We start from the raw sequence: 144,179 nt of genomic DNA on the forward strand, positions 1-144,179 counted from the left end.
AGAGTCTGGGGGGAATGTGCTCAGTTACCTAAATATCCTTATAACTTAGTCAACAGGCAAAACAATACATTTATGGACAAAGAATGTGAAGGTGTATAATGTCATTGATTGATGCTGGTAATAACTAGTGTGGTTGCTTTTGATTTATTGAATGCAGGCACGTCAAAAGCACATGCAAAGTAATGATGAAAATGTGTGTAAATGTGGAGTAGTAACAGGGGGTGTGGTAAATGTGGAGTGGGAACAGAGGGTGTAGCTTCTTTTTCTGGGAAAGAAAGTGACAACAGAGAGAGATTGTGAGGAAACGAAACTCTACTGTACATAAATAGGAGAGAGAGAGAGAGACAGAGAGAGAGAGAGACAGAACAGAGTGATTGAAGAGAAGAATAAAGAATTCATACTTCTGATTAAGGTAAATCTAATTCCTGCTTATTTCTCATGATCATTAGGGTGTTTGCAAATGAAAGGATCACTACTATTGCTCATCATTCTATTGTTTTTCAAAACAATTAAAAAGTATTAAATTTTGATATGTGAATAATTCCTGAAATCACGCTGCATGTTGCTTTTCTAAGCCATCACACTTGCTAATCATACTACTGTTGTATTGTTGTTTTTCAAAACAATAAATATTGAAATGTTTTAAAATTTGGCAGCTTGGGAATGATTCCTCATGTAGCTTGTTGAGGAATCCATGATATTACTTCTCTAAGCCATCAGACTTAAGAGATAAGATATTAAATATGCAGTTCACTTGTTCGATAATGCAATTTTTGTTGAATCCAATTTCAATTCTTTTTTATTTAAAACCATTGGATTGCCAAAATGCAGCATCAATGGCACCAGGGTTTAAGGGTTAGGTTTTGGTTGTCTTTATGTGCTATAAGTGTCTTTGAGATGCATCTGTGTCTTGTGGTTTTATCAGCCTCTCACGCCATCTGTTGCATTGCTGTGCCGTATAAAAAACAAGTTCTACAAGAATTGAGACCTCTGCATTGTATCTTTTGTCACTATGCACACACATACAGTATCATGTGTAGAGACCAGTATAACATGGAGACTTGAGAATGGACTCTATTCAATCTGGCTTACAACCACTTAGGAATGCCCTAACAGCTACACAGAACACCCTATAAATGGTATGGTAATATAAATGGTAATGATATGCTTAGCAACATCCTAGCAACCAACTAGCAATGCCCTAACACAACTACAAAGAACATCCTAGGATAGCTTATCAATACCCTAGCAACCGCCTAGCAATGTCCCAGCCAACATGACCACATGGGTTTTATCTGGGTTACATGGGCCTCATCTGGATATGGGGTCAGAGTGGGCACTTTAATGGGCTGAATGTGGGCTCCAGCTTGGTTAAAGTTTTGGGCCCCGTTTATTTTAGGGTTCCATATGGGCCACATGGGTACTTTTTTGCAGCTGATTTGATTTACCAATATGGGTAACTACCAGAATTGTATAAAAAAACAAACATTTTAAACCAGTTAATTAAATTGAATACTTTTTAAGTATTTAATTTGTTTTTTAGGATTATATAATAATTTAATATACAAATAACAATCCATGATCCTTGACTCATTTCTTTTTATTTATATGTATCCAAGGCTTGACATTAACATCCGCCAAACTGCCAAATGCGGGTGGATTTCAGCAGTGGCGTGTAATGCAGTCACTCCTACTAGCCACTTTGGTGGGTTGAATTTTATACGCTATATAATATAAATTAATTAAAGTAAAATGAACTAAAGCAGTAAAAAGAAGATACATAGAATAAACTTCTCATCTGGCAAAACACAGAGTCAAGTCATCTTCATTTATATAGCGCTTTTAACAATGTAGATTGTTCCAAAGCAGCTTTACATTGATAATAGGAAATTAAAGTAAAGTGTTTTGGCTTTATAGCAGCTCTAGAATAAAGTTATTGTCCAGCTAAAGTTAGTTTGATTGATTCACTTCCGTCGCATTGATCATTAGTTATTAACTTATAGGGGCCGCTAACACGACACCATTTTAACTGAAAACTTCTTCAGTTTTCTTTGAAGTTCTTTCTGTGCAAACTTCAAAAACGCAAACCAGTGAGAACGCTGATGGCGTGCACATGCGTATTACGAGTTCAGTCTATAGGTATAACTTAGAATAGACACATGCTACCAGCTGCGCTTTCTCGCTCTCTCTTTCCGACAGCGAGTTGACACACAAACCCGCCTCCCCTCACTCACTCGTTTAATTTGCTTCGGATGAATATTGTTGGTGTTACAGGGCTTGAATTTCTGCATGGGATTGCGCACATTGTGCATAACTCATTCCCGCAAATGTTTTACTCACACCCAAAGTGTGCGCACGTAAAGCTGCCCCTCAGTGCTAAATTGAGTTTTTTTTTTTTTGCTGCTTCTTGACCTTAAACAGCCAAATACACAAAATAATATTATTATAGATAATATTAAAAATATATATGTGGCAGTTTTGCCCATGGTATCGGTGTCAAAATTGGCCAGTGAAAATGCTAAGTGGCTAGTAACTTTGGAAAACCACTAGCCACAGTGGCTGGGGAGCAAAAAAGTTAGTCAAGCCCTGTGTGTATCTAACCTAAAATATTAACCTAAACGGTAACACTTTAAAATACGGATCCTTCGTTAATGAATAACTACACAGGAACAAATGAGTAACACAATATTAACAATCTAGTAACTACAGTTAACTAACAAGTAACTCTGATTAACGAATTAGTAAGTAATAGCACACAGATTTAAGTGGTAGTTCACTATTAACTAATCAATAACTACTATTTTTTTAATACTTCCCAGAGAACTACTGAATTTTTTACAGATTTAAGTGGTAGTTCACTAATAACTAATCAATAACTACAATTTTTTAATACTTCCCAGAGAAATAATGGAAAAAAATTCACAATTCATGCAAAACTTAATAACTAATGCAGGAAAAATTACTAGCACTAGATTAACATTACTGCTAGATACTGTACACTAATTATCAATATGTAGTAGCGTAGCAGACTTATGATTTGGGAAAGCTGTCAATAATTAGCCTATGCACTGCTGTCTTTTAGAGAACTATTCATAAACTAAATAATTTTTAAGAATTGTTTTTATAAATGCACTTGTCTGGAACACTTACCCTGTGGCCGATTTTCCGGCATTCCTCTGGACTGGCTTTGAATAACTAGACTCATCATGGTGAGTACTGGAACATACTGAGTCATCAGCCATCCAAATACCAGTTATTTTATTATTTAACCTACCTCTCAAAATTGTTTTTATGTTCATATGTATATATATATATATATATATATATATATATATATATATATATATAAATATGTGTGTGTATATATATCCTGTGAATGATTAGATGATTCTACCCTTTCGGGTTGGCTCTTCATTAGTAACTACAGCATGGAATCATGATAACTAGTAATGACTCAAGTGTTAATGCATACTTTTATAGGACTTACAAATTATTTGGATCCGTATTCTAAAGTGAAGATCATGTTAACTAACTAGTAATGACTCAAGTGTTACTACATACCTCTATAGGAACTACTAATTATTTGGATCCGTATTCTAAAGTGAAGATCATGTTAACTAACTAGTAATGACTCAAGTGTTACTACATACTTCTATAGGAATTACTAATTACGTGTTGGACACACGCAATATTGAAAGAGCTTGGTTAACCTACAAAAGCCAAATTTGGCGACTGAGGGGAAACAGGACAGAGCAGCTTCTAAAAGAACATCTGTCTTTTATTGAGTGGACTTACTGGCTGGGACACAAGCACAGATATGGTCCTCTAGGTCGTCTTCTGAAAGACATTAGAAGGCATTACAGCAATTAAATATTGTATGCTAGAAGACAATAAATAGTTTTTTCCAGTTCAGGCATCACATATGTGAAGTTGTTGCATTAAATGGAAATGGTACCAGACGCTTAATAAATAATTATAAAATATATGTTTATAAAAGCTACTTTTTTCATGCCTCATGTTTAAACAAATTTTTCTAGTCATGATTTGTGCAACCAAACACAAGTCATTTCAAGCGTATGAGATATTGTTTGTGAACTTTTAAATACTATACTTTTAGAAAATTTCTTTAGAAGTATGCATTAACACTTGAGTCATTACTAGTTAGTTAACATGATCTTCACTTTAGAATACGGATCCAAATAATTAGTAGTTCCTATAAAAGTATGTAGTAACACTTGAGTCATTACTAGTTAGTTAACATGATCTTCACTTTAGAATACGGATCCAAATAATTAATAGTTCCGATAGAAGTATGTAGTAACACTTGAGTAATTACTATTTATCGTGATTCCATGCTGTAGTTACGGTAAGCCAACCCGAAAGGGTAGAATCATCTAATCATTCACAGGATATATATACACACACACACACACACACACACACACACACACACACACACACACACACACACACACATATATATATATATATATATATATATATATATACATACATACATATCTACATATGAGCAAAGAGACATACATAAAAACAATTTTGAGAGGTAGGTTAAATAATAAAATAACTGGTATTTGGATGGCTGATGACTCAGTATGTTCCAGTACTCACCATGATGAGTCTAGTTATTCAAAGCCAGTCCAGAGGAATGCCGGAAAATCGGCCACAGGGTAAGTGTTCCAGACAAGTGCATTTATAAAAACAATTCTTAAAAATTATTTAGTTTATGAATAGTTCTCTAAAAGACAGCACTGCATAGGCTAATTATTGACAGCTTTCCCAAATCATAAGTCTGCTACGCTATTACATATTTATAATTAGTGTACAGTATCTAGCAGTAATGTTAATCTAGTGCTAGTAATTTGTCCTGCACTAGTTATTAATTAGTTTTGCATGAATTGTGAATTTTTTTCATTATTTCTCTGGGAAGTATTGAAAAATAGTAGTTATTGATTAGTTATTAGTGAACTACCACTTAAATCTGTAAAAAAATTCAGTAGTTCTCTGTGAAGTATTAAAAAATAGTAGTTATTGATTAGTTAATAGTGAACTACCACTTAAATCTGTGTGCTATTACTTACTAATTCGTTAATCAGAGTTACTTGTTAGTTAATTGTAGTTACTAGATTGTTAATATTGTGTTACTCATTTGTTCCTGTGTAGTTATTCATTAACGAAGGATCCGTATTTTAAAGTGTTACCACCTAAACTATTATCCTAATAATTTAGGATAACCTAAATTATAATTTAGGATAACCTAAATTATTGGCGCGTGTGCCTTCCAGCGAATCCCGTCTTCTCGTTTGAAAAAAAAAAAAGGTCCCATAAGATTTTTGTGTGTAGCCCACCTTGGCCACATTATTATCAGCCCCCATTTGGGACCTAAGTGAGCCCATGTAATGAACATCTAACTGAGCCCCACTTAGAGCCCACTATGGACCCATCATGGCCCCAATGCTAACATACAATAACCTAGAACTGAGGCTTCTTCCACATCAGACATTGTTATAGGAAACATGCTAAAAGTGTGACGAGCAGAAAATGACAATATAATGGAGACATGTTTTTAAACTGGCCGAATCGACGGCTTGGAAAAAAGCTGTGCATACCAGCCTCCTATGGTTCTTCCGCTGCCTCAGAAGACGCAGTAGACCAACGTGGCGCCTACACATTGTCATGTTGTAAAATTTAAATAAGACAACGTCTCTATTGCAAACCCCTCCATGTTGCGGTTGTTGTTGTTGTTGGTGTATTCCTACCAACGCAACGTCATTACCATAGAAACCAATGCAGATATTCCAGAAAACGAAAGAGAGGCACAGACACACAAATCGTACAAAACAGTTGCGATACACAGTGTGGACGTTAATAATTTTAGATCAGATTCCAATCAGATACATAAATTGTGTGTAAACGTAGCCTATGATCTGCAGGACCCATTGAGACACATTTGGCAGAAGTCACAATGTTGCCAGATAGTCCTCTCGAGACTGACATCTGGTGCATTACGAGAAGTATGTCCGATGCCCTGAAGTGGATGACCGGCAGGGAACAACCAAAAACAAATGGTTTGCAAGGACTTTAATGCAGCACATCAGAACCTAAAGGAACACTTAAGCAATTAAGGAGAAAGGCTTAATGATGGCCTTAAGGTACCTTAAGCCCTTTATGACCCTTAAGGACCTGTAGTTATTTTATTTATTTATTTATTTATTTTTTGCAACAGATGTTTCACTAAGGGTATCCTTAACCTTATAACTTAGGTTTCTTATAACTTAAGGGCCTTTTTGGAACTGGCCCCTAGTTATTACTTCATCTTAAATGTAATGTCTTTGAGCAAACAGTCTTATCAAGAACAGTTTTTTTAGGTGTAATTAATCCATGGCCATCAATATTATAATTAATGTTGCTGCTGTTGTTGTTGTTGCATCTGTTCTGTTTTCCCCTTAGTTTTGACAGACAATCAAAATGACTACAGCCGTAGACGTCTCTCGCCACCTTCATTGCCCCATCTGTAAAAACCTGTTAGCAGATCCGGTCTCAACCACATGTGGACACACCTTCTGCAAGCGTTGTCTGGACCAGCACATAAGCATGTCCGAGCCACAGTGCCCTCTTTGCCAGGAGCCTGTGTCCACCAAGCCATCTGTGAACGCAGCGCTCGATGCCCTCCTGCGAGAATTTTACCAGATGCAGTTACCCGACCTGAGCCTCTTCTGTGGAGAAAGAGGTGTGGTCCCATGTGACATCTGTGACGAGCACCTCACTTTCAGAGCCGTGAAGTCCTGCTTGAACTGCCTTCTTTCGTACTGCGATCAACACCTGAAGCCGCACCAGTCTATGGTGAGATTCAAAGGCCATAAACTGGTGAATCCCATGGAGAAGTTGGATCAGAGAGCATGCAATTCGCACGGTAGGCCTCTGGAACTCTACTGCAGACAGAACGAGCGCTGCATCTGCACCTTATGTGTGAAGTTGGGTGGAGATGTGATACCTGTGGAGATAGAGAGAGAAAGGAGACAGGTGAGAAAATCAAGGTCTCGGGAAATAACACCGATTAATCTTTTCACCTGAGATAGGGTTTTAATTGTTTCCCAAAAAGAATAAACAAAACTTAAACTGGCGAGTTTTTTAAATAATTGAGAAAGAAAAAAAATACTATTGAATCATTGAACTTATTAAACACAAAATTTGGATTTACATAGTTTCCCATCACACCGGGTTTTGATATAATTTTAATTGACTTTAGATTAATTCAGTTTACTCAGAAAGCTGTGTGTGTGTGTGTTTGTTTGTGTGTGTGTGTGTGTGTGTGTGTGTGTTTGTATACAGGCTGAGCAGCAAACAGCCATTGAAAAGCTGGAAAGGATGATCAATCAGAGGGAAAACAAACTCGACGAGCTTAAGGAATCAGCCAAAAAATACCAGGTACATACATCTTTCTACAAAACACGCAAATCTGTATTAAAAAATTACAATGTATAACTTGACACCACTCACTAAATTAAAGGGGACCTATTATGCAAAATTCCCTTTTACATGGTGTTTGAACATAAATGTATGTCAGCAGTGTGTGTACACAACCACCCCTGTAATGGTAAAAATTCTCAGTTCTAGATTTTGTGACGTCACTTAGTGATGCTTAGGCCCTAACCACGACTGCTGACGGACTCTGCCCTATTAGCATAGACCCCGCCCTGAGTGAGCTGTACACAGTCCGCCATGTTTATCTCATCGCCAGAGCATTTAACAGCAGCATTCCAGAAATTGCACGATTCTGGGTAAACTGAAAATCACTTTTTTTAATTTATTTTTTATTTTATTTTTTTTAATAGAGATCACGATTCTCCCACAATGCTGAATAGACAACTAAACAAAATAACATATTCCTATAAAATGTTAGTTGCTGCATTCTATTTAAAATATTTAATTCATTTGAATTATTATTTTTAAAAATGGGTTTGAATGAATTATTTAGTGATTCATGCTGTGATAATTTGAATTATTGTAACACAGAAATAATGATACTGTGTGGTTGAAAAGAGTGCAAAGCTGTTTCATACCTATAGCTACATGACAACTGCTCTCTCTGGGTCAGTGGCAGTGCCAACATATATTTGAATGTTGCATTGTCATCATACTTGTCAAATGTTTAAAAGACATAGGTGAATTGTTGTCATAAGATAGCATGGTTTGAATCGAGATTGTGATCTTTTAAAGATGAATCATGCAGATTTAAATGGTTGGCACATTGTCTACTGTGTATAAACAGTTGATGAGAGTTTGATATGGTAATATAGCTGTTCTGTGTGGAGTCTGCATGCTCTCCATGTGTTTGTTTGAGTTTCCAAAGACATGCCACATAGGTGAATTGGAGACACTAAATTTGAAGAATCATGTTTTCGACACAAGACAACAAACAAACAAACAAACAAACAAATAAATATAAATAAAATTCCAATTCCATTGTCCCCTTACGAAAAATAAGTTTATTCAAGTATTCTATTAGTATACTTCTTTTAAACTATAAATAAGAAAGTATACTTTCAGTCTACATTTTATATACTTCTCAAAAATATACTTTATGTACTTCTCAGAAATATACTTAAAATTACACTTAAGTGTACTTGACTTATACTAAGAGAAAAGTCCAAGTATATTTGGCCTGTACTTGTACTCAATCTTTTGATCGAGATATACTTAAAAGTATGTAGTTCAAATAGAATGCAAGACAAAGAGAGAAACAAGTCCATAAGGAGAAATGTGGCAGTATATGTTCTGGACAAATCCATCTCCAATCTGTGCTGGCTTCCAAGAATCACACACACACATACATGGAAAAATACATTAAAAGAGATGTGTGCTTGAACAAAAAACGGCTTCTCCCCTCTCCCCATTTTCCCCTTGTAGCCTACTCCAAAGTCAACAAGTTTACAGACCAAGGGTTCAGAAAAGTCAGACTGCGAGCTGAATTTTACAGACAATTCAATCTCACAATACTATTAGTATTTATTAATATTTTGAATTATTTTGACATTTTTAGTTTTTATTTTAATTTGAGTAATTTTGTTTTGCTTGTGTTATTTTCATATTTTTTTTTATTTTTTAAACATTACTATATTAGCCTTAATACATTTTTGTTTCAGTTTAAAGAGATAGTTTACCCAAACATTTTTATTATCCCATGATTTACTCACCCTCAAGCCATCCTAGGTGTATGTGACTTTCTTATTTCTTATTTCTTATTTATTTACAAACACAGTCGGAGACATATTAAAAAATATCCTGGCTCTTCCAAGCTTTATAATGGCAGTGAATGGAGGATGAGATTTTGAAGCCCAAAAAAGTGTATCAATCCATCATAAAAGTAATCCATACGGATCTGGGGGAGTTAATAAAGGCCTTACTTTACACTTTTGGACATTTTTCTTACACAAACGCATCACTTCAAAAATTCATCCTCCATTCAATGCCATTATAAAGCTTGGAAGAACCATGGAATTATTAAATATAACTCTGATTGTATTCGTCTGAAAGAAGAAAGTCATATACACCTAGGACGGCTTAAGGGTGAGTAAATCATGGGCTAATTTTAATTTTTTGGTGAACTAACCCTTTAAGTTTGTGCAATTTTGTAGGCCCTACTTAAACATATGTAGGCTATTTCATTTAGTAAGACATCACTTTTATTTTCGTTTGTTTTTCATCTAATATTTATATTTTGTTTTGTTTCAGCAGCCTTCATCCTTCCCTTGGGTCACTTTGACCCGGAAAATATTTGTGAAAAAAAATAAACAATAATAACACTGACCTGGACTCAAATAAATGATTTAGAGCTTGCCAGATCAAGAATATGTTTAATTGTTGTGTTATATGCCTCCACTCTTCGCAGGCTCTGATAGAAAGAGAGCAGCAGGAGATCAAGGAAGTGTTTGCTGCAGTGATGGAGGCTGTGAAGAGATCAGAGCAGGTGCTGCTGGCTCCTCTGGAGGACGGAAGGAGGTGTTTGGAGAAGGAGATGGATGAGAAGACACAACAAATACAAAAAGACATTCTCAAGTATAAGGAGACCATTGACTCTTTGAATCGCACTATGAATGAGGAAGATGGCATCTTCTTCCTGCTGGTCAGTTAATCATGAAATACTGACTAATATTTTACAAACACAAAATAATACTGTTATATGCCCCAAATAAAACTACTATGTGTCCCAAATAATACTATTATATGTCCCTTTTCAGTCTTACCCATCTGTACCAACTGAGTTCAGAGATGACTGGATGATTTCCATTGACACTGAATTAAACTTTGGCACTATGAGAAATATAAAGGCAGCCTTATTGGCAGAGATTGAGACTCACTTGGAGAAACTTTGCACTGTTGGTGAGTGATTATGTCTGAGAGCTGTGATATAATTAGCAAACATTCCCTATTGTTATTGCCGATAAATAGAGTTAAGGATTTGGACAAGATGTCCTGCACTGTTTGTGAGCCCTTGTGAAAAAGAAGTATACTTCAGCATACTTTTAAAAATATTACTTATTACAGTAATAATATACTGTAAAAGTATATGAGCTGAATATAATGTTTTCGAACACTTAATTGCATGTTAATTGCATTTACTAAACACAATTAAAAAACTAAAATAAACAATGGCGGACTGTGGCTCACTCAGGGCGAGTCTACGCTAAAACTGCAGTGTCAGTCAAAAGTTGTGGGAGGGACTTGTGCAAAAGTACGTCACATTGCCCTGAATCTGAGAAAGGCTTATTCTGAGACAGTGCTTATGATATATGGGGATTTAAAGAAAAAGCACTGGGTGGATTTTTATCATTATAGGGTGGTTGTGTACACACACTGCCAACAAAATGTATGTTCAAACGCCATGTAAAAGTGAATTTTGCATAATAGGTGCCCTTTAAATAAAATGTCTCCCTTTAGATCTTTTTTATGCTCAAACAGCAACATTACAGATTAACTTAAGTTGAAAAAGTAAAAATGCATAATAGGATAAAGATTTGAAGTAGGCCTACACTACAAGTGCACAATACAATTAAGCGCACTTCTTTTTCACATGGGTGTACAGTCATGAATGACACCTCAAATCTTGTGTTTAGTTAAGGAGAGGTGGATAGTGGTAATGATGGTAATACCATGGTGTTATTTAATGTATTTTTGAGTAACATTTATGTATCATATGAATATCAGATATCTGTTCATGGCGTGTCTGTCTCAGTACCTTTAAAGGATTGGTTCACTTCAGAATTAAAATTTCCTGATAATTTACTCACCCCCATGTCATCCAAGATGTTTATGTCTTTCTTTCTTCAGTCGAAAAGAAATTAAGGTTTTTGAGGAAAACATTCCAGGATTTTTCACCATATAGTGGACTTCAATGGCAACCAATGGGTTGAAGGTCCAAATTGTAGTTTCAATGCAGCTCCCAGCCAAGGGATCCTTATCTAGAGAAACGATCGGTCATTTTCTAAACAAATAAAAACATATATACTTTTTAACCACAAATGCTCATCTTGCAGAACTCTAATCATGTTGGAAAGGTCAATAGCAACATAGACGAAAGTACCATCCAATATTTACAAAGCGAATGTGCAAAGACTAAGTCAAATGCCCTTTACAAAAAAAAGGTAAAACAACGATGTCGGACGATTTTGAACTTGGAGCAGAAAATTAAATGGGAGTTTTTTTGCCCTACCGCGGTACTTCTGCATATGTCACGTGTGACCTTTCCAACGTGATGACGTAATGCGGGGCGCATCGCAGAGTTCTGCAAGATGAGGATTTGTGGCTAAAAAGTATATAAAATGTAATATTTCTTTTGAAAATCACAGATCGTTTCTCTAGATAAGACCCTTATTCCTCGGCTGGGATCGTGTAGAACCCTTTGAACCTGCATTGAAACTGCAATTTGGACCTTCAACCCATTGGTTGCCATTGAAGTCCACTATATGGTGAAAAATTCTGGAATGTTTTCCTCAGAAACCTTAATTTATTTTTGACTGAAGAAAGAAAGAGTAAATTAAAGTAAAGGGGTGAGTAAATTATCAGGAAATTTTAATTCTGAAGTGAACTAATCCTTTAAATGTAAAGCTGTTATCATGATTTGTTTTGTGATGTTATCTCTTCTCATTACAGAAATTAGAAGAATTCACAGCTTTTCAGGTATGTGTAGGAATACTTGGTAACACTTTACAATAAGGTCCCATTTGTTAACTTTAATGCATTAACTAACATTAACTAACAATGCACAATACATTTGTTGCAGTATTTATTAATCTTTGTTAACGTTCGTTAATAAAAAATGCAACTGTTTGTTTGTGTCAGCTCAGGTCCATTAAACTTTTGATTTAAATTATGTATAAGTAAATGTTGAAATTAGCATGATTAATAAATGCTTTAAAAGTAATGTTCATTGTTAGTTCATGTTAACTAATGCAGTTAACTAATGTTAACAAATGAAATGAAGCTCAAACATCAAGTATCTGAGTATCTTGTATTTGCTCAGTGGACGTGACTCTGGATGCAGAAACGGCACATCCACACTTAGAGGTGACTAGAGACGGCAAAGTGGTCAGAGACACTGGAAAAAGCCATGACATCCCAGGCAGTCCACAACAGTTCGACCTGGTTGGAGGAGTCCTGGGAAAGCCTCGCATCACGTCGGGAAGAGCTTTCTGGGTCGTGGAGGTGGGGAAGAAGGTTGGCTGGGAACTTGGGGTGATGAGAGAAGGCTCGAACAGGAAAGGGAAAGTCTCCTACAAACCCAGCGAGGGATACTGGTCCATTGTGCTCTGCGGTCAAAACATGTATGGAGCTTTTGAAGACCCTCCAGTCCTGCTGCATCTCAACACCAAACCCCAGAAGCTGGGAGTGTTTGTGGACTGTGAGGAGGCTCTGGTCTCCTTCTATGATATGGTGGCTCAGTCACATATTTACACATTTACTAAGTGTAGTTTTCATGGTGCAATCCGTCCATACTTTAATCCTCATCCCAACAAAGACGGGAACAACTCAATTCCATTGGTCATTTGTGCTGTCAATCAAACTGACGTCTCTGTGTGAGAGAAAGGGCAAATCTTGATTTTGAAACAAATGAAATCAGATATAGTAATTTATCTAATGAATTATATAATTAATATAATCTATCTATCTATCTATCTATCTATCTATCTATCTATCTATCTATCTATCTATCTATCTATCTATCTATCTATCTATCTATCTATCTATCTATCTATCTATCTATCTATCTATCTATCTATCCTGTAACTTTAAATGGAAATTAAACTTGCTTTTTGATCTTGTAGGGACCCTGGGGAAAACAGCTTATAAATCATCCTAATTATGTTTTATTGGGTTTTTTTTGAAAATGAAAAAATGCAGAAAGTTGTCTCTTGTGTGTTTAGGGGTAGGGTTAGTGGATAGAATATACATTCTGGACAGTATGAAAATCATTATGTCTATGGAAAGTCCCCATGGAAACCCAACATAAATAAAGCATGCTAAATGATGTTTTGAATGTGTGTGTGTGTGTGTGTTTTATACTTTCTGTCCAAATATTGCTATTAATATATCCAATCTAGCAAATGAAGAGGCACAATAGCATTGCTACCTTTTGCTTTGCAGCTTTTTGATTGTCAACCAACTGCACAGGATATATGATTTATACCTACATTACTTTTGTTCTAAGTTGTACAGTTAACACCAGAGAGGATTGTTTGTTAAACATGATTGCTAAACAGGTATTATTATCATCATGGAATTGACCAATGTTCATGCAAGTGACACTGAAGTTAATTGTTCTCATTACTCATTTATTATGATTACTTTCTCATTTTCTATATTGATATATTTCTCATATTCATAATTGATGATTAGTAATAATTGCAGGTACTAAGAGGAAGATATTTTCTATCCACACACTCATGAACAAATCAATATATTCACATCTTTCACACTGTGCATTGTTGTCCATGTAAGTCGTGCAAAAGCAGGGCAGGTGAGCGAATTACACATGCAAATCCACAGCGAAGTGTTTGCTTTGAGAGTGCTGAATGCTCGCAAGAAACTCAAGATATTCACATCTTTCACACTGTGCATTGTTGTACATATAAATTGTGCAAAAGCAGGGCAGGTGAGTGAATTACACATGCAAATCCACAGGGAAGTGTTTGCTTTGAGAGTGCTGAATGTTGTGCTGAAAGAAAATTATTACTTTTATTTCTAACTTTTATTAGTCACTTTCTGAAATGCGTGCTTGAGTTTAACATTTGAATGAGGAAAAATCTGTGTCAGGTTTGATAAGACTGCTGAGGAAAAATCCTGACAATGTCTCAAGATGAAAGCATTTGAAGTGTCAGAATTTGAGTGCGTCTAAAGACTTCAAGAAGCAAACTACTTTGATAAATGACGAGTCAGCCAGTCCTTGGCACTCCTAACAGAGTTATTTTGGGTTTTCTGGCAGCCATGCGAGTCGAATGAATGATGGATTCTGTGTAGAAGCTGCATCAGGGTCAGGTTAGGTGAGACTGTTCATCATGACAACATTATCACATTCACTTTGTCACCATGATTTTGCGTAGTTAGATAAACATGTTTTGTTGTTCCTTATCAGAGAAACATTTAACCGTATCGTCACCAACCCTAACCATAAACTATCACTAAAATCATTTATCAGCTATAAAGCGCACACCAAACAATAATGGCGAGCAAACAGCATTTTGAATCAATTGAATGCAATTTATGTGTTGTTTTTTGGGAGTGGAGCATGTATGTCAGCTTTCGTGGGGGCTGACAGTGGTCATTTATAAAATTTCCCAACGTGTAAAGAAACATGCACTATCTGGAGTTTTTAGCTCCGCTCCTGTTGGCTTTCTTCTCGAGGGAAGAAAGTCTTATGGAAGTGGCTCAGATCTCGCGTTTGCCAAGGCAACACCTAGAATACTAGTCTGCAATAAAGAATCTGGAGGCTCGGATCTCGCGTTTGCTGTGGCAATGGTTAGATTATTTAGATAAAATATTTTAATAATGTGGTGGGAACTGAGCAGATGGGAATTTCCCTTTCTCTCTTGTTCCGTGCAAACTAATTATGTCTGTTTGCAAACAATGATTTATGATTATTTTTGTATATTTCTTGGCTGCGTTTAATTTTGAGTTATTAAATGGAACATTTGTCTGGCTTTGAGAAATTAGATGGTCTGGATGAAAGGCTGTGTTGGGGATTGCCCCACTGAAACTGGTGGATTATATCATTGACCGCTGCAGAACTCTGGTCAGGGAGTCGGAGTCATCAGATAGTTAGTCGTTTATTGTACAAGAGTGACCATACACATAAGTGTACTTGAGGTAGTCTCTGAAACAAATAATATAACAGAAATAAATATTCACAGTCTAAAATTATTCAACAACTTAAGAGATTGCAAACTCAAATATAAACATCTCTGTAAAGTGCACTGATACATGAAATATAAATCGAGAAATATATTAGTATGAGTCTGTAATACAAACTGCATAATAAATTGACAAACACCAAAATGTGGATTATAGAAATTGGACTGTCTCATTAATACAGGCAGTAATAAATGACAACCAGTGAAAGATATTATCCACGGAGAAATTCACTTCAAGGTAATAACTTGTAGGCTAAACATGAACAATACGAGCCTTTAAGCAGAATCAAATTACACTAAGAAAGATCGCTAAACATCAACTACAGCACAAACATGGTCTAACTTAGCGCAGTTGGGATACAGTATGACAATCTGTTATTCACAATATACATAGAAGGAGCACTTACTTTGTCATAAACTTTCTCTTGCACATAAACACTGCACATGAATGCGTGCACGCGATATGATCGCTCAACTGGAGTAGCTTAGTGAATAGCCAATTACGCTGAGTCCGTATGTGCTGAGAACGCTGCACTACGTTATTTGCTTACAATGCAACTTAAAATATCACACACACAACCAACTTAATATTTAAAGGGACAGAATTCACAACAGGCTGAAAATAGTATTTTCATACAGGCTATTTTTCTTGTCTGGCTGATCTTTGGCTGCATTTAATTTTGAGGAATTAAATGGCAAATACTTATCTGATTTTGAGACGTTAGATGTCTGTATTAATACATATTCAGCCTTTCATCCAGACCATTCTTTACTTGTCTGGTTGATATTTGGCTGCATTTAATTTTGAGGAATTAAATGATAAATACTCATCTGATTTTTTTTAAAGTTAGATGTCTGTATTAATAAACTATTCACTCCTTCATACAGACCGTGTTTCCTTGTCTGATAGATCTTTGGCTGCATTTAATTCTGAGGAATTTAATGGTGAAATTCCCGGTGGAAAATGGATAACACCTCATTATACGGTGCCCATCTTTTTTCGGTGCCCTCAGGGGGCCGTTCTGCCGTCCCCGCCACCTCGTGTGCTTCGGGGCGCAGGGGTCTTTAGCGAGTTCTATGCTGCGTTCCAAACCGCATACTTCCCTACTATTTAGTATGGGAAAAAGAGTAGGCGAGCGAAAAAGTATGTACGAATCCAAAAGAGTAGGCGAGAATTACCTGGGTGACGTACTAATTATCGCGAGATTCGGACTTAAGTGCGTTCGAATATGCCTACTTTCCTACTATATAGTAGGCGAAAACAGTACGTGAAGGAAGCAGTACGTTCGAAACATCAGTATTCATAAAAGAGTAGGCGAGAAGTTCCCGGATGGTTTACTGCTTCAGGCCAGATTTTCGAGTGCTCAACCGATGGATACTCTTCTATCCCAGGAGGCCACGCGAGAGGATATGTCATTATCAAACATCGCAGAGATCAGCGACGCGGGTGCTTTCAAATGTGAGTAAACACGGTTCCTTTTGTTAAAAATTGCATGTGTTGAACTACTGTAGAGTAAACTGTTGAATTGTTGAAGGTGTAAAGAAATTACACAGTATAGTATAGTTGTGATTTTGCTGTAAAAACACGTTTTATTATGTATAACGTTAGCTAACAGGGGAGCTCCAGTAAAGACACGTAAGTTACGTCTCTAAAGTGGATTTACATAAACCATATACATCTTAAAGACGCTTATTTTAATGTCTATTTACATCTGACAGGAAAATCTTGAAATATCACAACATGAAATAGACATCTGAGTGATGAATGTGTGCTATTATGTAGAACAAATCTATAAAGTAACTAACGTTAAACATAAGTTATCTATTTTATTTGTCCATTAGTAGTTGATAAATTGAGGAACATTTATGTTGGATAAAAAGTTAAAACAACCTCAACATGTAAATGTAGTGTTGAGTTCATAAGTCACAGAGGTAACGTGAATCTTGTCTGGATGTTACAGGGTCAGATGAACAGATGTGTGTTTATCTGGTGGAGAGTGGCTCATGAAGGCTTTGAGTGAGTATACTACAGAAATGAATAACAACTATTTAAATCTTAAGTTGTAGTTTATTTTAATTATTGTAATTTCAAACAGATCTATTACAGCACCTTTCTGATTCTTGATTTCTGTGCATTTGCTGCAGATCTTTTGTGGTGGAGCAGGACCTGCAAGGGAAGATGATGGCGGCATTTGTGGAAAAAAAGCGTTTTTGTCTTCTAAATAATACTGAAATCAAATGACATTGTGCGGTTAAAATTACTGCTTTTGTGTTATGTTTGTGCATTTTTGTAGGATCTGAAATGTCAGCAGGCTGGTGTGAGCACTGAGGATGAGGAGCCCAGAGCTGAATCCTGGAAACGGTGTCATGGATGAGTCCCTCCATCACTCCACCTGCCCTTATGAGACCCTCCATCACTCCACCTGCCCTTATGAGACCCTCCATCACTCCACCTGCTCTTATGAGACCCTCCATCACTCCACCTGCTCTTATTGCCTCAGATTGTGAAGCACAACACATCACGCAACAACCTCCAGCACGAGGGAACGGCTCACCTCTGGCGGTCAGCTGAGTCATCAGAATAAAGCCGCAGAATGGGAACCGCTGTGTTGAGACGGCAGAAGGATGTGGGGTTCAGCGCCTGTAGCCTACATACATGATTGTAGTTTGAATAAAGCTTTGTTTCATGTGTTGACTTATGCATTTGTTTATTGTGTGATGGTGACTTTCATTCATTCTTTTACTAATTTATTAATATTTCTCATTGTGGTCAGTAAATAAAATATAATTATTTAATTAATGTTTTATTTCATTGTTTGAAAGAAAATGTAGATATGTTCATTATATACACATCTAGAGTGTATTCAATCATGCATAGCTTTGTCATATGACATACATTACAATTTGTTTGTTTTATTGAATTATATCATTTTCAGTAAAAAGTAATATAAGTATTGGTCAGCATTTATCATTATTTTTATTGTATGTTTTGGGGTGGGATAGCAATGCAATTCATTCTGAGGTAATATTAATTTTTAATATTAATGATACTTAAATTTTTCGAGTATAAAATCAACAGTTTTCCTCCAAAGGCGAATCTTCGCACAGCTGCCCTTTGTGCAGACATTACAAATGCTGAGGAAAACCATTCTAGGTAGGGCTGTCCAGTTACTGATGTTATGAGATCTGTAAAAAATCTCATTATGTATGCAAACCCATAATATATATATATATATATATATATATATATATATATATATATATAAAATATATATATATATTTATTATGGGTTTGCATACATAATATGAGATTTTTTTACACAGGAAAAAGAGACTACAAGGTTGAATATCTTAATATATATTTTCTTAAATAATTCATTATAATACATTTTTAAAAAAGCATTTTTTGTTATTTATAGGCCTGAGGGATGAAACGAGAGTTAAATTCAACAAGAAAAAGAGGAAAACATAAAGCAGTAGTTAGCCACTTTTGCTTGTGGATAAAAATGTTTGGATATAAAATAAAGAAATTAACAACATATTCAAGAGATGACAATTTTGGGATTTCGTAATAAAAATAAATAACATCGTTCAGGATAAAACGGTGGGTCACATTAGTAGGGTTAAATATATTTATAATATATCAAGATATTTACAGATAGATGAATTAAACGTGTCCGTTCGAATCTTTTAAGTTGTTGCGCGTGATAACGCGTCGTAGGTCACATGATAACGTCAACATGGCAGATGTCCGGTTCGCATTCATACTCAACGAGATCTGGCTATAAAGTACCTACTCTTTTAGCGCTCGTTAAGTAAGTACTTATTGAAATGAAGTACCTACTCATTGAGTATGCGGTTTGGAACGCAGCCCATGTCTCAGTGTTTGCCCGGAAACGTTGCGGCACTGGGAGAATCGCACCCTACAAGGAGGGTTTTAGAGGGTTCAGTTCGATTGCTTCCTGCCGATCATCCGTTTCAGGGCCCCAGATTGGCTATTCGATTTATGCTAGAGACCGATCTTGAGAGGCTGGTTCTTTCAGTAGTCTCAGCCGAAGTCTTTTCGGGATAAGATGGATCTGAGGACTGTCATTATCTTGGAGACGGTTTCGGCAAAGAGGCTCTGACACCAATGGTGCCAGACCTGTGAGGGCAGTCCCTTCTGGGGGGAAGTGGTCAACCTCTCATTGTACGGTCCCCCATTTCCCTTCCGCGCCCTCAGGGGGCCGTTCTGCCTACCCTGCCACCTTGTGTGCTTTTGGCCACAGCGGTCTCCAGCGAGTTCTAGTCTCAGTGTCTGCCCGGAAACATTGCGGCGCAGGGATGCTCGCACCCTGAGGAGGGTTTCAGAGCAATCAGTTTGGTTGTCCCCTGCTGGTTCACCGCTTCAGGGCACTGAATTGGTCACTCGAGTAACACCATAAGTAGTAGTACTAAGTAGTTCCCTTAGTAGATTTTTTAGCATCATGAAAACTACTGCCAAATATATCTCAATGGGTCCTGCACACAGGAGGGTCTTGTCTACTGAGCAGGCTCAAGTTATGGAACAAGGAGGTAAAAGCTTTGTTGGGGAAGGGGGCCATAGAACGCGCTCCCCCCTCCGCTGCTGTCTATCTCAGGTGGTGGTCTGAGTGCGGTTTGCTTTCAGCTACTGGTACCTTTCACTAAAATGTGCTTTGTGAACATCACTCTGGACTCGCTTGATGTTTTATTAATTCGCAAATTCCAATTTAGTTTGGTCATCAGATGCCTCCAGACAAATCGGTTATTCATCATGACTGTTTCTTTGGCAGATCTCAACAAATTATTTCACGAGTTCACACTTACATATAATCAGGTTATGTGTATTTAGCGTGCTGTCCAAGGGAGGGCTCCGAGCTTGGAAACCCGGTGTAGCGCTCCGGGTGACCGGAAAAGCCTGGAGTTCCTCTGTTGCAGCGTGAGAGAGCAAGACAGCCGCTCATGTGAGCCGAAGCGTATGAGAGAGAGCGTGAACGTGTGCCCACTTAAAGGAGTAGTTGACTTCAGAATTACAATTTCCTGATAATGTACTCGCCCCCATGTCATCCAAGATGTTCATGTCTGTCTTTCTTCAGTCGCAAAGAAATTAAGGTTTTTGAGTAAAACATTCCAGGATTTTTCTCCATATAGTGGACATCAGCAGGTATCAACGGTTTGAAGGTCCAAATTGCAGTTTCAGTGCACCTTCAAATGGCTCTACACTATCTCAGACTAGGAATAAGGGTCTTTAAAATTAAAATGGACCAATAATAAGTTGAAGTTCTGATACCGGTAATACCTAAGAAAGGGTGGAGAAACACATGGAGAGTTTTAAAGACATTCAAGACATTTTGTTAAATTATGATTACATAAGCCATGCACCATTATTACTTACATTGGAACCTTTAAGTCTGTGTAGATGACAATGTTGGCCCCCTCACCTTTGTCTTTGATGATTCTCATCAGTCTTTCTACTGCCATGAACAAGGAGTTCCACCTGGTTGGATTCGGGTGCAACAGCTGGAAGAAGCTAACATCTTCAACAGTTTCAGCTACAAGTGTGGATCTTCCACATTTGTTCCAAAGTGCATTACCATTTTCCAAATGTTGAACGGTACATTTTCTTGTATGCCTCATTGGATGTTGCTTTCATGGCATCAACAGTAGCTATTAGGTTAAACAGGTGACAAGCACAGCGACAGTGCTTTGGGAGCTAGAACTCAAAGCCATCATCTTCATTCAGAACTGATGACACATCAACAAACTCCACTTCTTCACCCGCCTCTTCATCCTCTTCTGGTTGAGATGCATCATCACCACTTTTGACTACATTATTGTTCTCATCTTCACCAAAAACCTGGAAAGCTTTTATAAATTTTACAAAGCGTGAAATTTGTAGTATACACTTGTAGTCAGTGCCAATAGCCTCGTGGACAAGTGCGCCGACATGTAGCACTGTTGTGCTTCGGGAGACTGGAGTTCGAATCCCGGGTCATGGAACTTTCCTGATCCCACCTCACTTCCTGACTAGCAACTGTCCTAATAAAAGGCAAAAATAAGAATATATATACTTACATAAAAGTATATAAAAATATACTTATGGTATATTTTTTGTATGTTTTGAAGACACTCGTAATGAATTTGTAATGTACTTGTAACACAAATAAAGTACACTTTAATATCACTAATCAAGCATGTAATTAGTCCCTACACAGGCATATAGCCTACTTAAATAAAGTATCTTGAAGTGGCAAGAGATCCGTTTTCTCAACTCTTTCATCCTCCTCTGCAACTCTATGTGACAACTGTAGATTTTACAATAAATGTCTGTGAGTGCAGTTAGATACAAGAGAAGTCATACTGTTTAACTGTTACTGTTACTGTTATTAACCTGGAATATACAGTAATTTTTCTTTTTCTTTTTTTCTTTTCTTTTTTTTCTTCTTTTTTTTTTACAGTGTAATGATACAAGCTCAGAAATATTTAGAATCTGTTGGGGTTTTTGGATGTTGGTTTTTAAACATTAAGATTACTTTGTGGTAATGCAACTGTTTTTTTGCATATTCGTGTACATGAATGTGTATGTCAGGCCATAAATTCACAATAACTTTGCATGAGCTCTTGCTTTGGTGTTGCTACCCCTTTGCCACCTTATAAATAATTTTCTAGATCCGCCCCTGCCAAGGTCGGTCATATTAGTCTAGCAGTCTATATTGCCTGTCCCCTAAACTGGAAAAACAAATTGGTGTAAAAACAATTTTCACTCATAAATTACAATAAATTTCAAGTAACACACTGAATTAAGTATGAAATTTTGAAGTAGAAAAGAATTCAATAGTATTTACTGCTTCGAAAAAATTTTTACAATGTGTTTTTAATTTTATTGAATATTTTTTAACTAGTCCATGTAAACAGTAAAAATGTAAACAAATTTCCCAAAAGGCTGGCCAAAAGTTATATCAAAAATGTATATTTTAATTAAGATGTTTGAAAATGTATACTTTTAATATTGTACACCATTTTCCAATAACACACTAACAAAAATAATGGTGAAGCTTGCAGTGGTATTTTAATAGTTTAATATGTGGAAATAAGTCTAATAAATACACTTACACTGATTTACATGTTTATTTCAACATTCAGTTATTCAATTATACACATAATGCATAAGTAAAAATGTGTAAACATGGATTATACTTATTAATTTGTTTTGTATGCTTTGGTTCTTTGTCATAATTGCTTTTGTATGGCCATGCAATAAAACTGATTACTTTTTTGTAGAAATATCCATATAACAGTCAGGAAATAAAGGCAAAGAAAGTAGTTCTCAAGCACACATAGTAACAGGATAGACACAGCAGTACTGCACATCATGTCACCAGACCAAGTCATTGTGGAGCTCATGTTTCAGCACTGTTTAGTATGAGGCGTCTCTTGCATGGGACAGATCATCATAGTGTCAGAGGCCTTATCGCAGCAGTAGAGGTAGAAGAACGGGAAGAGTTTCTCTTTAAACGAATCCACAAAGGTGTAGATGTGACTTTTGTTTTGTACATCATAGAATGACAACTGTCCTTCTTCGTAGTCCACATATACGCCCACTCTCTTCAGCTTGGGCTCGATGGAAAGCAGGAGGGGTGGAGAGGAAGAAGCACGATATTCTTGCCCTTTCCTCATAGCTAAAGCCCAATAACCGTGAGCCGTACTCACCGAAATCCTCCCTTTTCGGTTAACAGATGCCCGGGCGACACCTAGGTACCAGTCGTCCTTCTCGCCCACCTGAACTTCCCAGTAACGGCGTCCGGAGGACAATCCTTCACGGCCGAGTGCAATAACCACCGTATCAAAGCGCTCTGGTGTATCGGGCAGGTCCTGCCATGCTCCGAGATGACGCATCTGACGCCTGTCCTCGGATAGCTGCAGCCAAGGGTTAGCCGTGTCCGGGTCAAAGGTTACATCCACTTCACGGGGACATACAACAGAGACATGAGTAGATTATCAAACAGACCAGGCAGAGATAAACCCACTTGAATGCAAAGTGGTCTAGTGATATATGAATGATTAAATAAACATTACCTGAGTACTTCTGAACTCTCCTCAGCTCTGTTTAAGATGACAAAAATAAATAAATTAATAAATAAAGTAATTATTTTATAGGTTGGATTGTACTTGAGAGGCTTTTATAATTATTTTACTTTATTAGAACTTCAGAAAAACCTTTTATGTCATGTCATATATTTGCACAATTACAATATATTTAATGATGAAGTTGCAATTTGATACATTTAAAATATGTTTAAAATATACATATATTAAATGCAACATTGAATAATAATCTGTTTGTGCATTTGTTTGTTAGTCAGCACATAAAAAGTGTACTTTAAAGCACAACAAAAGATTATTAAAACACACTATTTTAAAATGTAATTAAAATAAAAAAAAATTTATTTGACATTGTTACAAACTGCACTTTTTAAAAGTGTGCTAAGAAACATAGGGGCAGTTTTTCACACACACACACACACACACACACACACACACTTAACGATACATTCGTCCCGAACCGTGACAGTACAGACAATCACAGTTGATCCACACAGCAATCCAGAAGGGGCCGCGCGCAGTAATGCAACGCAGTTTGCTAACCGCCACAACAGAAAAAAGAGAAGAAGACAATATATGCACCAACCCCAAACAAGAATTCAGAAGGCACGGAAGAGCTTGCTAGTAGCCTGTATATGCTGAGTTTTGCTTAATTTTTGTGACATGCTCCACTAACTTCACGTAAGTGGGAAGGCAGAAAGTGGCATCCTGTTTGTTTTCTTTATTTTACAAAAGCACAATGTTTTATTTTTATTGTGAGTGTTGAGTGTTGAATTATTCAGCTTATCCTGTACTACGCTTACCACACCTCAAAAAATTGTTCAGATGATGTATTTCAAGACATTTGTAATTTCTTATGCATCTAATCCCAAGCCTTCGTTGCTAATTCCAAAAATGTTGTTTCAGAGCTAGTAATAGAGGCTTGAGCCGTTGATAGCAGACTAATGCAGTTATTAGAGAAAGCGAGAGAGCAAGCGAGAGAGAGAGAGAGAGAGAGAGAGAGAGAGAGAGAGAGAGAGAGAGAGAGAGAGAGAGAGAGAGAGAGAGAGAGATGAATCTACCTGAATCTGTGTGTCTCTCAAAAGTGTTCAGCAGCAGTGTCTCTACTTATAGCGAAACTTGTAGCTTTTAAATTGCTAAACTATTTTACTGATAAAATCATCAGAATAGCGCTTACAATATGTTTCTGTGCGAGTGTGTGTCCCTGCTGTATGTGTGTGCGTTTGAGTGAGAGAGAGAGAGCGGGAGAAAGAGAGTATGCTTTCCGTATATAATAAAACGTAATTTTGTCACAAAAAACATGGAAATAATTTGTCGTTTTTATCCTATTGTTTACTATAGTTACTTGCTTGGTCAGTGTCGTTTTGGGTTTTTGTTCTTTTGTTGTTGTTGGCTATAAGGACCTTTGAAATATCTGTAATCATTTGGCGAGGTATAAACGTGTATGCATGCTTGCGTGTATGTTTGTATTTATCCTTAGTCCAAATATTCCATGTATCTTTTTTGAAACACAACATTAATCAGAAGTTAAACCTGCCTCTTGGTAGGTTTAATTTAAGCCTCAATTTAGTCCTGAAAAAGCTTCCTCCAGGAGATATTAAACACTAGACTAGACTAAGTCTAGGATTAATTAAAACCATGACAGAGAAAACAGATTCCCTATCAGTCATTCATGTTCGACGTTACGTCCGAACTTAACTGACGAATTGGGATCACGCCCAAGATCCCAATCACCCTTGAGTGTAAACTAAACTAGCCAATACACATTGGCAAGCGAGATTTGCAAGGAAGCGCGCTTGCATCGTACATTCATCTTTCGTTTCGAAGCCGAGCGTTTCTTTGATTCTGCTCTACGAACCCGGAAGAAGCTCTCCAGAGAGTGCTGGTGTGACACCGCTGCAGCGGTGGCCGCCATTTAAAGGGACATTGCACTTTAAAAGAGCATTTTCTCAGCATTCATTGCTGTTGAACTAAAAGAGTTTCTGTGCACACTGTAGACTTTCAATAGTCTTGCGCTTCAGCACCAAAAAGAGCTTTTTTTCCCTAAAAGAGCGAGCAAGGGTGTGACGTTGTTGTTGTTGTTGTTTTTTTAAGATGTCATTCCACCCGTGTTTCTGGATGTGGTCGTTTCCTGGCTCCGTCTGACAGTCACGATCGCTGCCTCACATGTCTGGGCTTAAAGCACGCTGATGTGCTTTTGTGGACGAGTCATGTACCCATTGTGGGAAGATGACCATCGCAGTGCTGCAAGACTTAAGTACCTCAAATGAGGTAAAGTCCCCTCTGCTATGCCCCGATCTAATTCCTCTGTCTAGCAGAGGGCAACTTCGGTGTAGGGATGGGACGGTATGAAAATTTCATATCACGATTATAGTGACCAAAATTATCGTGATTATCAATATTATCACGGTTTTGTTAAAACGAGATGAAAGTGTTCAAAAAGAACTGATGCTCACACTAAAAACAGTTTAATGTTTGAAAATCAACAAACAACAAATAAAACAAGCAGCTCTATGCACTTTTTAAAGCAAGATTATATTCTGTGGCATTTCCTTCCTTATAATGACCGTCGTCTATAGCAACACATTATTACACAGCGCACATCCATGTATCGCAACGGACGCGCTCTCTCGTTTCATTCAAATACAACTTGCCGTCTTGCTTCTCCGTTTTTGGACGATTGTTTTGTACGCTGTACAAAATGGATTTATAAACAGGTAAGATTTAAAACATTAATCTAAATTCAATATGTCCCCGTAATTATGTGGTAAAAAAAAAAATAATCGGTGTAATAAGTGTACAATGATATACATTATTATCCCTTAAATGTCACTCTTAATAGTCTTGTTTGAACTTGATCGTTTGTCTTTGGCTCAAAGCCACTTGCTGCGAACTTTTCTTCGCGGAAGCTTCACATTTATTTCAAGTGAGTGAGATAAAATATTTTAACTCAAAACAACATTTTGTTCCCAATTATTTGCCAGATGTAGTTTTGATATTGAGGTCAAAGTTAACTTGCCTTGCGTTCGCTATAAACAGTGGGTGATGGTCACACAAGACGACTCGGCAGATTTGAAATGTTTCCCCCCTATTGTAGTGACCATCCTCAATTAAGTTTCACTCAGGACTTTTGTAAAAGCCAAAATATGACCACACCTCAGATTTGGTCCTCTTAAAAGGCTGAAAAATCTCCCAAGCACGGTCACTGCCTTCCACCATTCCTTCTCGAATAAAAAACAACAACAACATTGCGCGCTGCGCCTGTGTCAGACTGTTGCTGGCTGGACAGGATTTATAGTGAGTTATTAAAATCGCGATAATCAAATACAGTTTTAATGATAATAAAATTTTAAACGATAATAATAACTGGCAGTACATTTTATCGTGGTTTATAGTGAAACCGGTAATCGTCCCATCCCTACTTCGGTGTATACACAGGGTGACCTGAGGATCACAGTGGAGCTCTCCCGGCGAGTACATCTCTGCAGGCCCCCCACTCCTCAAGCTGTGGAGCTTCCGGGTGAGATTGCTGTGAGGGCTCCGGAGGAGGATCAGACATCGATCGCTGCATCAGAGGGTGGGTTAGAGTCCTCTGGGGATGAAGATTTCGGCTGAGTTGCCCCCATTAGGGAGAGTAGCGTTGTTCAAGTTAGTCGTTATTTGACGAGGATGAATCGTCTCTCGGGGTGGTGCACGCTGGCCAACGATTGTTTTGAATCGGGCCCTTCACAAGCTCCCGTTTAAAATGTTGACACAGAGACACATTTTTGGATGCATTCAACCCCAAGATTGTTTTTTTGACCTGAAGGATGCATCCTTTAATGTCTTGATTCTCCCTCAACACAGATCGTTCCTGCGCTTTGCGTTCGAGGATCGAGCATATCAGTTCAAAGTCCTCCCCTTCGAGCTGTCCCTGTCGCCTCGTGTCTTCACGAAAGTCGTGGAGGCGGCCCTTGTTCCTATGAGAGAACATGGTGTTCAAATTTTCATCTATCTCCACAACTGGCTCATACTGGCCCACTCGCTAGAGCAGTTGTGCGAACACAGGGACCTGGTGCTTCAGCACCTCAGCCATCTGGGGCTTTGGGTCAACTGAGAAAAGAGCAAACTCTCCCCTTGCAGAGAATATCTTTTCTCTGTGTGCAGTTGGACTCGGTCAGAAGACTTTCAGAGGAACATGCTCAGTTGGTGTTGAACTGCTTGAATTCGTTCAAAGGCAGGATGGCCCCATTGAAACTTTTTCAGAGGCTCCTGGAACATATGGCATCCGCAGCTGCAGGCACGCCGCTCGGGTTGCTTCATATGAGACTGCTTCAGCTCTGGCTTCATAACCGAGTCCCTAGATGGGTATGGTAATGCGGCACGCACCGGGTGGCAATCTCCCTAGTCTGTCGCCAAACCTTCAGCCCGTGGTCAGACCTTGCATTTATATGGGCAGGAGTTACCCTATAACAAGTGTCCAGGGATGTTGTTGTCTCAACAGATGCCTCCACCACCAGCTGGGGTGTCATGTGCTACGGCCGTGCAGCATCGGGCTCCTGGACAGGACCTCGGCTGCACTGGCATATCAACTGTCATGAGTTGCTAGCAGTATGGCTTGCTGGGAGATCACCACCACCAGTGATCTATCACTTCGGCGAGAGCACCCTCTACGACAGTGTTTCTCAACCCTGTTCTGGAGGACCCCCAACACTGCAAATTTTGAAAGTCTCCTCTTTCTGACACACCCATTTCAGGTCCTGGAGTTTATTCTAATGAGCTGATGAGTTGAATCAGGTGTGTTTGATTAGGGAGACAAAGGAAATGTGCAGTGTTGGGAGTCCTTCAGGAGCAGGGTTGAAAAACACTGCTCTACGAGACGCGTAGAAACACACGCCTACACTTTGAAGTGGAACTTGTTCGTTGAGTGGTCTCAACGCACTTCCTTATATACCTCAAGACACTTTCACGTTTTATTCTATGACATAAAAGTCAGTTTTAATATAAATACTGACAAATACTGTAATACTGACATAAATGTCAGTATTACCCCAATTGTGATTTTTTCAAGGTGTTATGCGTCTTTAAAAAGGCAGTTGCTAACAAGTGGCTAAATGGGACTACAGAGGCTGTCAGGGAGATTAAACGTCATCACGGCGAACAGGTCAGCTCAGTCTGCTTTTACAGCCTTGTTATTTTTATAATAATGCTCTAATAAACTATTCTAACTCAAACATTCTGGGAAAATGTTTTTCGATAAAACTGAAAGAGTAGTCGGAAGCTTAGTGGTGGTGACGTTGAAGACATGGGACCGTGCTGTAGTTTGTTTATAGCCGACCTTTAGCTTTTTACCTCTGGCTACTGCATTTAGACTTCAAAATTCATACCCATTGTGGGTAACACTTTATAATAACGTTCAGTTGTAAGTCATTTATAAGTGGTTAGTTAATGATGAACTTATCATTTACAAAATATTCATAAATGATTAGCAAGTGATATACTAACATTTTATGTATGTTTTGTAAATTCTGTTACAAGTCATTTACAAGTGATTAGTAAATGATTAATTAATTATTTACGAAACATGACTATGCGTTCATAAATGATTAATAAGTGATATGTTAATTATTGTATGTATGTTTTGTAGATTCAGTTATAAGTAATTTACAATTGATTAGTTAATGATTAATCATTTACAAAACATGAATATGCGTTTCATAAATGTTTAATAAATTATGTTTTTTTTTTGTATGTATGTAGCAATTAGAGGGTGCAGAAAGTGTTGTAAATGCCTTGTATACACTATACAGATAATTTGTAACAGGTAAGTAACAGTGTTCAACACAATGATGTGTAAACGCATGAATAAATCATTTACAACACTTTCTGCATCCCCTAATCTAAATTATTATTCTAAACTATTCATCACTTGTAAATGTGTTACACATCATTCGTAGATTACCACTTCAAGAATCAATAAGGCATAAGATCAACAAATCTTATCTACGAATGATGTGTAACACATTTACAAGTGATGAATAGTTTAGAATAATACTTTAGATTAGGGGATGCAGAAAGTGTTGTAAATGATTTATTAATGCGTTTACACATCTATAACAGGTGTTGAACACTGTAGTGTGTACTGCAGTGTAAGTGCTGACTGGTGAGGGTATAGACAGCTGTCTTCTCTGAAACACATGGAGGGCCCTATCTTGCACCCAGCGCAATTGACTTTGTACACCGACGCATGTATCATTCCTATTCTGCACCCGCGCAAAGCGGACTTTTCCCTCCACAGACGCACGTCGGTTAACTAAGAAATACACTTCCGCTCCCCGGGGCGGTTCAGCGCAAAGAGGAGGCGTGTTCCGGCGCAAACGTTCCCTCATGCTATTTTACAGGTTTAGAAAACAATTCCGCCACTGACCGAAAAAAAAACAGTTTAAAGTCAGTGGCGCGTTGCGCATGTTATTCATATGCTATTTTAAGGGCGCATGCTTGGCCATAATCAATGTAGCGTGTGCTTTAAGTGTCACAAGCATACACTTTGATTCTCTCATCTACACACAGACGCAGCAGTTATCATTTTTGCAAATCATACATTATTACGATAGATAGATAGATAGATAGATAGATAGATAGATAGATAGACAGTTTATTATAAAAGCATACATCTAGCTTACACATTTACCCAAATTATCATACGCCTGTTTAACTGAAGTTAATTTGGGTGTGTTTATCCATCCCCAACGTCCCTGACGGGAACGTCCTCGGCTGTGAACCGCTCCTCGTGTCCGCCTGGCAAATCCGCCGTTACAATAGGAATCCGCTTAGAACAAGCGCGCCTGCTCTTAAAGGGAATGTGAGATGACGCTCTGATTGGTTTATTTCATGTTACGCCCAAACCACACCTATGAATAATGAAGCTACTTCAGACCATTTAGATTTGCGTCGGGCGCAAGAGTCATTTATCCCGCCGCTATAATAGCAACAGCACCCAAGACCCGCCCACAAAGTTACTTGCGTTTTGCACTTGATACTTGCGTTTCAGATCGTTAAAATAGGGCCCGGAGTCTTTAACCAATGTGCACCTGATGTGAGCAAAACATACAAAAAAAGTAACAATTTATTAAACATTCATGAAACACATAGTCATGTTTTGTAAATGATTAGTTAATCATTAACTAATCACTTGTAAATGACTCGTAACAGAATTTACAAACATACATAAAATGTTAGTATATCACTTGCTAATTTATGAATGTTTTGTACATTTTCTCTAGTACATTAAACATTGTTGCACCAATTAGATTAAAAAAGGTTAGAGAGAAAACTAAAGCACCATGGTACAACAGTGCTACGCATGTTATCAAGAGAGAAACTCGTAATTTAGAGCGTAAATGGAAACAAACTAATTTAGAGGTCTTTAGAATCGCGTGGAAAGACAGTATGTCACGTTATAAAAAGGCCCTAAAAGCAGCCAGGGCTGAGCATCTCCGCAAATTAATAGAAAATAACCAAAATAATCCAAGGTTTTTATTTAACACCGTGGCTAGACTAACAAATCAACAGACATCACCTGAGCAAAATATTCCGTTACAGTTTAGTAATAATGATTTTATGAATTTCTTCACTGAGAAAATAGAAAGCATCAGAAACACAATTGTAAATGTACAATCTTTAATGGTGTCTTATGATTCAGCCTCAATTATCGCCCCTCAAGAAAAACTACAGCGCTTTACAACTATAGGACAGGAAGAGCTAAATAAACTTATCATTGCATCTAAACCAACAACATGTTTATTAGATCCAATACCCACTAAACTACTGAAAGAAGTGTTACCTGTAGTGGAAGAGCCTCTTCTCAATATTATTAACTCGTCTTTGTCTTTAGGTTATGTTCCAAGAATATTCAAGTTGGCAGTTATAAAACCTCTTATTAAGAAACCACAATTAGATCATAATAATCTAGCAAATTACAGACCCATTTCAAATCTTCCATTTATGGGGAAAATGGGGAAAAATCGAAGATAACGTCAGTAAACTATGGAGTGCCGCAAGGATGTTAGGCCCTCTGATATTCTCAATATATATGCTGCCACTTGGTAATATTATAAGAAAACATGGAATTAATTTCCACTGTTATGCTGATGACACTCAATTATATATTTCATCACGACCAGATGAAAACAATAAATTATCTAAATTGACAGAGTGTGTTAAAGATATAAAACACTGGATGATGTGTAATTTTCTGCTATTAAATTCAGATAAAACGGAGGTATTACTTATTGGTCAAAAAAACTGCCCACAAAACCTCTTACAATACAACTTTAATTTAGAAGGATGTCCTGTTACTTTATCCACTACAGTAAAAGACCTGGGTGTTATATTAGACCGCAACTTGTCTTTCGAAAATCATATTTCATATGTTACAAGAACAGCCTTTTTCCACCTTAGAAACATTGCTAAGCTACGTAACATGCTATCTGTTTCTGATGCAGAAAAGTTAGTTCATGCATTCATGACCTCGAGACTAGATTACTGTAATGCTTTATTAGCTGGTTGTCCTGCATCCTCAATAAACAAGCTACAGTTAGTCCAAAATGCAGCTGCTAGAGTTCTTACTAGGTCAAGAAAATATGATCATATAACACCAATTCTATCATCTCTACATTGGTTACCTATAAAGTTTCGTATCAATTACAAAGTATTACTAATGACCTATAAAACCCTAAATGGTTTAGCTCCTGGGTATTTAACGGAATTTCTATCACCCTACAATCCATCGCGCTCTTTAAGATCACTAAATTCAAGGCTTCTGGTCATTCCTGGGATATCTAAGTCCACTAAAGGAGGGAGGGCGTTTTCACATTTAGCTCCTAAACTGTGGAATGGCCTTCCTGATATTGTTCGAGGATCAGACTCGCTGTCCCAGTTTAAAACTAGATTAAAGACGCATCTCTTTAGCCAAGCATTCACATAATACTTACCTTTTATACTACAGTTGAATCAGATTGAATGCATTAATATTATGAACAGCAGCTACGCTAATTATTTCCCATCTGCTTTTCTGTTGTTATCTCGGGACGCTAGTCCCGAGGTAAAAACAGATTGTCAGCTCCAGTTTGTATCCAGCCTCCCATGGAAACTACAGATGCCCCAACACCCGTGCAGAGACGACTCGAAGCCTGTGAAGAGACGACTCGACACCTGCGAAGAGACGACTCGACGCTGGCGATATGTTTATGTCGTAAATTAATACATGATTAACTAACTATATTTCTCTATGTACATTTCTGAAATGCACTTTCTGTAAAGCTGCTTTGAAACAATATGTATTGTGAAAAGCGCTATACAAATAAATTTGAATTGAATTGAATTAAATGATTAGTTCATCATTAACAAACCATTTATAAATGACTTACAAATGAACGTTATTATAAAGTGTTACCGCCTATGGGGAAATCCTATAGGGTTTTTGTCAAGGGAACCAGTGTGATGCTAACTGCTAGTTGGCCTACAGAGTGACTTCATTCCTGCACCACTCTATAAAATTATGCTCTACTTCACAAGGGCAGGAAGACCCTGACAGTTAATTATTCATGGTTACAGCCAATCTGCCTTAAAACTCTGCCACTTGTTGAGGCGAATATAAAGGTATAGGGGCAGAAAAAGAGTGATGTGTATTAGTAAAATACTGTAACAGTTAAGTTCTTACCCATTTCTACAAGTTTTTCTACTTCTTCTGTAAGTGTATCTTCTAGTTTGAGCACTGCTCTTCTGGTGGTGCCAATACACTGATCCGCATGCACATAGGTCTCAGACCAGTCTTTAGTGTTTGGATGAGCCATTAATGATGTAAAGTTCTGGAGGAGAAGACAGTGGACATTTTAAAGAAGCTGTGTGGCATACAACAAAGATGCAGCAAATTCCCTGTCAAGGAAAGTCTGTTCACTTGCCGTCCATATTTGCAATATTTCGGTAGCATCCGGAGCTTCTAACGGCAGCTGCAGTAATGCAATGACTTTACTAATCAGCAATTGGCTCTTTTATTTAGAAGGTGGGACTTATTACACCATATTGGGCACTGCAGTTTCTCACATTCATACGTAATATGAGTGTGCCATCTTTGTATATCTAAACTAAACCTTTGAATGTTCTCTTACGAGAGGTTCTCTCGTATTGCGTAAGTAGCTTACGCTTCGGGAAAGTTCTCTTTCTTCGAGATCTGAAGCCAAAAAATTATCCTTAATTTTGCATTTATTGTCAACGCAGTGCAGCAGCAGGCAGACCAAAGCAAGCTGTATAAGCGTGCTCATTGGCTGCCAGGCGGCAACTGCTTAAGCCTATCAGTGAGCCCGGTGTGACGTCACACCCAATGAGGGCGCTTCGCGCCCTCCACACCCTTCTAACCGTCAAGAAGGGTGTGGCCAGTGTGTATATATTGCGGGCTCACAGGCTGAGTTCTGATTTTCTTGTCTTCAGCGAAGCTCTTCGCATCGCTGGATCTTGAGAAGCCGCCGCCGTTGAAACCAGCGACCAGCAAGCCTAGGACAGCGCCTGAGGAAGCCGGCCACCTTCACCCATCCGTGCCGATGGCCTTCAGCCATCCGTGCCTGCTACGCTATCCGGCGACATATCCTTTTTCTCTGCTTTCTCTGTGTTGTGTGTGTGCTCGCCCTGCGACACGCACTTTTTCTAAAAGAGCGCGAGGCGTTTTTGTCAAAATGCCTCTTTTTTCCTGCGGTTCGTGCCGCGCCCCGCTCAGCAACGGAGACCGCCATCTCATCTGCGCTCTCTCCCTGGGCCGCGATCACGCCGCCGCCGCACTCTCTACGGGCGGCTGCCCAGAGTGCGAGGAACTCTCAATGTCGACCCTGCGGGCTCGACTTGAGGTTTTCGACCAGGCTGTCGCTCCGCAAGTCCCTGTTGGGCCGCGCAAGAAAAAGCGCCGCTCGCAGCGACCACCGGAGACAGATGCGGCGTTCAGAAGCTCGCCGGAACCTCTCCCTCGAGCTTCTCTCTCGCCCTCTCCGCCCCCCCTCCCGGCCGCTCAACCGCCGGCTCTCGCCCGCGCCGCCGCCGTTTCAGGGGATGAGGCGGATGAGTCTGATGGACGCGCCGCTGACAGCTGCTCTATCCTGGCGTCTGACAGTGAGGACTGGTCCACCGCCTACTCTACAGTCCAGGATTCTGGCCGTTCTCGAGCGGGCGAGGACGCGGAGCTTTTGCGCCTCCTTACCCGGGCTGTTGACCAGTTAGGCCCCGAGTGGTCTCCTCCTAAGGAGCCAGCACCGAACAGGCTCGACGGCTGCTTTCTCCATCGCCGCCGCCGATCGCCAGCTTCCAGAACCACGCCTTTCCTGCCTGAGCTCCACAGTGAGCTCTCTAAGTCGTGGAATGCACCGGTTTCCGCGAGGGTCTCTTCACACGCTTCATCGACGCTCTCACAGGTTGACGGCGCCGCTGAGAAGGGGTATAATGCCATTCCCCCTGTGGAAGAGGCGGTAGCAGCGCACCTTTGCCCGCCCTCTCGTTGGCGCTCAAAGGCTGCCCTCCCGTCTAAGGCCTGCAGGACCACATCAGCCCTTGTCGGCCGCGCTTTCTCCGCCGCCGGTCAAGCTGCTTCTGTTCTCCACTCCATGGCCGTGCTGCAGATTCTCCAGGCTAATCTCCTCCGTGATATGGACGAGAAAGGTCTGGAATCTGCTTCCGTTACGGATCTACGAAGCGCGACGGACCTTTCCCTTCGCGCTACGAAATCCGCTGCCCAGGCCATCGGACGGTGCATGGCTTCTCTGACCGTTACAGAGAGGCATCTCTGGTTGACGCTCGCCGACATGAGAGAGTCTGAGCGCGCGGTGTTTCTCAATGCCCCCCTCTCTCCCACCGGCCTGTTCGGCCCAGCGGTTAGCGGGATCGTTGACCGTTTCTCGGAGGTACAGAAGACTACACAGGCGATGAATCTCTTCCTGCCTCGACGCTCTAGCTCTGCTGCACGCCGTCCTCGCGACCAGCCTGCGCAAAGTTCCACTCAGCGTCCAGCTCGACCTCCATCATCGCAGCGACGACAGGGCGGCCGCCCTAGATCGCGCTCTTCCAGCCGTAACAGACCGCCTCCTCCCCGGGGACCCCGGCAGAGGATTACGGTGAAACCGGAGCCCGCTAAGACCTCCTAGCCCGAGGAAAGAAGCGACGGCTGTGTCCCGCTGCGGCCGGACCACCGTCAAAGCTTCATGTCCTGTCAGTCCCCGTTGCCACGGTTACTGCGGACACTCATTTCGCAGCCAACGAGCCGGTAATCTCACCCTCTCGCCTGCATACAACCGCCGTTTTCACGGCGACCCAGAGAAATCTCAAAGAGAGCATTATGTCTGGTTGCACGGCTCACGCCGCATGTGTTTCAAATGCAGTGAATGTGCCCACGTTTCTGTGTTCACCCCTGCACACAAGCACTATAAATCCCGTGTCTCTCACAGAGCCCACTCTCGTAAAGCGAGTAGAATCCGCTCGAGTAGGTCACGTGTCCACTTCACGGTGCCCCCTTCTACTCACTGCCCGCTCTGTCACACGGCCATTCACAACCGGTCATGTTCTAAATATAGATGCTGTGCCCGCTCCCCTGCGCTCACACATACTAACGAACATTTCGCCCCCGACGCCGCCCTCGCGACGCGCCTCATGCTGTGTATTCCCCGTCCAAAGTCACCGGGACACCACATGTAAAACGGCCAGTTATCGCTGCGTGCGATCCGCCGTGTCTAAGCACAGAGAGTGCGCGCGCTGCACCCGCCCCTCCGTTTCGAGCTCTCGAGCCCGCGATACGCGGCGATCAGAGCCTGGAGGCCATCCTGCCCCTGGCTGCGCACGCAGAAGCGTGGGAGGCTATCCCAGGTGCATCAGTATGGGTGCTAAACACAATAAAACAGGGCTATACTCTGCAGTTCGCTCGCCGCCCCCCGCGCTTTCAGGCGTGTACCGAGACGAGAGTGAATGGGGAAGTAGCACATCTGCTTCGAGCAGAAATAGCGACACTTCTGTGCAAAGGGGCTATAGAACCGGTTCCCCCTTCTATGAGCGAGTCGGGCTTTTACAGCCGTTATTTCCTCGTTCCCAAGAAGGACGGAGCTCTCAGACCGATTTTGGATCTGAGATATTTGAACAAAGCTCTCATGCGAAGACCGTTCAAGATGCTCACAACCAGGCAGATCCTCGCGCAAATTCGCCCGAGGGACTGGTTTATCTCTCTCGATCTGAAAGACGCTTACTTTCAGATCCAGATAATACCCCGTCACAGGCCATTCTTGAGATTCGCCTTCGACGGTCAGGTATATCAATACACCGTCCTACCATTCGGCCTGTCTCTAGCACCCCGTACGTTCACGAAGTGCATGGACACGGCTCTCGCTCCCCTGAGAGGTCAGGGAATGCGGATTTTGAATTATTTGGACGATTGGCTGATTCTAGCACAGTCAGAGGCCGAGTTCATCGCTCACAGAACAGTGCTCCTCAGCCACCTGGAAAGCTTGGGGCTTACGGTCAACTGGACCAAGAGCTCATTGGTGCCCAGTCGTTCAACCTCCTTTCTGGGTTTGGAACTGGACTCTGTGGCAATGACGGCCCGTCTGTCGACACAGCGCGCGCGCTGCATTCGACGCCTGGCCGCTTCCTTTCGGTCGGGCAGCACCGCTCCTCTAAAGACATTTCAGAGGATGCTGGGTTGTATGGCCTCAGCTGCAGCAGTGCTTCAGCTGGGTCTACTGCGTATGCGCCCGCTTCAACGCTGGTTGAACGCCCGAGTGCCTCACAGAGCCTGGGCTTCTGGCGGCATTCGAATCAGAGTGACTCAGAGCTGCGTTTCAGCACTGAAGCCCTGGTTAGTGGCCGGCTGGTACCAGCGGGGAGTGACAATGGGAGCCGTCTCGCACCGCAAAGTTATCTCGACGGACGCTTCCACCTCAGGCTGGGGCGCTCTTTTCGAGGGCAAACCGGCATTTGGCCTGTGGTCGGACCAGGAGAAATGCCTCCACATAAATTGTTTGGAGATGATAGCGGTCGAGAACGCTCTCAAGCGCTTCCTCCCATTCATACGGGATCACCATGTGTTAGTCCGCTCGGACAACATGTCAGTGGTATCCTATGTGAACCGACAGGGCGGTGTCAGATCCAAGAGCCTGTGCAAACTGACAGAACGCCTTCTCGTGTGGGCTCACCGCTCGTTGCGCTCGCTGAGAGCCGCGCACGTGCCGGGCCACTTGAATGTGGGACCAGACAGACTGTCCAGGGACATCATTCCCCCGGGAGATTGGTCCCTGCATCCTCAGACAGTCCAGCTCCTCTGGCGCCTATTCGGCAGGGCGGAGGTCGACCTTTTTGCGTCGAAAGACAACGCTCACTGCCCGATATTTTTCTCGAAAAGCGAAGACGCGCTGTCCCAGACTTGGCCCAGCCTCCCGCTGTACGCTTTTCCCCCGATCTCCCTGTTACCTCAGGTTTTAACAAGGATCAGGGAAACACAGCACCCAGTGCTCCTTATAGCCCCGCGCTGGGAGAACCAGATTTGGTACCCAGAGCTGGTGAGGCTGTCGCACTCACCCCCATGGCCGATCCCGGTGAGGAAGGATCTCCTCTCTCAAGCCGGCGGGTCAATTTGGCATCCCCACCCGGAGCGGTGGTCTCTGCATGCATGGGTAATCAACGGATATCCGTTGACCTGCCAGAAGGGGTTGTGAACACGATCACGCAGTCTAGAGCTCCCTCCACGAGGCGGCTCTATGCGTCTAAGTGGTCTGTGTTCTCTAAATGGTGCGCTGCTAAGAGCTTTGATCCACGCACATGTGGGGTTTCGCAAGTGCTCTCCTTCCTACAGGAGCTGTTGGAAAAGGGTAGGTCCCCTTCCACGCTCAAAGTGTATGTGGCGGCTATTGCAGCGTTCGCTGAGTCGACGCGCAGCCGGGGAATCGGTAGGAATGAGCTTATTATCCGTTTCCTCAGAGGAGCCAGGCGGATGAATCCCCCGCGGCCCCCCTCGGTTCCTATTTGGGATCTGTCCTTGGTCCTGGAGGCCCTGAAGGCTTTTCCTTTTGAACCGCTTGAATCTGTGGATCTTAAGTACCTTTCGCTCAAAACCGTTTTTCTGATAGCTCTGTCTTCAGTAAAACGCGTGGGGGACCTGCACGCGCTATCTACTAGCCCTGCATGTCTCGAGTTCGGACCGAATGACTCTAAAGTCATTCTCAGACCGAGACACGGTTATGTTCCCAAAGCGATTGGTACCCCTTTTAGGGCACAAATCATCTCCCTCTCGGCTCTGCCATTATCCGATAACGGGGACAGTGATAACCTCCTATGCCCTGTTAGGGCGCTGAGAGTTTACATCACGCGCTCCGCCGCTTTCAGGCGGTCCGAGCAGCTCTTTGTTTCTTTCTTTCTTTCTTTTGCACCAAGGGTCTCGCCGCCTCGAAACAGAGCCTGTCCAGGTGGATAGTGGACGCGATTGCAGCAGCTTACGCCTCCAAACACCTGCAGTGTCCTTTGGGTGTCAGAGCCCACTCCACTAGAGGCATGGCCTCTTCGTGGGCCTGGTCCAGCGGAATTTCGATTCACGATATTTGTATGGCGGCGGGCTGGGCCTCCCCATCTACATTCGTGAGGTTTTATAACCTGGAAGTTCCCGCCCTGCAGGCGACACTGTTATCAGTATAAGTGCAGACTATGTCCACTTACTGGCTTATTTTTCTGGTTGGCACCAGGGGAAGGATTCTTTCCATAAATAGACCAGTGTTTCTGCTCTATTTTCTTTCCCTATGCGTGTTTATGCACTGTGTGGGCCCGCGCTGTGTGAAGTGAAGTGCTTGGTACAGGTGTTGGCCACCGGCCACCTGTTTCAACGCTATGTTTTTCCCCGGTCTCCCTGGGATTCATGTGTTGGATGCTCGGCGCGCACGGCGTTGACAATGGGTTCCCGAAGCGTAAGCTACTTACGCAATACGAGAGAACCTCTCGTAAGAGAACGTACTCGGTTAGCTAATGTAACCTCGGTTCTCTCTAGAAGAGGGAACGAGTATTGCGTAACCTGCCGTGACGCGCCACGAGCTTTTGCGCTTCAGACTATGAAAACCAGAACTCAGCCTGTGAGCCCGCAATATATACACACTGGCCACACCCTTCTTGACGGTTAGAAGGGTGTGGAGGGCGCGAAGCGCCCTCATTGGGTGTGACGTCACACCGGGCTCACTGATAGGCTTAAGCAGTTGCCGCCTGGCAGCCAATGAGCACGCTTATACAGCTTGCTTTGGTCTGCCTGCTGCTGCACTGCGTTGACAATAAATGCAAAATTAAGGATAATTTTTTGGCTTCAGATCTCGAAGAAAGAGAACTTTCCCGAAGCGTAAGCTACTTACGCAATACTCGTTCCCTCTTCTAGAGAGAACCGAGGTTACATTAGGTAACCGAGTACGTTTGTTGCCATCATTGATCACAAAACATCAATTTTTAAGTTGATGAAAGTCATGGGTCTCTAGATTTGTTTAATCATTCTTAAATTTGAATCAAATAATCCACATCAACAAAATTGACAGTGAAGACTTTTTACATTAGTAAAAATGAAGAACAGATTACATGAAAAAAAAAATTATAGGGTAAAAAACGCTTCACCTGCAGGAAGTGAATGTGGTCTTCAGTGTGTGAAAGATACCCTAACTCTGTGTTTCTCAGTTTCAGAACATCTATTTCCTGCTCCAGTTCTTGTATTTGTTTGTTGGCCCAGCTCTCTGTCTTCTTCTGTTTCTCCTCGATGTCCAGCACCAGCTCGGCCTGGACCTTCTGGACTGCTCGGATCAGATCCGAGAATACCTGCATGCTGTCCTCAATTTCTCTCTGAGCGCTGCTCTATGTTTGGGAGGAGATACACACTAATCAGTGCAGACATAAATAAAAACATTTGTTTGAAATGTTTAGCACATATATATCACCATGACCTAATTAATAATATTACCCTTGGATATAGTTCTTTAACCATTTGAATGAGCTCTATGGAAGGTTTTTTTGGTTAAAAATCTGTTATTGAGCAAGAACATAATAAATCAAATTATCTGTTTCTAAAACTGTCTTGCCTTGCTAAGAATCAAAACAGCAAGCTTATAATGATGATTTAGAACTTGGGCTGTTGAGTTATATTTCACGGTAAATATCCAGAGGTTGACAGTAACAAAGTACATTTACTTGAGTACTGTACTTAAGTACACTTTTTGAGTATCTGTACTTTACTTGAGTATTATTTTTTCTGGAAATTTTTTGCTTTAAATTTTTTTGCTTTAATGTCCACTACATTTAAAAGACAAATATCATACTTTTTACTCCACTACATTTCTGTCAAGGTCCTTGAGTAGAAAGTAGTAACGTCAGTCAGGGGATGATTTTGGTTGCAGGGGTTGCATTTTGGTTGGAAATGAAAGTCGGGTTGACGTCAGAACCCGACGTCCTGTAGACCTCAGAACCCACGGGTTGATGTCAGAAACCGGCGTCGGACAGACGTTGGATTTTGGTTGGAAATGAAAGTCGGGTTAACTTCAGAACATCAACCTGATTTTCATTTTCAACATTGGGTTTGGTCTTCTAAATGTGAATTTTGTCATTGTTTTGGAGCACACTCTTATAGATAACAGTAAGGCTAACATATTCATACTAAAAGCCTAAAAACTTTAAATAGGGCACTATTTGAGGGAACAGCCATTTGGGTGTCCGAAACCATTATGGACGTTATTGAGTGCACTTATTCAATCTCACATTCAATCCCACTACTGGAACTGTGTTCTAGAAATAAATGTGATATTGATATGAGGGTAGGCAGGCATAGATTCAGAGGCATAAGGTACTGTAAGTATTACATACAACAATGCAACAATAATAAAACAATGCATTGACATTTACTTTTTACTTTTGATACTTAAGTACTTTTAAAAATGTGTACTTCTGTACTTTTACTTAAGTAAAAATCGGTCTTTACAGCTTTTACTTGTAACGGAGTAATATTTGACCAGTAGTATCTGTACTTTCACTCAAGTAAGGAAGTTGTGTACTTTGTGTACTTGTGTCCATCTCTGCGGATATTCATCTTTTTTTGCAACACGGAGGAATATTTTCTTTGAATTTGCGAATATTAAAATAGAACAGAATATTGAAATTACTTCCACGTTTCAAAATAAGTTGGATAGGTCTAAATAACTAGAAGAATAACAAAGTACAGTAAACTGTAAAACTATTTGCGATACAAACCAGTGTTTAGGATTATGATAATGAAATTAAAATAATATGATAGCAAATATAACAGTGTGCAATATCAAGCAACTTAAAGTACCCATGAAATCAAAATTGAAGCTTTTAGCGTGAAATATGTCATCCTTAAGGCTATAAAGTGTGCTCCAAAATAATTACAAAATTCACATTTAGAAGATATAAGCGTACAAACCTTACAGTCTCTCACTTCCGCCAATAGGAACAATGATCACTCTGCACTTCAGCTTCTAATCAGATTTTCTGTCCAATCAATGCTCTCTAGAATCTGAAGTGTCCCACCCCCAATAAATAGACCCTGAAGCTTTTAGTACAGCTAAAATAACTGGAAGCGAATGAAACCAGAACCTTTGCACATTCAGGTTATTCAAATGGTAAATGGACTGCATTTATATAGCGCTTTCACAGACCTATGGCCACCAAAGCGCTTTACATTGCCTCACATTCACCCATTCACTCACTCATTCATACACCGACGGCGGTGTCAGCCATGCAAGGCGCCATCCAGCTCGTCGGGAACAGCTGGGGTTAGGTGTCTTGCTCATGGACACCTCGACACTTGGTCAAGTGGAACCGGGGATTGAACCACCAACCTTTCGGTTTGTAGACAACCTACATGAACCACTGAGCCACTGCCGCCAAATGATTGTGTTAACAAGGTGGGTTACTGCGCAACACAATGCATTGTTCAAAAAGGTAGTCATCTGAGGAATGATACGTTGTTAAATAAATAAAAGTCCGGAAATACAACTTGTATCAACATCGGACTGCTACAACTCAGAGACTTCAAAGGATTTAAAACCAACCCAGAGATTGCTTCTTTTTTTTTTTGCTTTACAGATAAGATAGCCTATAGCAATCACTATACTTAATTAAATAAAGGAATTAAATAATTAATGGAAATAATTAAAGAGAACAAAGAAAAATAAATAAAAAGATCCTGTAATCAATGTAAACTATTTGCAAATATTATTTCATTTTAATTTTAATATGCACACATTCACTCTTATTCATATGTCTGTAAAAAACGCAAAACGTTTCTTGTCTTGTCACATTTAGTTATGAATTTCATGAAGCAATTAAATGATAGCATATTTCAAAATGACGAAATTTCATTTAAAGGGACACTAGGTAACTTTTTAACCTTAACTGAACAGCTTCGGAGTCAGTGGAATGGTTATATTACTCATTTCGGGTTGAATGGTGGTGGTTTCGCACCCCCCTGGTGCCCGAGAGCGGAAAAAACTCACTTGCAACTTTGGGACGCGGGTCGGTGTCAGGAAGTATCGCGTGATATCAGGTCTCGCGATGTAACGAATTGCTTGACGGCACTGCACACGTACACGCCCCTATTCAAACACCGGCGGGCTAGCTATAAGCAAAGGGCAACGATAGATTGAGTTATGGCTGAGGCTGAGCCTGTAAAAAAGAAGCAGAAAGCTAGGAAATCTTTGTCGGAGGACCAACGAAAGAGGAAACGGGAGACTGACCGAGCAAGAAGTCAGACTCGAGTAAATATATCGGACCGGCTTTTTCAGAATGGTGAGAACTGAGAGAAACAGAAGCCTGCAAAACGGATGCTGATCCTGCTGTTGCACTTGTAAGTTAAGTATCTTTGGAATAAACTGTGTTTAATATTTAAATTTCAAGTAATTGCGACCTCAGGATGTTTGCTATTGTCTGTAAAGGTTTTTATTATGATCGCTGTCTGTTAGGGGCTTACTAGTAACATTACGCTAGATACTATAACTTTGATGTTAGGCATTGTCATTAGCAAACACGTTTGATTTCTGTAGTTGTGTGGCCGTTCCTCTGTCGGTTTTATTTGTGTAACTTACACTTTTATTTTATGTCACTAAGTCAACGCGTCTGATAGTAGGCAATATCAGACGCGCAAAATGTTGCACATATCATGATCGAGCTAGAAAAAACGTTCTGATGTTTTCTTAGACAAGCAAAGGTAAACCATCATTCTACCAGATGAACTTATAGACCTTGCTAATATAACTTTAGACAAATATTAGCCTCCGATATATATATTTTTTTTATGCTCATGCCCATTCTCCCAAAAACAAACAAACAAACAAACACGAAAGCAGTAGTTCGCCTCGTTCATATCGTTCGTTCCCGGTAAAAATACTAGTATGCATGACAACACAATAAATAAAAAAATCGCCATCAGTTGGAAAGAAAGTATTGCTTTACTTGCCTCGGTAGACATAACTGGTTTTGAAATAGCCGGTTCCTCTGCTCAGCTAGGTTGACAGCTGATCAGCTGGGTTGCTCGTGGCGAGGGGGGAGGGACAACAGTTCGTTTTTACGACAGAGTGTTTGAAAGCATTATACTACCAGACACTAGGGGGAGCTCGTAGAGAAAAAACACTCAGACTTGCATAATGCCCCTTTAAGTAGTTTGCTTTATTGAATATTAATGTCGGTTGTTGAACATTTCTATTGTAAATATTAAATGTTTAGGTACTTACACCTGAAGTTCGCACTTGTCTTCTGGGAATGGTAAACCCCACCTTCTTTGATTTGATTGGTCATCTCAATCATTTTGACACTGATTAGCGCTGTAACTTTTAAAACTTTTTGTCAAACAAAAGAAAAAAAGAGCATGCGTAATGGAGTGCAGCAGAGCAGCATTAAAATATTCTCTTGAGTAGGTACTTATTTTGATCAAGTAATGTATGTGCTATTTAGTATGAATATGTGTAGAATGGATGTAATCCGGATGTACTACATTCACCATGCTGTCATAATCAAATGACCTACAGTACCAGCGTCAGTTGTCTCTCATCACTGCCATTCACAAATCCTCTCCCGTGGCCTCATGGATAGTAAAGTGTCCATCATATGCACACTTCGGAACCTCATCTGGGTACTTTTTGCATACTCTTTTATGAGCACTGTGAATTTGCACATACTACTCTTGTCGCATACTGTTTTCACCAACTATATAGTAGGGAAGTATACAATTTTGGATGCAGCCAATGTTCCTTGCGGGTAACTTGCAGTTTTAAGCATCAACCATTAGTTGCAAAAGTTGCAATGTGTACCTTTAAGTCACACCAGCCTGAGGATCTCTGTGGATTAGTATTGAAGAAGACAAAGCCTATAGCATCTGCCCATGTTAACTAATCTGAAACTAATCTGACAGACATACATACACACTTAAACTTACTTTGTTCAACTCTATGGAGTGTTTGATATCATCAACTTTCTTCAGTCGGTCCTGAATCATCTGCTGAACTTCAGTTTCAGTTTTCCTCAACAAGGCCTGTCAATCACAATATATTGTGTTAAACTTTTTAAACCTGCTCTGGTATAGCTCTTTTTAGTGACGTAGTCTATCTGTATCCTAGTAAATCCTTGTAAAGCACAATTACAAAGTGAAGCATCCTTGGTTCCTGAAGTATTTTTCCAATTAATTTAGACTATTAAGCCATTAATTTCCATAAAATACTGCAAATTGTATAATAGAATTAATCTTTTTTTAATGTATTTACTTTTTTAGGAAATATTACTGCTTTTATATACTAATGCTACAAAATCACACATTAGCTAGCATTAGCAACCCTGTAGCTTTCTTAATCTTGAAGACATTGGTTAGCTTGTTCAGGTGTGTTTGATTAGGGTTGGAGCTAAACTCTGTAGGATAGTGGCCCTGCAGGACTGAAGTTGGCCATCCATTATTTACATGATCTGGTTACTTTATTCAGCTAGTAACAAGTAATGAGTAAAGCAATGTTTACTTTTTTAAATAAGTAAACTTCTTATTTTATTATGTATCTATTTTCTGACAATTTATTTTTAACTCAAATACTGCTTTTTCCCCCATGTTGAGAGAAATGTGGGTTTGTGTAGAGGTGTGCCAGCACTGGAATAAGTGTAGCATTTATGAGCAGTGTTTGTCATACTTATCAGTGACATACAGAGTGTGTAGCTTCCTTTCCAGTCCACTGCAATATTTTTAGTAAATCGAAGCTTTTCACTGTCATGATCCAGTTGTTCGTTATTTATACTGGACAAAACAATAGAATTGGCCCTTTACAAATGAGAAGTGGCACTTTTACCTTTTTCTCTGTCCACTCCCGTTCGACAGGAACAGTGTAATGTGCCCTGTGGTCCATCTCAGTGCACAGCACACACACAATGGTCTGATCCTTCTTACAGAACAGCTCCAGCAACCTCTCGTGCTTCTTACACATACGGTCCTCAAGGTTCTGCACAGGTTCGATCAGCTTGTGTTTGGTGAAGCGGGCAGTGTGCGTCTTCAGATGCTCCTCACAGTAAGACGTTAAACAAACCAAGCAGGACTTCACCGCCCGTCGCTGAGGCCCAGTGCACACGTCGCAGGACACCTCCTGGGCCCACGATCCATTAGGAGGAATCAGTTCAGGCATTTCTGTAGGGAGCGCCTCAGGGGTCCTGAGTCCTGGGTCCAGCTGCATTGTCTTCTGAAAGTCCGCGACTGGATTGGATTTCATTGCCTTAAATTTATCAGCGATTTCCCTCAGCACTGTGTTGATGCTGATGTCGGGCTGCTTGAAGAATGTCTTTTTGCACATCGGACACATAAAGAGGGCACTGGACTTCCAGTAGCTGCCGATGCAGGCCATGCAGAAGTTGTGTCCACAAGGGATGGAGACAGGGTTTGTAAACACATCCAGACAGATGGAACAGTGCACCTGCTCCTCGGCTAACATGCTGGTGGGAGATGCCATTCCTATAGAGACAGAGGGAGAAGCATGTGCCCTCAAAAAAGCTGTAGTCTTCTAACTTTGATCAAAATAAACTTTAAAATGGATAGAAATGGAGACAACTTCTCTCTAAACTTGTCAATATTGTTTTCCCTGAACCAATAAGCTTTTTGAAGTTTATATACCGTCACTGTCGGGCTGAAACCTTATATGTCCAAAACTACTTTTGAGGGGGAAAAAACTGTATTTTTAAAATAATTAAACGCTGTGTTGTGGCTTTTTATATGATCAGGCACTTGCACATGTTGTTATATTTTTAACATTTTATCAGAATTTAAGCTTAAATAGAGTTATGAGGTCGTTGACCAGTGATGTGGGAGATATGTTTTGTGCATCATTAGACCGGCCACATCTGAGAAAGTGTATTGTATTATGTTTTCATCATCTTACAGGTTACAAAGTTTATAGCATCTTAAAGCATCTTAGATTATTAAAGTCAGCATGAAATACCATTCATAACCCATTTTACTTCCATAATGTAATGTGTTTTATGAGAAAAACATTCTGTAGCAGAATGGATCAGGACCTAAATGCAAATTTCATGCTCTAGAGAGCTAATCTTAACATTTGTGACCCTGGATCACAAAACCAGTCACAAGTCGCACGGGTATATTTGTGGCAATAGCCAACAATACATTTTATGGGTCAAAATTATCGATTTTTCTTTTATGCCAAAAATCATTAGGATTTTAAGTAAATATCATATTCCATGAAGATATTTTTTTAATTTCCTACCATAAATATATAAAATGTTTATTTTTTTGAGTGAATGCAGCACAGTCGCGAACATAAATGGATAACTTTAAAGGCGATTTTCTCAATGTTTCGATTTTTTGCACCCTCAGTGTAACGATGCGGTTGAAACATAGGAGGAAGCAGGATCCACATGCAGTAGTCTTTTATTAAATAAATTCAAAACTTCTCAGACTCAGACTCAGACTCAGACTCAGACTCAGACTCAGACTCAGACTCAGACTCAGACTCAGACTCAGACTAGGGAACATGACTCGGGAACAGAACAACCAACATACAACATCAAGAACTCACAAAGACTGAACTAGACACAGTGCTTAAATACATAGGCAAACAAGCATAACAAGATAACAAGGGGGCGTGGTTAATCAGAAACACCTGGGAAGACTAATAAACAAGAAAAACTACAAAGGACTACAAAACATGGTAGAGGACAGGAAATGACAAAAAGTCCACACAAGACTTTTGAACACAAGACAGGAATTATGACACTCAGAAAATACCGATTTTCAGAAAATACAGATTTTCAAATAATTGTATCTTGACCAAATATTGTACCCTGGAAATCCAGAGTTCTCGCAAGAGCACAAGTTGAATTTGCTCAGCGAGTTACTCTGGTGTCGAGTAATGATGCTCATTAAATATGCCCTTGTATCCGAGCTGCACCAATCACATCGGGTTATCTGATATAGGCGGGCCAGAGGCGAGCTAAACAGATGACGACAGTGCTGTGACGTCGAAGTCATTAGTAAACATTGTAAGATGGCTATGGATGAACAACAGTTGTTTGAAACGGCTTTGGCCACTACAATGAACGAGTTAGACTTGGCTTTTTATCTAAAATAGGAACAAAAGACGGCGCTCGAATCGTTCCTTTGCAAGAAGGGCGTTTTTGCTGTTTTGCCGACGGTATACGGTAAGAGTCTAATCTACCAGTTAGCTTCACTGGTAGCTAAGCGTATGGGGCTTGTTGTGATTGGTCGTAGTGTTATCCAATTGCGTGCAGTGATATTTTCAAATGCATTCCCCTCGAGCTGGCCGATTTTCATTAGTCGATGCCAGACCATTAATCTTTCAGATATAGGTCTGGATTTCCAGGCTACAAATATTGTACTATCCTAACAAACCATACATCAATGGAAAGCTTATTTATTCAGCTTTCAGATGATGTATAAATCTCAGTTTTAAAAAATGTACCCATGTGTTGTGGTCCAGGGTCACATATTTCAATGGAAAACAATTATTTTCATTACTTTTTCATTATTTGCTAAGATTTTGAAAGGTTGCATTACATATACCCTAAAACTTAAATATGCCTATTAAATCAGATGAAAAGGAAAGTCGTTTCAGAGCATTACAAAGATTGCCATGGAATAGCGTTGATGATGAATGGTGCACATTAAGACCAGGAATGTGTATTATTAAGAAACTCACAGTAATAATACATTTTTAACTCACATTGACTTTAAACTGTTGATATGTCATCCTATAAAACTAGAACAAAACTAGCACAAACAGATAAATTACCAGTCTTTTTTAGACTGACTTGGTGGCATTATTGACAGCTATGCCGTGTGCTAAATATACAGAGTCATTTGGATTTGATTAGCAATCCGGCTGTTGGCTTGTGCTCTTAGCAACATGCAGTGGTCTTTGACACAGAAAGACTTCAGGAATTTGTAAAGCCTGGCTATTCATAGAAGATTATCATCACTCCAAAAATACTAGGCTTCCCAGACTCTTGCTTCTGGTCCTATCTCATAAACAACACCTGCATGCAATTTTTGGATCTATATCACCATTTTGTCTATAGTTTTTAATAGCTGTTTATCAAACACATTTTTGCAGATAAATTATTATTCATTATTAGTAGTTGGAAGAGTTCCAAGTTGATTTTAGCATGCTTTCATTAGCAAATGTGTCCTTTTCTATACATCTTGGCTATGCATTTGCTGAAATGACATGCAGAACATGCAGTTTCCTCAATCATCTTCATTCATCTAAGCATTTTTTACTTGAAGAGTCACAGTGTTTTTAGAGGAGACTCACCGGCTGTCTGTTGCAGCTGAATGCCACTGACCACAATGACCGTCCTGGACTGGACAGCAGTGACATGCAGCACAGCTGACAGCCCCTGTTACCCTGAAATATCCCCCCTTACCCCTCCCCCCCTTAGCCCAGTTTCACTTTTACACCGTAGACTACATGGGATCTCTTCTAGCCTCAGGAAATATTAACCATTCACTGTCCGTAGTTTTTTGTCTTGTTTAGCAATTAGGGTAGAGTGGGTTAAAGGAAAAAATCTGGGGTTAAAATCTTGGAGAAAGAAACATTTTGAAATTGCACATTCAAAGGACCGAGTATCAGAAAATCTTCTAACGCCCCTGGTGTATTTCAGAAAGTTCATAACACCAGAAATGCTTGAGCTCCTAGACTAGAGGAACAAACTAATTTGTACAGTGTGCAAAAATCTGGAACTCAGGAGAATGTTAACACCACTGTTAAAATAGACAAGCAATTCCCGCACACTATCGTAACTTGCAAAGAAGTAATATTTATTCACACAACGTTTCGGTCACACGACCTTCATCAGGAGACTCCTGATGAAGGTCGTGTGACCGAAACGTTGTGTGAATAAATATTACTTCTTTGCAAGTTACGATAGTGTGCGGGAATTGCTTGTCTATTGAAACGATCCACCTGGTCTTATTATCCTACGCACCTATTACCTGCAGGTGTGCGATGGAGCTTGTTTACTAACACCACTGTTAAAGAAATGGAAATACTGATTGGTATCCATCTGCGCATGGGTCTGCACCAAATGTCAGGAAATCGTGCATACTGGGAAAATGACACAAGGTGTCCCATAGTGGCTGACAACATGTCAAGCAACCGTTTTCAGACCCTGCTACCAAGTCTACCTTTCACTGACAACAATGATTCGTCAAATCGGCAAGCAGGGGATAAGTGTTGGAAGATCCTTCCATGGCTTTATATGTTTCGCAAACAATGCCTGGCTATCACCCCGGCTATCTTCCCAGAAAAGTAATAATTTTTATATATGTTGTGGGAAAGAAAATAAATAGAAAAAAACTGTTATTAAGCAGAAAAACTGAAAAAAAAAATATATATATTTTTTTTCAACTGAGAAATAAACGCCCAATGTGACATATGTAACATTTAAAATGTATAATAAAAACCCAATGTCACATATATGTAACATTACAGATCTTTCACAATGAGGGGTTGTATTTCAAAAACAACTGCAGAAACATGTTATAAGTGGTCTATATTGTCCGTTTTATATGCCCCATAATTTTCCTATAAGGAGAAATTGGTCCGGGCTCTTATGGGTTAAATAACACGTACTCCCTCACTACAGGCCTTACTCTTTTCATCTATAACTGTGATGCTCTGCAAAACAACAAGCTTTAAAACAAAACAAAAAATCAGTTTTCTTAGGTAGGTACATCACCAGTGTAAGCTTCATAGTGAATACTTCTACATCACTCTGATTCACATAGTGAATGTATAACTACTATCTATTAGTTAATGACATGACAAATTAATGTTATTAATTAATTTTATTCAAAAGTTCATAGAAAACTTGTATCCAAACATTATGACACCCCGTTATAAAGATTAACACTGGAAAATACAAGTGATCTGATCTATAAAGTTGATATATTCTCCATTTAGCTTATCTAAATTGTAATATTATCCATCCATTTTAAAGTAAAACAAATCTAGATGTATACACATTTGGGATACAATCTGGATTGTAGCAAGTTATTACAATTAATAACTATTCAAAAGTGGAATGGTCACATAGCCATGGAACCAAACATGAACCTAAGAACAGTTTGGGGTAAGTAAGATTTTTAAAAAATTTGTTTTAATGTTTTTTATGTTTTGAAGTTTGTAATGCTCACCAAGCTGCATTGATTTGATGAAAAATACAGTAACAACTTTAATATTGTGAAATAATATTACATTTAAACCATTTTTTTTATCTTAATATATATTTTAAAGTGTAATTTATTCCTGTGATGTCAAAGTCAAAATCATTACTCCAGTCTTCAGTGTCACATGATTCATCAGAAACCATTCTAATATGCTGAATTGTTGCTCAAGAAACATTTCTTATTATCAATGTTGAAACTTCAAATTTTTGTGGAAACAGTTTTTTTCAGAATTCACTGATGAATAGAACGTTCAAAATAACAGCATTTATTTGAAATATAAATATTTTGTAACATAAAGTATTTACTTTATCTTTTGGTTTAATTGAATGTGTCCTTGAGGAATAAGACTTAATTTCTTGTTTACTGACCTGAACGTTTTGAAGTATATTTAGTAGTATATTTGTTTTTTGTAACTTTTTGTTTTTATACATCTTTGAAAATAACGTAGTCTTTTTACACAAAATGCATGTGTTCTAAGATCACACTCCTCTGCCTAAATTTACAAAGTGATCTCTTATAAAAAAAATTAAAAAAAATTTGTATTTGTCCAGGAAAGTCTTCATTCTTGTGAAAATCAGCAATGTATTCTGTCCAACCCTGAAACCCATGATAAAGGCCCTGAAGTGAGTATGCTGTCTCAGCTGTGTTTGATGGCGGTGATGACCAGTGCTTCTGGGTTCTTTCCGTCCTGGTTGATGCAAGGGCTGAAGATAGGGTAGACACTCTCAGTGAAAGCATCACTAAACGTGTAGAGATGAGAGCGCATCTTCACGTCATAGAAGGACACCTGGCCAGCTTCATAGTCCAGAAAGATGCCCAACTTCTGAGGCAGAGTGGTGATATGGAGTGGAACTCTGTGCCCAGCAAGGGCTTTCACTTCTCCGTTTTTCAGCCATAAACACCAGAAGCCGCCCTCTGGACTGAGACGGATCTCTCCTTTGCGTCGTGCCGAGCCCCGGGCTACTCCTACGGTCCAGGCTGTCTTATGTCCCATGTCTACCTCCCAGTAGTGTCTTCCGGTGGAAAGACCCTCGCGTGCCAGGACAAACAGTGCTGGGCTGAAGCGTCGCGGCGTGTCGGAATGCGTGGAGCTCTTGCGCTGCTCTTCATAGTGCACCTGCCTTCCGTCCTCGGAAAGACAAAGATCACGCTGAGCTGTGGCAGGATCCAAGATCACCTCACCTACAGAGAAAACCAAAATCATGTGTGTTGAACACAAAAATAGACACACAGAAGTGTTTCAGTTGATTTGATTCAGCTATAGATCCACAAATACATGAATGGAAAAACATATTTTTCAACTCTCATGTTCTTCAAAGTTCTTTAACCCTTCGATGCATACCTCGGGTTTTTAGTGACCCTGGACATCATTCACTACCCTCCTCCTCATTCATTTTTTAAAATTATATAATTATATAATTATATATATATATATATATATATATATATATATATATATATATACATTTTTTTTCTCTTTTTTTTGTGTGTGTGTGTAACAATGTAAGTATATATTTTTTTCTGCACAACAAAAAATTAATAATTATTAATAATTGCATATAATTGAATCTTAGATGATTGAATAATTGCATTTCACCTTTATTCCACAAGGTGGCAATGTCTGATACACAATGATGAAGTGACGTTTCACTCATACTTACCACAGGAAGCAAACAAAAGAACAGGAAAACTTGAAATGGATCAGTGAATTACTGCAGAGCGAGTACTAAACACAATCAAATATTAGTATCACTGTCACTTGTATGGTGGATCTGGTGAAGAAGCTGATCAAAATATTGCTTTTGAAGATGTTGAAAATTATAGTTTTGAGAATATGTTTGAGATCGCGAATTTGAGCCAGATGCTAAATGTACTGGGAAAAGAGCTCTGACGAGGACAGTGATGATGGTATAAAACAACTGTTAAAACTGAACCCTTCCAAGCTCCAAAACGTAAAACATTTTTCCTTTATTTTAATCTTCTGTAATTGTTACTCAAATACCAGGAGACTTTTATAATATCACGACAGGTAGAGATCCATCCGTGCTAGATATACTGTAGATCCGGGTCGCTAAAGACCCGAATATGTAACAATGAATGGCAACACTTTCATGCATTTAAGGGTTAATTAGTTTTTGCCCAGAAAAATAATAAAATCATTGAATCTTTATTTCTCTTGCCTCTTATTTACATCTAGCCGGATTATTTCATCAACATCACAGCAAAGCCTATATTTTTACGTGTCCAAAGATCCATCCTTGTCATACTTGTGGCTCAACCTCTCCACAGGCCTCTTCCATTGCTTGAAGAAGCGTTACTTGCGAACGATTATAGAGTACAATGGGGATAAAGGCACACCGTGATAAAAGGCGCCTTTGATTTTATTTTCCTCTAAACCACTAGATGGCACAAACACTTTCCAAAACATCCACTTTTCAATATGCACGTGGAAAGTTGATTCTGTGCTATTTTGATCTAATATTTGATGTTTTTTTAAAACGTTGTAGATTTAAGTACCAAATGAGAATCACTAAAATTATTGAATATATTTTGAACAGGACTTTTTAATGATTTTCACTTTTGTTCAAGGTAATTAAAGCAAGAATTTTTCCACAACCACTGGCGGAGCTAGGGGGTGGCCAGGGGTGGCCGTGGCCACCCTTGGTCTAAGCTTGGCCACCCCTTTGGCCACCCCTCTCACAACTGCTGTTTTTTTTATTGACAAAAAATTGCGTTTTTTAAAACCGTCTCTTTAAGACCACAAAAAACATGAGACTTTTCAGACGCACACTCCAACTTCACCTCAGCGCCAGGCCAGAGAATGTCAGGCGCAAGTCAGACGAGTGCGGAAATGAGCAAGTGCCGAATGAGCTTCAGCAGAACATCAGACAGTGATATGCACATAGTAAATATAGAGTCAATCTTTCTCAACTGGTGGGTTGCAAGACTGTTTTGAGTAAGTCGAATAGTGTGCAGTCAACAACAAACATAATTCTATTTTTTTCTGATGCTATTTTTATTTACTGGCTATTTTTATTTTAGAAGATGTGTGTGAAAGCTTGTGACACTTCTGTCAGATGCTGAGAAAAGGGCGTTGTCCTTATTCAGTTGGCTATCTTCGGTAAGATGAGATGTTGTCAGGCCAAATGTCAGCAAAACTAACTTTTCTGTCATACGGCTGACAGTTGTACTGTGCTTGCGGTACGCACATCACGCGCAAATGTGGCGTGCTGTAGCCGTAGATGTCGTCAATTAACTCATGTAAGAATCAAAAAGGCGATTAAAGCTGTCAAAACTGCATGCATGTATTTGTTATATATGCGTCACATGTGTCTGGATTAAAATATTCTGCTATGTGAGATCACAATATAAGGCACAAACTGATATGTAATGTTTTAATGTCCAAATAAATGTGAGCACTGTGCATTTGTACTAGACGATATGCATTCATGTTGCATTAATTTGTAAAGGACAAACAAAAATGGATAATTTTTAAATCCATAAAATAACAAATTTTACATTCTGGCAACATTACATTATGAAAAACAACATTTTACATTATGTGCTGTTGACTTCCGCCTTGTTCACATTCTTGCACATGGGGATTCAAAAGAGAACTTTTGTTTTCCTTTTGAGGCCTTGTCCACATGGGACTTTTTTACGCGGTTCGGCCGTTCGTCCACACGGAAACGCAGTATCAGGTCACTGAAACCGAACATTTTTGAAAACCCCTGCCAGGGTGAGGATTTTCAGAAACGCCGGTTGCAGTGTTGTCGTGTAGACAGTAAAACCGGGGTTTTTGCTTCTGATTCAGGCTTCTGATTGGCCAACGTGGCTTTACGATCGCCGCCTGCTGGTGTGGCATGCTCTTGACAGCGCGTGATAGCGTGTTTTTTGCGTTTTCATGTAGATTTCTTTTAAACCGAGCATGTGTGGACGGGATTTTTTTTAAAACGCAGGAGGAAAAACTCCGGTTATAAAAATACCCGTGTCCGTGTGGACTAGGCCCGAATTTCGGTATGATAGAACTGTTGCAATTATTTATTGTGACAACTAGTATAGAAAGTTAAACTTTTTTTTTTACAAACTCAGAATTGGTTGAAGAGTTCATTGGTTATATAAAACGCATTGAAGGTTGAATAATCTTTGGACTACAGTATTTATCTGAATGTTATCTCATCCATGAAGATGCAACAATGTAGAACAAGCTATTGGATATTTTGAGAACCAGAACCAAGCTAACTGAGCAAGTTGAACTTTAGCTATAGTGTGTGCCCTTTTATTACTATTTAATTAATTTTAATATGAGGTGGTGGGTAATAATAAAAAAATCACTCAGTATTCCATGATTCCTAATTCACTACTATCTCAATTACAATTAAGTACAAATTAACTTTATTCAGTTGTCTAGGCACTAAAACAGTCCAATACATTATCAAATGTCCACAACGGAAGAAGTATCTGGGGTAAAAGGTGCCCCTGCTGTTTGGGCTAAAGGCTCAATAATTAACATGATAATAAATAGCTGGCTGACTTTTCCATTTGTTGACATGACATGGTTAGATTCAGATCCATCTTAGAGATAATCACCATATTTATAATTAAACCATCATATTTAAAATGAATCATATCATATAATAAAATATAATTTATTGTTACTACTGTAAATCTATATTAAATTATTATGGGATCTCCTTCAATACTTTCAGAATCTTTAAGCTACTTTTTTAAATAATTGTATTTCTGTATTTTTAAAATATATATTTTTTATTAACACATTTTAATGAAAAGAATAAATTAAATTAATTTTAAATTTTTGTTTTTAATTTTATTTATCAAAATAAAATAACTTTTATTTATATAAAATAAAAGTAACTTTTATTTATCAAAATAAACTGAAAATAGTACAAACTTTGCTAAAGTGATTGTTTTGAACAAGTATTACCTTAGACATTATTAAAACATTATTTTAGCTAAAATATTTGTAACAATACTTTGTGCCCCATACTGTCACATTTCACTTACATTCTTCCAGGGTAAATCAAGAAAAAAAGTATTCTAAAAATTATGCTGCAGTATGGAAGCATATGGGTAGCAATATTCAATTTGAAATTTAATATGCAAAATGACAATGCAATATGTAAAATGACAATGCATTTCTGTATTTAAATTTACATTTTCTATTACATTTGTGCAACGTTTGGTGCAAAATTAAATGAAAATTCAATTATATAATTTACATTTGCCATACACTAGTTTTAATATGTAAATTGAATACATATTTTAACGCTTTATAAGTTGCAAAATTAAAATGAAAATGTATTACAAAAAATATTAGATATGTTTAACATGTTCAAGCAAAAATTGTAGCAAAATTATCATTTGAATGTTATTTTTCTTAATTGCATTTACACTCACAGTTAAGACACTTGCGATTGCATTTCCATTAAGTGTTCCGCAATGAATGTAGCAAAATTCAATGTGCAATTTGAAAGTGCATTCTGAGCCGATCACGTGCCTGTCCCGCCCTGTCAATCACTGCATCAAGGCGGGGCTCGGCAACAGGTAAACAGGCTATGTTACATATTTTGAGTTGTTTGAAGGAAACATCAATATGGCGGCGGCAGAGATGATATGAGCATTAAATTCACTGGCAGAAGAATTAGAGCGTGAACAGAGAAATGGTAGTATGTTTCCGAAGATTATTACACATCTGCAGGTGATAGAACCAGTATGTTGTTGGAACGTCTGGGAGAATGTTCTGCCTTATCAGGCGTCGACACCCATTTGGTTGTACTTGTAACATTATCCTGCGCTGTGTTTTGGCCCCTGCCCTTTTTCAAAATTAATCAAAAGTGCCCCTCTCAAACAAATATCAATGATAATATTGTGGTAAAAAAAAAAAAAAAAAAAATGCATTTGAATATAATTACCATGAAAATGTGTACAAAACTAAAGTAGCCTAAATTCACGTTTATTTTTACGTATCTGTCAGTCTGAGGTGTCGTTGCCATAACTCGTTGCTATGGGTTGCGTCATTTGCGTGTGTCTTGCTCATCTTGCTTCGGACTTGACTATGCACGTCCCTGGTGTTCTTGCCCTTCATTTTACACTGCAATGGATTTCATTGACTGCTTTAAACAAAACTGAATTAACTAGATATGAGAGCATGACTTGTCTTGTTAGCTGAGTATAATGGGAACCGATATTGATCATGATGACCTGTGAAGTCTGTTATTTGTAAAGAAAATGTGAGCTCTGCTTGTTAATGAATAGTTCCTATTGTGCTGGAATGGGTTTGCTTCAAGCATGCCGCACAAGCCCTGAAAAGTGAAGCCAAAACATCTCAATCGCCCCCCGGTGACTGGTCCTAGTATAGGTCATAAGCCCCGCCTCCCTGTGTTATTCAATGGGACGTGAGACCAACTAAACAATTAAATTACACTTCAAATATCTTTTTTCCAAAGGTGGTTTCTTTCATTTGCTGTCGTTTTTATCATGCTGATGTAAGTTCAAGTGTCTGTTTCAAAAATAAGTTGGTTTTTAGTTAGTTACGTGATGTAACGTCATGATTGACAGCTGTGCTTGACAGGTTCTCCGAGCGAAGTAGTCACTGAAGCACCAACGGACATTTTTTTCGGGATCTTCGGAGGACTGAGGAGATTGTATTTACTTTATTTTAACAAGCCTCTTGTCGTATTGCAATCAATTTTTAAAAAAGTGCACTCAGGGAGAGTGCATTCTGCGAGAGTGAGGGCGGAGCATTGATTTCGCGGCTTTACTTCCTGCTCACTACTGCGTAGGTCTGGTCCCGAGATCGCTACTGTGCAGACTCAAGTTCCAAGATGTCAGCGCCATATCGGGACACTGGCGGCTTCAGTTCTCACCAATGGAAGAGAGCGAAGATGCGTCGTCCATCTTTTTTTACAGTCTATGGTTTGCTTAGTATTTCTGAGTGTTTTTAATGCATTGTTTTGCAGCTGTTGGAGTGTTTTGGGTAGTTGCTTTCTGGACAAAAACCTTTGATATTCTGATTTGGAGATATGGCTCGTCTGCATATTCGTCAAAATAATACTGGAAAAAAAAAAAACTTAAAATCTAATGCTTTTATAAATAGCACTTACTTGCATAGTTTTGCAGCTTCCTGAGCTCTGCAAGGGAAATAAACACTGCATGATTACAAAGATCATGTAAATTAGCAGTTGATGAATGTTTAGGCTATAGTACAGTGCATGGAAGAACTAGACATGGTTCTTCACCTTTCCCATAAAGCTGTTTGACCTCTTGTTGGAATTTGTCAACCAGAGAGCAGACTGACTTCCTGATGGTGTTGAGGTACAGATCTGTGTTCACAGACACCACTGACCAATCAGATGGCTCCGGTGGAGGAGGGAGAGATGGGAGGAACTATGAGGGATGAAATATTAGGTGAAATATTAGAGAAGACAACTCAAATGCACACACTTGTTTGTGTCATGCTAGGGACCTTATCCTCATGCTATTAAAGGCACACTATGCAGTTTCTGTTTTTCTCAAACAGCAAAAAGTCGCTGTGGAGTACTTGTATTTAACGTTACTGTCGTAAATACCACTCAAGCAGAGCCGTCTCTCCACTCTTCCGACCGCGCTTTCTATGTTTTCTTCGTCGACTCTGCCATGATTCACATCTGAAATGCGTGCTAGTGTCTTCCATAGAGGCTGCTTCATATGTTGTTGATGTATGTGACGTTGTGCCGTAAAGCAAGCTGTGATTCTCGCGACATTTAGCGGGGCGCCACCTCTGAAACTTGCATTGCTGGTTTTGCCAGCGGCGGGATGATTCACCCTAATACGAGTTAGTTTGCCATCGAAATTATTTCGAAGCTGTTATATTAAGGTACAAATCTTGCATAGTGTGCCTTTAATAATATTACATAACACTACCATTCAAAAATTTGGGGTCAGGAAGATTTTGTAATGTTTTTTTAATCAAATCTCTTTGCTAAATAAAACCAAAGCTATATTCATTTGATCAAAAATACAGTAAAACCAGCTATTTTTACTGACAAGCTTTCAAAAGGATTATATGATGAATAGAAAGTTCAAAAGAACAGCAATTATTTGAAATATAAATATTTAGTAACATTACAAATTCATTTACTCTCACTTTAAATCAATTTCATGCATTCTTACTGAATAAAAAAAGTATTAATTTATTTCGAAGAAAACAAATCAAAGACTTTTGAATGGTAGTGTATACTGACCTGTAGAAAGAGCACCCTGTCCTGTGTTTGAGCCAGTGCGTCCAGCTCGCTGCTCCTCTTCCTTAGTGTGCTGAGCTCATGCTCCAGGCCACTGGCGAGATCTCTGGCCTGCTGCTCCACTTGTTTCTGCCGCGCCGTGATGTGCTCCAGCAGCTCAGCCTGCGACTGCTCTAACAGCCGCTGCAGCTCTGCGTAAACAGCCCAGCTCTCCTCGATCTCCTTCTGACTGTTCTCCTGAATGCAGACAGGATGCCAATTAATTCGGATTGCATTTGACTGACTTTAACAAGCTACCACTCTCGAATAATCTACCAATTATTTGCTAATCTTTAACACGTTACTACTCTCAAATCAACCATACAGCCATTCTGAAATCATACTCTCATTCACAATCAAATGTTCCTGGTGAAGACGTGTTGCGTGAGCATTGACCTCAGTGATGCTGAAGTCAAATTAAAGTATGTGGGACTGAGAGTGAGATTAGAGAGCTACAGCAAATGAAAAAGATGTTCAGTAAATGGCACCATAAATGTTGCCGCTGTCTAGCCTGGGTGATAAAAAAAGCATGTAAGCCACCCCCTGGCAGTACAAAGCCTCTCCATCACCAAGACTGCTGTTGTGCCTCTACATAGAAACCGGACATCCTGCTGCTCCAGGCTAAATAACAGTGGATCTCGAAACTGCTTGGCCCCCAGAGGGGAACGGTGTAGGCTGTCCACTCAACAACCAAGCCCCAGCTATGGGTTAAATAGCTGGACAGATGAAGTTCAAAATCCTGTTCGGGCTTTCCTTTCTACGGGAGTGAACCCAAAAAGAAAATCTGAAGTAGAGCCCCAAAAGGCGGTATGGTGCAATTACTATCGCCGTACCGGCAGCTCCTACAGCCAAACTTATGTAAAATATAGTGCACTGCATAACTTTGGATCACACCAGTGCGGCCGAGAGGGGGGATCTTGATGTCTAGGCAGCTCAAGATCTCCATAAATTGTTGCCCAGGTCTCTGCCCTGGAGAGGTTACTTCTGTACCGTTGAAAAGCAATAAAACCAACATGGGAGGCAGCAACTACAGGTTGCCTCCGTCGGTAGGAGAGGTCATTATAGTTCTCTGATCAGCTACTGCCCACCCTAAACCATGCAGCCCCCTAGACAGTAGTGTGATGATCCACCACTGTCTGCCTGCTCCACTGGGTACTTGGAGCTTAGATTTGGATTTAAAAAAAAAGCAGGCGGTTAAACATACACCAGGCAAAACAAAGAGAAATAAGAAAACAACTACTAAGTATCTGGCTACATGGAATGTCAGGTCAATGTGTCCTGGCCACACAAACGACCCACAACAAATCAGTGACACCAAGAAAGCAGCCATCATTGATCTCGAGCTAAGCAAGCTGGACATTGATATAACAGCACTTTAAGAGTCCAGACTGGCTGAAGATGGCATGTGGCGGGCGAAAATCTACACGTTCTTCTGGCAAGACCACACAGAGAGCCCTGGTTATACGATGTATGCTTTGCAGTTAGAAACAGTTTGTTGCATATGCCTCCCAATGGTGGTTATGAATGTCACCTCTCACCTTGCCTCTCAACATCCTCTGGAAAGTTGAACATCCTAAGTGTCTACACCCCAACACTGTGCTCAGCCCAGGAAACAAAAGACAAGGTTGATGAAGAGGAGTCTGAAAATATCATCTTGCTCATTGACTTTAATGTTAGAGTCGATTCTGATCGCATCTCTTGGCCAGACTGCTTTGAACATTTTACGGTCGGCAGGATGAACATCAATGGACAACGACTCTTAAAGGAACACTCCACCGTTTTTTGAAATAGGGCTTATTCACATTCTTTCATACATTTAGATAGGTGGGTAAATGCATTTTTTCTCAGTGCATGCATTATTTTAGTTTGACAGGGTCGGCGCTAGCTTAGCTTAGCACAATGAATGGAATCCTTTGTTGCCAGCTAGCATGTCCTGAGTAAAAGTGATCAAAAAAAAAAAAAAACATGTAATTACTTCTTGTGGCCTGCGTATTCACAACGAGTACAAATAGCGATGCAGATTAACACTAGGTGATTTCCTAGGCAGATATTGACTTGGGACTATATTATGGGGAAGCATAGGCGAAGCACTGCTACTTAGGCGAAGCACTGCTACTTGGGCGCAGAGATATCACGCAACACATGAAATCCCACGACTTCCGTCAACATAACGGTGTGAATAGTAGCTGCCTGGCTATTTTCCCAACAGTACATGAATGGCGATGAACATGACTGATTTTGTGTCAGCCAGAACCATACCTATATGTACAAGAGTTTACAGAAAATGAGTGGAAATAGAACGACAGGAGGAGGTTGCGATCGCTCAACAGCCTGAGGACGTGAGGATGAGAGCCAACACGAACTGGTGGTGTGAATGTGGGGGAATATGCCAATCTATGCCGACTGAAATAGTGTCTGTGCTGTGGCGAGTGGGACAAGTTACTGCCATCGATGACCAGGCTCAGCGCGTCAGATCAAGATGAGCGTGCCCGCAGTTGTGTCACACCGAGGATTTCACGGCGCTGATCCATCCGGCAGTACTCGATTTTTTTTTTCCGGTGTGATAAAGTGAACTGACGCCCCACGCCCCACGCCGAGTAAGTGATTATTTAAAACATGACACATGTATAGTAAACTGCTTGTAGCCTTCTCCTCATAGTAGTTATACTAAAACTCCTGAGTCAAAAGAACCAGGCTAACTCGGTGAGAGAAATAGCTAACTTAGCCCTCAGTCATTTCATTTTACAGGTAACGATAACTGCGATTTTTATTTTAGTTTGGTTGTTCATGCTAAACAGGTTGAATTCAACATGAGGTTATACTAGAGGAGGCTAACGTTATTTGAACCATAGTCTATATACAGCTTCTCAGCATTAACATAAGGAAGAGTAATAAAAGACAACTTACATGTGCACTTTGTTCTGCCTGTGCTTTGAAAATAGATGGGATGGGACAGCCGTATGTTTCAGACGTAGTACTGTCTTTCTGGGCCCATATTCCATTTTTTCAAAGTAACTTTTTCCTCCGGTGCAAAATGCTCTTCGCAAACACGATACTGTTTGATTTTGTAGAGAGGCGTTGAAGTACAGATATCCAGAGCTGCTAGCCATTTATTTCTCAGTTCCACATTCGATGGAATTCTGTGAAACATTACATTCGTGTATGTCCTTTGCTTGTTCTCACAACCTTTTGCTACGCAGGTAACTACCATGTTTGCTGTAACTGTAGCTGTAACTTCTCAAAAAAACAACAATCCAAAAGCAAAGACACTCGGTGCAGGTCACACGTGTTGTTCTTCTTCTTCTGTGTTTTGACTCGTTGCAATGCACACCGGTATGTTGACGGAAGTCGTGGGATTTCATGTGTTGCGTGATATCTCTGTGCCCAAGTAGCAGTGCTTCGCCTAAGTAGCTGTGCTTCGCCTGTGCTTCCCCCTAATATAGTCCCAAGTCAATATCTGCCTAGGAAATCGCCTAGTGTTAATCTGCATTGCTATTTGTACTCGTTGTGAATACGCAGGCCACAAGAAGTAATTACGTGGGGTTTTTTTTACATTTTTTATCACTTTTACTCAGGCCATGCTAGCTGGCAACAAAGGATTCCATTCATTGTACTGAGCTAAACTAGCGCCGGCCCTGTCAAACTAAAACAATGCATGCACTGAGACAAAAATGCATTTACCCACCTATCTAAATGTATGAAAGAATGTGAATAAGCCCTATTTCAAAAAACGGTGGAGTGTTCCTTTAAAGCTCTGCTCCTATCACAAATTGTGCATCACAAACACTTTTTTTCCAAACTAGGCATCTGCATAAAGTCTCTTGGCGGCATCCAAGGTCTGGACACTGGCACCAACTTGGTTTGGTAATAACCAGGCTGCCATCAACAGTATGCTTGTTACTCGTAGCTTTCACAGTGCTGATTGCGACACTGACCATTCATTAGTGTGTAGCAAAGTTCGGCTATGACCCAAAAAGATCCAACAGTGCAAATTGGAGAGCTGCCCCCACATTAACATCACTAGGGCAGTGAATACACAGCTGCGTACAGGCTTCTGCATAAAAGAAGAAACGGCCCTTAAAAACAGCACTTCTACAACCATTGAAGAAAGGTGCCAATTTTTGCGGGACAACATCCGTGACACAGCCACAGCATTCCTGGGTAACAAGGAGAGAAACAGCCAAGACTGGTTTGAAACTCACCTGCTAGAGTTGGAGGCTGTCATCGCTACCAAACGAGAAGCCCTAATTCACTATTAAAAAAAATATCATCAAAGACTGGGATAAACAGATGGAAAGGTGGGCCGAACACTACCAGGACCTGTATACTAAAGTGAACATAGTTACTGACTCAGTCATTGCTCTCTGATCTGTCTGTAATGGCAGAACTGGATCCATGCCCAACAAAGAAAGAACTCAGCAAAGCCCATGGTAAAACACTGGGCAAGACTGCATCCCAGCAGAGGTGATCCAGTACGGGAAAGCAGCGCTCATACCCAACTTGGACAAGCTTTTCAGGCAGTGCTGGGAAGAGGGATTAGTCTCCCAAGATATGTTTGACACAAACATTGAAACACTGTACAAGAACAAGTGTCGGCCAACAAGGTGCTATCAGCAAGAGGCAAGACCTTGCTGACGGACCTTGGCAAGGACTCCAGAGAGCGATTGGGGGAAATGTATAAAGACACAGTCTGGGCCACGCATAAGCCATGGCGTCCAGACCCAGGGGGGCTGGAGGAGTCAAGAGAGAAGTAGAGGGGACATTGCATTGCTACCTGTGTAGCGAAGAGGTACACCTCTGCTTCGTAATTTTTTTTCCCAAATCTGTTTCAATACCTTGGGGTGGAATTTCCATTGCCTATGTGTCACAGCCTTTCTAGACAGTTATTCTGCTCCCATATTCATATGCTCAGGGATTTAAAAACTTTAGATGCAAAAACCTTAAAATCCATCTGACATCTTTCTTTTAAATGAGCATTTTTTTTTTATTTTTTTTTTTATCAAGCTACTATGTTTACGTTTAGTAATTTCACTGCAATGAAAAGGTTATTAGGCGGTTATTGAAATGCCTTATTTTCAAAAATGTCAGTTAGTCAATTAATTGTTTTTTTAACTAATTTGATTGTCTTTTTCTGCAAAACCAGCTAAGTCCATGTCTGCTTTAAAAAATAAATTAAAAAATAAATAAAAACCTCTAAGTCTCTTGTCGTCGGTGGAATAGAGCTGTTCTTTATTGTAGGTTATGTCAGTTTCTATCAGAGTTACCGCAGCACATGGGACACTGTTGTGTTTACATGCTACTCGTGAAATCCTGTCATTGCCACTGTAATGATTTTCTTTGGCCTTAGAACGGGCAGAATTATGAGTTTGATGACGTTTCCTTTTTACAGTGACTGAACCTACCACAGGTTCATCCATTTCATCATACTCCTCCATCTTGTTTAGTTAAAAGTCTCTTTAAACAGGATAAAAACTTGCAGCTCAACAATTGAAAGCTGGCTCATATTCATGCCGTCATTCATCTTGAAAGCATATAATGCAATTCATGTCTTCTGATTGGTTTTGTGAACTTGGGGGCTTTTGCTGGCAAAGGGAACTGGCATTTAGAAGTTTCTGCCAATTAACAGTTATGTCTGAATGGGCTGAGACAAGGATCTAGCAGGATGGAAGCAAATGTATTTGATGAACGTACACTGTGCGGAGAGCATTAGCTCAATATCGTTATCTAATTTTTTGACGTAGGTGGCATTTAATCTTCAAATACACTTTATGGAATTAATCTCACTTTATTTACCAATGTTTTCACTGCTGACCTTCAATGATCAAATTCAACCATACAAATAACCACAAATGATCTGTAATTTTTATTTTGTATTTCTTTTTTATTTTATTTAAATTTTGAATATGCTTTAGGATGGCAGAGAAGCTGAAGTTTTATGCTATCTTTTGTATGGCATGAATTTATTTTTCATGTAGCCTGATGGAAATTTGTTTTGCTTTTTGTGTGAATAATAGGCCATTCCTCAAATAATCAAACTTTGGGTAACACTTTAGTATTGGGAACACAAATTCACTATTAACTACGACTTTTGCCTCAATAAACTGCTAATTTATTGCTTATTAATAGTAATAAGGTCGTTTTTGTAGGCTTAAATTTAGGTACTGGGTAGGATTAAGGGATGTAGAATATGGTCATGCAGAATAAGGCATTAATATGTGCTTTATAAGTACTACTAAACAGCCAAGATCCAAGTAATATGTATGTTAATAAGCAACTAGTTAATAGCGAGAATTGAAAGCTAAAATAGTGTTACCAAATTTTCTAGCAATGCATCTTTGATTTTCTTGAACCAAAACTCAACCCTAACTCTCATGCTACAGGTGATATTTGCAGGGTCATCCATTCAGAAACACACACACACAGGACGGTGACTGATTTTGAGACCAGTATGGGGCAGACTTTTCCTTTTTTTTTTTTTTTTTTTTTTTTGGAAATGCACAGAACACTTTCAGGACAGAGACCAGAGAGGAGCCCTGACACAAACACGTGCAGTATAACTCATGAGATTTCATGTTAACAGCAGCATGCAGAAATGTCACTGTGTGTTTTAACAGGACAGACCGGTTGAACCGCTTAAACTTATACTGAAGAACTGTGTTGTTTCACCACCAGTTCCGCTCATCTACCACCATCATATAATACCAATCACCTACTATCTGCTCAGACATTTTTATCTCTGTATAAAGTATTTACTGTAATGATTAAGGTTCTAATAAGTCTAATCTGAGTTATTTCTGCCTGCAGATATTGTCTCTTTCTCTCTCTCTCCAACCGCTATGTAATTGGACCCATTTGTATTTTTAAATGTGACTCATGGTGGCCCTGTGCTCTATTTACAGTTATTGAACAAGCAAAACACTGGCACGCTAATATACTGTATATACAGGACAGAAACCAGAGAGGAGTCGTGAGTTTTGTTTCATTTTATCTAGAAGTGCTTGTGTTGTTCAACATTTGCTGGAAAGTTGTCTCAGTTAAAGAGGGGTGTGACAACATGTACAAATGTTGGCAGTGCTCTTACTGGTTTTGTCAGATTTAACAAATGGTAAACAGATATTCTCAACAAAACAAGCTAAAGTAGAGGCAGTTACCAGCATGTGTCTGTACTGGGAATTTTCCAGTTGTTAGGTTACTGGATAAGGATTTTTAAGCATAACTGTAGAGCTAAGCATAACTAAAAAAAAACTGAGCCCTGCTAAACTCATTAACTTGCCACAGCCTGTACCCTGAGGAATGAGATTAAGGTGTAAAGATTGGTCTGCAGATGGAGGCACAAACACGAAAGGTTCCAATGTACAGTGCTGGTCAGAATTATTTGCCCCCTTGGTAAATATGATCAAAGATGGCTGTAAAAAATAAATCTGCATCGTTAATCCTTTTGATATTCTATTAAAAAAATTAGCAAAAATCTAACCTTTCATTGAAGTAAAATACTTGAAAGTGTTTGGGGGGGGGGGGGGGGGGGATTTATTAATTTTCATAAATAAATTATGAAAATTATTTCATAATTTATTTCACATTATGAAATAAATCCTTTTCTCCAAAACACGTTGGGAACAATTAATTTGCCCCCTTTTTATTCAATACTTTTTTGCAACCTTCTTTTCCCAAGATAACTGCTCTGAGTCTTCTCCTATAATGCCTGATGAGTTTGGAGAACACCTGACAAGAGATCAGAGACCATTCCTCCATACAGAATCTCTCCAGATACTTCAGATTCCCAGATCCATGTTGGTGCTTCTTCTGTTCAGATCAGCCCACTCATTTTCTATGGGGTTCAGGTCTGGGGACTGGGATGGCCATTGCATATGCTTGGTTTTGTGCTCAGTGACCCATTTTTGTTTTGATTTTGATGTTTGTTTTTGGATCATTGTCCTGTTGGAAGATCCAAACATGGCCCATTATAAGATTTCTAGCAGAGGTTGTCAGGTTTTGATTTTTTTATCTGTTGGTATTTGATCGAATCCATGATGCCATGTATCTGAACAAGATGTCCAGGACCTTTACATTAAAGGTACAGCAGAGTATTTCATTTTACACATACTTACTTTTTTATCCCTGTGTGCACCAAACCCATTTTAAGGGTTTGCTGACAAAAAAGCTATTTTTTTTGTTTCATCTGATCATAGAACTCGTCCCGTTTGAAGTTCCAGTAGTGATTATTATACTCTTCTGATTATTCTTTTCACTCCTCTATCAGAAATCTTGCGAGGAGCACTGGTCGAGGCAAATTTATGGTGAAATTATTGTCTTTCCACTTCCGTATTAACCCCAAAAGTGCTCACTGGACCATTCAGAAGCTTAGAATGGCGCCTATAACCAATGCCATCATTATGTTTTGCAACAATTAGGTTGCGAAGGTCTTTAGACACATGAGATGTGTCTTGTGTGACACCTTGGCAATGAGATCTTTTTGTAGGCCATCATTTGGGACTGAACCAGCTGTTATTAATTTCCACTGACAGGGGGCTGGATTGCTTTTTAATTACTGTAAGTTTTCAGCAGTTGTCTTGGCTTTCAATGCCTTTTTGCGCCTCCCTTTCTTCATGTGTTCAATACTTTTTCCCTGTGTCATTACACATTATTACACATAACCTAATTTCTGAACTTATTTTTGTACTTTGTATGTATGGCTTACTTGGGTTGTTACCAACATCTGGTGAAAATGTCATGTCAATAGCACCTTTGGAAATATATTTACTGAGAAAAATGATGACGTGTTCAATACTTATTTCCCCCGCTGTATTTGCCCAGTATTTAAACAAAACTTACAATAGTTTAAAAAAAATGACTGTATAAATGCACAGATAGGTACCTATGTATAACCTTGGTATGTTATTATTACAAAAAGGTACACAGTGTATGTTCTTGCTAAATTGCTCCCAAATGTAAGATTGTTGCCTATTATAATAGTAGAATGAGTATCCCTTAGTTCCAAAATACTTACAGTATAAATAATTTGTTAATTTTTATCCCCAAACCTTTACATAATGTTCCCTTATACTTACACGTACATACTTTATAGGTGCACTATAATTATCGAAAGTTACACTGTAAGTTCGTTTTTATTAAGCAGTACTTTGTGGGCTGTAATCTAAAGCGTTGCCAATTACTTTTCAATAGAATGGTTTCAAGATTTTCTGACTGAAATTTGAAGACTTTGAAAAAGTGGCCTTTTAGCTAAATTCAAAATGGCCTTCCATATAGAACTGAAAAAATAAATAAAATACGATCAAAGATCGCTCCAAGAAAAGAAGCATCACAAAGTATAAATAGACTTACTTTCAGGACTTTGATAGACTGCTTGATCTCCTCGAGTTTCTTTTCTCGCTCCTTAATCAGATGTTTTAATTCGGACCTTTTCTTTCCCAGTTGACTCTGTGAACCAAACAACAAGATCCAGTCACATTTCCAGAATTGTCAAGCTCAGTAATAATACTGCCGGTCGATTTGACCCATTTTGATTTTTGAGATGCCTGAACTACTGGGTAACAACCAATGATGTTCACCTTGACTATTCCTCATTTGGGTCATGAGCATGCACTGTTGTGCAATGTGCATACATAATTCATAATTATAATATTTGAGGGTTAATTTGACATTTAAGGAACAGTTACATTTATTTGATATATTTTGCTATGCTGTTTCTCAACTACCCTAAGAGGGTTTTATATTTACATTCATGCATTTGGCAAATGCTTCTGTCCAAAGCAACTTACATTGCATTAAATGCATACATTTCTTTTTTTCTTTTTCCAGTTCACACATTCCCTCCTTGGTATTTCTAGTTCTATTCTCTACAGTTTGAGCTAAGGTTTATGAAAAAAAAAAAAATATATATATATATATATATATATATATATAATAATAATAATAATAATAATAATAATAAAAAAATATATATATATATTGAGAAAAATAACTGAGAAATTATTGAGAAATGTGTCCTAGCGATTGTAAAAAAAAAAAAAAAACATAACAGGAAGAGTTTTCTGTTTTACCTGATTCTTTCGTAATCTGACTTTTGGTGAATTGTACTGAATCCAGTTATGGTCAGTTCCATAAAGAACGTATACATTTTTTAAAAACATAATACTAGTGTTAACTCACCGTTTTTTTCTTCCACTCTCGTTCGGTGGAGACAACATCATGCGCTTTGTGTGAGGTCTCTGCGCACTCCTTACACACGCACACGTGTTCGTTTCGGCAGTAGGCATCCAGTAGACGTTTGTGTACCTTGCACATCTTGTCCTCCAGGTTGTGAATGGGCTCCACCAGCTTGTGCGAGGTCATCGCCTTTCCCTTCTTGTGGTGCCGCAGGTGAGCTTCACAAAATGAACCAGGGCAATTCAGGCATGACTTCTTGGCCTTCATCTTCCTGCCAATGCAGGCGTCACAGGGCACCTCTCCCGCTTTAGCAAAGTCTCCCCAGTCGTCTTCTTTCTGTAAGCTTGGGGAATGTGTTAACTCAACGTTGCCCTTGTCACTTCTGTTGGAGGACAGTGTGGATAGACCCTGGAACTGCTCGGCTATCTCAGCTAGCACACAGTTGATGCTGAGCTCTGGTTTTCTGGAAAAAACTTTCTTGCACATGGGGCACACAAACTTCTTGCTGTGATTCCAGAAGCCCTGCAGACATGCCTTGCAGAAAGTATGGCCACAAGGAGTTGAGACGGGCTCGACGAAGACCTCCAGACAGATGGAGCAGGAGAACTGCTCCTCTGACAGGATTCGTCCCGGAGATTGTGGGCCTGCAAAGGTTAGGGTGAAGGAGATGGAATTAGATGGGTGGCAGTAAAAAGTGGAAGAGGAAAGAGGACGATGGAAGGCCATGGTATCAAGACACAATTATGTCTTAATACAGTAGGCATGTTTACATGCACTAATTTTCCTCGATTGGAATAAATCGATTTCTTATTCTGAAGGTTCTGTTTATGTGAACCCTAAACATTGCAGTCTGATTCATATTAGTTTACATGTGCATTACATATATTCCAAACAAAACCTTGCGCATTGCTCAAGTCAGAACCGGAGAAAGTGACACTATAATGTCGCTGCAAATATAATTGTTGTTTTTGATGACGTCTAAAAAGAAAACATGCACATTACAGCACTGCTCATGTATGCAAGGTTTTTTTTTATCCGATTGAAAAGATAGTCAGATTGAAGCATTTACATGCTTCATTATTTTCCTGTTGATCAGATTATTTCAGATCTACACCACCCCTTGCAAATCCTTTCAAATTTAATTCAGATCCAGCTCATTTAGATCAGTGTTTACATGAAGGCTTTTCAGTCCAATCGAGCCATAATTCTGATTACTAACGGATTATTTAGATGCATGTAAACGTATCGCTACTCAGTACTTTCCCATGAATCCCAACACTATGGAAATACATGCTGTTAGCAAATTTGGGATTACCTAGGATTTTGAAACTTGCAGGCAAACAAAATGAATTTAATCTAGGTATTTTGTTATTCGATTGAGAAGATAGTCTGACTCAAGCGTTACATGCTTAATTTTTTTTCTGTTGATCAGATTATGTCAGGCCTGCACCGTCCCTTCCAATCAGATCAACATTTCATTCGGATCACATGTAAACACCTCTGTCGGATTAATTGAGGTGTTTACATGAAGCCTTTTCGGTCTTTCTGAGCCATTAATCTGATTACTAACATATTATTTGGGGGCATGTTTCCGATCACTATCAAAGTACATGCTTTCAGTTCATTGTATACATATGCAAATTTAGACATTACCTTTGATTTTGATATATAATCATGCAAGGTAAACAAAATTATTTCAGTCTAATTTCCATTTGCTTTTACAACATCTCTATTAAACGATTAGCTATGTTTCCATCTGAAGGTGTGAATGAAACAGGAAATCTGAATATCGCATAAAAAATGGGAAATAAAGCACTGTTTCTGTCCTAGGGTTCAGGAGAACAAAATCTAGACTTCATGGCAACCTGGCTTAAATTATCAGTAATAAAATAATTTAAAAGTTGCTGCAAAAAAAAATTGCGGTTCTGGTAGGTAAGTATAATGGCAGACTTTTGATCAGGCATTTCAGAAAGACTAAAACATAATTTGAGATGATGTGAAATGATATTGTCCAATCACAGGATCCGTTGAGGCAAAGGGATGAGTTTTTTTTTCGAGCATCTGGGAATTTATTCAGTAAGTGTGTTTCCATCATAGTTTATGTGCATGTTTTCTTACCAAATAAAACAAATATCTGCCTCAATTAAGTGCACATTTTATTTGCATTTTAAAGTTTCTACCCAGTGTTTTTTTTCTCTCTCTCTCTCTTTTTTCTTCTTTTTTTTCATAAAAATACGTGGATGGAAACCGCTATTGAACCCAAGACTTTCAGGTCCCCCCTCCTATTCAAAGGACTTTCGGGGACACCCATATTGATGAAAGCAAACAAAATGCAAGATTTAAAAAAAAAAAAAAATAGCAGTAAATTATTATAACATTCACAAAAACAAACAAAGATATACATAATAATACTGACTATTGAATAAAGTGAATAGAAACAGCTCTCTAGGCAATTTCGACAGTATCAGAGAAAAGGCCTGGCATTAAACTGGGAGTGTTAGTGTAGGCGTTAAGCATGTGAGCTGTTAACACAAAGGTCACAGGTTTAGTTTCAGGTTAAGGTGGCCCATTATTCGAAGAGTTGCTGAAGCCCTTGGTTGCTATTGTGTCCTTGAGCAAATTATTTCAGCTTTCAAATGGTGAGAAGATTTTTGCAATTGCTGTGTATTAATAAAGACTGAAACAATGAAACAAAGTTGAGGTTCATTTGAGAGTTATAGTCTTTAATGGAAGGGGAAATGCAACATTTTAGGAACCAGCCACTGAAAACCCCATATTGTTCTACCAATGAAAGGAATATTGGAAAGCGATGTGTTTACATCCCTGCTTAGCCCTAAAGTATTATTAAACAAGGTACTCAGCTCTTATTTCAAGCACTTTATAATACACAAAACTGCAACAGATTTACAAGACCAATGGATTCAACAGCCAGTCACTAACAGCAACAAGTGAGAGACCAGATTTACGGCTTATATAAGCACTAACTCAGTCACAGATTCTTATCAGACGTGTGAAGGACGTGCAAATAGCAAAGCGCAGACGTCAGTGTCATCCCAGGAATGTTGTACAACTGGGTTTTCAACTTCAGCAACATTCAAATCCAAACAAATGTCTGTTCCTGTTTGCTCTTTTACTTGTGTCCAAATAAATATACAAACTAAAACTGTTGATATAATTTAGTAGGACTTAAGTACGTCTTCGTGTCTTTATAAGCATTTATAATAAACAAAAATGTTATGTCATTTCTATTGCAAACTTGCATGTCATGTATTTATATATATTTTTAATTTCATTTACAAATTTTCATTTGTAATGTTTTTTATTACGAATTGCATATTTTGAAAAAGTGTACTTAAGTGTGTTAAGAAACATAGTCATGTAAGTGTAATTTAAGTGTCATTTTATTTTATAATTATAGCCTATTATCAGCAAGTCGTTTTTTAAAATGCTTTTAAGATTTGAAGTACACAACAAGTGCATTTGGCTTCATCAAAGTAAGCAACAAACAATAGCAGAATCATACATTAACTGTTTTGATTTGCTTAATGTTAATCAAAATTTACAGTAAATGTCATTTAAAATAGAATGATAAACCAAGAATAGACTATCCGTATGTTGAATAAACAGAGGTTGTGACTTACACTGCATGATGAAGGATCTTCTTGTATTTTCTTTCAGTGCTCTCCTGGCTTGTGAAGGGTGCGTGAGATTGAAACCTGAACAAAACCTGTTCTCTCACTCATTCTCTCTCATTTGTTTGCTGTGTGGGTGTGTCTTCAGAGCACCTGTGACTGGAGGTTTAGGAATCAACAGTTTGAATTGCTGACTTGAAAATGAACTTTGTATTTTGAATTCACATTTTATTTTTAAAAGGTCTTAACATCTTTTATGAAATCTGTAATCAGCACAGAACACTTTATGCAAGTTATTATGATTATTGATACTATATGATTATACTGGTAATTGAAATGACATGTGTCATGATGTAAGATTGTTTTTATGATTATGGGTTGAGGTTCATGCAGGGTGTGAAATGCAAACAGTCATATCAGAGGTTTGGCGTTTGGGCCGCCTAGTGGTGTAAATTGGTACCACAAGCAGTGTTTTTTTCTTTGGAGAATGAGGGTAAGTGAGAGAAACTTAAGAAATAATGTTTGTTACACAAAGCAGAGAAATTCTAACAATTTTGTAAAAATACTCAGGAAGGTCAAAGCAGTACTATTGGCTGAATGATCTTTTAATGGCTGCTCTATTCAGTGACTAATTAATTATACAAAATACAAACCATCGCACACAGCATTACAACTGTCCCACTCTGATCACTGTGGCTTATTTCCAGAGTACAGTTGCATTTTTGGGTTTGCTGTAGAACAAAAAAATATCAGTGACCACTAATAGCAGTAGTCAGATAAACACACAAAGACAACCCACCTGCAGCACATAGCATTATAAAACCCTAAAACACCAAGGGCACTAAGTCGAGAGTACACTGTTGCAAACTACCTGAGCACAGTGACTGATGTGAAACTCAGGAAAACATAGACGATGTACAGACTCAGCAAGCACAGTCTGGCCGGCGCAGACAGACCTGGCTCTCCTGTGAGGACAGACTCTGCTTCCAGTGCTGTCTGGGAGTGACGGAAACTAAATTTCTAAATCACACGATTATCACCCAAATAATACTAATCCAGTGCGAATAGGGCTTAAGCTGCACTTCCTCACAGAATGCCCAAAATATCAAATCACAGAGACTTTAGAGAGACACAGAGACCAAAATTAATCCAATATTTCCCCAATTTAACATTTGTAGCCCAACCGAAAAACTTTGCTTCATTCTTGGTGAAAAAGCCAAATGTGCAAATATAGCCGCAATAATTGAAGCATCTCCTAATTTTGTCCAATTTTGTCCAGCTCTTCTAAATGCATTGCAGATATGCTCACGGAATACAAACCCAACAGATTACTCAGATCATTAGGATCACATCAGCTAGAAGTTCCAAGAGTTTACTCTAAGCAAGGAGAGTCTGCTTTTAGCTATTATGCCAGCCGCAGCTGGAACCAGCTTCCAGAGGAGATCAGATGTGCTCCTACATTAGTCACATTCAAATCCAGACTCAAAACACATCTGTTTAACTTTGCATTTAATGAATGAGCACTGTGTCACTGTTTGTCCGACTGTTTATACTGTGTCTTATTTTAGTCTTTATTCTAAACTGTTTTAATTATTTTTAGTTCTTTCTCGTTTCTTTATTTTAAACTGTTCTTTATTCTAAACTGTTTTAATTATTTTTAGTTCTTTCTTGTTTCTTTATTTTAAACTGCTTTGTATATTCTTATTTCTTCTGATTATTTTTAATAGTATGTAAAGCACTTTGAATTACCATTGTGTATGAAATGTGCTATATAAATAAACTTGCCTTGCCTTGCCTTGCCTTGCCATTGTGAAGACTTTGCAGGACCTGAAGGATTTTTCTGAAGAACATTGGGCAGTTTAACTGCTCAGGACAAACAAGGGACTAAAGAACAACCATCACAAAACAACAAAACAGTCGTGGATCATCCAGGTAAGGACACATTATTAAAGTCCCTGTAAAGTCAAAATTAAGTATTTGTTCTGAGTTTGTCACACCACAGAAAAATGTGTTATGAGCCACCCAGTCAAATTTGAATGATAAAAAAGCAGCCAAGTAAATAAAATAAGCTATCAAAATCTTGAAAAAATTAGCAGTGGTCTCTGCTCTCAAACGCTGGGGGCGTGTCCGTTGGCTGCGCTGAAACCACGCCCACTCACAGGAAAGTTGACTCGCGTGCACGCACTGCTGATGATGGCACCAGTTGTCGGCGCGACGAGAGGATGAACGCCGAGGCGGGAGATAGTCGGTTTCGGCCCCATTCACCAGTAACAGCGGATTATCAGTGAATTCCAGTTGTCTCCGACGAAAGTTTATAAAACTATCCTGTGTAAAATGATCACTACAGAGGCGGGTGTTGGTGATGATCCCCAGCTCTCCATCAAGGTGGCTCTTCACAAAATTAATCCACCTCTTGTTGATATGATCGTTGTTCGGAAATTTAAATAAGGACACCAATCTGTTTTGTAGGCCTAAGTGATCGCATCCAGGTAATCACATTTCCGTGACGAAGGCATAATAGTACTGTGGTGATGTTACGTTCGTGAACGAATCGTTCTTTTTGAACGAATCTTTTAGGTGAACGAATCGTTCACGTAATCCACTGACTCATATTTCTCGTTCACTGAAATCCCTCCCTCCACAGCAGCGCGGCAGTATTAGCAGCGCATGTGCAGCTCAGTGGGTAGCTCCAGAGCCCGTCTACTCTCCGTAGACGTAGCCTTGGCACTTCCTATTAAGTCCTATTGTACCGAATTGTGGTTGTAGTTCCACCAGAGTTCCACTGGGGGCGATCGCCCATGAGTGCAAAATGAATTGGAGTCTATGGGGCTAGACGGCTAAATTTGTCTCTTTCACCCGATTGCCGTTGAGAAATCTCAGATTTGATTGTAGGTTTTGCAAGTTCAACATGGGTTATAGGTCGAAAGTTGAATGAACGAGTACTTATGTCCTTTCGATTTCTTACAGGTTGAGTTGTTGTTGCCCATAACACGCTAGCATTCTGCTATTGAACGCTGATTGGTCAGTGAAGGACTGATTACGACCAGAGATACCGCTTGATGGCATCGTGGCATCCGAAGTGGGACCAGAAACAAACAAAACAAAAACTCGTCTAGCACGTGTATTTACCTGTGTCAGCTGTGTTGTCGATGCCTCGAGAGAAAACAAAGTGCAGAGCGCGAAAGCACCAAAGTGACTGAAGGATTGCCGTAAAGCAGTATCTCTGGTCGTACGATGTGTATGACGTCATTGACACTTTAAAAGACTTTTTAAAGCAAATAAGTGACTCTAAAAAAATCTAACACCCAGCAATGTGTAATTTCTTTGCATCTCCTTTCGAATACAACATTAAAATTACTAGAAAAAAAATTATATCCTGAAAGTGGATTTTGATGGGTATAGCTTCATAGACCTCCATTCATTCTGCTCTCGCCTGCGAGCGCCCCCGCATGGACAGAGACGTGTTACTGCAGCCAGTCCAGAAACCGGAAGTAACCAGAGAGTGCCAATTCTCTTCATATTAGACATTCTCTGGTAGCTCTGTGTTTTCAATCTGTCAAAGAATGACTCAAGCCAATGGCCTTCGAGTATGAGATGTGACGGAGCATGTGATTTGTTGAATGTAGTGAACGAATACGCCCTTCACTGACTGTGACCGAGTTGCTTTTGAGTCTGAACGAGAGAGAGTGATCTCGTTCGTGAACGAGTTGACTGGTACATGTTGTTCGTGAATGAAAAGAACCAGTTGTTTGAACGATAATGATGGCGACCAGATAGAGCTAGGTTTGTGTAGTTAGCATATTTGCATCAAAGAAAGAAATTTACACTTTATCACTGTAATGAAAACAATTTAAAGCTGCAGTCGGCAAGTCTGGCAGATTGGGTCGACTTAGCCAAAATTTTGAATGTTTACAACTCTCATGCCCCTCCCCCACTACCAGCGAGCACCCTCCCATCGAGGTCGTGCTCGTCAGCGCGTGTGTACCTGATTTTCTGTGAACGCGTCCGTCTCTTCAGCATCGATCAACACCATGGACTCGGAGGTAGGCTGCCCTGGTTAATCTACCCATAGATAGCAATAACCGAGGAATTGGAAGCTTGTTAGTAGATTTTCTCTCCGCCATCACGCTTCGCGCGAACTTCAGGCGTGTCGTGTGCATGTGATATTGTAACGTGCACGAGGGAGGGGGGATCTGTGGCGTGTGCACGACCTGTGATTGACAGTCAGATCTCACACCCCCCTGCGCTGATTGGACCCGATGATCCGGGAGCGGTGGATTTTTGCAAAACAAATAACACGCTCCAGGTGGAGTTAGAAGCTCGGGTTTTTTTCTAAAACCACCTTATTTATGTTGTTCTGTCGGATTATAGTGTCGATTTCACTGAATATGATAAAAAAAAATGTTGCCGACGGCAGCTTTAATAACACAAGCTGATGATTAAATGTAACAAAGACAAATTAACATTGTAATTTTTTACTTGGTTTGAGCTAAGTGGGCAGGGGGCACTTGACTGTTTACTTGATTTAAATTTACACTTCTCTTTACATGCTTTTCTTATATTTTGTTTGTGTGTTTTAGACTTAGTTTTGTGGTATTTTGCACTTGACTACTGTTCAGTACTGTAAGCACTGGTGTTTTGTGTTCATTTTGTATTATAAAAAATGAATTCATTACGTTTTATTCATGTCATGCACTTCTCTAAAAACTGTAAAACAAACCAAAAAATATGACAGTATTGGTTAGGTCTCATTTGCGTAATGTCAGCAAATAGCATTTCAGTTTGCGCTGTGAAGGTGCATGCAAATTGGTTGGATCTACTGAACGAATACGCCCATCACTGACCGAGATCACTCTGTTTTGAGTCTGAACGAGAGAGAGAGAAGGCTTGTTCGACTTCATGCAGCTCTGCGCAGACCGATCGGTGGCTGACTTGAAGCAGTGCATGCCGGTAAGAAATTTTGTCCGACTTGATACAGCGCCGACGCCACGTGACGTGTGCCATCAAAGTACCGCGAGAGCGATTGGAGAGTAGCCGGAGATCTCAGCCAGCGCAGCTTCTCAAGAGCAGCTGCACTGGGCTGCACAAGGACTGATGACGACACAGCTGTTCCACGATTGGCCGGATTCACCGCATGACAACAATCACGTGTGTTTCGTGTTTATAGAGAGCCTAAATCCCTCCCCTCCGCTTCTGGGTCATGGGACGTGCCAGGTCGCTGGGGTGGCGCCGGCAGGGCGAGCAGCTTGAGCGGAGCCGGCAGGGCGAGCAGCTCGGGCGGGGCTGGCAGAGCAGGGCGCCTGGGCGGCGCGTCAGGGATGGCAGTCACCTCCGGGATGGTCTCTGGGTTAGGAGCCACCGGACAAGTCGTTGAGGAGGCCTTTCTTTTCCTCCTCCGTCTCCGGACTACCGGCCTCAAGATCACCAGACTCGGGACCACCGGCACTGGAACCACCGGACTCGGGACCACCGGCACTGGGACCACCGGCACTGGGACCACCGGCACAGGGACCACCGGAACAGGGACCATCGGAACAAGGTCCACCGGGACAGTCACGGAGGGAGTCTTCCTTCTCCTCCTCTGTTTCGGGACCACCGGAACTGGGACCACCGGACTCGGGACCACCGGAACAGGGACCACCGGAACTGGGATCACCGGAAGAGAGACCATCTTCCTGGCCTCTCGCTCCTGCAAGCGAGCGAGACCCTCCACCATCGCCTCAAAGGTACTCCCATCATACGCCCTCCTGAGCAACCAGTCCATGGGCTCGTCGAAAGCATAAAAGAAAAGGTCCTTAAGAGGCCCTTCATTCAATCTTAAACCCTCCGCCGCTCTAAGGAATTCGACCGCGAACTTCCTCAGGTCAGCCCCTTGTTGGCGGAGGGAACTTAGCGACTGAAAACGAAGAATACGTTCATAGTGGGGGCACGAGACAGGGGGGGCTGGTGGGTGACGTGAATTCTTTTGCTGAGTCCTCGACATGGTCGGATCGTTCTGTTACATGATAACTAAAGAAAACTGTGTGAGGACTCAAATGCGTAAAGAATAAAGATTTATTTAATACAAGAAACATAAAGTAAAACAAAAACCCACAAGGGGGAAAAACATAATATAAAACAAAACAACAACTTCAAAACCAAACATACCAAAGGGTAACGGGAAAACAGGAGACGTATACAAGACAACAATCCGACATAGACTGCAAACACAAAGGAACTTATAAAAGGGACAAATCAGGCAGGTAAACCATGAAACCAATAATGAGATAACAAGGAGGGTTGTGATCAAGACAGAGACAGGAACACAAAACACCACATGTGCTACACGAGACAGGACAGGCGTGACACTCACAAAGAGTGAAATACTGAATGAAAATCCTGTAAGTGCTTCGATTATGTTTATATCTCCATAATTGCTTATAGTAAAATATTAGGAGTTCAAGTTCCTATATCAAAAGTTGCATTAACTTGTAATGATTAGAAGAGTACATTTGTCAACGTTTCTTGCTAGCTGTAAGTTATGTGTATGAAGCCAAATTATCTGCCAGCTAACAGCAGACTATGGAAGCTTATTTCCGCCACAGAGTGAAAAATAAAAAAGGTAGGCCTAATTGCGACTTTTTAATCTCACAATTCTGACTTTTTTTCTCACAATTGCGAGTTTACATCTCACAATTCAGACTTTTTATCTCAGATATAAAGTCACAATTGCAGGTTATAAAGTCAAAATTGCGTGATATAAAGTCGCAATTGTGTTATTAAGTCAAAATTGCGTGCTATAAAGTCGTAATTGCGTGTTATAAAGTCAGAATTATGAGATATAAACTCGCAATTGCGAGAAATATACTTGAAATTCTGAATTTTTTCTCAGAATTGCATGTTTATATCTCGCAATTCTGACTTTATAATACGCAATTGGGAGATATAAAGTCAGAATTGCATGATATAAAGTCGCAATTGCGTGTTATAAAGTCAGAATTGTGAGATATAAACTATTCTGAGGTAAAAAAGAAAAAAGTCCGTCTTTTTTTCCCTTAGAATTGTACTTCATATCTCACAATTGTTAGTTTATATCTTACAAATCTGAGAAAAGATGTAAGAATTGCGAGATATAAACTCGCAATTATGTGTTATAAAGTCAGAATCGCGCGATATAAAGTCGCAATTGCGAGAAAAAAAGTCAGAATTCTAACTGTATAAGACGCAATTGCGACTTTATTTCACGTAATCCTGACTTTATATCTCGCAATTCTGACTTTATATCTCGCAATTCTGACTTTATATCTCGTAATTCTGAGAAATAAAGTCAGAATTGCGAGATGTAAACTCCCAATTGTGAGATAAAAAGTCGCAGTTATCTTTTAAAATGTTTTATTCTGTGGCAGAAACAAGCTTCAATAGCAGACCTATCAGCTAGACTAGTTATTCAAAGCTAGCATAACAACCTACTTGTCCAGTCAGTCAGTGATTACGAAAGATAACCAGGACTTAATTCAAGTCTGTGAATTGATTAAGTGAATGTGATTTGAGCATGAATGAGTATATACATGAGAGCTTGGTAAGCTATCTAGGAAGCTAATATTATTTTTCTTAATTTAGAATCCTGCATCATGGAGAGAAAAAGAGGAAAAAGAACTTGAAACTTTGTTGCTCCAGAGTTATAGGTTTACCTGTTAGATTATAGCCACTTCTCCAGACACCACTACAATACTGGGCCTAGCCCAAACCATGAAAAAACATCCCAAGACCATTATCCCACCTTCAACATTGGTCCATATAATTTTGCCTACAGTATATAGTGTAGCAAGGTAGTCTTCAGAATATTTAATAATTAAATTTTAGGGGACCCCCCCAAGAGTCCTAAGTCATTTTGAACCCTGTACAGAACATAACTCAACGTTTAATATAATCCCAGATTTATGAATGTGTATGTCTGACCAAACAATTAAAATGTTAATTATGCAAGAAAACCTTGCTTTGGTCATCTGAACCACTTATTTAGACTTATTTTTATTAATTTAGTAAATAAGGCACACATTTTAACAAAGCCAAATCAGTTTTTTTTTTTTTTTTTTGTAACAAGTAAATGCAGTATTTATGTAATATGAAGAAATTGTCACTGAACGAATCTGAACGAATCATTTTGGTGAACGAACTGAAAATGAACGAGTATCTGGAAAGAATTAAAATTTCCACCAACTCGAGATTGAGCGGCGAACTGAGTCATCCGAGCCACCGTTTTATCCCCGCCCAAAAAAAAATCCTGAACACAGCAACGGTGAAAAACTGTTTAACGGTCTAACTCCACAGTTCACAGTCTTTGTAATGTGTTTTAGCAATACATTTCTAACATTTATAATGTGTTTAGATTTTTATTTTTATTTTATTTTTTATTGCCTTTACAGGGACTTTAAGAATCAAAGGTAGCCTACATAAACTTTTGAAGGGGGTAATTTTTATAAATTCAGCTACATTTTTGTCTTGTGAACTGTTAACATCTTTTATGTAAAATAAAATAATTCACATTTTGCAGATTCTGCAAGGTGTATGTAAACTTCTGAGCACGACTGCATATAATATTATAATTCTAAGTACAGTAGCTATTTTATGACTTTTGTGTTATAATACATTTTTTAACTATATATATGTATATATATAATATTTTATTTTTTATTGATTTAGATTTTATATTATTATTATTATTATTATTATTATCTTTAAATAGGCTACTTGCTAAATATCCAGATATTCTAAACCATTTTCTATGTTGTTTTAATGCTTTGGCAATACAAACTGTATTATTCCAATAAAGTTATCTGAATTGAATTATTCCTATTTAATGTTCGATCTGCACCCCGTATTAATGTATTTAAATGCACAGTAGTATTTGTGAAACATTAGCACAATAATCAGTCAACTGTATGTATTTGTAGTTGAAAAATCAAGAGAAAAAGCAATGCATAAACACACTGCCATTCAAAAGGTTGAGTTGGTCTCTTATGCTCACCAAGCTGCATTTATACAAAAATACAGTAAGAACAGCAAGGCAAGGCAAGTTTATTTATATAGCACATTTCATACACAATGGTAATTTAAAGTGATTTACAAAAAAACGATTAAAAAAAAAATCACAAAAAAAAATGCATAAGAAATAAAAAATAACATTAAATAAAATGCAAATAAATTATTACAAATATTCACAAAAGCAGTAATAAAACGAATAAAAGGATACATGATACAGTGAAATCAGTCAGACATAGCAGAGTGCTCATTCATTAAATACACAGCTAAACAGATGTGTTTGTCTGGATTTGAATGTGGCTATACTGTTGGAGCACATCTGTTGGAGCACATCTTTTCTTCTGGAAGCTGATTCCAGCTGATTGAAAACAGTTGTGCTACTTCATATTTTTGTGGAAACCATGTTACTTTTTTGAATAGAAAGTTCAAAAGAATTGCATTTATTTTAAAATTCTAAGTGTCTTTACTGCCACTTTTGAAAAATTAAATGTATTATTGATGAAGAAAAAGTATTAATTATTGACCCTAAACTTTTGAATGGCAGTACATAAAGTTTATATTGTGTCTTACTACTAACTTATTTAATCTTAACTTTTGTTTTATTATTTTTATCTGTAGGCAATTTCAAATATGACCAAAGTATATATATATATATATATATATATATATATATATATATATATATATATATATACATATATATATATTTTTTTTTAGGGATTAGTTTTACATTCAATTGAACAGGGTACACAACATTCAGCTGCAGATGTATGTCGCATACATTCATATGCATTTCAGGCGTTCCTGGCAGTCTTGAGAGGAATATTATTTTACCTTCATCACACCAGAGGAGGGCAGCACTCAGCCATCTTTATTCCTGTCACAGCATTGCCCGCAATCCTGTATGTTTTAGTGCCCTGACGCAAACACCTGACCAGTGTTCACATCCTCATCTGGAGTCATTTCAGTTTGTGTTGTTTTGAGACGTCGATGGTCAAATACAGCGTTGAACTGTATTTGCTAGAAATGATAGGTTACTGTGGGGATGTGAACATGAACAGAACAGCTCTGAAATACACATTTGTGTCTTACAGATGTTTCATAAACATAATTCCACATCTGATCCTCTTTCCTTGATTTTTCCTCATCAGCGATATTTCATTCTATTTAAATTTAAAGTCACTCTCGAGCTGCACCAGTCTGTGTTTCATTTGACTGTTTCTATCAGTCTTCTTCTCTTCTCTCCGTGTGCTCTGTGCCTCAATCATTGTGTTCCCTCTCAGGGTTATTATTAGAAGCACTGCTCTCTCTCTCTCTCTCTCTCTCTCTCTCTCTCTCTCTCTTTCTCTCTCTCTCTCTCTATCTCTCTCTCTTATTTTCTACCTCTGTTTCTCCACCCCCGCGTAACAGCGCTTTTACGCCGCTGCTGCGAGCGCGCGCTCAATTTCTTCCCCTCAGATCCGTGTCGATGTATTCTTTAAGTGTGCACTTACACACAACCCATTATGTCACCTCATTTTCCTCCCCCTCGCTCTTTCCCTATTTCGTTTTCACTCCCACCCACTATGAGCCCAGAAAAGAACATACAGAATAGATTTCTCATTACATCATGTTGAATCAAACAGTTGCTTTAAACTTTACAGAAAACCTGCAGGTAAAAAGAGGGATTCGAACATAATACGGACAAAATGTATTCAGTTTTATTATGAAACCTTAAGGCCAAAATCAGGTTCTCATAAGAAAATGTAACTATTTTAAAAGTATGACAGGTATAGGCTATAAAAAATTACACTGTTAAACGTATAATTAAGTAGAATTCACACAAAATTGTTCATTTGCATATCTGATGTAGCTGCCTGAAATGCAAGAGCTTTCCCCTTTGATTATTGCCATGTCATGAGCCAACATAACTTCCTGTTCTGTCTCCTCCTCTTCCCTTATTCGGCATTGTAACTGAAAGGGAGAAGTAGATTCCTTTCGACTTCTGATAATCTTATTTAATCTTTATTGTAATTATTGCTTTTATATTTATATATTCACTCCGATTCAAGTGTATAATGTTATTTTACTTACCTGTGTGATTATTTTTGTTATTATACCTTTTTTTGAGTTATATTTTTGTCTTCTGCTTAAATATATGGTAATGAGAGCACATGGGGACAAGTGCACAACAGCGTGTGACATCATGGTAGAAACTGTTGAATCTTAAAGGAACGGTAAAGAGTTTAATTGAATTCTTAAGCAACTTTTTAAAAAATGTTTTTCTTTTGTTCGTTGTTGGTGCATATTAAACAAGAGAGATTTTGAGATAAGCACTTTTAAGTACCAACACTTTTGGCATTTTTGGGAACAGCGTCACATTTACTTACTGGAGTAGGATTTTTGTCCATCTCTGGTCAGTGATCATGATGATAAGTGTTTTTGTTAATTATAAGGGGTGCAACTGATCACAGTTGATCCGTATGGACCATGCTCCATGGTTCGTCTTGCCACTTTACAGATTCAAACGATTTTAAAAGCGGAAGAAGAGGCGAAAATCGGGGCTTGCGCACTGTTTTTCTGTGTGCACATCCACACACACTCAAAGCATGTACACTCAGAGAAAGAGAGAGAGAGAGAGAGAGAGAGTAGTGATGGGTCGTTCGCGAATGAGCCGGATCTAAGAGCCGGCTCTTGTAGGTGAACATCGGGAGCTGGCTCGCATATCTGAAGAGCCGACTCTATTTTTAAAAATATAGCCTATAGAAATTAAATCATTATGTAGGCTAATAATGAAATAATGAATGATTTTAATTGTATTTAAAATAATTGACTAATTCAAAGACCAACAAAATAAATAATTATATAGGCCTAAAGACGCACACACATTTGTTTCGACTGTCTGATCAGTCTCACATTCTGTTCCTGTCAATCATACACGCGATGTCAACCAATTAAACTGTATGAGGGAGGGCCAAGCCAACTCACACACACACACACTAGAAATGCGGATAAAGCGCGGATCGGGCGGATGACGTGACGAAAAATAATATTTTAATTAAATCCGGGCGGGTGGCAGTTGAACCAGTCAAATGAAAAAAGTTTGCCACTAAGCAAACCTGCAAACTAAGAGCCCAGCTGTCAGTACTATTGGAGGAGGCCTAAACGTCTCGTAGATGAGACTGCCTGGGTTATTTTGTTATTTTGTTTCGATATTAGTTATATTTTAAAACAGCCAATCGTAGCCTACCACTCGTGGAATAGGCATTTAAAGATTATGGTCTGATATGACTCAGAAATGACATCGGGCAATTGCGGCGCAAGATGTTCAGAAGAACACAAGAGCTAAACTTATACAAGCTCAATAACATCCACATAAAAAAACAAACAAAAAAGAAGGTAAGAAAAATAGTCAGTCATAACTTTGCCCATTAATTAGATGTGCAAGGCAAGCAGACAAGTTTTCGGGTTGTTATGGACCATTAAAAATGTGAATATTCACGTTGCACAGTTGTGTGGTGGACTTTCAGCGAGTTAAAACATTTATTTTTTAAAGAGCCGTTTGTGAGTCAAAAGAGCCGGCTCTTTTCAGTGAGCTGAGTCAAACGAGCCGGCTCACGAAAAAGAGCCGGAATGCCCATCACTAAGAGACAGGCACATTTCAGACAGCGCTCGAACACCGAATTTATTACTCTTTCGTGTTTACTTGCACTTGAACGGACACATCCACACAAAATTATGTCAAAATACCTGTCTCGTCGACTATTCTCACGGTTATGTCATACGTGAACAGTGAAAGAAACCATATGTGTGTCAGAATATTCGGTCTGTGTATTCGGTCTTAAAGTGACAGCAGCCTAATATTCCTGCTGTTATCCGAGTCATTTAATGTTAAGTAAATACAAAAATACAGCTTTAACAAAGATGAATCTATATTTAATTTCTACAGAGAACAAACAGAGTTTACATTTAGGCAGCTTGCAGGTTAAGTGTGCCGTGTAAAGAGTGAGTACCAAGCAGCATCTCCAGGTGCTCCCTTGAGAACCAGACCAACAAAAGGTTATTTGCACACCTGCTAATAACTGATTTTGAGTAAGAATATATTTTATTTTTGTCAAGAAAGTGGAGTGTTTAGTAAAAAAAAAAAAAAAAAAAATGCAAATCTTCATTCTGATATTGAACTGTTTTGAGTTGATTTGATTTCATATATTTTCCTGCACATATGAAGTTTACCTGAACATGTGTCCACTGGTTAAGGTTTTGCTGTTTGGGGTATATTAGTTTTCAGTAATTTAACATATTTTATGTGTTTTCACTTTACATTTGGGACATGTTTGAGGTTACTAGCAAATAATGTTAGCCCTGTGAAACAATCTAATGTCACTTTTCCATTGGGCAGGGGTGGGCAGTACAGCCTAATCCACCTTGCCAGTCTCAGCACTCCAGTGAGCGCATTGATGCATCAAGCCTGAAGGTGATAGTACAACAAGATTTGGCACCTCCACCATTCTTCAGTTGTGATAACAGTGATTAATTTACTGTGCATGAGTGAGAATATATGATGTCCAGTTATTTAAACAGAATGAAATTCAGAATGCAAACTGATGTCTCTGATCTCATCATGAGCAGATTGGCTGGCAAAGCGAGAGATGCGGTTAATGGAACACGTCGACTTTTTGGGACTTTAGCTTATTCACCGTATCCCCCAGAGTTAGATAAGTCCAGGATATGGTAATAGAGATAATTTAAGAATTATATTCAATCAAACAAGCTAGTTTAGAGGTACAGTTTTTGTGGGTTCCAGCTCATATTGGGTTGAGAGGTAATGAGGAGGCTGATGCATTAGCAAAAAAGGCAATAGAACGAGAAATAGTAGATATACAGATTTTTTACAGCAATATTGGGATAATGAAATAAAAGGTAGACATGTGCATCAAATACAGTCAATAGTGGGTAAAGGAAGAATATCAGGTAGGAGTAGGTATGAGGAGAATATGATTACAAGATTAAGATTGGGGCATACAAGATTGAATAGTACATAGCATTTAATAGGTAAGAATCCAACAGGTTTATGTGAGGCATGTGAAGTTAGTGAAACAGTTGAGCATGTAGTAATGCACTGTAGGAGATATAATGTTGAAAGGAAAGAGTTGAAGGAGGAATTAAATAATATAGGAGTTAAGTTTAAAGTTCAAAATGTATTAAAGTCAGATAGGAGTATAATAAATTTAATGGTAGAATATTTGGGAAATACTGGGTTAAATAAGCGTATTTAAATGAGGGTGTTTTTTTTTTTTTTTTTTTTTTTTTTTTTTTAAATCTGTCATGGGGGCTGAGAGTGGACGGAGGAGCTGAACACGCAGCACCGGATGAAACTCTATGAAGCCTCTGTGCGGGTAAATAAGGGGAATTTATGTTGGTTGAGAGGTTATAGTATAGGAAGTGTCAATGGTCCATTTCCAAGATAGGTGGCGGTAATGCACATATTTGTCTGCGATCCGCCGTAAAAAGCAAGAAAGAAGAAGAAGAAGAACAGTTGGCTGGTCTTTTTTTTCGTGTCGTCTTCGAGGTTAGTGTTGGCTGGAAGTTGTTCGTTTTGGATCATCTTCTGTGTGTGTTTTCCAGTGTGTGCTCCAGCCGTTTGCATCTCCGCCAACGTGGGTTCGTCAGTCGGGTGCTCCAACTAGTGTGTTTGTTCTGGATTGGAAGAAGAATTGGATACTTGGAGAGTGGAGATCGAATTATCAGCGGGAATTCATCATTAAGGAGAGATAAGTGTTATACATTGCTTAGATTGTGGTGTGATGGATGTTTTGGAAGATACAATGGAACTTTATGACTTATAACTGCAGTATTTTTACAACTGAAAAATACTAATTAAAAATAAAGAGAGCTTCGACTTCTTGCAGTTAGCCCACACTGCACTGGCTTATTCCTCTTCACTGGGGCTCAGACAGACAGAGAATGATGGCTTCTTCAACGAAGCTAAACTGGTTCTCTTCACGGGGCTCAGGCGGGGCTCTATCTTCCGAATGCAGTTGTGCGGAGAGGATTGGACACCTTATGCTTTATTGTGGATGTTAAGGAGATTGTATCGAAGAATTGAGGATTGGAAGTCCCTGCCAACGCCCTAAGCTGTGAGTTATGAAGATTTGTAGTGCTATACATTGATGTAATCATGTGTGCTGTTCTGTGTGGATTGCAGTGAATCACGAGTGGGAGTGCATAGCGAAGGCATGAGGAGATCCAGCCCATTTATGAAAATAATATCTTTTCTGTCTTGGAATCCGATGAACGAGATTAACCAGTGGTGAACTCCTTTCCATTACTTCTTTAACTAGATAAGTCAGTGGATGGTTTTCTTTTCACTGCTTCCGGTATTATTATGTCTGCAGCAGTGTCCGCTTCAGCGTTGTTGAAGCAACGATATCCATTTCTGTCCGCCTGAACCCCGAGAAGAGAACCAGTTCAGCTTCGCTGAAGAAGCCACCGTTCTCTGTCCGCCTGAGGCCCGTGAAGCGAACCAGTTCAGCTTCGCTGAAGAAGCCACCATTCTCTGTCCGCCTGAGCCCCGTGAAGAGAACCAGTTGAGCTTCGCTGAAGAAGCCACCATTCTCTGTCCGCCTGAGCCCCGTGAAGAGAACCAGTTCAGCTTCGCTGAAGAAGCCACCATTCTCTGTCCACCTGAGCCCCGTGAAGAGAACCAGTTCAGCTTCGCTGAAGAAGCCATCATTCTCTGTCCGCCTGAGCCCCGTGAAGAGAACCAGTTCAGCTTCGCTGAAGAAGCCACCATTCTCTGTCCGCCTGAGCCCCGTGAAGAGAACCAGTTTAGCTTCGTTGAAGAAGCCATCATTCTCTGTCTGTCTGAGCCCCAGTGAAGAGGAATAAGCCAGTGCAGTGTGGGCTAACTGCAAGAAGTCGAAGCTCTCTTTATTTTTAATTAGTATTTTTCAATTAAATAAAACCTTTTTAAATCTTATTCATTTTGTTGGTCCTTTGTCTGCCTGTGTGCCCGTGGTATCGGCTCCTCACAGTGGTGTCCCAAATTCAAGAGGGGTGTGGCCGGGTCATCTCCTTGTAGTTGCCCACCCCGACCTGTGACATTAGCAATTAGTTCATTTAGATTGGGGCCCTTGTCCAAGATCGAAGTGCAAAATGGTTTTGCAATACACCTGTATTTCCAGTTAAGTTGTCATTGAAGTATGTCTTTTTTATGCAGACAAGCAATCACGGTGGACGACAGTTTCTTAGTAGGTGTTTCAGTTTGACCAAACTCATGGAATAACAGTAGGTGTTGGCTGCTGAATGTTAAAAATCCTTCAGACTGAACAATGCAGGTAATGCGGACGCAGGATGATCCCGAGCGAGCGGTAGTGCTTGTACGTTGCAGAGTCAAGGCGTGGGTGCCTGATAAGCATCCTGAGTTTGCATGTTTGGAACCCAATTTCCATGTTGGAAGGTAATCCAATAATAATAAACACAAGTAGTGTTGTTTTTGGCAGCCTGTTTTAATTTTAGTTTTAGTCTAGTCTTTGTGTAAAGCTGTCGTTTTAGTTTTTATTAGTTTTAGTCACATTCATACTCTTTTTAGTCTAGTCAAGTTTTAGTTGACGAAAACTGATGACATTTTAGTCTAGTTTTAGTCGACGAAAACTGATGACATTTTAGTCTAGTTTTAGTCAATGAAAATTGTATTTTAGTCTCTTTTTAGTAATGCAATTCTATTTAACCCAGTCAATATAGAATTTCAAACAAGGTTATCTTATTATATTTAGTATATTTAGGGCTGTGAGGGTGGCAGTTTTTTTTTTACCACCGCGGTAATGGACCAACTACCGGCGGTGGTTGGGGGGTTATTTAAAAAAAAGAAAAACTCGTTTTATATTTCCACACAAAGACGCGTGATATAGCCTACCACTCTGCGCTTTGAGAGGGATGTGGGACATGAGCAGGAAAGAGACCATCGATCTCTTTATGATATCTTCGTGTTTTCTACTTGATGTAAATTGGTCTGAAGAGCGAATTTTATCCTCCACAAGGGCAAGATATTTAGGCTATGTTTGAGATTGCGCTGCCAGAGAAAGTGAAATTAAAAATCACTTGCGCGTGTGAAACGCGCTTACAACTAAACTTGACGCGCCCTATGTCTAATATAACAAGCACAAACTGTGTTAAAAAGAATTTGACATGCAAGTACAAATGTAGGCTATCTGTCCTACAACGTTTTTCTACTTTACCACAGTAAAGAATACGAATATAATAGGCCTAATTAAAAGCGAACCAATGAAGAAATGTTTATAATCCCTTTAGAAAATAGGTGAGACGTGAGTGAAGATTTGGGAAAAGAAACAAGAGATTCCATGCAGGGATGAGTCACGATTTTTGGATATTAGATTAGTTTATTTTATTATAGAATATCGAATAGGTTGTGCGATTAATCTCTAAAAAAAAATCTCCATGTTCTGGTGCTGATGCGGTGGCGCGTTCATGTAACCAGAGACGCTGCCAATAACATAGCCTACAGCTGTCACAAAGAACCGGCAAAAGTAATGATTATGAATGTGTCAAATATATCAATGAGACATTTTAATAGAATAACTAATGGAGTAATATTGTTAAATTCGCTGATTAGTCCTTGGGCCAAGACCCAAAATTTCACGTATTGGTACCATCTGGGTGGGCAAATTCTAGTTGCGATTTTTTTACATCCTATGCACCCCTAGATAATGTTTTGACATGATAACCTTGCCAACTGGCAGCTTAGTAGTGGTTATGACTGCTTGAAGTGACTGACCCCTGTCAGTGAAAGAAATAGTAAAAGTACCTTCCATGGAAATAATCTGGTTCATCCAGTTGATAATTTATCAAGTCAAGTCAAGTCATCTTCATTTATATAGCGCTTTTAACAATGTAGATTTTTTCAAAGCAGCTTTACAGAGATAAGCGTATAATTTAAGGTAACAGAGATTGTTTTGGCTTTATAGCGGTTCTTTAATAAAGTTATTTTCCAGCTAAAGTTAGTTTTGATTGATTTGCTTCCGTCGCAACGATCATTTGTTATTAAATTAGGGGTCGCTAAGACGACACCATTCTCTCTACACAGACTTTAAACGCGAACCTGTGAGAAACGCTGATGGCGTTCACATGCGCATTTAGAATTGGTTCTATAGTTATGTGCGTTTGAATATATGTGCGCAGGTTTGGAATTCCCTACAAGCCAAGCCTAAACAAAGTACTTGTCTTTCCTTATAAATTTTGATAAAGAATTTTATTTTATTTTGTCACTTCGGGGTAGGAACGCGAAACGAATTTTCCCAACAACGCCTTATCTGTAGAGTGGTAACGGGATCCTCCATAGGGAGAGACTAGTTAGCACTTCAGTACTGCGTTGTCATCGGGTCCAGGCGAAGGTCATTCGTCAGATCTGGATACGGCCTGGATCCGGCAGGCTGCGGGAAAACCTCGGGATAAACACAGACACTAAAATTAGCGTAGATGCCATTCTTCTCATGATGTAACGAGTACATCAGGATTTATGGGAAGTGTTCCCGGTTCCGGCTGACCTAATCTATGCAGCCTAACATTGAATTATAGAAGTCTATAATGTATCATGTGAATGCTAGGTCAAAGAGATGTGTCTTTAATCTGGCTTTGAAATGACAGAGTGTGTCTGCTTCCCGGACAATGTTAGGAAGACTGTTCCAAAGTTTTGGTGCTAAATAGGAAAAGGATCTACCGCCAGCAGTCGATTTTGATATTCTAGGTATTATTAACTGGCCGGAATTTTGAGATCGCAATAGACGTGAAGGACTATAATGCGTTAAGAGCTCGCTCAAGTACTGCGGAGCTAAACCATTTAGTGCTTTGTAAAAGCATTTTAGAGCCATTTAGTGATCAAGTGGTTCATTCATCACAAATAAAGTAGGTTCTAAATTAGTAAAATAATGAGATAAAGGCAATAATTCCAAAATACATGGCTAAATTTGGGAGTATTAGCATGTCAAACCACAATACCACAATATCATGAAAGAGCATTGAGACGATGATTGATGAGCCAGTCAAAGATTAGAAAAACCACAATGTTTAATGTATGGTGAAAACAACGATCATTACAAAATCATCACACAATTTCAATAAAGTACTAGTCATCATCGTCTTCGGTATCAGACTCTGACAGCTGTGGAGCGGGCTCCTCCTCACAAGGTTGATTAGTACAGGTTTGCAGCTTGCACAGGTTGGTGCACCTCAGGCTGTTGGCGAGGCACGTGCAATCTAGCTTGCATGACCTGGTGCACTTGCAGGATAATAGCTGCAGGATGGCATCAGGTGCTGGGGTGCCTCACATCCACTGGATTGTCAGCTGCCTGTCTTCATCTGTGTTCCACCCATGCTCCTCGGGACTCTGCACAGCCGGCATGGTTTGCAGAGACCACCTCCAGATAGCAGCCTGGTAGTTGGCTCGGATGGCGTGCATGAGGAGGCAATCTTCGCATGGAGGAAGCTGGCTGGATTCAACCTCTCCTCGCCTGACACAGAATAGTTGGTAGCGAAGAGCGTTGACCTCTGCAGTGCTGGTTGATGGCACATACATCTTACAGGTGGTTGCCTGCAGCTTCTCGAACAGCTCATCAGACACAGCCCATGACCGACCGAGCTCCAGGAAGGCTTCTCGGCAATCTTCATGTGATTTCATCTGTTTCAGGGCACCCACTTTGCCACGTCCGCAAATGCACTGACAGTGTCGCAGCCAGTGAAGGCATGCATGCCGAGCAGGGCATCTGCGGAACTGCTGCCGAGAAACTGGCGCAATTTGGATATGTCTATGTACCTCATTCTGTTCTGGGTGCCGCTCTTCTGGAACAGTGGGCATGGGATATCTCTGCTGAAGGCCACACCCAGAACCAGAACATCTGTGTCGTCAGCTGTGATGATCACCGCTTTGTAGCCTGACTCTGCTGCATGAAGAGCATGCAAAAGCATGCGTGTATCCGCTTCCTCCTGTGATGATTTCAGCTCTGTTGCCTCTTCCCAGTGCTCTTTATCCAGCTTGAAGCAGTCTTCGCCACATGTGAGGTACAGAGTCTTGTCTTGGAGCTTCTCTCTGAGTTTGGGCTCTTTCCATTCTTCAACCAAGTAGGCGATCAGGCTTGTCTTGTTGGTAGCGCTGGAGAGCAGTCTCCTCCACTGCTGGATCTTGTGACCTGACACAATGTTCTTGAACTGAATTCCTTTGTCTGTGCCTCTCTTAGGCCTCTCAGCATCTTTGATTGACATGTCCTTGTACACAACAAAGATAACATCTGTACGCTGGCTCTTCCCCCCTTCGTGCAGCACCTCGTCCAGAGCTGTGACAGCCAACGGCGCAAAGGTCTTGTCTTGGCCCTTCAGTTTCTGTAACAGGCTCATTCCATCAATGACGGTTGTTGATGGCTCTGGGATTTCCTCAGCTGGGGACACGCTCTTCTCTAACTCTCTGGCCAAAGCTGCCTTGTTTGTCTTGCGTAGAGACCCATCCCCGTTAGCTAGGGCCCAAGGCAGAGGTCCCAGAGGATGAGCCAAGACATCACTCATGTGTAGTTGTCGGCTCTGTGCCACCAAGATCATGTGACCAAAGAGGTTTCTGTCAGCCTTCAAGACTACCTGCTTGGCTTGCTCTTGGCTGCGTTGCTTCTTCTTGATCTCTGAGAATGTTTTAAGCTTTTTCTTGGTCATCGTGTCGTAGAAATGTCACTCTTTTTTCCAGACGTTCTGTCTTGAAATTTTGGTAAGCCTCTTCTCCAATCTTCTTGGCCTCAAGTAGGTCATTTGCCACATCAGGTGGGGATACAGTTGCAGTTTACAGACTGACAAACTCTTATTGTTCTGGACTGAACGGATTCTGCCAGCAATTTTCCAGGAGATCAACGATGGACTGGACATCTGCCTCATCTCTTCTGATCCTGGGCGGCTGTAGGTCTGGATGATTCAGCTGAGAATCACCCTGACCGACCATCTCTCTCAGCTTTCTTAGGTATGCGCTGCGGTACTCTGCTGTCAGGTAGTACATCGAGACACCTCCGGGCTTGAGGCTGAAGCCCTTTGTTCCTCCTGCTGTCTGCGTGTCCTTGTTGACGGTCTCCTCAATGGTCTGGTCGACTGGTATACGCCTGAAGGGGTTTCTGCAGCCAATCTGGACAGAGAAGCCTCCTTGTGAGAAGTGCTCATGGACATCTGGGTGGTCAACAAGCAGTTGCTTCATCGTGGCATAGTAGTAGGGCAGGAAGCGGGCGTAGTTGAGCTTGCCATAAGGCTCGATGGTGTTTTAAGCCCCCAATGGCTCCTTAGAGGCAGCTAACCCTACCCTCAACCTTAAACCTACCCATCCCCTCGCTGCCTGGAAGGCACCGTTGGGGGCTTAAAACACCAAACACCTGTCATAAGCGAAGCACCAGGGAATCATTTCTCAGATGCATGCAAGATGCAGCATCCAGTTGCCTTCTCTGGAAGCGCGAATCAGTCCAAGCATGATCTCTGTTATGTCAATGTAGGACATCCAGAAGGATGAAAGGTTATGCTGGTTTCGCAGAGATTCCAGGTAGACTTGGAACAGTTGCATGGTGCGAACGCATGCTGCATTATCAAGAAGCTTGGTGAATGCCTCCTTCCTGATATCGTTGCTGAAGCTGGCAATGCTCTCCAGGGCTTCCTCCAGCTGAGGGAGCTATGTCGGGTGTTTGACCTCTAGCCATGGTAGGAAGCCTCTCCAGGCAAGGCGCATAAGTGCTTCGTAGACTATCTTGTGCAGCCGGACGGCTCTGTTATACTTTCTGCCCTCCATTACACCTGAGACCGATCCTTCAGCAATCACGCCAGATTCCACACACAGATCCCGCAGCCCTGCATCTTGGAATCGCTTCCCCAGAATGGAGAGCAGGTTGCAGATGGTGTGGAAGACACCCATCCTGATAACAGTGTTCTTGAACTTCTCATACTTCCACACAATTTCTGCTGCCTTGGCATACAGGGCTTGGTCAAAGACACAAACAATTGTCTTCAACTGCAGGGACTCCATTATGCCTAATGTCTGGTTGAGTACCTCGTAGACAGTTGATAGTTCTGTAGGAGGCGCATTGATGGTCGGCAGGTAACCCACAGTGTCTTGTACCACCTCAACCTGGTCACAGGTCTGGATGTTAAATCCAGTCCAGCTGCTCACAGTCTGAGCCTCGGGGGCAGACACCCTAGCAAGCAGCCAGGTTATGTTCTTTGCCTTTGCCTCCTGGACCTGTGCACCATAGGCCAGCGTGGTGAAGATGCCTGGATAGATGTTCGCTGGCAGTGGAATACCATCCTTCGACAGCTCCATCTTCCGAAGACACAGAGCCGTGTCAACTTCCAACTGAGAATGGGAAACACTGTGACCGAGCTGATTCAGAGTGTGCACCAGTTCTGTGTTACCCGTCAAAGACTTCACAGCAAATGGCAGAAGAACGTGCTTTGGCGGCTTGATCCGGCTACAAGTGACAGCAAAGGGGACAGATTATTATTAGTTTATTACTACAAAGTACACAGTGTAGGGGATGGAAATGTGTAAGAGGTGTTCTGACTTACCTGCCAACAGCAAACATTGGGATCAGATCCACTTGATGTTGGGCTGGATACATCAATGTTTTTATAAAAACAGCAAAACAACAGTGAATGTAATGTGAATGTAGCGGTGACATTTTCTATGCTAATTTCACCCTCATGCTCCATCATGGCGATATCATGAGACAGCTTTTCACTTGACAAGAAATCTCGTCACATTTTGCAATTACACTTTTAGGTCTGGCTAACCCTGACTACACCATTATGTAGACAAAAAGCATCTTAATTCAGTCAAACTCGATCTCATGAGAAAACGTGACTATTTAACAATGTGGCGATTTCAAATTCAGGAAAAAAGTAAGCAATAAAGGGCTATCCTTAAACCTAACCATAAGTGGTGTATACGTAGATTATACAAAAGCATACAAAAGCCAAAATGTAAAATAGTTACAAGAATGTGTTGGATGCCATTTAAAATTTGCAATACATTCTGACTAAATCATTTTTTTTGGCCAAATGACATCAAAATTATTATCGTCAGTTCTCTGCATGTGGCCATATTTTGGAAGGCTATTAAAAGCTTGATAGACTTTTATTAATATACTGATATGACAACACACTCCTATGGCATCTATCAAAGGGTTAGTTCACCCAAAAACGAAAATTATTTAATTAATTACTCACCCTCATGTCATTCCAAACCCGTAAGACATGTATTCATCTTCGCAAATTAAGATATTTTTAATGAAATCCGAGAGCTTTCTGTCCCTCCATTGACGGTCTACGCAACTACCACTTTCAAGCCCCATAAAGGTAGTAAAGACATCATTAAAGTAATCCATGTGACTCCAGTATTATTCTCTAAAGTGCATTCATGCAACAACATCTGCTCTTGCATCAACACAACACGCATGTGTCGTGGTGCTCTTGTGAACGCGCGCATTTGTGGTGTTGACACGAGAGCAGACGTTATGTGAACACGTGTTGGAGATTCATTTTTTGTAAATAATGTTTTGTTTTGTTTTTTCATTCATACATAAACTTAAAAGTAAAACCTAACCGCAGAGGCCTCAATACACTTTAAGCAAAGTCGAAGAACAAACTGGTGTGATGTAATTTTGAACAAAATCAGGTCAACCGTAGTTCGGTTGGAGTTTGTTTCTGGAGTTCGAAACAGCTTGTCAAAAAAAACTCTCAGGAAAAGTTTGCTCTTGCTGGTAAACACCCTCAAACTACCATTGGGCCATGGTGATGATGCCATAGGTGGTTGTGGCTCTGAAAGGCTCCACCTTCTTTCTACTGTTCAGTCTGTCGAGGTTGGATACGAGTAACAACTTATTGGAGAGCTGCTTTATTGTAGAAATTAAAGTTGTAATTTTAAATGAATGCGACATACACTGTTTTTTCATTTTTAATACTGCAAAGCTACCTACTTTAAAGCAATCTATTGTATAAAGTGCTATATAATCAAATGTGATGTGACTGTAGTGCTGAATTGCAGAGCTGGTGCAAAAATATCCCTATAATCAGATGCTTATATAATCTGGTCCTCTTCGCGTGTCAGTAAAAAATGACCGATTTTTTTATTTATATTTATATTCTATTATTTAAAAAAAGTTACAGAATTTTACATTTATTGTTATGAAAAATGTGCAAAAATACTATTTAAAATGTTTATGTGACATATATTTCAAAAACATGTTTTCCTCAAACTGTGAGAAAATCAAAGCCAAAAATCTAAACAGGTTGTGTTAAAATTTTTAGCCTGATATCTCAAAAAATTAGCTTTCAGTAAGATTTTATTTGGCCGCAGTACCAAAAGTTTTCACTAGGTGAAATTTGTCTCCCATTCATTTCCTATGCAGTCATTTTTGATGTGAGGAGTACAAGTGTGACAATTTTTTTCAGGACCATTTAACCTGTTCGAATCATGTCCATTGTTTTCTTTTTTGTATGTGTGTTCACACAGCAAGTGCCAAAACCTTTACCAAGTTTCGTACCATTCCAATGAAGAAAAAAATAAATAAGTGCACCAGAGGGTTTCTTAACTGCTGTTTTCTCACCGTTGTCATTTTTGTTGTGTTTTCTTATTGAGAGGAAATCGTGAAGCACATACTGCATTTACATATTCATTTAAACATTGCTCTCAGCAGTGTGTGTGACATTGCAAACTATCTAACTCAAACTTTCAGGGAAAATGTTTTTAGAATAAAAACAGAAAGAGTTAATCTTAGTGATGGTGACATTGAAGTCATGCAACCATGGTGTAATTCGTTTATTTATTAAATGAATGATCTTTACAATGGAACTGAATTAACACTGAACTGACACTTGCTTTACATCTGAATTAAACTGAATTAAATCTGAATTGAGTTCATTTGCACATCTGTTTCAATTTCCTCTCCGTCACTGATCACAATACAGTAAATATGGGCAGTTCTCCACCAGAGCTTCATGTGCTAATCGTACCATATTTGTGACCCTGGATCACAAAACCAGTCACAAGTCGCACGGGTATATTTGTGGCAATAGCCAACACTACATTGTATGGGTCAAAATTATCTATTTTTCTTTTATGCCAAAAATCATTTGGATATTAAGTAAAGATCATGTTCCATGAAGATATTTTGTAAATTTCCTACCGTAAATATATAAAACATTTATTTTTGTGAGTGAATGCAGCACAATCACGAACATAAATGGACAACTTTAAAGGCGATTTTTTCAATGTTTCATTTTTTTTTTGCACCCTCAGATTCCAGATTTTCAAATAGTTGTATCTCGGCCATATCTTGCCCTATCCTATCAAACATCAATGGAAAGCTTATTTATTCAGCTTTCAGATGATGTATAAATCTCAATAAAAAAAAAAAAATACCCATGTGACTGGTTTTGTGGTCCAGGGTCACATTTAACCTTTCAAACAGCCTGTCTCACTGCATTGACGCTATGCTTTCTCTTCACACCGCGAGTGCTCGTTGTACGAGAGCAGCTCCGGGGATGTTTCTGAGTGTGATGTCATGGTGTTACGGCACGTTTAATTTCAGTGTGATAGCTTGAAGGGCCGTCTGGAGGGGTCTCATGGCTCATTTTACTGCATCATCATTTTGATGCATGTTTTTCCCTTTTAGAGCAAGTCTTTCAAAACACTATTATATGTTAAACTGAAGCTGCAGAGACGTGCACTCTACTGGCATCTTTTTGATCCCATTTGAACATATGTTCATGGAATCCCAATTCTGCCGCATAAAAAAGAACATGCTTTAATACAAATGAATTATGATATAAAAAGTCATAATTATGACATACTAAGTCATGAGATGAAAACTAATTGAGAAAATGATTATGAGATTAAAAAGTTGTAATTTTGACTTGAATTGTGAATTCGTGTCATAATTTCAACATTTAAGTCATAATTTTGATTTACAAAAGCATTGTTTAATGTTGCTGAAATGGACTTTCATATATTTCCAAGGGTTCAAATCTAGTTTTTGATTGAATTGTGCTTTAAAGAAAAGACAGACACCAGTTTAATTTTGTTTACAGCTATCAGCTTCCAGGAAATTGTAACTGCTCTGTTTATCCCCTGCTTCATAGGTGTTGCACATCAGTTACCCTGCTCTGTCTCTTCCCGTGTGCTGCTTTTGGGAGATTACACAAAGGCCCAAGGCGGTTGCTCTTGGGCTTTTGCACTCTAGAGACAGTGGCTAATGAAGCTGAAGTCTATACTCATCAGCCGTGAAGCCAAACAGCCTGACTCAGGGGACAGAGAGACTGAAACAAGCCTCCTGTGGGAATAACTACACGAACTGGGAGGAAGTTTTCCTTCAGCGCTGATCTTGAACCAACTTGCCCTGTTCAGATCACACACAGGTAACCATGATAGGGAACAAAACACTGGCCTCCTATCAGTAGGAAAACATTACACAGAAGGGTTGTAACGGAGGGGAAAATTTTAGCACAAGGACGTCATAACATGGATTAATGAGGTCAACGTTCTAACGTGTGAGTATCATGGGTAATAATTGTATTATCCTCTAGCCTGTAATTTTTTTTACAGCCGCCTTAATTATCTGTAGTTGGCATGAAATCACATGAAATCATGAAATCACATACACAAAACTAACTCACACATAACAAACTCTCTATCTCTCTCGCTCTCTTTTCATCCTCTCCTCGGCCATCGGAAATTCTTATTTTTTTAATTTTTCAAAATTGAGTGTTCACTGGAATGGTACAAAAACTTTTCACTTTTGTCACACATGAAATTGGAATACACACACACACACACAAAAAATATATATTACTGGATTTAAGTTTTTGTGGCTATGTGGTTGACCCCTATAGGAATGAATAGATTTTTTTTCTTTTTGTAAAAAAACCCCCCATATAATCTAGAACACACACACACACACGCACACACACACACACACACACACACACACACACACACACACACACACACACACACACAATTAAAATTAAATAGGGGTATAAGGGTATTTTATTATTATTATTATTATTCAAATAAAAATCAATCAGTGACAATGCAAACCACACACAGTTATGAATGGTAAATGTTTTTTTTTTTTTTGTTTTTTTTTTTATGTCCACCTTACTTGAATTATTGCAACATCTGACACATCAACATGTATACAAAACTACAAAAAGCTCAAAATGAAAAATTTAAATGCTCAAAAGTAAAAAATAAAAAAATAAAGATTTTGTAGTGTCTGAAAACATACCTGAATGCAAAAAGACACAACTGACTGACTTTAGGACCCAGCAGAACAGTTAATTTTCTCCATATAGAGCTTAAGGGCCATCTAGTGTCCATAGTGGCAATGATATTATTTTTTCCACAAGAGGTCGGCAGAGACACTGAATGCTTTTTTTTAATATTATTTTACATGTATTGCAGAGTTATTATTTATAGTTGTATTTAAAGCTGCAGTCCGTAGTTTTTCCTCTTTGTCGCCATCTCGGTTTGAAATCTGCAATTGCAATTATTCGCGGAATTATCAACTTTATGTGGGTTGTGCCTCGACACGGCAAATCGCGGATGAATCCAATGTTTTGAGGAGAATGTGCGGCTGTCAGTCACTGCGCCGGTGTGGATACTGTCATTCGGAATCACAGATTCTACTTTTTGGAAGTATGACCAACATAATAATTTTCACCGGAAAATGTAATCTGAACAAGTAAGTAACATCCACTTTTGTTATGACCAACTAAGGGAAAAAAGTATTGCATTAAATCGCACTGCTTAAATCTAACGATCGCTTATCATATCACGTCAAACCATGCAAATTATACTTTTTTTCTCAAATTGTTAATGTTAACAGCATCAGCATTGCGTGACTGCATTTAATGTGTCTAAAATCTAATTGTCATACCAACAAATTAATGTTCCTTAGAACTGGTTCTCTATGAAATACAAAATATGTCTTTTGCATTTTACAACGGGTGAATCTCCAGTTGTCACAGGTGATTGCCGTTTGAACCTTTCTGGATCCGCCATCAAATTGGTAAGTTTATGGCGTTATTATCCTGTCAAATGTCTAGAGCGCATTATTGTAGCTCGAAAGTACATTAATATAATGCGCAAGCGCGAATCTCTCTGCTCGCGCGCGGAATATAATGTGCCCTGCGCGAATCTCTCTGCTCGCGCGCGGGAACTGGGCACGCGCTCTCAGATACACACTGCTCTTGTAAGAATTTTCTCTGGGCTCGCTCAGATAATATGCCTGCACTTAAAACGTGTTCAGTGCAATCGCGAATCTCTCCTCTTCGCTTAAAGTAAGCGTGTATGTGCTTAGACTGTGTCCTGTGCGTTCGCGCATGCCTAGTACTCTTCTCTTAGATTTCTTTCTCTTTGCTCTTGGCATAAACCCTGTCAAAAGTAGTACCCCAGAGTGCAGTCTGGACGATGGGGCGGGGCGACACTTTTGGGCGGAGCGACACGTGTCGCCCCGCCCACCTTAACGTTTATTGGTTTATAATAAAGATGATCTTATTGGTGCATTGAAGTGTGATGCTATTACAGATTATTGGTGCATAGAAGTGTGAAGCTATTACAGATTATTGGTGCATAGAAGTGTGATGCTATTACAGATTATTGGTGCATAGAAGTGTGAAGCTATTACAGATTATTGGTGCATAGAAGTGTGACGCTTTGGGACGTATAAACTTGTTTATAAATTTTGCGTTCATTGTTGCGATTCCACAATATTCCATTGCAGTAGAAATACGAAGAGAATAGAAAGAATGGTCTAATTCACAATCACTCCCTCAACAGCTGTAGTAGATGGTTCGTTACTCACTGTTTTTTGTAAGTTAATGACACAGTAGTATAAGTATGGTACACAATGTACCTTAAAATCACACACACACACACACACACTGTAACCATGAGTTTCCGTTAGCCCCTACGAAAATGATTACTATATATACACTACCGGTCAAAAGTTTTAGATCGGTAAGATTTTTAATGTTTTTAAAAGAAGTATCTTCTGCTCACCAAGGCTGCATTTATTTGATTAAAAATACAAACAAAAACAGTCATATTGTGAAATATTACAATTTAAAACAGCTGTTTTCTATGTGAATATATAGTTAAGTGTAATTTATTGCTGTGATCAAAGCTGAATTTTCAGCATCATTACTCCAGTCTTCGGTGTCACATGATCCTTCAGAAATCATTCTGATATGATGATTTGATGCTCAAGAAACATTTATGATTATTATCAATGTTAAAAAAAAGTTTTTTACATTTTTATTTCATGATGCTATGATGAATAGAAAGTTCAAAAGAACAGCATTTATCTGAAATGGAAAGCTTTTGTAAAATTAAACGCTACCCTTCAAAAGTTTGAGGTCAGTAAGAATTTTAATTTTATTTTTGGGGGAAATAAATAAAATAAATCAATACTTTTATTCATCAAGGATGAGTTAAACTGATCAAAAGTTACAGTAGACATTTATAATGTTAGAAAATATTCTATTTTAAATAAATGGTGTTCTTTTGAACTTTTTATTCATCAAAGAATTTTGAAAAAAAAATTGTTTTCAACATTGAAAATAATAATGTTTTTTGAGCATAAAATCAGCATATTAGAATGATTTCTGAAGGATCATGTGACACTGAAGACTGGAGTAATGATGTTGAAAATTCAGCTTTGATCTGAGGAATAAATTACATTTTAAAATATATTAAAATAGAAAATGTCATTTTAAATTGTCATAATATTTCACAATAATACTTTTTTTTTTTTTTTTTTTTATCAAATAAATGCAGCCTTGGTGAGCAGAAGAGACTTCTTTTAAAAACATACAAAATCTTACCGATCTAAACCTTTTGACCAGTAGTGTATATTAAATATATATATTTTTTACTACATATACGGCTGTTAAACTTCACTGATCATATGGATTATTGCTCCAAAAAGCCATGCTAATCACAAATTAACCATGGTTTTACTATAATAGCATATATACATGCTCTTAAGAACAAAACGAAGACTGTCACTTTTTCTTTATTACATAAACTCCAAACTGCTTATTAGTTAAACTTCATGCCTGTTTTAGCAAATGACATTACATCAAATGTAAGAACAGCAGAATGTATTTTATGCAAACCTTAAAGAACCAAGGTACCTTACCATATGCACAATAAATGAAACCTATGTTTTTGTTATACACATTTGCCACAGCTTTTCATTAGAACACTATACATTTTAAAGTTTAACTTGAAGTTGCATCAATTACTACATCAAAACCAGGTCATCTCTCAATTCCCATTCTGTACAAGTTTTATGAGTTTAATGGAAATTCATGTCCTGCAGCAAAAAAACAGTCCTGCGAACAAAATCCTGTACAATGATCTCCGGAGTAAAAGCCCAGCAATTCCCCTCGTCTTCCTCTTCCCCTATACCCTGGTGGATAGGACTTGAAAAGGTCCAAGCATTCCGAGCATTCCCTGATGCTGTAGAACTGTCTGAATTCTTCACAGTAGTCCTGAGAGAACATCTTCCAGTTGACCACACCTTAAAATGTAAAGACAAAATACAGAAAAGATATAAGTGTGGAGATTCAAGTTTAAATGTCACATACCACAAATTTCAATCCAAGAAATGTGCATCGAACAGGAAAAAACATCTTACTGTCTAGCCAGGCAAAGTGTGCTGCTTTCCGAAAACTTTCATTTGTGACCACATCCCTAAACCATCTGCACACCAGTGAAAGGGTCAAATATGCAGCATCACCAGTTACTAAAACAACTTCTTTGAGGATCTCGGAAATTATTTCATGGGGAAGCTGTTGAAACAAAAAAACATTTTTATTTATTCTTTGGATATAAATGTTGTTGACAAAAATATAAACCCTGGTTCAGACAAACCTGATAAATTGTTGTCATAACTGCATGCTCTGAATAAAATAAGAAATAAATAGATTAATATTCTCTTATAACGATAATATTAAAATAAATATCCATTTAAAGCTCCAACATACATTAGCCGAAACTAGAAACTAGCAAGATACCAAAACAAACATGCGGCCGATTGTTTGCATTTTTTTTTTAAACCAAGCATTGATGTTTTACAATAAGTGATACATTGATCCTAATTATTTTGTGTCAGGATTGCATTAGTGACATTCAGTAACATGTATATTTTTAGTCAACGAATGTAAGTGTCTGCGCTGATAATGGCCCTGTCCCGAATGGTACCCTTAGCAGTAGTGGTCTTCCTATGTCTTCCTTCCTCCGCACTTTCGCAACGCAATGCTGCTTTGACTGTCGGGAAAAGTCTGCTGCGGAGCTCGCATCAGTGTGGGCTCAGCAAAAGTGTGCATCAAGGGCACACTGCTGTCTGAAAGTGAGTTGAGCTAAAATGTTTTTAAATGTCTTTAATGCTGATGTTAACTGATATATATATATATAAAATGATTCATGGCGCTGACTCTCTGTCCAGGCTCAGATAAACCCCATCTTTGCATTTGACCACTCAAGCCCTAGTTGGCCCCGCTTTGTACCAAGGTATTCAGTGGACCAGAAACCCTTGGCCTTCGACCCAGAGGAAGCCCCAATGAGGCACGATCAAGCCCCAGAAGTGGCAGTGGAAACATGGCTATTGGACGACCAATATAGTACATAATCTATCAAATTTCATATCTGAAAAACTTTGTAGCTGTAACAATTATAAAATTATTAGTTCTTAATGAATGTATGTGCACAATAAATTACCTGCTTTGTCTGAATCTCCTGGAAGACACTGCCTTTTGTATGGTTGAGCGCTAAAAGAACAAATGACAAAAGGTAGGTAGGTACATTGGTAGATCTAGTATATATATAGTAATGTTTAATGTAGGAAACATGCAAACAGCTACATACATTTGCAGAGTGAAGTTATCCAGTATAAGAGCACACCACCACCTCCTGATCAGGGGCATGTCATCCTGATTAAAAAAAAATAAAAATAAAAATAATAATAATATACACAATAATTATGGATGTCTGTTTATTTAACTTGAAGGATGTAATGAGGTAATGACATACCTCTGTGAAATCAAATCGGAGCCCCAAAGCCAATGTATAGAGTGTACTGTTACAATTCACAAAGTGCAAAAAAATGAGCAGGGTATAACTTACAATAATTAACTACAATAACAATTACAATTTAACCTACCATCAGTATGTAGATCCCACAGTTGTTCCCACCTGCCTGCTTCGGTATTCCCTGTGGTTTGGATTAAAACAAGTACATACATTTACCTTCACAGATTTCCATCACATCAGCACACATTATACTTTGTGTAATGAAATAGACTTTTGTTTGCATTTAAATGAAATGTTTTACTTCAAATGTAATCGCAGTTTTCTCTGTCCACTCTCGGTTGTCAATGAGTTTTGCAATGCTCCTATATATATATATATATATATATATATATATATAGATAAATAGTTTAATTAACATTAAGGACTACATCTCTAAACATATATACAGTGAGGAAAATAAGTATTTGAACACCCTGCTATTTTGCAAGTTCTCCCACTTAGAAATCATGGAGGGGTCTGAAATTGTCATCGTAGGTGCATGTCCACTGTGAGAGACATAATCTAAAAAAAAATCCAGAAATCACAATGTATGATTTTTTAACTATTTATTTGTATGATACAGCTGCAAATAAGTATTTGAACACCTGTCTATCAGCATGGTGATCTGTGCTCTTCAAATGGTGCCTTAAAAAAAGGAAAAACAACATAAATTATCACTTCATCTCAATCAAAGATGTCTTAACTTTTTACCACAACTGCACCTTCATACCTGATTTGACTGCATGCTGCAGGATCAACAGTGTTGGAGGATTGAGGATTCACGGCTGCACCTAAAACACACAAGCATATACACAGAGGTGGAAAGTAACGAATTACATTTACTCGCGTTACGTAAGATTGAGTAGATTTTTTGTGTACTTCTACTTTTTCAAGTAGTTTTTAAAATCTGTAATTTTACTTTTACTTAAGTACGTTTTGTTTGAAGTATTGTACTTCGCTACATTTTAAATCACATCCGTTACTGAGTAAAAAAAAAAAAATACTATAATAATAATTTACAAAGTTTGAAAAAAATAAAAATAAAATCGCGCTCCGGAAACTGCTACATTGATTGAAGGGCGGGAGAACAAACGTGCAAAAAAGGTGACGCTGACTCAGCTGGAAGAGAAACGCCCTCGAATTATTATGAAGCGAACCATGGCCAGTAGGCTAGGCTATGTGAATATACTTTAGATGTAGGAAAAACGCGTGGTTAGATATCCAATTTGCTGAAAATGTGGACGCAATGTGGCTCTAAAAGGAGGAAACATAGACCATCTATCCATGCAGATAAAGGTATGTCCCGTTTGCAGAGCGCATCCCCGAATCCAGTCATGCAAATGGAATTAACATGCAGATGTCACGAACGCCACGCTACGTTATATTTCACAAACGTAATTCCTATCGACCAGCTCACTTAGCACGGCGTTCGTGACTCGATTAGTCGAGACTGTTTTCCAAGATGACGTCTGCCTGTAAACGCGTAATGTACTGTCTTTATAAAGTATATTCTTATTAAACTGTCTGTACACTTACAAAGTTCCCTTTCAAGGGAACTCCCGTTGCGTCGAGAATGACGCTATGGGGAACGCTTTGCGTGATGACGTCTTGAAGCACATGTAAAATCAGTCCAATGGTGTAGCGGGACGTCAGAGGCGGGTGACGTCACGTACCAGGAAGCTATAAAAGCCGGCCCGAAACAGAAAACGAAAGCTTTCTGAGTCTTCAGTCGCGCTCTGTGTTGAAATCTGTCCTTGTTATTTGGTGTTGTCTGTCTATATATATATATATTTATTCAGATATGGCGAGCAAGCAGCAGTATCGAGTGTGTGTCCATCCCTGCCCGCGTTATTTAACGGGAGGTGACACACACACTCTTTGTGTTGTTTGTTTGGGAGAGGAGCATGCCCAGTCAGCACTCGAGGGTGGTGACTGTGTGCATTGCTGTGCGCTTCCATTGCGGACGCTCCGATCCCGGTTGGCTCGGTTCAATCCCGACCACGTTCCCCAGGGCTCGGGTCCCGCCGCGGCTGAGGCTCGGCGGCGATCTCAGACCTGGGGTTCGCAAATGGATCTGTCAGTGGATGTTGAGACGGGCTCTGCCTTATCTCAGCCTCTTACTGACAGATCCAGTGCCTCTCATCAGGGTGTGGAAGCACGCTGTGGTTTCTTCCCCCCCGATAGAGGCACCAATACTGCAACTATCCAGCTCTGAGGAGTTGGATGTTGTAAGTATTGATGCTGAGTCTGAGGATTCGCCACCTCAGTCTCATGCTTTTGAAGAACTGCTCGATGTGATCACGAGAGCAGTTGACAGATTGTCTATTGAGTGGCCAGAGGATAGGCAGGACGTTCGTTCAAAAAGCAAACTCGACGAACGCTTCCTGCCATCTCGTGCTCAGCCCCAGCGTAGGAGCCTGCCGTTTCTCCCCGATCTCCACACCGAGGTGTCGAGATCGTGGGGGAGACCAGTCTCTTACAGAGTTTACACACCACACACCTCTCTATATTCCACTATTTCACAATATAAAGAGCATGGTTATGGGGAGATGCCGAAGGTGGAAGAGACGCTCGCGGGCTATCTCTCTCCAGCAACGGCATCTTCCCTGAAGGCTCCTACACTTCCCTCAAAGCCAGTAAAGTTGACATCTTCCCTGATTAATAAGTCGTATGCAGCCGCTGGTCAAGCTGCAGCGTGTCTGCATACGATGTCTATTTTACAAGCCTATCAGGCAGAATTATTGGGGGATTTAGAGGAGGGCGGGGGAATCGGTCCCGACACTGTGGCTGAACTGCGCAGAGCCACGGATGTTTCTCTCAGAGCCACCAAGGAGACCGCTAAATCTATCGGGCGGTCTATGGCAGCCCTGGTGGCTACTGAGAGGCATCTGTGGCTCAACCTGAGCGATATTAAGGACAAAGAAAAGCATGTTCTGTTAGACGCTCCGGTTTCCACTGCCGGGTTATTTGGGGATGCAGTAAATATTGCGGTTGCAAAATCACAAGAAGCCGCTAAACAAGCATCTGCTCTTCAAAAGCTTCTTCCCCGCCGTTCTTTCTATGAGGCTGCTGAGCGGGAGCAGCCTCACTCCTCTAAAAAGGGTGCTGAGCATCGTGCCACTCAGAAGCAGAGCGTGTCCTCCCGTGCTCCCCCACAAAAATCTCGGGGACACGGAGGGCGCGCTCAAACCCAGCAGTCTTCGAGGGGTAGAACGGATCTGCGGACCGTTATTACCGCCAAGAAGGCTGCTGGGAAGAAATCCTGACGTCCGAGGGCTCAGGATTAATGAGGGTAGTCCCCCCCGAAGCAGAGCGGTTAACACCTCTTTTTACGGTGCCCGTCTCTCTTCGGTACCCTCAGGGGACCGTTCTGCCAACCCTGCCACCATCGGTGTTACAGGGCGCAGCGGTCTCCGGCGAGCACATATCTCAAGGACCACCCGGAAACGTAGTGGCCTCGGGATGCCCGCCCCCTCCGAGGAGGGTGTTAGAGCAGTCTGTTCGGTCGCTCCCTGCCGGTGCGCCGTTACAGGGCGTCGAATTGACTGCTCAACAACAACAAAATCCAGAAACCAGTCTCGAGAGGCTGGTACCTCTAGTAGAATCTTTGACAGCGTGGAAGCTACTGTCAAATGTTTCTCGTTGGGTCCTGCAGACCGTAGGAAAAGGGTATCAGATACAATTCAAGAAACGCCCACCTCGGTTTATGGGGGTCCTACCCACAGTGGTGGGCCCCGAGCAGGTTCTGGTTATGGAACAGGAAGTAAACACTCTGTTAGAGAAAGGGGCCATAGAATATGTACCTCCCTCCGACAGGGAAACCGGGTTTTACAGCCGGTACTTCATAGTTCCAAAAAAGGACGGGGGATTGCGTCCCATTTTGGATCTTCGAGTTCTGAACGAGTCAGTCATGCAGCTCAAGTTCAAAATGTTGACATTGAGACAGATCGTGCCACAGATCAGGTCCGAGGACTGGTTTGTCACGATAGATCTCAAGGACGCATATTTCCATATTTCCATCCGTCCGTGTCATTGGAAGTTCCTGAGGTTTGCTTTCGGGGGCAAAGCATACCAATATCGTGTTCTTCCATTCGGCCTAGCTTTATCACCCCGCACTTTCACGAAATGTATGGATGCAGCTCTGGCGCCTCTGCGCCTTCAGGGGATTCGCATCATGAACTACATCGACGATTGGTTGATTTTAGCTCAGTCGCATCAGTTGGCGGTTCAACATCGAGATGTTGTTCTCGCCCACATGAAAGAGCTGGGGTTACGGCTGAACGCCAAGAAGAGTGTGCTTTCTCCACTCCAGAGAACCACTTTCCTAGGCGTGGTTTGGGACTCAGTGTCGATGCAGGCGCGCCTGTCACCGCCACGTATAGAGTCCATCCTTGCAGCTGTGAAAAGTGTAAAGCTAGGCCAGCTACTCACTGTCAAACAGTTCCAGAGACTGTTGGGTCTCATGGCAGCAGCTTCCAACGTGATACCTTTTGGACTGCTGCACATGAGGCCCCTGCAGTGGTGGCTCAGGACCAGGGGGTTTTCCCCGAGGGGCAACCCATTTCGCACAATCAAGGTCACGCGGCGATGCCTACGTGCCTTGGTTATGTGGAAGAAACCTTGGTTCCTGTCCCAGGGCCCAGTGTTGGGAGCTTCTTGTCGTCGCAGACTGCTAACGACGGATGCTTCCCTCACGGGTTGGGGAGCGATCCTGGAGGGTCGCTCAGCTCAAGGTCTGTGGGAAGACCATCATCGTTCCTGGCATATCAATCGCCTAGAGATGTTAGCTGTCTTCCGGGCTCTGAGGAGCTTTGTCACAGACCTCAGGGGACACCATGTGTTAGTGCATACGGACAACACGTCGGTAGTCGCCTACATCAACCACCAAGGGGGTTTGCGCTCGCGCCCATTATCAAATCTGGCACGCCATATCCTCTTGTGGTCCCAGGGGAAGTTGCTGTCACTCAGAGCAGCCTACATCCCCGGGGTTCAGAATATAGGAGCAGACACTCTGTCGAGGCAGGGGCCGAGGCCCGGGGAATGGAGGCTCCACCCCGAGGTGGTGGAGCTGATATGGAGGGAGTACGGCCAAGCACAAGTGGATTTGTTTGCGTCTCAAGAGACGTCTCACTGTCCACTTTGGTTCTCCCTCACGCATCCAGCTCCTCTGGGACTGGATGCTATGGTTCAGACGTGGCCGAGGCTACGTCTGTACGCCTTTCCCCCAGTTGCTCTGCTCCCGGGAGTTCTGGAGAGAGTTCGCAGGGACCGGGTTTGCCTGCTTCTAATAGCCCCGCGTTGGCCGGGCAGAGTATGGTTTCCCGATCTGGTCTCCCTCCTCGACGGGCATCCTCTGGAGTTACCCGTCAGGAGAGACCTTCTGTCCCAGGCAGGGGGCTCAATATTTCACCCCCGCCCAGAACTGTGGAACCTGTGGGCTTGGCCTCTGAGGGGGCCCAGCTCATAGAGTCAGGTCTCTCAACTGAGGTTGTTGAGACCATTCTACAGTCCAGAGCTCCCTCCACGAGGAAACTTTATGCCCTGAAGTGGAGAGTATTCACTTCTTGGTGTAGTGACCGTCGGTTGGACCCAGTCCACTGCCCAATTGGTACAGTGCTGGAGTTCCTGCAGGACCGGTTCACTGCAGGTCTGACCCCGTCCACTTTAAAGGTCTATGTGGCGGCCATAGGTGCTTACCACATTCCTTTGGGTGGAATGTCTGTGGGGAAGGACCCTCTGGTATCTCGTTTCCTTCGTGGCACTTGGAGGCTGAGGCCTGCAGTCCGCTCTAGGGTGCCGCCATGGGACTTGTCCATTGCTCTACAAGGCCTGTCCCTGGCCCCCTTTGAGCCCATTGAGGAGGTTTCGGAAAAGTTTCTGACTTTGAAAGCTATTTTCCTTCTTGCCATTTCTTCTCTTAAGAGAATTGGGGATATTCAAGCATTGTCGGTTGCTCCGTCCTGCTTAGAGTTTGCTCCGGGTATGGTGAAAGCTTTTCTCCATCCCAGACCGGGTTATGTCCCCAAGGTCCCCACTAATGTGGCCAGACCTATTATTCTGCAGGCCTTCTGTCCTCCTCCCTTCCAGAATGCGGACCAGGAGGCTAATAATTTGCTTTGCCCAGTTCGGGCGTTAGACGCCTACGTCCACAGAGCTGCCCTGTGGCGCAGAAGTGATCAGTTGTTTGTTTGCTTTGGCTCCCCTAACAAGGGAGGGCCGGTGTCTAAGCAAAGAATGAGCAAGTGGGTGGTCGAGGCTATCTCACTTGCTTATGAGGCGGCTGGGCAGCCTTCTCCTTTGGCTGTCCGGTCGCACTCTACAAGGAGTATGGCGGCCTCTAAGGCCCTTATTTCAGGAGTTTCACTACAGGATGTCTGTGATGCGGCAGGCTGGTCCTCACCGCACACTTTCGTCAGGTTTTACTCTTTGGATCTAGACTCTGCTCCAGGGTCTCATGTTTTGTCATCCTAGTGCTGCTCTATTAGATTACACACAGGACAGACATTCGTAGCTATGGAGGCGTTGGTATAGACGTTCCCCATAGCGTCATTCTCGACGCAACGGGAGTTCCCTTGAAAGGGAACGCCTCGGTTACGACTGTAACCTCGGTTCCCTGAAGAGGGAACGAGCGTTGCGTCGCCTTGCCATATCTCCTTCATGCCTGTCAGCTCGACTTCAGACTTTTACGAAGCTTTCGTTTTCTGTTTCGGGCCGGCTTTTATAGCTTCCTGGTACGTGACGTCACCCGCCTCTGACGTCCCGCTACACCATTGGACTGATTTTACATGTGCTTCAAGACGTCATCACGCAAAGCGTTCCCCATAGCGTCATTCTCGACGCAACGCTCGTTCCCTCTTCAGGGAACCGAGGTTACAGTCGTAACCGAGGCGTTCTCAATGCTTCGGTTTGCATGTAAGGACCCTCATTATGCTACCATGTTAGTGTGAGGCTATTTTGAGCCTTGTTAGTGGCATTAACTAGCGATTTACTTTTACTTACTCTGTGCCCCATATACTAGCGTTATAAGCTAATCTGTTTTTAGAGATAAAACTCTTTACATTCGATTTTCATGAAAACGCATCCCAGGGAACGATCGACTCGGTAACCATGTGTTAATTACCCCTAGGTTCATTTTTCACCGGATTTGTCCTTTAAAGCTAAAGTGATTATTATTTTCGATGTTAAAATACTCATATACTCACATTGTCATATGTAGAAACTATAAATATTAAATTCATTAGCTGATTTCTTTGCTAACTGTACACATTGTCTCTTTATTGCTAAATAAATATTATTATTGCTATATTTGTTTTAAGTGAACTGTCCATCTGCACACAACAAATGAGTATGAGTTTGTCTTTATGTTCATACAGTGGTGCAAAAAAAAAAAAAAAACACTTCAGCTTTAATGATTAAAGAACTCTATATGCTGGGTAGTAGTGGTCTGGCAGTATTGTTCATTTGATACCTCATTGTTTGATTTATTAGTGCTAGTGCTGGCTTCTGCCGAGGACAATCCAGCATTAGTGGCTACAGGAAAAGACTGCAATGAAAACATATGTTTTAAGAGTCATCAGCAAGTCAATCAATCCACCACTAAATATCATGAAAATAAATAAATAAACATATAATCAGTGTTAGGTAGTACTATTTATTGCTAAAAGCTTTATTGTTAATTCGATACCTCGGAGTTTGATTTATTAGTGCTAGTGCTGGCTTCTGCCGAGGACAATCCAGCAGTAGTGGCTACAGGAAAAGACTGCAATGAAAACATATGTATTAACAGAGTCATCAGCAAGTCAATTTATCCACCACTAAATATTGTTAAAAAAAACCCCAACAAATTAGAATTAGTGTTAGGTAGTACAATTTTATGGTAAATGCTATTGTTAATTTGATACCTCGGAGCTTGCTTTACTAGTGCTGCTGCCACCTTCTGAAATGGGTTTTGGTAATGCTGATCCATTGAATACAGGAAGAGGAGAAGACTGCAATGGAAATATAAGACATATAATCACCTTTTAAAAAACATGACAACATTTTCCATTAAAGAACTTTTAAATGTTAGAGTGAGGTTAAAGTTTTCCTAAAAATGTAATTACCCTTCCAGAGCTAGTGGAATCATCCTCAGTGGACAGTTCAATGGCACTGCATGACTTAACATGCATAGCCAAGATTTGTAGTGGCATGGACAAGCTGCAGTTTTGGCATTTTCTGAAATTCCATGGCATCTGAAGGAAGAGGCATAGTATCTAGTTCCTCTTGAAGAGGAACTATAAACATGGTAATCTTTCCACCTCCACTTGATGATTTTAAATACTGGCCATTATAGCCATCAGCTTCTGGTGGGACAATCATCAGTTTCCGCTGTCCTGATCCACCTTTAAAGACAACAAATCCAACTAGATACTACTGAGGTTCTTACTCGCCGTCACACAATAGCAACATGTTGTAATTTTTTCACATTTGTAAATTTAGAATACAATTTAGAATTTAGAATATTTTTATTTAATTACCAAGAGCCTTGTACAGGAGCCACCCTCCAGTGAGTTTCATAAGTTTTGGATAGTGTTCCATCAGTTGCCTTGTTATCTGCACAAATTAGATTTTTTTTAAACCACAATTAACTATTCTGGATTAAGGCCTGTCCTGGCTTAATTTAAACCCTGTCTGAGAAACCGCCCCAAAGAACCTGATAATGTGCTATAATCTGAACAGAATTCACAATGGAATGATCCAGCTCACTAATGTCCTTTTCTAATTTACATCAGAGTGGTCAGCATCTTCAGATAATTTAACTGTACGCCTTCCCATTCCAGCAAGGAAAAGTGTAAAATCATCTGATGGTTTTGGTGTCTTTTCCACATTCTTATTGACTAAATAAAACTGCATGGAAAGAGTCCTGCTGCTGGTGTTGACCACTTTACATGGAGATCGAAACCTTTTTCGTCCCTTTTGAGATCCCTTTAAAAAATACCCTGGGAATGATCTGCAACATTCAAAACATTGTATATAGTTTACTAATTAAATAATATCATGTGATTTTAATAGCCTAATAACACAAAAGTCTAACAGATATGAATTTATACATGATAAATTGAGTGCTTACATATCAGTTGTCAACTGACCATTTAACTAAACAAAACATATTCATACACTAGCTAAACTAGAGATTAGAAGACAAATTACAATCTTTCCTATAAATAACCTGGTCATTTCTCTCTGCACTGTTGTCTGCTGCTGCTGAGCAGGTGAGGGCTGCTGCTGCTGAACAGTTGTTTGAATCTGCCCTGTCTGTAGCTGGCTGTCTGATCTTATCTGATCACTTATCAATGTTATGAGATGACGAGTTGCTTCATCGATGATGGCGGACTGGAATAGTAATACAGTATACAACATTTTAGAATTTTAAACCATAACATTTTATCTGGTAGATCAATCTTTATATATTTTAGTTAGGTTACAGAAATTAATGTTTCCATTAAGGGGTTTAGCTTTGTAAGGCACTGTATCTGTGTTTTTTTTCTTTTTTGTCCAATACAAATAACCTGGTACTTAAATCAATCTCAATACTATGTTACCAATCAACATCAACAAAAGCCACCTTAACACTACAAAATGTGTAACCTACATCATTTATGATATTTATTGGTGATTAATAATTTATAAAATAAAGAAAGAAAGAAAAAGACTGTGATAGTACATTCAGAATTCATTTAGTAAACAACTCCAGCGTTCTCCGTGGTGAGTAATGTTAATCAAAATATGCCTCTGATTGGCCAAACTGCATTAATTAAGCTCAACAGAAAGTTCCTGATTGATTATAACAGTCAACGCTGCAATCCACGATAAAGAAAATCTATTGCAGATGACACTTTTCATTAATTTCACATCACTTCATTCGTGACAGCCATAATAGACATAGCATAATTTTACTGGGGCATTTTGCCCCCTTATCTTAGATCCCCCCCCAAATCTTTGTTCAGATTTCAATTTAGCAGTTGATCTCGCTACGTACTTAATGTTTAATCACTGGTGTGATTGCACGAGACAATATGTTAATTATCAGATGTAAAATATTATTTTTGCCTTTTGAAATCGGCTTTCAAATCTATTTGGCTCAAAAATCTCACTTTCAATGGGCATGGCACCTGCAGTGTGACAAATGTGGTTGACAGTCTAGGTAATTTAGCCTAACGTTATATGTAAAATAATCCAACCGCGCTCTTCCCAGACATTTCTAAGATACATTTGACATATTTAACATCAAAACAAATAAAACTGGTTACCTGAGATCGTCGATTCGGTGGATCCATCTCGGCTCGTCTTAAGTTGATCCATGTGCGGTTCAATATCAACCAATAAGATTCCATGTACGATATCGCGTTTTCATTGGTCAGTTGTTGAAGCCTATTTCTGATTGGTTGTTGCCGTTTTGACAGCGTTTATGCCAAGAGCAAAGAGAAAGAAATATAAGAGAAGAGTACTTAGGCATGCGCGAACGCACGGGACACAGTCTAAGCACATACACGCTTACTTTAAGCGAAGAGGAGAGATTCGCGATTGAGCGAGCCCAGAGAAAATTCTTACAAGAGCAGTGTGTATCTGAGAGCGCGCGCCCAGTTCCCGCGCGCGAGCAGAGAGATTCGCGCAGGGCACATTATATTCCGCGCGCAAGCAGAGAGATTCGCTCAGGGCACATTATATTCCGCGCGCGAGCAGAGAGATTCGCGCTCGCACATTATATTAATGTACTTTCGAGCTACAATAATGCGCTCTCGACATTTGACAGGATAATAACGCCATAGTTCGATTCTTTCTAAACGCGCTTGCATGTGCGTTCACACCGCCGCCGGCGAGAGCGTCAAAGTGGCCGGTCAGTAACGGTCTAAAACTATTAACAACAAATAGTTGCGTTTACTCCCGGTCCCGGACACTATTATTAAACAGCGTTGCGACAACCAGTGGGAAGCGTTTCAGTTCGACAGAAACCACAGGCTACTCACTCCCACTGTATAAAAAAATGCCTAAACACAAGTTAAAAACTATACGCACCTTTACAAAGAAACTGACATAATTTCATAACAAACATTAATTATATATTCCTCTACCCACCTAATAAATCTAATGTAATATAAATCACTATATTTATTTATTTATTACTACATAGTATTCAATATAAATATTGCACATTTCTGCCCAACCATGATAAATTACTACAGTACATTCATGGTAAATGTTGGTGATTAGGGGATTTAAAGTGTTCTAATTTCGTTCATGCCTCAATGTTTCTCCTGCTTTCCTCATCAGTCTTGTTGGGAATGTTGAGGCTGTTTCATCCGATTTAATACTAGTTAAATCATCGAGTGATTTGTGATTTGTAACAGAGGTTATCAAGTCTCACTGTCAGAATATTTTCATTTAAGCATAACAATTATAAATAAAATTATTATTATTTCTCACCAACAGCTACGAGTTTGTATAATTTATTTATTTGTTCCAAGGAAAATAGTTGTACACAGCTGTAAGTTATCAAGTTTTTATTTATTATGGTTTTATATATCTGCATACTGTTGGGTACCACATTTCCAAGTAAATACCATACTTTTTAGGGTTACTTTAACTTATTTATTGAAACTGTTATGTTTCAATAAATAAGATAAACCCCCAAACCAACCCACCAGCCCACCTCAACTTTTCGATTTGATAATCCAGCCCTCGAATGAAGCTAATTGAATAGCCCTGCTTTATGTGTACAGATGTGACCTAATGACGTAAAGACATGCTCGAATTTCCCGCGGAAATCCACCAGTACCACTGGAATTAAAAACATTATTACAAGCTTACCGTTTTGAATCGAGCTAAGGCAAGCAGATAGTTTTGAACACTGGCTGGTTATGTACTTGCTCAAAAATTTATTTTGGATAATTTTTAACCCAAAAAAGTTGCAGCTTTAAGTGAAAGAATGTGAATAATGTGCTTATTTTTATTGTTATAAATTCATTATTGTTGAAATCTAGTAAATTAGAGGTAAATAAAATAATAAATAACAAAAAATCTCCCAAAAATTGCATTAAAAAAAATAAAATAATATTATCAGAATTAAATATAATAAGCTTTCTGAAAGGATGGAAAGGATGTGTAACTCACATGCGATTGTGTGTGTGTATATGTATGTATATATATATGTATATATATATATATATATATATATATATAGCTAGTTATTTTAGTTTGTAAAGTTTTAGATATGGATATTTTTCTTGCACAAGCGCATTGCCTTCATTAACTCCCCAGAAGTCGTGTGGAGTACTTTTATGATGGATGGATGCACTTTTTTTGGACTTCAAAATATCAACACTCATTCACTGCCATGATAAAGCTTGGAAGAGCCAGGACATTTTTTAATACAACTCCGACTGTATTCGTCTGAAAGAAGAAAGTCATATACACCAAGGATGGCTTGAAGGTGAGTAAATCATGGAGTAATTTTAATTTTTGGGTGAACTATCCCTAACTCGTTGGCGAGTGTCAATCGCCAGTTGGCCGTTAAAACAGACCCGATGAAGGCTCATTAGCTGCAATGTGTCTGTGTGCGTTTTTTTGAAAACTGTTTTTAATTGCCTAAGCCATGATGAAATAAAGGCTTTTTATATACATTTACTTAAACTATCGAGTGCATTGGCTTGATGAGTTTTTATGAGTCAAATTATCCCTACATTCAAAGAGCACCGGGATATGGATTTTGCACCCCCTGCAGCACTTTTTTTTACACTCCTTGTCTTAGGAACTCAATTCATTACTTGCGCACTGTGTGGAAAGTTAAACATCTGAAGCGCACGCCCAGATAAGCAACGTCTCAGACTGTGCGTTAATACTAAATTGAGCTCTCTTTCACGTCTTTTTGTGCGGACAAATTCACACAAATTGTCAAAAATGCCCATCTGAGTATCCTAGTCGGTTATGTGTTAAATGAACGTAAACAGTTGAGAAAGAACTGGTGTCTGAACCGCGTTTAATCGCGACAATTGTATTGGCCGACGACAGCCCATGACGTCACTACTAGTGCAACCGTGAGGTATAAAAGGGCGCCTAAAGAACATGTCATCCGCTTCTTCTTCTGAAAGGACCATGTAGACACCCCAGAAGCATGGCAACGAGACACAGGGAACCAGTGGCGACTGCTGGTATTTCAAAGAGGGGAAGCTCATTTTCGGCCTACATCATAAAAATTGTCCATTTATTTATAAATTCTGCCCTATGTTCCTTTTCAAGAAAATGCACAAATTTTCCTAGTCGTACAAACTAGGCGTCTTTTCCAGTGACTTGACCAGTGTCCTGTCAATGGCCAGCAGAGTTAGGTATAATTGTATAAATGTAATAATATAATAAAGGTATAAATAATAATATAATTAAGTATAATAATACTACTACTAATAATATTTTTGTTAATTATTTTAATAATTATTTTTTAATTATTACTAATAATAATATAAAAATTATAATAAGTAATAATATAATAAAGGTATAAATGTATAATTGTGTGAAATGTATTATGAAAATTGGCTTGCAATTTCAACAAGCAAATATTAAGAAATAGGTTGCAGCAGTTTGTCTTTCGACTATACTTGCAAAGTCCACGATGGAACTGAGCTCGAATAGCTTCAGAATCAGCGACTTTTTATTGTATGAAATCGCTGTCAATCAAAAGGAGATGCAGCCTTTCGACAGACCCTCCAATCATCACGCAGAAGCCCGGAGTCCAGGCCAGCCCACTCCTCATTCACCCCCAGAGACGCTGAGCGTCCATGGGCGGGACATAATCGCAGCATTTATCCAATGACCATCTAGTTTCGAAGCACTGAAAAAAACTGTTCAAAGCATCCCCATTGAAGTCAATGGACGCTGGGCTTCAACAGGGAAAATGCACTGTGACGGTACGTGAATGTATGAGAAGGAAATCGAGTCAGCCGACCTGCTATATGTTACTGATTCTGAACGAACTCGTCTTTGAGATGAACATTTTCTAACGCATTATGGGAGAACCTGCCAGCTCTACTAAAGATGTTCTATCAGGGAAGCTCACCACAATCCTTCAACCTGATACCACCTCATTTCTCATAAAGGAAGCCACAGGAAGGCCTACCTTCATCCAGCCCCTGGGAGCAGAGTACTCTGCAATTGACCCTCTCAAATGAGGGGAGTACTAAATAACCATAAAGACCTCTCTGGTTTTACATAACTAGAGGAGTGGAGTACTCCATACTGTATAACTACCCTCTCAACCGAGGAGAGTACTGGCCTTACAGCCTGCAGAGTCCTAGGGAGCCGTTGGAACTAAGCGACAAAGCGATGGTAAAAAAAGCGGACGGGGGCGCCATGAGCACTGAGCGAGCAGGTACGAGTAGTGAGTTGTTGTCGAAAAAGATGGATAAAGCAAAAAAGCAGAAAGCAGAAAAAGAAAAAAGAAAGAGGGAAAAGGAGATGGCATGTCAAGGGATGCGACAGCAGCTAAATAAGTGGATGGTGAAAGGCCACACGCAGTGTGGATTATCAAAAACGCGATCTGAGAGAATCGCAGATGAGTCGCTGATGCCCGTGATGTATTTGTCATGCTGAATATCTGGACCTGTCAGGCGATACAAAATCCTGCTGTGTGAAATGTGTTCTGAATGAAAATTACATCAGAGATGACCTAGAGAGCAAGATACAGGGCAGTGTGAAGTTCGGGGAGGAGTTACAGACCAGAATATCAGTATTTTAATATTTATATTTACAATTATATCAAACAGATACAAAGCACAAACATTTGCTTAACCAGCAGCAAGAGCAGCACATTGCAAAATTATTTATTTACCTCCAACTTTCTTTGCAGAACACACAATCCTTGTGTCTCCCCAATATTTTTTTTTATTTTTCTCCTTTTCAACGCACAGACAATTTGGATCGCAAGCTTCTTGCGAGCTATCATTTTTGATAACAATTCCAGTCCCGCGAGAGAACTCCGGTCTCACGCACGTGTGATCTTGCATTATTTCCTTATCACTTTTCAAACATTTGTTTGGTTGTGAAACGTAGTTTGCGGACCAGACAGAGTTGTCTGCGATTCTTCCTATTGTAAAGTCATGCAATTTGAAACCCCCTGTCGCTGATCCATTGTGCAGTGTGCACACAGCAGCAACTGAATGCTACCCCAGTATAGTCGTGCATTGTGAAAAGAACAGTGATCTGACGAGTTTGAAAATCGTGCAGTGTGAACTCGGCATAAGGGTACTAAGCCCAGCTCAACCCAAAAGTCCATTGTCAACGAGGCCTAGAGAGGGCCAACGATTCAATAGTGTATCAAGTGGCGCGGGAATGCGTGTATGAGTGTCCGTTCTCGGTGTGTCCGTTAGTTGGACGCGTACTTTCGGTTCTTCCGGAGCTCGTGTAGTTTGCGGGAAGTTCAAACGGTTTACTTGCAAGAGTTGCCAGAAACTTAGTTTAAAGTCCATTTCTCTGGTAGGTAGAGATGAGTGAACACGAGACTAAAACAAGGCAAGGAGCCGGAGATACGACTAATACAAAAACTAAGAAGCAAAATAAAACGGAGAGAAGACAAGACAAAATCAAACAAGAAGTCGTAAAAAGAAGTCGTAAGAAATTATGGATTTGATCAACTGGTCTCTCAACGCAATTGACACCATCTTCTCGACGAGAAGCTTGGGTTCGGGGGAACCTGACTGCCCTGCCGTCCGGAACGTTCGCAGCTGGCTACACGATGGACGCGTGGGAGAGGTGGCGGGTCGTGTGTCTGGCGGCTCTTTCCGTGAAGGACATTGAAGATATCTACCTATTCGGAACCATGATAACAGGTCTTCTGCTGATTGGATCAGGCATTGGCCTGGTTTATCGAGGAATTAAGAAGACGGTGACAGCTGCCCAAAGCCCCACAAGGCTGCCCGTCATGATTGAAGCAGTGGGCAGAGCTGTCAGCACTGAAGACTGGGTCTATGAACCACAATATGGATAACATCATGGAGAAGCTCACAGCTTTGCAAAGGCAAATGGATCGTTTCGGAGACCAAAATGGACCAGGAGAATAGCCGTGTAAATTGGAATGCGGCTACTCGCCCCAAGACCAAACAATCCCAATCTTATCTGCTTTCGGCCCCCCTCAACCAGCACTGGCCTTGGCCAAGGCCGCTGTTGGAACAACAACTCCCCAGGAAGAGCACTGCAGTGAGACGCTCTTGCGTTCCTTCCCCCACTCCCCACAGACACCTGCTGATTGTTGACTCTGTCTGGGACCTGATCAAGGTTGTCTCCATGGCAACTTGCTGTGTATCGCTATGACAATCCTGCGGACTGAGGCACCTAGATTATGATGGCAGGCGTAGCGACTCTCCAGGCCTACACATACACGAACTCTTACATATTCAGATCTTGCTTGCCGAGAGAGAGTGGTTTGAGTTGATTAAGATCTCTTTGAAGGTGTCTCTGTTAAACTTCCACCCGGCCACAACGTGTCAAAGGGGCAATTTGATTCAGACTCATCGGTGCTAAGCTGTGATTTACATTTATGAGATCAATGGTTAAAAGCTTTTCTGAATCTTAAAATGACAAGTCACCGTGAGTTTTGTCCATACGCTACAATTTAAATAGTCAGCAACAGCCAGCACAGTGTTATTTGTTTGCACAATTTTTATTAAACGACTTGCTTGAAAAAAAAAAAAAAAAAAAAAACTTGAAAAAAGAAATGGCTGAATCATGGTGACTGTTCAGTAGACGAGGTGCAGACGTTCTTCTCGTTGGTAGCCGAGGAGCATATCAAGCAAGAGCTGGATATTGTGACGAGGAATTAAAGTTTTTCAGCAACTTTAATGACCAGTCTTTAATCCCACTCACTTTGAAACGGTACTAAACTGCAGTGGAAAAGCAAACTGAGCCAAAGCGAGCCGAGCCGAGCTGAATCGTACCACACAGTGTAAAAGCAAAGCGAGCCGAGCCATACTGAGCCATACCATGCAGTGGAAAAGCACCATAGCTCTAGCCGTAATGGGTCCTTGGAGGAGGCTGTTTACCACCACTCCTGTACAGTTGGTACTCAACCAGAATAATACTTTTACCGCTGCCATTCCCGCAGCGCTAAAGTTGGGGATATAATCATAATCACAGACACAGACTTTGAAAAGTGTAATTTTATTCTCTCTATTACGTAATCTGCCGCGGCTCATTGAGAGCTGTTGTTGCAGATAAATTGTGAATAAGTGATAAGTGAAACATTTTAGTTAGATGACTTCATAATCACAATACTGAAATTACAGTACAGATTTAGAACTGAAACAAATGTAGGCTTCTATTACTGCATCAAATTTAAGCAAAGTAGGCTAAACGTGTGCCCAGTTTTTTTATAAGGGCTATGCATCTCAATAGGTTATGCGTCTATATCAGCGGTTTTCAAACGGTGGTGAAGAAAACATAGTGAGAAAAGGTGGGTTGCACAAAGGCACTGCAGCTAAAACAAAACCAGTCCAATTAATGACCAAACGACTCTTAAGTGACGATTCTTTTAAGGAATCATTTTGGAAAAAAAAACACACACATACTGTACATAAGAATCAGAAGTCTGAATCAACATAGAATTCATTGAATGACTCACTGAATAAATTTATTCATTTGAGTTGAACTGTCACATGTCTGCGTCAGTAACATATAAATACAGCATTCAATGACCGTGCACAGCGTATGTTAAAATGGAAAAGTTTTTAAAACTAAAGGCAACAACGGACCTGTGAGAAGTCTTCAGAAACAACAAAGTCTAAAAAGGAGCCACGCAGAAAATATGACCAGCCCTACCTTGATCTTGGTTTTATTGCCTTCAGAGGTCCAGATGGTGAGGAAGTCGCTCAATGTCTTTTATGCTTAGAAAGGTTGGCCAGTGCTAGCATGAAACCCTTAAAACTTAAACGGCACCTCACAACAAAACACTCTGTATACTCCAACAAGGGGAGATCGTATTTTCTTCTAAAAAAAAGAAGAGTATCTTCGTCAGCAAAAACTGACGTTGAGGAAATGCTGGGGAAAGAAGCTGCAGGAAAGATCGATAAAGTTCCACTTTCTGATAACACAGTACAACGGCGTATTGAGGAAATGTCTTCTGATATACGCGAACAAACAAGTGACAAAATCCGGAGTAGTGTTGCATTTGTTCTACAACTGGACGAAAGCACAGATGTTGCAAAATGTGCATAGTTACTGGCTTATGTCAGATACGTTGACTCCACTGACATCGTTGAGTATTTCTTATTTTGTGAAGAAGTGACAGAACGAACGACAGGGGCAGATCTTTTTGACTGCTTGAATGGATACATAACGGGCGAGGGCTTCCAGTGGGAAAAGTGTGTGGGCCTCTGCACGGATGGTGCGGCTGCAATGACAGGCAAGAAAAGTTCAAGGTCAAGGTTAAGGTGAACTTTATTATCCCACAAGAGGAAATTCATGTGGTCATTCATTACGCGCCCTTGTCACAACATATTCTCTAAAAACATAGACACCACGGTCAAACCAGTAAACATATATAAAAAGAAAAGAAATAACAATGACAGAAATTAACAGTACTGCAGAAATGACAATCACACTCCAACATCTAACATTAAAAATGACTAATATTATCAGGTAGCTAAAAATGTGATAGCTTGCGATGTGCTTGATCATTATACAATCTGATCGCTGTAGGTACAAATTATTTATTGTACCTTTCTGTTCTAATTCTCTGTTGTCAAATTCTACCAGTTGACCTATTACTTCTCATAAATTTATGATGGAGAGGGTGAGTGGGGTCATTGAGGATTTGGTCAGTCTTTTTTAAGAAAAGCTCATTGTACAGCTGAGCTGCCTACACCTGGTCAAGTCCAATGATCTTACTGGCCATCTTGATCATGCGCTGCAGTCTCTTTTGGTCCTTAACATCAAGGGGGTAATCCAGCACCCGGAAAACATACCTTCCCTGGGGGCCGCCATTGGTTAGCAAGCCATCACCTGCTGTTAGCATTCCATTGACTCATTTCATTGACATTCATTTTGGTGTCACTTTAACAGCGAATAACTTTACATCTGAGGTGTTTAAAGACTCTATTTATCTATTGTTTATTTCTATAGAAACACGACAATGTATAAAAGGCTCCATTACCTTGTATCTTACGTTATGGCCCTGTAGAAGCCGTTTTTGTAAAAATAGGCTAACGATTGTGTCATAACCACACGACTCTGTCGCACAGTAGAGAAATTACTGTATAGACAGGAGGAGAAGCTCGCAGGCAATCGGGGGGGATGTGGAGGCATAAAGTCCGATAAAGTCAAGGGAGAAGCCCATAGAGAGTCATAAAGTTGCTCCTGCTCCTAGCTCATGGACAGCTCCTACTCACGCTCTGTCTCTGCAAGATTTGGAAGGGAATGATTCAGATTTCTCTTGGCACAGCTACTAGAAGACTTACAACTGTCAGACAGGTTGCTCACGTCACATCTACGTTGTCAAGCTCAGTTTGAGGCTGCACAGTACGCTCAGCCATCAGGAAGAGAGTGCTTCTAATTTACTTCACTTTTCTCCATTGAAATCTATGGGGTCACTGTGTCCATTTCTTATACTGTCTATTGCTTAACATGCATGTTGCCAAACACGCAGATAAGGCCAAAGGACAGAACACTCTGGAGGAGACTTTTATAAAACATTACAAGAATGTGTCTGTCTAATCTAAAATTATATAGTTTCCTAAGGAAGTACATCTGATGGTGCATTTTCTTAGTTTTGTTCAGTGCACATTCATTAAAAACCCTTTCACGTCAAAGATCACTGACGGCCCCAGATTATTGTTGTTCAAAATTCATTACTCGTTAAAACATCACACTCTTACTTGATCTGGACAAACTGAGCATCATTAGAAAGGTTTAAGACTCCAGCTTCAATATTTGACCACTGTTTATGATTAAACTGGTTTGCAGTGACATTAATTTCTTAATTTATGCCAGGAGTGCAAAATAATTAATCTGTAACGTTCATTATTTTGAATAGAAATCATCACTCATAAAGCATTCAGTCACGTCTTCTCCGGTTTATTTGTGTTCAAATACATGCAATATACAGTATCTGCCAGGGCTATTAGTCCAATGGTGCGCATATTTGGAGAAATAATGATTAATTATTACATGTTTGTAAAAATATTTCTTCATACAGAATAACATTTCTATTCATTTTCCACTGAATTATGTGATCTGAAGAGCTCAAACAGCGAACACCGCGAGATGTGTCTCCTCTTCCTGATTTGCGTCAGTTATGATCTCAGAGCTCCCTCATTCGCTGTACAGCTGTCAATCATCTCACGTGGTTCAACGTGACCATAAACCTGCCCTCTTCTGCATGACGCATCCTGTGTACACTTCCTCATTAAAAACTAAACTAAACTAAACACATCTCTTCATCTGAAACAAGAAGCTAATAAACGCACGGTTTCAAGTATATGTGGTTTGTGTGTGATTTTCGTGCGATTTGGGGTATTTTCATATGAATAAAGAATGTTTACAGTATGCATGCTAGGTAAGGATAGCCCATAGCTTCATATAAAATGCTAAATATAACATATTTCAAAATCTTTTTTTGACTTGAAACCATTTTAAACCGCGACCGGAATATGATACGAATACTCGATGGTGTTTTAAAGTGAGCTTTAAGTAAAAGTGTAATATTAATCAATTAAATTGGGTCATGTAGCTTGAGGCTACTTGTTGTGCTAATGCACCTGCTGCAGGAGCCTTTCTATTCCACAATTTTTTTTAAGAATTCGCATAAAGTTCCAATAATCTTTTTTTTTTTTTTTTCTAACAAGACTTAAGATAATAGGTGGATTATTCATGTATGGTGGGATGACAGAGACTGACTGGTAAGGGGTTAAAAGTTAGTTTAGAATCAATTTCAACTCCCAAGTATTTATAGGTTGAGAACCTGTCCACTAATTCACCATTGATCTTAGAGGGGGGAACTATTATTCTGTTTTTGCTAAAATCTATGACCATCTCTTTTGTTTTCTTCACATTGATTTCAAGAAAATTATCAGAACACCACTGAGTGAAACCCTGTAATTATAATTCCCTCTGAAATTCACAATCAATTGGGGATTTTCTCCCAAATGCACCAATTTTCTCACCAGTAGGTGGGGTTGGATCGTATTGAAAGCACTGCTGAAGTCAATGAACACAATCTTGACCAGGCTCTCAGCATGCTCAAGGTGCTCATGAGTGCTGTTAATCAAGGATAGCAGCGCATCCTCAACACCTCTCTCTGCATGATAGGCAAATTGATTCGGGTCTAAAAGAGGTGAAACCTCATGGAGATGTTGTTTTAAAATGATTTTTTCAATACATTTCATAACTGCAGAGGTAAGGGCAACAGGGCGCAGATCATTGAGTTCCTTAGGTCTATTGTTTTTAGGCACAGGCACTATTAGGGATTGTTCCCATAGACTGGGAACGACACCTGCATCTAGTGACAGATGGAACAACCTATGGAAGGGTTGTGCCAACTGATAAGCACACACCTTTAGTGTCCTGCAGCTGATACCATCAGGTCCACAAGCTTTACGGGGATTTGCACGTCTAAAATAAGATTTAACCTCATCCATAGAGAAGTCAATATTCATACCATTCATGTCTCTTACTGCTAAATGGCCTCATTCTATTCTACTTTAAAATCATGTGTGTAAAATCTACAATACAAATGATTTAATTGATTTGCCATATTAAGATTGCTCTCTGCTACCATAGGGTGCTTCTTGGGCTTGTATCCTGTGATAGATTGGACTCCTTGCCAAGCTCTCCTAACATCTTCATTTTTGAAAAAACAATTCTAACTTATGTTTGTATGCTGCTTTACAGTCATTGATCTTGCTTTTAATCTTTTTCTGCACTGTCTTTTTCTCTTCTCTACTTACTCCTGATTTAAACAGATGCTTTTTCTCATTAAGGAGTTGCTTTAACTCTGGAGTGACCAAGGGCTTGTTATTAGGGAACATCCTAATAGTCTTTTTGGGGATGATTGTGTCCTCACAGAATTGTACGTACCCCGAGATAGCAAAAGCTGCGTCATTGACGTTGTCAGTCCCGTCAGTCACTACATTCCAGTCTGTGCACTCCAGGCAATCCTAAAGTGCCTCAGTCGCAGCAGCAGTCCAGTACTTAACCTCCACCTTTTTTGCTTTCTCGCGCTGTAGTCTGGACACATTGGTAGGCATCAGTTTAATCATATTATGGTCCGAGTTCCCTAGACCGGGCAGGGCCTTAGAATAAAAGGCATCCTGGATGTTTCCATGGCAATGGTCGAGGCAAGCTTTATTGCGCGTAGAACAAGTGACATATTGTTGGTACGTAGGTAAATGTTCCTTTAGACTGCATAAATTAAAGTCACCCAACACGAAATTGGCTGCGTCGGGGGCCTCTTCCTCTGCTTTAGTTACAAGTTCATGAATCGTAGTGGCAGTGGCCAATGTGTCGGCGGAGGGCGCAACATACACAACAAACAGTCTGATTTGGTGTATTTCCCTAGGCAAATGGTAAGGCCTTAGGCAGAGTGCTAATAGTTCAATGTCCTTCATGCAGATCTGATGCTTTGTCGTAATATGACCAGGGTTACAGTATTTATTGTTGATAAACACGCACACACCTCCACTTTTCCTTTTTTCCGGAGTTAAGGTTGCGGTCCATCCTGACCAGCATTTAGCCCTCTAGGTCGACCAAGGTCCGCCTCAGTGAGCCAGCTTTCTGTCAAGCAGATAAGGCAGGATTGCCGGTAGTTGGTGAGATACTGAGTGCAGGCCCGCAATTCATCTGCCTTATGGCGCTTTTCCACTGCATGGTACGGTACGGCTCGGTTCGGTACGGCACGCTTTGGCGCTTTTCCACTGCATGGTACGGTACGGCTCGGTTCGGTACGGCTCACTTATGGCGCATTTCCACTGCATGGTACGGTACGGTACGGCTCGCTTCGGCTCGCTTTAAATGGTACCACCTCTGTTGAGGTTCCAAGCGTACCGTACCGATACTAAAATGTGACGTGAAAACACTGAAGATCACTGATTGGTCAGACAGAATCGTCACTACCAGTGTCATTGTATTTGCGACACGAGACCATGCACGAGACAAACCCGCTAGATTTAAATAGCCAGTAGACAACAGCCAACGCTGTAGTTTCTTGCAGTTAAAAAGTTTCTTGCAAACTGTTTCTTGCAGTCAGGGGCAGCGCCGGATAATTTTTAACGCATGTGCTGAGGGCACACACACACATATGTGTGTGTGTGTGTGTGTGTGTGTGTGTGTGTATATATATATATATATATATATATATATATATATATATATATATATATATATATATAATTAATAAATGAGCAAAACTTGGCCACAAAATATTTAATATTCAATTATTTTAATGATCACAATTAAAGTTTTAATTTTATTAAATTGAACAAGCGCAAAATTCAGCAATCAAATATTCAAAAAGACTTAATAATAATGTTATTTCTCTCTATAGGCGCGTTTACTACGAATATGGCGATCGTCAACTTCATCTTTGCCAGACACTGACAGAAAACACTATTTTTATAAATAAAAATCAATGCACGCATCCCCGGATTTACAAATGCACATCTTGCTTGTTGCACGCACATTATGTCGAAATAACGAGATATTATGTTGAAATAACATTATTATTAAGTCTTTTTGAATATTTGATTGAATTCAATTTAATAAAATTACGCCTATATATAGCCTATATATATACTATTAATAAATGAGCAAAACTTGGCCACAAAATATTTAATATTCAATTATTTTAATGATCACAATTAAAGTTTTAATTTTATTAAAACGCGTGCACTGATTTTTATTTATAAAATAGTGTTTTCTGTCAGTGTCTGTGCATGGCAAAGATGATGATTAAATTGCCTCAATGATTAAATTGTCTATTTTGCTCTTATTTATTCAGTCCAGGTAATTGTTTGATGAAAAAAAATATTAAAATTAAGATACAATTTATACAAAACGAAATTCACTTTAAAGAAAGGCTTTCTACAAAACAAAACTTAATGAAGTGGTCAAATTATGTCCGACTCGCTCCATGTCTCTCTACTCGTGCTGTTCACTTTTCATAATCAACATAGGCAGATGGAAAAAAATAACATAACATTAACTAAATGCGCTTTTTTAATGGCAGTAGGCTAGTTTAAAACAGTACATTAGGCCTAGACTCTCTATTTGTAAAGATTGCTGCACATTCATTTAATTCTGAATTTTGCACACACAAGTTGAAAGGCATTTGTTCAAATCAAGTTCACGGATAATTGTGCGTGCATTTATTAATCATTATGATACTAAAATCATAACAAAGTAGGCTATGCTATGTACAAAAAATCAGATGAGCCCAGAATATGAACGCAACGTTTAATTACACGTTAAGAATTTTCCTTCCATATAGTAAACCATTATAAGAACGTTTAATTTAATTTAAAAACATCCACATGCCGAGAATCAAGGGCACCATCCCCTGTGTTGTGCGTTTGAAATGTGGCGCGTTTACGATGATGTCATGGCAGTAGAGGCGGCAACTATAACGATCAGTCCCACCCAGTTTGAAGCGGTACTAACTGCAATGGAAATGCAACCGAGCTAAAGCGAACCGAACCGTGCCGTATCGAGTCGAGTCGTACCACGCAGTGGAAAAGCGAAGCGAGCCGAACCGTTCCGCGCCGAGTCGAACCGTACCGAGCCGAACCGTGCCGTACCATGCAGTGGAAAAGCGCCATTATTCCTTAGGCTTTGGACATTTCCAAGCATAACAGTTGGAAGGGAGTCTGTAGAGCTGTTTTTTCACTTGTTCCCGGATTCCTCCTTTCCTGCCACGTTTCCTTGCTTTGGTGTTGTTGCCCCTGACACATTCCGGTGGTAGTGGCGATGTGTCGTTGGGATAAAGACGCATTGCAGGGGATTTAAGGTTTAGCAGAAAGTCTCGTGTGTAGGTGATTTGGACTTCCTGGCCACTATACATGTAGTGGTTGTAGCCGGTGGCATGTTTGGCATGATTGGTTAAGAAAGTGATCAAAATCACCAGCAAAATAACTGGGTTCGGCTTCATTCTGAGCCCTAAATGTTCATCTGTCTAAAAATCGTAATTTAGTCGTCAATATTCTGATGGATTGTAAAACAATTACTAAAACAAACAAACAAACAAACACAGCTGACAGATGCACAAAGAGAATTGTTGCTCAAGTAAGGGAGATTGCCCCATTAGTTACTTTTACCCACTGTTTTTTACATCGAGAAGCCACTGCACCTGGAGTTAAACGACGTGTTGCAGACTGCTTTCAAAATAGTAAATGCTATCAAGGCCGGGGCACTCTCCTCCTGACTTTTCACATTGCTATGCACTTGTAGCAGGCATAGCTGCCTAGTTAATTTTAGTAACAACCTGAGTACTAACTGAATGGTAATCACCTAATTAGATCCAGCTGCATATCATTTGGGTACGTTACCATAGATAGAGAAATATTTAATTTGGGGTGAGCTGTTGGCTGTATGCGTTCTGTTTGTTTTAGTATGCATCCCGGGCTGTGTTTATCCATCGTGGTTTGACGTTGGGAGGGCTGATTTGCTAATAATCAGTTGAAGAGGCCAAGAGCTGGTAATGTCGGCATGATTACAGCGAGCTGATTGGGACCGTGACCTGGCTTCCCCTTCCCTTTTTTTTGGTCTTTATCTTCGTTGTCTTGAGTAACCTACTTTTGTTGCGCGTTGTCGCGACGTTCCGTCTTGCCTTGCCTCATTTGCGCCTGCTTGACCAGCCCACATCAAGTGAACTTGACGCCGGGAGATTGTGAGACCCGAGTTTTAATCCGTGTGGCCATTTGGCCACCTCCGCACTGTTTCAACTGGAAGACTGTGTTTGTGTGTTTGTGGGGTTTGTATGGTATATTTAGGTTGTTGTGTGAATGAATTCATAAGTTGATGTGAGTTGGTTGAGTGCGTTCGGTTATTGTTGGAAGTGTGTGCGAGCGTGTGTGTGTATGTGCGAGTGTGTTCGCGTGAGAAGTATTAATGGTTGTGAGTTTGCGTGATCTTATGGAGTGAATCTTTTGTGTGTGTATATTGTTAATGGACCAGGTGTAATGTGATTTGCATCTGTCATTTGTTGCTTTTGTATTTTGTTGATCAACTTTGTATTTGTCTTTTTTTCTTGTTTATTGATTTGATTTTCTGTTATTTTGTTGCTTTTGTATTTAGTTGATCAACTTTGTATTTTTCTTTTTCCCTTGTTTATTGATTTGATTTATGATAATTTGATTCTTTTTCTTTTTCTCTTGTTTATTGATTTGTGACAATTTGACGTTGATTTTGTTAACTTTGTTGGACTGGCTAAGAAGGAGTGCTGACCACTCTTAGGTCCAAGTTAATGGGTACCCTTGTTCACTGAGTGATTTGATTCTTCTGAATTTCCTGTCACTTGAATGCACGTGTGCTTGTGGTGAAGTGAGTACATTAGTGTACGTTTGAAGTGCTTGTAGTGAAGTGGAATTGGGTAGGTTTGTTATTTCTCCTTGCCATCTGAAATGTTATCTTTGATTGATTTTGTTATTTTCCTTTAGTTTTGATTTTGAAGCCATATTAACCCCTTGTGTACTGAATTGTGTGTTTAGATTTTATTCTAGTTATAATAAAGTATTGTTATTTTTCTATATTCACGTCTCTGCTCTATCCTTGTGGGAACGAACCTGTGTGTCCTTATTGGACCATTATTTCCCTGGGTGAAATTCCCAGGGTGGCGTAGTCGGTGTTGTAATTATAATTGAGTCCAGAATCACGAAATCTACCCCTTCGGTGGCTACACACTGAAATGGGCTCAGAACATCAGCACCTGCTTCTTCAAGCCAAGGTCAGGTGGCTATAACAGGGTAAGGTGTTAACTCGTCTGCTTGAGCTGTGAGAAGAGGTCTTGCAGTTTTTATCAAATGTTGATTCTCCTCTTGCTGTACACCTATCAGACGGAGAATGCTGCACAAAGCTTGCCTATCTGTCGGACATATTCACATGTACTGAATGAAAGCATGCAAGGTCCATCATCATCCATCCTGACCTATATGGACAAGATCATAGCTTTCGCCAGCAAGCTGAAATTGTGGAGATCCCGAGTGGAACAAGGAGTGTGGGACGTTCCATCACTGTGTGCCACTGACGGTGAACGCATCCGAGACATTGTACATACCTCGGCGCGCTCATTCAGAAATTCCACAAGTATTTTCCTGATATTGGAGGTAAGATCTATATTTTTTGTTCTATTATTATTATTATTATTATTATTATTATCATTATTATCATAATTTTATACATGTTAAACACTCTTATCAGTTGAATTCTTTGTAATAGTAATTTTATCTCTTTCTATAAAATCAATCATCTATAGGTATGACAGAATGGGACTGAATATGGGATCTTTTTAGTAGTGAGGCAAGAGAGCACTGTGTCCTAACAGGAAGAGCAGAGGAGGAGCTGATAGATGTGGCTTCAGACAGGAGCCTTCAACTGCTTTTCAGAGAGTCAAAGAGTCTTGGACAGTTCTGGGTGTTGGTTGCCAAGGAATACCCCACCTTAGGAGCTGCTGCACTCAAAGTTTTGGTACCCTTTTCTACCACTTACCTATGTGAGAGTGGATTTTCTGCTCTGACTGCAATGAAAACAAAATACAGATCTCACCTACAGCCATCACAAGACATGCGTGTCAGTCTGTCGAACACTCAAACAATTCCTATATTAGATGTGTTGTGTTCAAAGAAGCAGGCACACCCTTCACACTAATACATTTCCCTTGCTTGCTCTTAAAGGGATGGTTCGGAGTAAAATAAACCTAGGGTCCTTTGCACCATGACCTCGAGCCAAACACCGGCTTATTATTTTTTCCGAAGTGTTAACAACTTACTGTTAACTTGTATTTGTAATTGTTGAAAACTGGTACTACCAACAAAATATTAGTACATTCCTGGAACTGGGCGTCATTACACTACATCCTTATGCATCGCTTTCTGCCAGGACTTTTACATGCTTTTCCCAAATCACTGAAGTGACGTCGATGTCCGGGTTAGCAGTAGCATGAGCAGTCAGGCAAGTGTTATTTAAATAAAATCCTGATGTACTTACAGACTTTCCAATGTCATAATGTCACTGACTTGGCTACAGAAAAATAATAGACTAACTAAATAGTATTGATTTCAATATAAAAACCAATGAAAATGTGAAAGAACACTAAAATTATAACCCCATCATACATTTCAAGGATTAAATAAAGAGTCAGGGCAGTTTATTTATTTAAAACTTGCATCAAGTTTAGCATTTATTCCCTTTGCGAGGCAAAATGAGAAATACATAATCTTATTCTTGCACCATTTTAAATTTGTATTGCCAAAGATATTTCAGCTTTGCTGTGTACAATTAAATCAGTAAAAAAAAAAAATAGAACAAAGCAACATAAATTAAGAACAGGTGTTTTTCTTTGCCTCTATCTCGCAGACGCGCTGGATCTCTTTTTAGCAAGTTTCTTTTGTCTCCCTCACTGTGTGCACCGGGTCTCTCTCGATATCAAATGTTTCAGGGTAGAAACGCATCATACAGCTAATAAAACATCTCAGGTTACGACTGTAACCCTAGTTCCCTGAGAAGGGAACTCGTGCTGTGTCGATGACGCCTTGGGAACGCCCCTGCGTGATTGCGTCTGAAGCATGTATGTCAACTAGTCCAATGGCGAGAGTGAGCGTCATGGGCAGATGATGTCACAATCAGGAAAGGATAAAAGCACATCCGGTCTGACCGGCATTAGCTTCGAAGTAGCCGAAGCATGTCGATCACAGGCATGCAGGAAGTATGGCAGGGCGACACAGCATCTCGTTCCCTTCTCAGGGAACTAGGATTACAGTCGTAACCTGAGACGTTCCCTTTCGAGGGAACTTGCGCTGCGCCGATGATGCCTTGGGAACGAGAATACCCAAAACGCCATACTTACAACTGCATGATGTAAACTGTCGGCAATCTAATTATGAAGCACCTGAGACCCTGAGGAGCGTCCAGGTCCAGGCTATAAAACCTCACAAATGTGAGCGGTGAGCACCATCCTGCCGCATCACAAACCTCTTGAAGGGAAACCCCTGATAATAAGGCTTTAGAGGCCGCCATATTCCTAGTAGAATGAGCTCTGACCACCAAAGGGCACAGCTGGCCAGAGGACTCATAGGCAAGAGAGATAGCCTCAACTATCCACTTGCTGATTGTCTGCTTAGAGGCTAGAAAACCCTTCTTATGTGATCCAAAGCAGACAAACAACTGATCTGATTTTCTCCACGGGGCAGCCCTGTGGACATAAGTATCCAGTGCTCGCACTGGACACGAGAGATTCAGTTTTTCTCTCAACTAAACTCAACTTTTATTTATAAAGCACTTTCAAAACCAATAGAATGGACCAAAGTGCTGTCCATAAGTAATCAATAACTCTAAAATACATACAAACATTAAATTACATTAAAACAGGACACCAAGAGAATCAAACAACAAATCACTCACAATTCTCAGACCTAATCAAACGCCAAAAGCTTGATAAAATAAATAAGTCTTCAATTCCTTTAAAAAAAAAAGGAATTGAAGACTTATCCGTTTGCTTTTTCCTGGTCAGAAGAAGCAAACGGAGGGGGACAGAAAGCTTGCAGCACAATAGGTCTTGGAATATTGATCGGCACCTTAGGGATGTATCCCTGTTTAGGGTATAAGAATGCCTTGACCATCCTGGGTGCAAACTCAGGGCAGGTGGGAGAAACCGAAAGGGCCTGAAGGTCTCCGACTCTTTTGAGGGACGAAATAGCTAGAAGAAAGATAGTCTTGAATGTCAGAAATTTCTCTTAAACCGACTCAAGGTGCCACGAAGGAAACGTATGATCAGGGGGTAGGTACAATGATGTACTACCCACCGGGGCGTGGAAAGCCGCAATGGGCGCCGTGTAGACCTTTAAGGTGGATGGACATAAACCTGATGCAAAGCGATCTTGCAGAAACTCAAGTACTGTACTAACTGAACAGTTAACTGGATCCCATTGATGCTGGTGACACCAAGAAGTGAAAACTCTCCACTTCAGTGCATATAATTTCCTCGTAGCTGGAGCTCTGGACCGTAGGATGGTCTCAACAACCTCAGCTGAGAGACCACTCTCTATGAGTCGGGCCCCCTCAGAGGCCAAACCCATAGTTTCCAAATCTCTGGCCGGGGGTGAAGTATTGTTCCCCCTGCCTGAGACAGAAGGTCTCTCCTGATCGGGATCTCCAAGGGAGGGCCGTCAAGGAGATGAATTAGGTCCGCAAACCAAATTCAACTCGGCCAGCGTGGTGCTACTAGCAGTAGACTTATTCCATCCTGGTGGACTCTCTCCAGAATTCCTGGGAGCAGAGCAACAAGGGGAAATGCATAAAGACGTAGCCTCGGCCACGTCTGCACCATAGCGTCCAGCCCCTGGGTGAGTGAGGGAGAACCATAGTGGACAGTGCATTGTGTACTGAGACGCGAACAGATCCACTTCTGCTTGGCTGTAAAATTCCCATATTTGCTCCACCGCCTCGGGGTGGAGTCTCCAATCCCCTGGCCTTAGCCCCTGCCTCGACAGGGTGTCTGCTCCTATATTCTGGCACCCTGGGATATACACTGCCCTCAGAGAGAGTATGTTACCTAGGGACCACAGGAGGATCCGGTGCGCCAGTTTGCAGAGTGGATGTGAATGCAGACCCCCCTTACAATTTATGTAAGAGACCACCGATGTGTTGTCTGTATGGACAAGCACATAATGGCCCCTCAGGTCTGGGAGGAAATCATCATCTCCAGGCAGTTTATGTGCCAAGAAAGATGATGACTGAATCCCATATCACACCAAGGAAAGTGGTTCTCTGTAGTGGAGAAAGCACACTCTTCTTGGCATTGAGTCTCAACCCCAATTCCTTCATGTGCGAGGACGACATCTCGAGGCCGAACCGCTAACTGCTCTGATTCCGCCAGAATCAGCCAGTCATTGATGTACTTCAGAATGCGTATGCCCTGCAGCCTGAGCGGGGCCAGAGCTGCATCTACGCACTTCATGAACGTGCGGGGTGATAGAGCGAATGGAAGTACTTCCGAATGGAAGTAGCCGATATTGGTATTCTTTGCCCCCGAAAGAAAACCTCAGGAACTTCCTTTCTTCCGCTGAGGAAGCGTCTTTTAGATCTATCGTGACAAACCAGTCCTCGGACCTGATTTGAGTCACGATCTGTTTGAGTGTCAGCAACTTGAACTTGAGTCTCTGGACTGTACGATTCAATTGTCGAAGATCTAGTATAGGACGCAACCCCCCATCCTTTTTTGGAACAATGAAGTAGCGGCTGTAAAAACCCGATTCTGTCGGGTGAGTACACCTGCTCTATAGCCTCCTTCACTAACAGAGCTTTCACCTCTTGCTCCATTACCAGAGCGTGCTCGGGATGCACTAACGTGAGCAATACCCCATTGTAGCGTGGTGGACGGGAACCAAACTGAATTCTGTATCCTCTCTACTATCTGCAGGACCCATTGAGATATGTATGATTCTTCTATTCTCGAGACTGGCTTCTGGTATAACTGGAACAGTCACTTCGGTGGCCTGAAGCATACTGGCAGGAACCAACCGAACTGACTGTTTTTGAATACCCCTCAGAGGGTGCGAGTTTGACACAGCATCGAGTTGACACTGAGCCATGTGCTCGCTGGAGACCGCTGAGAGACAGATCTGTAGAACTTCTTCGGGTCCTACTCCCTCGCTCTTATCCAAATCCCCCAGCAGATCAGCCTGATATGCCTGTAGCAATGCCATTGTGAGAAGGCATACTCCGGCCTGACCTGCTGCCATATATGCTTTACCCACTAAATTAGATGTTGTTTTGAGTGGCTTAGTGGGTAGCAGCCTTCAGGGACAATGCTGAACCGAGAGACAGATAGCTCGCAAGCATCTGTTCAGCCGGGGGCATCGTCCCATAGCCATATTCTTTCAGCCCCCTTATATCAGAATATACATGGACTTGGGGGCTAGAAAGATGGGATGAATATGGCTTAATATGGAAAAATTGGAAGGCCCCTTGATGGAGGTGATACATTAGAACAGTGGTTCTCAAACCTGTCCTGAAGGACCCCCAACACTGCACATTTTCTTTGTCTCCCTAATCAAACACACCTGATTCAACTCATCAGCTCATTAACCCATGTGATAATGAGCTGATGAGTTGAATCAGGTGTGTTTGATTAGGGAGACAAAGAAAACGTGCAGTGTTGGGGGTCCTTCAGGACAGGTTTGAGAACCACTGCATTAGAAGATAGGAAGCACTCGTCTAGTTTGCTTTTAGGACGAGCGCCCCTTTTCTCGGCTGGCCACTCGATATTTAATTTTGCCACGGCACGAGTTACCGCCTCCACCAGCTCCTCATATGCTGGGGAAAGAGGTGGCGAATCCTCTTCCCCCTTATGTTGTTCATCACCAATACTCAGTACATCTCAGGACTCAAGTAGTGCATGTTGGCAACAACACCTCAAGCAGCATCACACTGAGCACAGGGGCCCCTCAAGGCTGCGTGCTCAGTCCACTGCTCTTCACGCTGCTGACACACGACTGCACAACAACTCATAACACTAATCACATTATTATGTTTGCGGACGACACAACTCTGGTGGGTCTCATCACCAAGGGAGACGAGACTCACTACAGGAAGGAGGTAGAACTTCTGACCACGTGGTGCAGAAACAACAACCTTCTGCTGAACGTCAGAAAAACCAAAGAGATCATTGTTGACTACCGGAGAGGTCACACCAAACACCTGTCACTGTCCATCGATGGTGCCGATGTGGAGAGAGTGAGCAGCACCAAATTCTTGGGGGTGCACATCAGTGAAGATCTCTCCTGGACTACCAACACTGCATCTCTGGTGAAGAAGGCTCAGCAGCGTCTCTACTTCCTTCGCAGACTCAGACGGGCAAGTGCTCCACCACCCATCATGAGCACTTTCTACAGAGGCACCATTGAGAGCATCCTTTCCAGCTGCATCACTGTGTGGGGCAGGAGCTGCACTGAATACAACAGGAAAGCTCTTCAGCGCATAGTTAACACAGCCGAAAAGATCATTGGTGCGCCACTCCCCTCCCTGAAAGACATATACTCCACCCGCCTCATCCGCAAAGCGACCACAACTGTGAGCGATGAAAGTCATCCAGCTCACAATCTGTTCAGCCTCCTGCCATCTGGGAAGAGGTACAGGAGCCCCTACTCCCGCACTACCAGACTCAACAACAGCTTCACCCATCAGGCTGTTAGAATGCTGAACTCTCTCCCCTCAGTCACCAGGCCGTCAAGAAGATGAGCGAGAGATGGAGAGGAGGAGCGCTAAAGTAAAACCCTGCCCTCTATTCAATATTCCATTTCACTTGGAAATACGTCACAACACTGGAGAAAAGTCGTTTGTAACTTCCGGTTCATGGCGACTTTAAACATCTCTTTCGCCATAATATACTTGAAAATGCTTGTGAACAGACAATAGAGAAAATAGAATAGAGCGCTTGCTGAGGCACAGAAGCCAATGTCGGTCAGACCAGATGTGCTTTTATCCTTTCCTGGTTGTGACGTCATCCATCCATGACGCTCACTCTCGCCATTGGACTAGTTGACATACGTGCTTCAGACGCAATCACGCAGGGGCGTTCCCAAGGCGTCATCGACACAGCGCGAGTTCCCTCGAAAGGGAACTGTATGTGGCTGCGTGTCCTCCACACCAATTACAAAAAAACAACTGTAACAAATTATTTAGCCTTTGTTGCTTAAAATAAACATAATGCCTTGTTGAATTCACCTTACAATAAAAAGAGGTTGATCGCAAATTAAAGAGCTGTGTATCTGCTGCTAACTCACATTCGTTTAGTTGGCTAGTTTGTTTAGTTCGCGTTTTGTCAACAGTTCATATTTATATAATGACATATTGTTGACAATCATACACACTGCTCAAACGTTCTAAAACTCTACAAAACCAGTTGAAACAACTGGACTGAACACTTCAAATTAAAAAAAATTATGAAAACCTTTAAATACATTAGATGATTGAATAATATAGGGCCTATTTAGACACATTAATAGATTTATCCTGAAAGGAACTTTGCCTTTGCCTGCTCTTTAAGATATAATCTGTATCATCAGGCTGGCTATCTGACACTCTCTGTATGAAAGAGGGGCAATTAACACCTTATTGCCCTGCACCCCCACGGTAAATCCACTGAACTGCCCTCCAAACCCCCCATAGGCTATCTGAGAGGAGAGTGTCTGAGACTGACTTAAAACAAAGAAAAGTCGCAATTCACACTGAAATCGCTATAGACATTAGCATTATTAAAGTGTTGATAATGAAGGAATTAAATAATTTAGGCTACATGTAGTAATATATCTGTTATAAAAGTTTATCAACTAAATATTTCATTATTTCAATGATTGATTGAGTGGGGGATATTTTTTTTTAAGTTTTTATTTTATTTTTATAAATCTCAAACCACAGTTAAACTAAATAATATTTATAGAATAATTATGAACTTAAATGAAACAATATCGCAACATTTCGGCAAAGAAATTATTTGATCTGTTTTTACATTTCAGGGAAATTTACATTTAATTAGAGTGAGATTCTCACTTTTGCCTTGTCCTTTCCTCATTGGGAAGCGCTCATACACATGATCAACATGTTTGAGTAGATCCTCTGTGCCTCTTGTTACATAATCAGATAATATTTATTCACATTTGACTCTTTCTTTATAGGAACCCCATAACGTTTTTATTTTCTTTTTTTAACAGAACTGCTTTTGAAATTACAATTGGAATTATTAAACAGATGTAAATTCAGTCATTTTGTTGGATAATATTTGTTCCTATTGTAAAATGGAAATGCATGGTCATTTTATTTTATAAATATAAGCAAAAAAAAATAAAATAAATATATATATATATATATGGTGTAACAAAGTTTTAGAAACAAAGTTTTCTGCATTAATAATACAAAAAAAATACAGTAGCTCATGTTTGATTAATGTTTGATCTAAATGATTGAAATCTAAGTTCTACCACTCAACCACAAATTTACTCTCTGAGAAATGCCCAGAAGTTCGGTTGTCCAGCAGTCAGTGTGTCCGCGCACACGAGAGAGAAGCGCTCTTCATTCGTCTCATCCCTCAATAGAACAGTAAAAATAATCAGCGTCATTGCACCTAATTTATTTTCACTGACTGCGAGATATGTCTTTTAGTGTATTTTTATTTATTTTTTATCGCGCTGCTCCCTCGAGGAATAGGTGACATCTACAATATGACATTTTTAACTTTTGATTCTATTTTTCTGTTCTAAAAGTTTGTTCTGTTCTGTTTAAAACTTACTTTTTTTTAACTTAATTTAATTTCTGCTTTCGTTAAATTTAACCAATTCTGTTGTAGCCTAATAGGCCTATTTAAAAAAAAGTAATATTCATTTTTTTGTAAGTTTGATCTGTTCTGTTTTGTTTATTTTTTTTACATATTCAATCAGTCTCAATCTTGTTGAAATAGTGAAAAAAAGTTTGAAGATATAATAGTTCACTGTTCGTACAAATGATAGTCTATATATGTATACTAGACCAGGGCTATTCAGTTAGCTTCATTCGAGAGCCGGATTATTTATTCGAAAAGTTGAGGAGGGCCGGTGGGTTTAGCTTATTTATTGATGTAAATAATTATTTAAGTAAATAATATTTACTTGGAAATATGGTACCCAACAGTAGCCTACGCAGATTTATAAGACCATAATAAATAACTTATTTACAGCTGTGTACAATTTTCTATTTTTTTATTTTATTTTATTTTTGTGTACACAGCTATTGGTAAGAATTATTTTATTTATAATTATTATAGGCTTAAGTGAAATTATTCTTACAGCGAGACTTGGTAACCACAGGTAAAACCATGCATGGCTACTTACTCACTACCACTGTATAAAAATGCCTAAACACAGGTAAAAACTATACACACCTTCACAAAGAAACTGCCATAATTTCATAACAAAAATGAATTATATATTCCTCTACCCAACTAATAAATCTAATGCAATATAAATAATGGTAAATGTTTGTAAGGGTGGTGATTAGGGGATTTAAAGTCTTCTAACTTCGTTCATGGCACAATGTTCAGACTGCTGTTTTCCTCATCAGTCGTGTTGGGAATTTTGAGGCTGTTTCATCCGATTTAAAACTAGTTTAATCATCAAGTGATTTGTGATTTGTAACAGAGAGGTGTGTCGGATTGAAACGCTTCTCTGGATGTCGTAACGCTGTTTAATAATGGTGTCCGCGACCGGGAGTAAACGCAACTCCTTTAAGCTTGCGTTCCGTTATCGACTGGGCCCGGGACACACACACATAATAACTGCTGAAATATTCGCACGGAAAACTTTCTCAGTTCAGTTGGAGGCAGAGCGCTCATGGCACAGTGCGTAGGCCTAGGCTATAGCAGTACAGCTGCCGGCGCCACGCATCTAAATTAATTTAGCCGCATTGCCAGTAAAAGAGGAGGAGGGAGGTTGGGGTGCCCTTGGGCTAGATGGAGATAATTGGCGGGCGCCAATTGAATAGCCCGGATGTAAACTATAAATGAAAGCTTTAACGTAAGTTCTGCCGTGCTACGTTAGATTTCACAAACGTAATTCCTATGGACCAGCTCAATTAGCACGGCGTTCGTGACTCGATTAGTCAAGACTGTTTTCCAAGATGGATCCTGTCTGTAAACGCGTAATGTACTGTCTTTATAAAGTATCTTCTTATTAAACTGTCTGTACAGTTACAAAGTTCTCAATGCTTCGGTTTGCATGTAGGGACCCTCATTATGCTACTGTCTTAGTGTGAGGCTATTTTGAGCCTTGTTAGTGGTATTAACTAGCGATTTACTTTTACTTACTCTGTGCCCCATATACTTGCGTTATAAGCTAATCTGTTTTTAGAGATAAAACTCTTTGCATCCGATTTTCATGAAAACGCATCCCAGGGAACGATCGACTCGGTAACCATGTGTTAATTACCCCTAGGTTCATTTTTCACCGGAGTTGTCCTTTAACTTGGCTACTCTGCTGCTACCTTCACCACTGGTAGAGTTCAAATTGGTGACTGTGGTGACGTTGCAGTTTACTTAAAAACTGCTGATACAGACTGCAACGTAACATACTGTAACGCTTTAAACAGTAGGGCCGGATAGCTTTCCTGAATGGTTGTAGCAAAGTGTTAAGCAAAGATTCACGCAACTGATATTCCACAGTGCAGTGGTAATTTATTTTCAGCATTGTCGATCTCACGCATACATGGGCAGTTTGCAAATAATTTGCAAATACAAAATACAGAAATATTTAACCGGCTTTACATATGCTATATTTACAGCTCACGCTCCTCATACCGTCTGCCCACTCACCAGAGAGTGCGTTCCACTTAAAGGAGCAGTACCTAATTCAACTTATTACATGCCCTTCTCTGAATTCATCATTGCTTCGGCATTTACAGAGATGTTAATAAATACCGTTAAATATATAAAAGTTTACAAAATAAACTAAATTAATGAAAAATACAAACGATCGACAAAAACAGTTTGTAAATTTTATATGTGAATTTATGGATCATTTCTGAAAAAGGAAAGAAGCTGAGCCAAAAGAGAGCAAGTTAGTCATTGGCTGCTATGCATATGCTGTAGTAGATGTATAATATAATGGCAGTAGTAGATGTATAATATAATGGCAGTAAATGACTCATTTACAAAAGTGCTGAAATTACATAAACAACTATTTTACACATTTACTTAAAATTTGTATGATTAAGATCTTTTTGATACTTAAAATTAAGATCTACAATAATAGGAAACGTAGTACAATCACTGTAACACACAACCTTTCCTGATGACCTATACTTAATCCCTGATATGTTTTAGAACTTTAAAAAAGGGCCCAAATATTGTCCAAAATGAACCAACTGGCCTGGTTGATTCACTACTGTTTATAAATCAGTTTTATGCTCGCCTGAATTTTTTGATCAAACACAGTAAACAGTAATATTCTGAAATATTAAAATTTTAAACAATTTAAAAACAATTAAAATGACAAAAAAAATATAGAAATAAATTAAGGTTGTATCTAAGTGTGATATGCTTCTCCTCGGGGACACCTAAATTTTGCTATGAGTATTATTCCTCAAGGCAGGGCATTTATCACTCGTCTGGCCCACTCCGTGTCTAATTTAAGAGACTCGATCCAGCTAAACGAAGGGTGCATGTCCAATCTCAGATTTTGTATACTTGAAATGGCAAAGGCCAGATTAATTTCCCAAGCTCGCTCAGGCTTCTTTTCGTCCGCGCTTCACGAATGATCCTATAGCGGTCGCTAGCGTCCTTGGGGATTGACGTGGTCGCAATACATATTATATTTTTTGTACTAACGAAGCATGGTTGCCATCATTAAGGCAGATCTTATTGTCAGGCGATCATGCCATTCCTGAGACGTTAATCTGGCTATCAGTCGT

General features: G+C 40.0%; 4 protein-coding genes and 1 long non-coding RNA gene across 9 annotated transcripts; 2 read left to right on the plus strand and 3 right to left on the minus strand.

Moving 5' to 3' along the window:
- Nucleotides 1-259: 259 nt before the first annotated feature.
- LOC311080122 (E3 ubiquitin-protein ligase TRIM21-like) lies at nucleotides 260-13,559 on the plus strand. Of its 2 annotated transcripts, none has more exons than XM_084109897.1 (7): nucleotides 260-412; nucleotides 6,469-7,041; nucleotides 7,351-7,446; nucleotides 9,911-10,144; nucleotides 10,260-10,401; nucleotides 12,172-12,198; nucleotides 12,542-13,559. In XM_084109897.1, the coding sequence occupies exons 2-7, from the start codon at nucleotides 6,487-6,489 to the stop codon at nucleotides 13,096-13,098; spliced, it is 1,611 nt and encodes a 536-aa protein (XP_083966023.1). In that variant the 5' UTR covers nucleotides 260-412; nucleotides 6,469-6,486; the 3' UTR covers nucleotides 13,099-13,559. The 2 variants fall into 2 exon arrangements, with proteins under 2 accessions (XP_083966023.1, XP_083966024.1); XM_084109898.1 differs by lacking the exon at nucleotides 260-412 and adding an exon at nucleotides 6,078-6,170 and having other exon boundaries at nucleotides 12,542-13,547.
- Nucleotides 13,560-16,843: 3,284 nt separating this feature from the next.
- On the plus strand, nucleotides 16,844-18,114 carry LOC311078726. Of its 2 annotated transcripts, XR_014605264.1 has the most exons (4): nucleotides 16,855-16,884; nucleotides 17,035-17,061; nucleotides 17,387-17,442; nucleotides 17,571-18,114. It is a non-coding gene; the product is annotated as an uncharacterized lncRNA (long non-coding RNA). The 2 variants fall into 2 exon arrangements; XR_014605263.1 differs by lacking the exon at nucleotides 17,035-17,061 and having other exon boundaries at nucleotides 16,844-16,884.
- Nucleotides 18,115-21,885: 3,771 nt separating this feature from the next.
- LOC311080012 (E3 ubiquitin-protein ligase TRIM39) lies at nucleotides 21,886-49,474 on the minus strand. Its single transcript, XM_084109767.1, has 7 exons — nucleotides 49,370-49,474; nucleotides 45,881-46,533; nucleotides 44,989-45,084; nucleotides 40,167-40,400; nucleotides 33,229-33,376; nucleotides 23,502-23,528; nucleotides 21,886-23,386 (listed from the first exon to the last, which is right to left on the minus strand). The coding sequence occupies exons 2-7, from the start codon at nucleotides 46,529-46,531 to the stop codon at nucleotides 22,833-22,835; spliced, it is 1,710 nt and encodes a 569-aa protein (XP_083965893.1). The 5' UTR covers nucleotides 46,532-46,533; nucleotides 49,370-49,474; the 3' UTR covers nucleotides 21,886-22,832.
- Nucleotides 49,475-50,896: 1,422 nt separating this feature from the next.
- Nucleotides 50,897-73,453, minus strand: btr12 (bloodthirsty-related gene family, member 12). The gene is made up of 7 exons (XM_084109768.1): nucleotides 73,373-73,453; nucleotides 69,735-70,375; nucleotides 68,907-69,002; nucleotides 59,529-59,762; nucleotides 58,545-58,692; nucleotides 58,410-58,436; nucleotides 50,897-52,467 (listed from the first exon to the last, which is right to left on the minus strand). Exons 1-7 carry the CDS (start codon nucleotides 73,377-73,379, stop codon nucleotides 51,923-51,925), a joined length of 1,698 nt encoding a protein of 565 aa, XP_083965894.1. The 5' UTR covers nucleotides 73,380-73,453; the 3' UTR covers nucleotides 50,897-51,922.
- Nucleotides 73,454-103,453: 30,000 nt separating this feature from the next.
- Nucleotides 103,454-114,400, minus strand: LOC311080323 (uncharacterized protein). 3 transcript variants are annotated; one of them, XM_084110231.1, is made up of 14 exons: nucleotides 114,041-114,400; nucleotides 113,627-113,905; nucleotides 113,426-113,512; nucleotides 113,209-113,283; nucleotides 112,993-113,067; nucleotides 106,255-106,315; nucleotides 106,130-106,169; nucleotides 105,616-105,666; nucleotides 105,486-105,531; nucleotides 105,321-105,385; nucleotides 105,174-105,223; nucleotides 104,328-104,356; nucleotides 104,092-104,245; nucleotides 103,454-103,974 (listed from the first exon to the last, which is right to left on the minus strand). In XM_084110231.1, the coding sequence occupies exons 2-6, from the start codon at nucleotides 113,753-113,755 to the stop codon at nucleotides 106,304-106,306; spliced, it is 378 nt and encodes a 125-aa protein (XP_083966357.1). In that variant the 5' UTR covers nucleotides 113,756-113,905; nucleotides 114,041-114,400; the 3' UTR covers nucleotides 103,454-103,974; nucleotides 104,092-104,245; nucleotides 104,328-104,356; nucleotides 105,174-105,223; nucleotides 105,321-105,385; nucleotides 105,486-105,531; nucleotides 105,616-105,666; nucleotides 106,130-106,169; nucleotides 106,255-106,303. The 3 variants fall into 3 exon arrangements, with proteins under 3 accessions (XP_083966357.1, XP_083966355.1, XP_083966356.1); XM_084110229.1 differs by having other exon boundaries at nucleotides 114,041-114,398; XM_084110230.1 differs by lacking the exons at nucleotides 106,130-106,169; nucleotides 106,255-106,315; nucleotides 112,993-113,067; ... (2 more) ...; nucleotides 113,627-113,905; nucleotides 114,041-114,400 and having other exon boundaries at nucleotides 105,616-105,805.
- Between the last annotated feature and the right edge of the window lie 29,779 nt (nucleotides 114,401-144,179).

This window comes from Abramis brama, assembly GCF_963993115.1.
Source record: "Abramis brama genome assembly, chromosome: 3".
In the NCBI taxonomy this organism is placed as follows: domain Eukaryota; kingdom Metazoa; phylum Chordata; class Actinopteri; order Cypriniformes; family Leuciscidae; genus Abramis; species Abramis brama.

Coding starts and splice junctions, on each gene's coding strand:
- LOC311080122 (XM_084109897.1), top strand. CDS start 6,487: ATGACTACAGCCGTAGACGTCTCTCGCCACCTTCATTGCCCCATCTGT. Junction 7,042..7,350: donor TAGAGAGAGAAAGGAGACAG/GTGAGAAAATCA, acceptor GTTTGTATACAG/GCTGAGCAGCAAACAGCCAT. Junction 10,402..12,171: donor GGAGAAACTTTGCACTGTTG/GTGAGTGATTAT, acceptor TTCTCATTACAG/AAATTAGAAGAATTCACAGC.
- LOC311080012 (XM_084109767.1), bottom strand. CDS start 46,531: ATGGCATCTCCCACCAGCATGTTAGCCGAGGAGCAGGTGCACTGTTCC. Junction 33,377..40,166: donor ACCACATTCACTTCCTGCAG/GTGAAGCGTTTT, acceptor CTTCTCCTCCAG/AACTTTACATCATTAATGGC. Junction 23,529..33,228: donor AGAAAAACTTGTAGAAATGG/GTAAGAACTTAA, acceptor CATCTTAAACAG/AGCTGAGGAGAGTTCAGAAG.
- btr12 (XM_084109768.1), bottom strand. Junction 69,003..69,734: donor GAGAGTGGAAGAAAAAAACG/GTGAGTTAACAC, acceptor TTTGGTTCACAG/AGTCAACTGGGAAAGAAAAG. Junction 59,763..68,906: donor AGTCTATCAAAGTCCTGAAA/GTAAGTCTATTT, acceptor GTCTGCATTCAG/GAGAACAGTCAGAAGGAGAT.
- LOC311080323 (XM_084110229.1), bottom strand. CDS start 105,379: ATGCCCCTGATCAGGAGGTGGTGGTGTGCTCTTATACTGGATAACTTC. Junction 105,224..105,320: donor GATAACTTCACTCTGCAAAT/GTATGTAGCTGT, acceptor TTGTTCTTTTAG/CGCTCAACCATACAAAAGGC. Junction 104,357..105,173: donor AGGAGATTCAGACAAAGCAG/GTAATTTATTGT, acceptor TATTTTATTCAG/AGCATGCAGTTATGACAACA.